The sequence below is a fragment of the Dermacentor andersoni genome, chromosome 1 (assembly GCF_023375885.2).
Source record: "Dermacentor andersoni chromosome 1, qqDerAnde1_hic_scaffold, whole genome shotgun sequence".
In the NCBI taxonomy this organism is placed as follows: Eukaryota; Metazoa; Arthropoda; class Arachnida; order Ixodida; family Ixodidae; genus Dermacentor; species Dermacentor andersoni.
The window spans coordinates 314814-458992 of record NC_092814.1 but is presented as its reverse complement, the minus strand read 5'-3'; the positions used below and the strand labels follow the sequence as shown (position 1 = coordinate 458992).

The following is a 144179-nucleotide window of genomic DNA, read 5'->3' as shown; positions in this document are numbered from 1 at the left end:
AGTGTGAACGTAGGCAAAAACGACATTTTTGGCCATTGCATCAATTTTATGGCATGTTGCGTGATCTAATCAAATGGTTTCAATTTGACGAAGTTCTCGATTTAACAAAATAAAACCTCACATCCCAATAAAATTTATTAACTAGACTTGCTGTACTTTATAACCAAAGTACTGTATAACTATAAACAGCTACAGCTGCCATGAGTGGCGAGCAGAATTTAAAAGAAATTTCTTTAGTCAAAACACGCCGAGCGCTGCTGCTAAAGTATGCGCCACATGCATTGGGCAACTGCGGGAACCGCGGTACCACACGCAGTTATTCAAAGCAGCACATAAAAGTGCCGTGGACTCAAATTGGTTAATAAATGCATTCGGAACCAGTCTTTCGATTACTCAATTAATATATAAGCCACACACTCGCATAGCACGGCCACGTGGCAAACGCGGCCATGCGGACGCTTCACTATGTGCTGATCGGCTCTATAGGTGCATGTTTAAAGCACAGCGTTTTTTGCCTATCGCATCATCGTTGCGGGTGCTCCATGGCTGAGTGTATTGCATGGTACAGAATTGGCCCCAGTACCAAAAGTACACAGGTAAGGCGGTCCGTGCAGATGAAGCGTGAACGCGAGCTCAACATAACCACGTCGTCATTATTCTGTAGCGATTATTTATGCGAAAGCGTCAAATGGCCCATTGAGCAAAAAAGGCGGCGTCTGTCGTCTCAGCGAAACAGCGCCTCAAATCCCATTGGCTGCGACCACGTCACCAGCGCGCCTCGACGAAACAGAGCGGGTGAAAGGGTACACCTGCTGTCGCTATAGTGCACCAGGTGTTGCGTGAGGGGAGAGGGCATCGCCTCGATGCCACGTCATCCTTGCTCTCGCAAGCCGCCGCCCGGTCCGTATCTCCCCCCTCCACTGGGCTTAGCTGCTGCGCGTGCCTGCCGGCCTTGGTGGCCACTACTGTTTCCTGGTCTCTGGTCATGCAGCACGTCGGTTGCATGCGGTGTTGGCACCGCAGGCTGCTGCTGCTTGCTATCTCGGGCCCAGTGTAGCTCTAGGGTGCATCACTTGAAGCGTAAAACTCGAAGGACTGCTCAGTGGCGTTCAATTGGGCATTAATGCTTTCGCAATCACAACTCAGATAAGACATGCTTAGCTGTCCTCATATGTTTTTCTTTAGTTGCCAAGTGGAGGCGTCATTGTTCACCATTCACAGTCTTCAATCTGTCGTCATCATTGCATTGCCATTTCAAATTAGTTGTAATATCACGCCGTCGGATGCTGCCGCCTTCAAGCTGTGTAGTAGATGCGCAGTCATTGCCATGCATGCACTCATCATCCCAAAGTCGTTATGCCACAATCGTGATGACTCTAGAATTGTCATCCCATAGTCGATCATGCCATCGTTGTCACCGCATCAGCATCATACTGTTGTCGGCATTCGACAGATGCGTTACACAGATTAGCATTACCTTTTCAGCTTCTAGAACAGAACGTACGTGGTGATCTGCCGCAGTAATATTATGAGAGACACTTGGGCGGAACAATTGCTGGCCTCAATCGCCAAGCCTCCCTAACATCATTTATTTCAATCTCCATAATAATCCTAAATTGTCTCACAAAACTTCTACAACAAATGTCAATATGGTTGCCATAAGACCTTGTCTCTCATGAAAAACATAACTATATTGTCATGTTCACTAACTTGATCTCCTCCATTGAACTTAGTTTTTGCGTTGAATGGATGCTTCTAGCGTTTTAAATTCTGCTACTTTGTGCCACTGCCTCCTTCTCCTGAATAAGCTAACTTAATATTGATCCACATGCAATTACTAAAATTCACTGAATGCTTTCTTCATGACTAAACACAATTTGTATGTTAACAACTCCAATTCACAAATCTGTCTTTTGTCACTTCTGGCATGCCACAATGCTGAGTGTTTAGGCCCCTGATTTTTCTCATTTTAGATCTCGCAAAGAACTTAACGTAGAAAACTAAACTTTCTGTTGATGACTGTGTGTTTTGTCGTGAAACAACCAAACTCTGGCAGGTCCGTTTCTGTTCAAACAGACTAAACAAATGGCCCACTGAGTAAAAAAGCCAGCGTCTGTCGTCTCAGCGAAATGGAACCTCAAATCCCATTGGTTGTGACCACATTGCGAACGTGCCTCTACGGAGCAGAGCGGGTGAAAGGGTACATCTGCCATCACTCTAGCGCGCCACGTGTGGCGTGAGGGGAGAGGGCGCCGCCGCAATGCCACGTCATCCTTGCTCTCGCAGGCCGGCGCCCAGTCCATATCCCCCCCACTGGGCTTAGCTGCCGCACGTGCCCAGTGGGGCAATGTCTCCACTAATGTCTCTTCGGAGTGCCATCACTAGTTTAAAACCTAATATCAGTACCCTAGCAAGAAAAACTGGTAGAAATTTCTACAAGTCTCTTAGGAATATGTATAGGTTGTACGGGTCCTTCTAAGAGTGATATATATTCCTACCTCACCCATAGAACTCTTTACCAGACTGGCAGGCAGCAGATAGATCTCACTGTGCTGCCTACAAGACCAAATAGCATCATGTATCAGTCTTTTAAACCCAGATAGAGATCATCATATGACATACAGGAATCTGATTGAGGCACTGATAAAGCATGTTAGAAATAGCACACATGCCGGTGCCCACACGCCCGAAGAGACGTTTTTAAAATGAACTGAATATACAACCCTGAATGCATTGCCTGCCACGTGAACAGATTAACAAACACAGTTGGGATATTAGAGTATCAAATAAAAATGAAGTGTGTAAACTGTGCAATTATCAAAACTTTTTACAGCTTGTATGCAGATATATTATCCTAAACATGTTTCAACATAAATTAAAGCACACGTTTTCAAAGCACAGCAGCGTTACTTAAGCCTGTGAAACTACATTGGGGAAGTTGCATGAGAAAAGAAACAGTCCATCTTTGTAGCAGGTGTGCTCCAGTTCTTTTAATACAAAATTACATTTACAAATTTTGCGAAACGGATGTGCAACATTTAATGCATATCCAAAACAGGATTACTGTCATCATCATCATCATCATATTTATGTCCACTGCAGCACGAAAACCTCTCCCTTCGATCTCTAATTACCTCTGTCCTGCGCCAACCGATTCCAACTAGCACCCGCAAATTTCCTAATTTTGGCGCACCACCTAGACTTCTGCCATCCTCTACTGCACTTCCCTTCTCTTGGTACCCATTCTGTCACCGTAATGGTCCAACTGTTATCTTATCTGCGCATTACATGACCTGCCCAGCACCATTTTTTTTCTCTTAATGTCTATTAGAATATCATCTATACCCGTTTGTTCTCTTGTCCAAACTGCTCTCTTTCTGTCTCTTAAAGTTATACTTAGCATTCTTCGTTCCATCACTCTTTGCACGGCCCTTAACTTGTTCTCAAGATTCTTTGTCAGTCTCCAAATCTCTGCGCCATATGTCAGCACCCGTAAAATGCACTGATTGTATTCTTTCCTTTTCAATGGTAATGGGAAGCTCCCAGTCAGGAGCTCACAATGTCTGCCGTATGCGATCCAGCCCATTTTTATTCTTCTGTGAATTTCCTTCTCATGGTCAGGGTTTCCTGTGATTAGTTGACCTGGGTAGACGTACACCTTCACAGACTCTAGAGGCTGACTAGCGATCTTGAACTCTTGTTCCTTTGCCCGGTTATTTATCATTATCTTTGTCTTCTGCATATTAATCTTCAACCCCACTCTTACACTCTCCCGGTTAAGGTCCTCAATCATTTGTTGTAACTCGTCCGCAGTGTTGCTAAATAGAGCAATGTCATCGGCAAACGGAATGTTGCTGAGGTGTTCGCCGTCGATCCCTACTCCTAAACCTTCCCAGTTTAATAGCTTGAATACTTCTTCCAATCACGCAGTGAATAGCATTGCAGAGATTGTGTCTACTTGTCTGACTCCTTTCTTCATAGGTATCTTCCTACTGTTGTAATAAAGTTTATTTACAAAAGCAAAACAAAGCACTTTCAAGACTGTGGATACTAACTGTAGCTCTAACATGTCAGGCTGAGTTTGTGAATGCCATAAATTAGACACTACCAACGTGATTTCATTAAAGCTACTTTCTGGGCTAGTTGGTGCATACTTGATTTGAAAATTATGACAACGCTAATGCATCCATCCACAAAGGAACAAGGACAAGACACAAGCAACATGACTACAAACATGACTAGGGTTTATTTTACACTCCATTATCTAAAGAATAAGCAAGCAACTTTAGCCACATTTAAACAAGCACATAAGAGGAAGAACACAGACTGAAGTACCAACTTCACCATGCCCATTTGTGCCCACAGATGCTGGATAGAACGCCAGGTCTAATTGGCACATGCTTTTATCATATTACAACTTCATATGAAGCTATTTTCTTTAGACTATGCACTTTTGCATTCATCCCAAAAGTGTTGTGATATGTGACAGAACACAAGTGAGCTTGTGCAAAAAGAACAAACTGGCATGGCACACTGACAGGAAGCAAGGAAACAGGACAAGCATCGCTATTGGTACAACATCTACAGCAATATATCAGAACGTGACAACACAGCAATATTATTTAAGCAAAAGTGAGTACAGATCTGAGAATTTATTCAAGTAAGAACATGAATTTACCATTTTTAAAACCACATATTCATGAACAAAAACAGCTAAACATCAGTGCACATATTGCAAAATCAGGAGACACAATTCTTCACTGGGTGCTAGTTCAACCACCGCACGTCGAAATGTGTAAAAGTAGTTTAACCTGTGTAGCATTCAGCACGCGACAGCAAAGAAGACTATCACAACAGGCTTCATATAAAGTGTTTGGAGTCTGATTGAAACCGTAATACACTGCTAAAATAAAATTTCAGAGTTTGCTTGTTTCATTCAGAAAAAAGATAGTGTTTTAGTCATGCCGCCACAGTTACCGGATAAACTTGCACCAGCTATATTGAGTCAAAGGAGAAAATGAAGTGAGGAAGACAAATGCATGGTGTGAAAATAATGCTGTTGTATCAAGTAGCATAACTGCTCACTGAACATTCAGCTGCTTTCCATGCCTCTGCATACAGACTGAGAAGCTTTACCCCTTCACCATCTGCTACTGAAGCACTGTTTGTTCACTGTGATCACCCACTCAAGGCAGTCACGTGATTAAGTAGGGTCCTTCGCTACATGTAAGGGCACCGACCCGAAACTGTGCTTAAGCCCTGTAAATTATTGTCATGTTTTGGATACTGCAACTGTTCATCAGCAGCTGCATCACTACTGCCAACATGCAGACCATGCAATTCCCCAAGCACTTGTTCAACAAGAGTACAATAATGAAGAGTGGCAAATTGGGCTAGCTGGTTCATTAGGAAAACAAGAAGCTATCGCAAGAAAAAACAAACACTAGAATTTTGATGGCTCTGACTTGTGTAATATATTCAAACATCAAAAAGCTGATTATTACAGAACGCCATAAAGCGTGGTGCACTGTTACCAACTGTTGTTTTTTAAAGCTATAACCTGTTATTACCACACATTCATGTACCATGGCTGAAGACATACTGTTCATCGTTGCCATGTCTTGAGCACGGGAATTAGTCTCTTTCATAATGGTTTCATATTTTCCATTCAAAAATATTGTCTATTTCTATAAACACATAAAGGCGCATAACTTCGCTGGGTGTTACGTAAACTAGTGACTCCTCTCTTCTGACGCAGACTGAAAGGTGCTTTGCATGGAGAATTTCAACAGGACATAGTTTCTTGCATTTCAGAATTATACAAGAATTCGCTCCAGTAAGAATTCTACAAATGAGAGAAAACGCACTCTGAGAAGCTGACAAATGCACTGTATTTAGTCTTTATAGTTCAAGTGTACTGGAGAGAGTGGAATGTTTGTTGGTTGATGACCATTCGGTAATATTCAGCGACACTTGTTGAGTCACCGCCACGGTTGTGGACTACAGCCTGTTTTTCACTTTCATCCATGTTCAAGCACAGCTTTCCAGTGCCTAACAAAACTGTCTGCTGACCAGCTCTCCTCTCCTGTACACCAAAAAAACTCACTGCTTCTGGTGAAAGATTTAAACTAGCTTTAGCTGCCTGTAACTTTCGAGCAAGTACATAACATTCCAATATTTGTAAAGGAACATCATTAGCTCCGCGTACCAATTTCACAAGAAGTTCATTTCCGCCTTCAAATACAAATGAAGAATGCGACCAATGAGGTCCTAGTTTAGCCGCACTTTTAGGAAGATGCAGGATTTGGTGTACATTGTATGTCATTGCACCCAATCCATACAAAGACTGCTCTCACAACAAACTCCGAGAGAAGATCAGATGATCTCATTATGGTCATCTGAAGTGACGGTGTCCAGTAGAAGTATATAGACACCCTCCACAGGCAAACTGGAATGTCTGACATACTTATCCGGCAAAAAGCCGTGAAGGCATGGTAATGAACAATGAAGAACCCACCACTTCCATTCACTAGCTTTCCAGATTGTGAAGTCTGATAATCTTCGTGGTGTACGTATGAACCAATTCGGTGGCTTGACTGCCAATAACCTCCTGTTTAAAGAGGCTAAACTTTGTTGTGAACCAATGTAAACATCTTTTCTCTTTTAAATGTGATCACATTTTTATTCTTTTTAAGCTGTTGTATGGTGTATAGTTGTTCCAACTATCTTTCCTTTCTGAATCCTGGGCTTCATATTTGATTTGTATGTGTTGTCTTTTGTGATAATATAAATGAATTATTTCTGACTCATTTTTTGGGCAGATGAGGAAGCTTGCTTCTCCTTGAAGCACATTACACCTATACAACACACATAGATACTGATAAACTATACATCTGGCAAACTAATATGAATACATTATTACACTAATAAAAAGAATACACTAGTAGACTTGTACAAGCAGAATAGCACAAATACGTCCAGAATAGAACTAAAAGTAATTTTATCAGTGTATCAGTTGTATTGTTTCATAATGCAATAGAAAAAAACTGATATAATTTTTATTAGGTTTCCCTATCAGATTTTTTGCTAGTGACCTTTCAGTGTAAATGCATATCAACTTTTTGACTAATGCTAATAACTGAACACATGGCTTTTTGTGCTGCAAGTTTTCTTGGACTCCTGCTTCCCTTAAACTTATACTGTATAACATGCTTGCAAGATAAAAGTGGAGTATGCTTCATCAATCCGGGATACACCGACAAAAAACACAACTCTCATATTTAGTTGAAGCCATACAAAACCAACATGTAAATTTTATTGTAGCTGCTTATTCCCATACCGCAAGCATATCAACAATTAAAACTTGCCTTGATTGGCCAGGCTTGTCAACGAAAAAGCTTACCCATTTATTTCACAAATTCTCAATTGAAACATATGTTATTACCTCCGTGTATCTCATTGAGAATTAACTACAACCTCAAGGTACAGGTGCCAACTTGCCAAACCAATCTTTACTATTCCTGTAAAAGGCAGCCTCAGAACACACACACGCACACACATATATATCAATGAGCTACAAGGAGGTAATAAAAACATGTTTCAATTGAGAATTTGTGAAATAAACAGGTAAGTTTTCTTGTTGCCTAGCCAATCAAGGCAAGACACACACACACACACACCATACCATGGCATCCATTCCGTAACTCTAATGCTCCATACGATAGAAAATTGGGCAAGTTGTTGAAGCTTCATGGCAGCTACTGCATAACAGATGCCGACAAAAGTAATAGAACGGGACAGGATACAGCGCTATCAAATGAAGTTTATTGAAAGAAAACAAGCAATATATAACACACATCACGTGACCAATACCCGGCCCCCTAGCATATGCAGAAACATACCAAAACAACCTTCACATCACCGAATGCACATGTTTTGACGGCAACACACATGTCACGGCTGATTAATCAACGTAAAAAAACAATTACTAAGGCACAATGCAACTCAGTGGTTTTACTTAAGATCTAACATGGCATCCTCGCTATCTTGCAGCGAGATGGATGGCTGGCTAACACATAGTGAGCCTTTCTTTCTAATGTGATAAGCCTCCATTAATCCATGTGAGAGCTTTTCACAGTGTGTGAACAGCAGAATAGTACTTTCAAAAACTGGATGATGCCCAATGCTGCAACAATGCACAGAAAGGTGTGGATGCGCAAAAACCCTTAAAAAAACTATGGTACTTCCTTAGTTGAATGTTTAAGCACCTTCCAGTCTGACTGATATATATTTTGTAGGCTTCAAGAAAAAGGAATCGAATAAACAACATTTCGTGTGCAAGAGAAAAACTGTATGCTATATTTCACTTTGCAGACCTCCCTGCTCAGACACCCGTTGAGAAGAATGTGCTTGTTTATTGCTTCACATATTCCCTTCAGCTTATCTTTAAATGAAAACCCAATCCTCTCCTGGAACTTGGAAGCCACCTTTTTCTGCCTGTGCGACAATTAATAGAGGGGATAATGGCAACTTTGATCCACTCTTGCTCCTTAAGCTTCTTCCACCCTGGTTGCACCTTAAGTTCCTTAATTAACGTGTTTCAAGGTAAAAAAACCACTGAAACTGAATAATCTGCCTCATTAAGCCTTGTCACCAGATTCCTTACACTTTCAAGGATAAGCTGAGGATAGCTCTTGGTTGGGGCATCTCTAATTGTGTGAGTGGCAACACTGTACTTAATAAGTTTTGAATGGCTAGACCTATAATCAAGAAGGGGCTTAGAAGTTCTCAACTGATATCCCCAGCATACGTGATCCCACATAAAAGTAAGCCTGATATAAGAAGTTGCAGCACATTTTTTTTCTGGAACTTCTAAAGTGAAGTTGAAACCTTGCTATTGTTTTCTAAATAGCTTCAGTACTTCGATGACAGCTCTGCGAAAGTTATCATTTGCTCATGAAAAACAAATAATCATCCACGTATCGGAAAATTTTAAGAGTAAGCCCACTCAGGTTTTGATTATTTTCTGGTCAACATAACTTAAAATATTACTGAGAACTGGTACAACACCGGAACCTATGCAGATGCCAGCATTCTGGACCCATATTTTACCTTCCCACCAGACCAAAATTGACCTTAAATAGAAATCAAGAAGCTCCAGAAAGTTTGCAACAAGAATTTTACACCTTTCAGCAAATTCCAGGTAACCTGTTTGATTGTGTATGCAGTCCTTAACAAACTGCAAGAGACGCACCTGCGGCAAAGAATTGTATAGATCTTCTGCATCTATACTAAAGCCTGTCCATTTTCCCAGATACTGCTCCTGCAGGAAGTGTACAACAGTCTGAGAGCTGGCAGCAAGGAATTGGTCGTTGATTCCCAGCCTGTCAAGGTGTGTCTGCAGAAATTCTGAAACATGAAGCCATGATTTATATTCCGACACAATGGTTCTGAAATGGATTCCCTAAGCTTGTGTGTTTTGCACTGAAGAAGGCGCATAAAAGAAGACCTTTTTCCACCTTAACATCATTTGAGACTGTTGTCAAACCAAACTGATTCAACTTCGTGACAGCTCAACATTTTATGTCAGCTATATTGGTATAAATTTCATGAAAATTTATGTCAGTGGCTGACACACCCTCCTCCGGAAAAGTGCTTTCCAACATGACAACACAATGCCCTTTTTTGTCTCCAAGAAACCTCCAAGTTTCTGCCCCACACGTTAGCACAGGTAGAAGGCAATGATTCTATGCTTGATTGTACACAATTATATATATATATATATATATATATATATATGTGTATATATATATATATATATATATATATATATATATATATATATATATATATATATATATATATATATATATATATATAGGACCAATTTCTGACTAAAAGAATTAATTTTTGACCTTATACATCTTGTTTTTACTGTACATGTCTCTCACCTCCATCCAGGTTCCCAACATTTATATCTAAAAAGCTTGTCTATCACCACATACAGGGTCTGTCCTGAAAGTAATGTCAGTAAACTTATTGTGATGTGACTGTATGTCAGAGCGGTCTAACTGGTTCAAACTAGTAGTGACAGAATCCAGCTAAGCAGCGGTCCGTCACTCACTGTGCTCCGAACATCGGAGAGTGTTGGACGAGCCTGTCCGTGAGAGCTGTTTTTTATTCTTGTGCAAGTGAAAATGCAGCGCTCATTAGAACAAAGATTTGCGATCAAGTTTTGTGTGAAACTTGGCAATACCGCTGCGGAAACTGTTACTATGCTCAAGACAGCTTATAAAGAACATTGCCTTGTCACATCGGCAAGTCTTTCGGTGGCACAAGGCCTTTTGGAAGGCCGGGAAGAGGGCGACGACAAGGACTGCGCTGGATGGCCATCCACGACCACTACGACTGACAACGTGACACGAGCGAGGGAACTGTTGAACTCAGACCAACGATTAAGTGTTCGTTTAATGGCCGACATGTCAAACGTTCCGAAAACTCAAGTTCATGAAATTGTTACAAACGATATCGGCATGCAGAAGGCGTGCACAAAAATGGTTCCAAAAGTGCTAACTGAAAACGAAAAGTCACGCCGTGTTGAAACGTGCCAAGAAAATCTCAACATGTGCAAACGTGAGCGAAAATTTTTGGACGTCATTACAGAAGACGAGACTTGGGTATTTGAATATGACCTGGAGACCAAAAGGCAATCATCTGAGTGGCACACACACTCGTCCCCTCCCCAGAAGAAAGCCAGGATGAGCAAATCAAAGATCAAGATCATGCTCATCGTTTCTTTTTTTACATCCACGGACTGGTTCATCACGAGTTTGAAGAACCTGGAACCACTGTGAACTCCAAATTTTATGTGGATGTCCTCGAAAGACTGAAACGCAGGGTTCAACACATCTGGCCGGACATTGCACGCAACTGGAAAGACATTGCACGCAACACGATAATGTGCTGGCCCACAGCGCCTTCATCGTCACCGACTACCTGGTTAAAGCAGGGGTGCCAACGATCCCCCAGCCCCCGTACAGCCCGGGCTTGGCTCCCACCCGACTCTTTTCTGTTTCCATGCCTCAAAACACCCCTGAAAGGCAATCATTTTGGGACAGCGGACGTGATCAAAGCAGCTAGCACCACAGCATTAAAGGCCATTCCGTAGGAGGACTACCGCAACGCATTCGAGAGCTGCAAGTCTCGCTGGAGCCGATGTATTGACGCAAAATGAGAGTATTTTGAAGATTTTTAAACTTTTTGTAACAACAAATTCAATAAATGATTTTTAATCGCCTTACTGACACTACTCTCAGGACAGACCCTGTACATGCACCTTGAAGGTATGTATGTGGAAAGCATTTCAACCTATGCTTGCTTTTCTGGCATGGAATAAAACGGCCTTTTGTCTCTAAACCACTTACTTTTAAACTATTCCATTTAGTTCATTTTTCTAACTTCTGCAGAGTTGCATTCACAACTTTCATAGTTAACCGGCTCCGTTTTCATTCTTGCTTCCTAAAATATGCCCTTCTGTCATGCATAATTTGGAAGGCCTTCTGTTAGCAATGGGTATTGTATTTCAAGACTATCAGTGCAATGTTGCATGAAGAAACCTATTCTTGGAGTCAATTATTGTTCAGCTTGATATCATGATACTGCTGCATGGTTGTTATTTAACTCTGCAAGAGAATGGTCCTGCCATCCTACCAAGAGTGCATTTCATGGGTATTACTCTCTTTCTTTTGACATTAGTTTATGAGGCTCACAGATATGTATCTGTGTCAACAATAACACCCGACATCTAATTTTGTGCAACATGCACTACATTTAATCAGATAAAAGTTGCATGTTTTGTCTCTTGGACCAGTCTGCTCAGTGGTAAGAGGTCGAGACCACAAATGAGAATGGCTGGCCAAGATATGTGGTGTATTTCCCGTGTTATGCATCTGAGAAGATTTCATGGTGGCAAGAAGACATGTCAGACATGATGTGATCTTTCTAATTATTGTGCACAGAGTTATCAGCAAGATAATATCCTTAATGCTATAAAGAGTACCTCCAGCAAGCAGTCTATATGCTTATGCCTTTTTGTTGCTTATGGCAACAAAATCCAACATCCTTTGAAACTCTAACCTGAGTTAGAGAGATAGATGGTCGACTCCTGCACTCCTGTGCATGCATGTGGATATGTTAAGCCTCAGCTACTCTTTCTATATCATAACTATCCCCATGTTTGTGAAATCTGGTGTACAACCGCAGGAACAATGATGGCTTGACAGGTGGTTCACCTTTCAATGAGTTCTATAAGGAGGATGCATCAACTCTTCCAGCCAATGTACACATTACCACATGAAAGCAGCAGCTTATAAACAGCACAAATTATATATTTGCCACGTGTTATTAAACTTACATCATTAAAGTACATTATAATTGGTGCTAAGGCTGGTGCACAATATATGCATATACTTTAAACAATCATAAATAATGCAGGAGCTTGGAATATGATTGACTATTCTCGGAACTGCTTTGATAATACAAAAGTCAAGGCTTTGTTTTTGGCATCACCCACTCCAATTCGTCTTCTTTTTTTTTTTCAATTGAAGCATTGGCAAGGTTTGTGCCATGCGCTTCGACCGTGATTCTTCCTTGTTCGCGCACGGCCATGATCATAATACAAGAAAATCGCCCCAGTAACGCAGTGGTCCCTGCCTACTTTTTCATATACTTTACCGCAATACATTACGTATGCTTCACTGCATAACATGCATAACATCACTGTATTGCGGCAAAGCTGATTTTATGGAACTGACATGTAACGGACCTTTTGTCCTGCTGCTCGCATGAGCATACGCTCGAAAAACCACAAAATACAGACTTGGTTGCTGCTGGTTGATTTCTAGCTAACATTTGGAGACGTCCACGTTGTTTACAAAAAATTCGGTGAAATTTCTCGCGCTCGGACGCGCTTCAAAAGGCAGCGTGACCACCTAAAATTAAGGCAGTCATAAGCGCCAACGAAATCCACACAAGGTACATCAACTTCCACAAAGCTACTGGGCAACGCCATCAATAACTGGCACAGGGGGCCACCCAGGAGCTGGCAAACGCTGCGATGACATCCACACAAACCACGTCGCTTTCCACAAAGCTATTGGGCAACACGATCAGTCACAGGCACAGGTGAAGTCCGCAAAACACTACATGGGCAGAACTACTACGGCCATACTCAATGACTTCGCCACAAGCTCTCACATTTAACGACATCAAACAGCTACAATCACTTCTCCACAGCCACGGACACAAGCGAAGACCGCACCGTATCGCACGGGCAGAACGGAAGCACCGATTCAGGGCTCTCGTCGCGTTCATCGCTTTAGCGCCATCTATTTAAAAATAATATACGGAGCCAAGCCAAACCATTATTTAGCGTCTATTTGGGTGAACCCATAGAGGTTCTCACTACATTACCTAGAGAGAAATCTGGCGCTGCTGCGCTGTGGTATGCATGGGAATGCCGGTATGTTGTGGATTCGGATTGGCATCGTTCTCGTAGAGACAGGACACCTTGAAGACGCGCTTGGCAAGTACCGTTCCGTCTGTCACAATGATTCATTTTCTACTAGAATAGCACGTGAAAAGCTGTTTTAGCTTTATTATTACGCGAAAACATGTTTTGTTTAACTATGAGAACTTGTTATTGTGTGTACGACTACATGTTACGTAAAAAGTATCAGCGGGCCGCTAAAGTTGGAGGACAGACGACAAGGTTCGCGCTCGCTTTGAAACAGTTGGTCGTCTGTCCTTGCTTTTCTTCGCTTGGTCATGCATTGTGGGTGAGTAAATATGTAATATGCGTGAATGGAAACATTGTATGAAGATTTTACTTTGAGAACGCGTTATTTGCGTAGCCATATCCACGTTTTAGACGAAGCCTCTTACAACACCAGCCAACACGAGCCTCGCAGACACATATACCGTCATTCCCATGACGGCACGGTGCCCCCTTAAGAAACTCTCGTAGACGGTGGCGCCAGATTACCCTCTAGGTGTTATAGTGAGAAACTCGATCTATGGGTGAACCTAACGCTTTCGGGCCCTAAGCGTTCGAACGACCAGGGCGCTATTGGTAACGTTGGGCACTATAACCACAGAACACCTACTATAACTATGGTGTTCTAGAAGGGGGTAGTGGGCTCGCGTGCGTCTATTTGTCGTACAAAAATCCCTCACGTGACCTGATCCTAGGTGCCTAGGGACAGCATCATTTAGGGATTTTTGAGAAGGCGCGATGCTGGCGCCGAGCGACGCCGTGGCGTGTTCGTCCTCGGCGTGATCGTTCTCTGGACCGCGCGTTGTTCAACGTTGCTCATGTAATCGTGCGTGCGTTGCTTGTGTGTTGGTTGTAGGTTCTGTGTTACTTGGCGGAAAGCCGTGAGTAGTGGCGGTGCGGCAATGCGGCTTTGGCCTCGATGAGCTCTGGCACTACAGAATCTGCGTTGTGTGACCCGTGCTTTCTTGAGAACCCGGCGGTGGTGACAATTGAAATATCGAAGTGGCCTAGCGCCTCGGCAGCGAAGTTCTGCGAACCTCGATGTGGCGTCGCCGTGTCCGACTTTGCTGAACGGACGTCGAGGCATGTGCTGCTCGCTGCAAGTCATGTAAATGCAACTGCGTCGACCGCCCACTGTTCAGCGCTGAATGTGTGTTTGGTGTGCTGTGCTTGAAACGATTGATGCAGCCGTGCAGCGGGGGTGGCGGAGGAGCAGAGTGGCTTAGGGTTTGCGCGTTCACAGACATGTGCTCCCGTCTTGGTCTCATTAGCGGCTGTCGCGGGATTGTGGTGTGCTAGCTCCTTGCCTAGTATGAAGTTTACGACGCTAACACACAGCATGTTCACGTTTTTCCGCGCTATATGTCATTTGCATGACGGCCGAGTTGAAAACGAGACATATAGTGTTCTTTGCGTTTGTGTGTTGTAAATTACTTTCTATTGTGGAAGTTCTGGGAGTCTTATTACGCAAGGAGTGCGAACGTAAACATAAACACATATGTGTGTCTGAAATTTTGAATTACCCATAATACCCTTTACGACTGATAAGTGGGCTACACGGCCTGTGTGAATCAGCTACCGTATGTTGCGACGCTCTTTCGTGTGGTAGAATGATGCATGGTGCGCGTTTATTTCTGTACTGTTGTAAAAACCATTTGTTTATTCACTCAATACAAATATACGGCTTCTTCGCCGCGGTACAGCTTAGTTACGCGGTGAAGCATACTAAATGTGGGAGGGGGCCGCTATCAGCCAGCATAGTATGGCCACTTAGGTGACTTGAGAGGCGGCGGGTGCGCGAGTGTATAATTAAAGAAGTCTTATTATGTCCAGTGAGAGTGGCCCCTTTTCACTTTTAGTATGATTCACTGCAGTACATTGCTTAGGCTTCACCGCGAAATAATAGTGTATTGCGAGAAAGATAATCGTAAAAAGCCTAATTATGCAACGTTTCTTTTGTAGCTTGCTACACCGCAATACAGGGTTGTAAATAAGCATCGTGCAGTAAAGCATACTAAGAGTGGAAAGGGCACATAGGTTTACACTGTGCTCATTACTTTCAATTGTGACATAATTTGCAAGTGCATCTGTGCTCGTGGTAAGCTTCATTGACAATTCTTTGTACATTACAAATTAATATTGCAATGAAGCTTACTAAAGCACATTCGCCATTATGGTGCGTGTTATTCACCTTCGATGCAGGAGCACATTGCGGATTCTTGCCCCTGCTTTTGGCTGGACTGGACATGCTCTTTGAGAATTGATTCATTGTTCATAAGCGCACTGGTACTTTACTCTAAACTGGAGGGCTCAAGTTGATATGAAAGCACAACTTTTATTAAGGGGACAAGATGTTGCCAAGATGGTTGCAGCACAGCTTTTTTTTTTTTTCTTCCAGGCACCTTTTCTGCTTGAAGCTTCCATTGCAGTGTTTCGAACACCATTGAACCAGCACATAGTGTATATAAATATTGGACACTGATTGGGAACATCACCTAAGTTCATGCCTATATATAGTAAAAAGATGTAGCACGACCAGACAAAATAAAAGAAGGGGGTGGGCTGTAGCAATACTAAGTGTTAAATGGTGCTTTATCCTTTCCCTTGAGTTTTCTGTTTTTGTGCTGTTTATGAATCCTCCGCAGTAACCATGCGAGTGCTGAGCTTGAGCTTGTTGGTTTCAAGTCTCATGGTTGTTACTAAAAGAACAGTGTGATAAACGAACAAGGGCTTGGAGGCATCCATTCACCTTGCTTGCCTCATGGTGCTGCTTCATAAGCACCGTGAGCATCCAGGCCAATTTGGAAGGGAGATTTGTTGCAATTGCTTTTGAACTTTATTGCCACCAAACCAACAGTGCTCTCAATGACAGCTTTTGGACAGTAGAATGCTTGCACCCAGCAAAGTCTTAAGAAGGAAGCATTCAGGATGTGCAAAATAGGCTTTTGAAGCTGGCAGCATCACTGAAGGGGCTTTGCCCATCTGCCCTCTTTATGGATACACAAAGACGATTTCCTCTTTAAGAGGGATTGTTTCAGAGGTCGTTACATGGCAACAGTGTTGGGTGTTTAGTAGCTTGTCTTTGCCCACTGTTAATAACCTGTTCCTTCTCCAGTGCCCCTCTGAAGTGCCTACTTTTTGGACACAATGTGCTGTCCATGCATTCATGCATTTTTAGCTTGTAAAGACTTCTATTACCCCTTGCCTCAAGCTGGTCTTTGCTGATGTCACCCAAGAAGGCATTGGGGAGTATGGCAATGTACGCTTACAAAACACTGTCGATACCAGTGAAACTAAATTAATGGAGCCGCTGTTCTTTTTTTGTCCACTCCATCCTTGTTAGTTACAATGAGCAATGTCCGAACAGAAGGCATATGTAGTTGGTCGTGCATAGCCTGCGCACTAAGACTTGTTGGCATGTTATGACCTTAGCACATTGTTTATATGTAAAAACCTTCTGATGTGTTGATGACTTCCTTCTCTTTATCATACTTTGCCTGGTGGAGCCAGCAAGTGAGTCAATCAGATGTTCAACAGGCTTCCCACTAGTTTTCCCAGAGTCTCCTTACAAGGGTGCTGCTCATAGATATCTGTTTTCTTGACCTTGCACTGCACTTCAACCATGGCCACACCTGCTAAACCTATAGCATGCGATCAAAAAAGTGCTATACATCATGTTGCTCCAAACTCGTGTAACATGTGCTAGAAGGCCTTGAGGAACACCCTCATTTATTTACGCCCTCATCATACTGTATGAAGCTTCGCATGATAAGTGCGACAATTAACATCTGCTGGTTTTTCAGTGTTATTCCTGTCCAGCTTGCTGAAAGCTATCCTGAGTGTTTCAAAAAGCAAACGACCGCTGCTAGACAAGAAGTGCTTAAAACAAGGGTCGCTATAACCACATATGTCACACGAAATGAAGGCCACTGAGTATACAGGCCGTTTACTTCATATCCGACAAGCTTGGTTCTCCCTTTGCTAGTGAGTGAACTCAACTTGCCCCGAATACATGGCCTGTGACAAACTATGTGCCAGATGCTGTGTCCCCTGCAAAGCTGAAGATGTGTATGAGATCCTGACACCCTGCAGCGGCTTCTACACTGGGCAAACAGGCTACTATAAAAACGACTGCCTTTACTAATATGGTAATAACAGGAAAACGGGCCGAAATTTGGCTATTCATTGGATCCAACTGCAGGTGCAAGCCACCCTTCCACCAGATGTGTGTTGTTCACAGAAACTGGAGCTATACAAATGCAGATAAAACAATGATGTTTGAAAGTAGTAGAGCTGCACTATATTCTGCACAAGCAGTGCTATCTGCAGCGCTGGTACCTTATAGCCACAATTCATGGCTGCACCACCATGCAAAGGCACTATTCTTGAATTATTTACTTCTATTATATTTATGGTGGCCATATATTGCAATTACATATCATCCACATTGTGTGCAATATGGTTAAATGTCAATTATGATAGCCATTCCTAATCTGAAATGCAACAAAGGAGCAAATATAGGGAACAAATTCCAATTCAAAAAGACAAAAGGCAACCAGTGCACAGGATAAGTGACAGACTTCCTTTTATTGAAAAAGAAACGTGACATGTGTCATGCCACCACCAGTGGGTAGCAATCTTTCAAGCTTGGGTGTCAGAGGAAAAACTTAGCAAAATGCTACAATCACGCTGTAAAACGGCCTTGGACACAAAAAAACCGACATCATATTGTACAGAATGAAAGGGCAAGACAGTCTATGGCACCACATACTTGAAATGGTGTAAAAAATGTTGACATGCCCTACCCATAAAGAAAAACCAACAAACACAGAAAACATGCCTTAAAATGCAATGTGCAGAGTCTGAAACCAAGAAAAAACAACCCGAAAAAGGTTTCGCTAAGTCTTTCAATGATTAAAATTGTCAAACTGTATCATCACTTCTTAATGAACCTGCACAGCTGAAAAGGAAGGAAGGAAAGCTCCATAGCAGGGCTGCAGAAAATGTCACCGAATAAATATACTTTGCTTACCAACGATACCTGTGGTTTAGTTGTGGTCTGTGTATAAACTAATTGTGTATAAACTTTTCTTGTTTAGAATGGCTGAGCGGATAGGGAAAAAATGACCATAAGAGCACCAGGTGTATGCATAGTCTACGCACAAAAAGCCACTGCTTTCTTACTTTTTTTTTCTCTGTATTACTATTCATGAGTATTTAGGTGCCTTATTAGCACTGCTAACATCCCACTGCAAAACACAAAATTGGGCAAGTTGTGGCATAAAGAAAGTTGCAGTTTCACTCATAATGTGAAACAATGATGCAGTAGCTGGTGAAATATGCACAGGAAGCTTACTTCATGCAGTGTTTGCTGAAGTGAACACTTGCCAATGCAAGTCTGTAATCTCCTTAAAAAAAGTAAAATAAGTAAGAGTCCTATTTATTTGTGGGAGTTGTGCCTCAGTGTTGAAGTGGAAAGACTTGGCTTTTCTTCCTCCTCTTTCATACCCGGACTTAGCCACTGATCCACACCAAAACAACCCTTTAGCTTCTTACTGCTGAATTCGTTTTGGTTTTCTCAAATCTATATTTGGGCTACGCATTGCTATGTCTCGCGCTTTGCTTGAGGAAAACAAGACACCAACAGCTCCATCCAGTAAATCTGAGAAGCCAAGCACTAGAAGAAGATTAATGAAGCAGATGCACTCAATCATTGTCATCACATGCAAGAAGAAAACTTAACATAGGACTGCCTTCACAAGTGGGAAGGTGATGTGTAAGAACTTGAAGGTGTGGATGCCAGCTCTATATACAGTACGCAGACATTGAGCAGGTGTTAGCCAATCTAGGCACCTGTTGGCTAGATCACGCTCTCCGGGATCAGTATTCACCCCGACTGTACCTTCAGAGTGGCTGAAATGTAGAATTGTGGACTGCCACTCTTTTGATCGTATGTTTGAATCCTCGCAGCACAATGAGAACATTATTTGCAATATTCTAGCAAGAAATTCGGGAATTCCAGTGACAACACCAGTAGACATCAGAACAACCAGGGGAGTTAGCCCATAGCAGATATTGCTTTAAAAAGGAAGACTGACATAAGCACAAGAATTGAGATGGGCATACTACATGCCTTTGTTCTGGTAGTGGTCCACTACTTTGGTGCTACAGTTAATGATCTGCACTGTCACCGGACACAATAAGAGTTCTTTAATTATACACTCGCGCACCCGCCGCCTCTCAAGTCACCTAAGTGGCCATACTATGCTGGCTGATAGCGGCCCCCTCCCACTTTTAGTATGCTTCACCGCGTAACTAAGCTGTACCGCGGCGAAGAAGCCGTACATTTGTATTGAGTGAATAAACAAATGGTTTTTACAACAGTACAGAAATAAACGCGCACCATGCATCATTCTACCACACGAAAGAGCGTCGCAACATACGGTAGCTGATTCACACAGGCCGTGTAGCCCACTTATCAGGCGTAAAGGGTATTATGGGTAATTCAAAATTTCAGACACACATATGTGTTTATGTTTACGTTCGCACTCCTTGCGTAATAAGACTCCCAGAACTTCCACAATAGAAAGTAATTTACAACACACAAACGCAAAGAACACTATATGTCTCGTTTTCAACTCGGCCGTCATGCAAATGACATATAGCGCGGAAAAACGTGAACATGCTGTGTGTTAGCGTCGCAAACTTCATACTAGGCAAGGAGCTAGCACACCACAATCCCGCGACAGCCGCTAATGAGACCAAGACGGGAGCACATGTCTGTGAACGCGCAAACCCTAAGCCACTCTGCTCCTCCGCCACCCCCGCTGCACGGCTGCATCAATCGTTTCAAGCACAGCACACCAAACACACATTCAGCGCTGAACAGTGGGCGGTCGACGCAGTTGCATTTACATGACTTGCAGCGAGCAGCACATCCCTCGATGTCCGTTAAGCAAAGTCGGACACGGCGACGCCACATCGCGGTTCGCAGAACTTCGCCGCCGAGGCGCTAGGCCACTTCGATATTTCAATTGTCACCACCGCCGGGTTCTCAAGAAAGCACGGGTCACACAACGCAGATTCTGTAGTGCCAGAGCTCATCGAGGCCAAAGCCGCATTGCCGCACCGCCACTACTCACGGCTTTCCGCCAAGTAACACAGAACCTACAACCAACACACAAGCAACGCACGCACGATTACATGAGCAACGTTGAACAACGCGCGGTCCAGAGAACGATCACGCCGAGGACGAACACGCCACGGCGTCGCTCGGCGCCAGCATCGCGCCTTCTCAAAAATCCCTAAATGATGCTGTCCCTAGGCACCTAGGATCAGGTCACGTGAGGGATTTTTGTACGACAAATAGACGCACGCAGTGGGCTCAGGAGCCGGAGCGCCCTATGCATTGCAGCGAGGCGGCGAGTGCGGACGGGACGCGGATTTCGGTGGCGGCGCTGTAGTCGCGTGGGCTGGCTCCCTCCGCTGCTTCGCCATAGAATAAAGAGCTTCGCGCGCTTGTTCGTGTGGGCTTGATTCGCGACGTTGACTGTTTTTTGGTGTTTCAACCTACCGTTCGAGTCTGTTTCGCGCGCAGTCGGCCGAACACGTGTGAAGTAAGAAAGTCGAAACGTCAACGGCAACGACACTGCTTCGCTCCCGGCTGTGAAACAGGATATAAGTGGAAAAAAGGAAAGCAGCCGTCGTTGTTCACCGCGCCGAAAGATGAATAAACACGGCGAATTTGGGAACGCAACGTGCCCCGCCAAGACAAGAAACTCGACGAAACATGTGCGGTTTGTGTGCGAAACATGCTAAAAGAGTAGGTGGATTTTTAAGCGATTCAACTGCAGATGGCCTAAGGGTGACGATATCCAGCACATTATCACTGCTGGATTGTCTTGTCAGCCAGGGATTTAGGTATGTTATGACATCCAGGTTAAGCCAGGATTCGCTGGAAAACTTTTTCGGTATAGTCAGGCAATCATGTGGGTTTAATGAACACCCATCACCAATGCAGTTTCTAATTGTCGTTAATTGCCTATCCTTTTATAACCTTGCGAAAATAGTACGCCCAGGCAATGCTGACCTTAATGGAGCTAGTGGAGTAATGAGTTCTCTGCTGAGTGCGCAAGATGCTCCAGCTCAATAAGCCAGGGCTGCTGCAATCGACCATGTCATTGAGGAAGGAAACCTAGCTTCAGCCGAGCACATGCTTCGTAGTATTCCTGCATGCTGAGCACAGAGAGCTGGTGGAGCAGAAAAGCGACGACCGTCTAATACATTACATGGCAGGGTATGTTGCTCGAAAGTTTCTGAAGTGTTATGACTGCATGCCTTGCAAGGCCTTTCCTTTGGAAACCCCCAATACGGAAAGCAGAAATTCTGAGTTCACTGTGACATGCAACAAGGGAGGGTTGTTATATCCTTCGCTGGAGCTTTTTAGGGCAGTGAAGAAGTTGGAGGACATCTTCACTGTGTTCTTCAGCCGAGAGAAACTCTGCAGTGACAGCATAGTGAATGTAATGTTGCTAGTGAAGGAGAACTTCGGCTATGCCTTAGGCTGCAGCCAGCACTCAGATGCGCTCACAACAAAGTTGACCAAGTTCTATATATGCTGACCAGGCTGCACTTCTATGTAAAAGGGATCAACCAATCGCGACAGGAACGGCGTAAAAATAAATTGCACGCGAAGATAAGCCGTTCCTCATAGTGCCTCTTTCGTAGCAGCCATGCACTTTGAGAAAGGAGTAGCTGCCCATCTTTTGTACCGATGAAGCAAAATAAAGAGAACTCGTGGTGGCCAAAAACAATTTGGCCACCATGAGTTCTCTTTATTTTGCTGTGTTACGAAATTTCGCTATCCCTGGTAACCACTACGACCGCATAATAGTGGCATCACCATAGGATTAGCTCCCTAGCTTTCAGTGGGTATATGCTTTCGTAAACAAAATCGCACTTAAAGAAATAAAACCTCATCATATCTGGCTTCTGTTCCGAATGTGTTAGTACACGCGCCGCAATTGTTTGGCTCACTTGAACTTCTGAATGCGATTGGGTACTGAACTGTATAAAAATTGTTAATGGCAAATGAATTAAGCAATTTACCCATTCACATCTTTACCTCTTCTACGGTGTTCGCGAGCTTTTAGTTTAGAAATCAGTCGCATCGTCGTGCGGCCGTTAGTCCACACTCGTTGGGTCGGCTTTATTTTCACGTAAGCTTGAAGAACGTCCGCCTTTCCACCTTTCTCTGCGCCTTGTCTTATTTCAGAGGAAGTTTTCAGAAAACATGCTACGGAGCTGCGCGCTTTCTGTTTTCGGTGCGACACCAAGCGCACACGGCTTTCTCTACGTTGAAAATGCTCAGAGTTTCGCGTTCCGTACAGCCCATGCTCTAGTGGCGCCATCTGGCGGCGTCGACGTGAGATGCCACACCCGCGGGCTCTCCCTGACCCCACTACCCCATTCTAGTCCACCATACTATAACGCCACGGAGGAAGGAAACTAAGGAGAGGCCCTGACGTCACTCTTTGTGAAGCAAAAGTGAAGCCGGAATTTGGCGTTGCTCATGGCGATGCTCCGCCTTTTGGGCCACCCTCCTCTCTTGTTTACATCTTTCGCGAAACCACGCCGCGTTGCGCGTGGTGTCGCGCGCGCTCGCGCAACATCTGGCAGAGCACGGTGCAGGTAACACAGCGCAACAAGACACGGTGACTAACGCAAACCCGCCCACTCAGCGCCTTTGCCACGGCCCGAAACCTGCCAGAGGAACACGTGTGAGCGCTCAAAACCATAACAACGCCGCCATTGTGGCCCAAAAGGCGTGGCCATACAACAAAAAAAAACAAAAAAAGCAGCAAAAAAATGAGAACCTACTACGTCATTTCCGCCACACTTTTCTCCTAGCGCGCGGAGGGGGTAGGGCCTCTCCTTAGTTTCCTTCCTCCGTGTATAACGCTTACCCCCCCTTTCCGCGAGGCTCGTGTTGGCTGGTGTTGTAAGAGGCTTCGTCTAAAACGTGGATATGGCTACGCAAATAACGCGTTCTCCAAGTAAAATCTTCATAACATGTTTCCATTCACGCATATTACATCTTTACTCACCCACGATGCATGACCAAGCGAAGAAAAGCAAGAACAGACGACCAACTGTTTCAAAACGAGCGCGAACCTTGTCGTCTGTCCTCCAACTTTAGCGGCCCGCTGATACTTTTCACGTAACATGTAGTCGTACCCACCATAACAAGGCGTGCGTCTATTTGTCGTACAAAAATCCCTCACGTGACCTGATCCTAGGTGCCTAGGGACAGCATCGTTTAGGGATTTTTGAGAAGGCGCGATGCTGGCGCTGAGCGACGCCGTGGCGTTTTCGTCCTTGGCGTGATGGTTCTCTGGGCCGCGCGTTGTTCAACATTGCTCATGTAATCGTGCGTGCGTTGCTTGTGTGTTGGTTGTAGGTACTGTGTTACTTGGTGGAAAGCCGTAAGTAGTGGCGGTGCGGCAATGCGGCTTTGGCCTCGATGAGCTCTGGCACTACAGAATCTGCGTTGTGTGACCCGTGCTTTCTTGAGAACCCGGCGGTGGTGACGATTGAAATATCGAAGTGGCCTAGCGCCTCGGCGGCGAAGTTCTGCGAACCGCGATGTGGCGTCGCCGTGTCCGACTTTGCTTAACGGACATCGAGGGATGTGCTGCTCGCTGCAAGTCATGTAAATGCAACTGCGTCGACCGCCCACTGTTCAGCGCTGAATGTGTGTTTGGTGTGCTGTGCTTGAAACGAGTGGTGCAGCCGTGCAGCGGGGGTGGCGGAGGAGCAGAGTGGCTCCGTTTGCGCGTTCACAGACATGTGCTCCCGTCTTGGTCTCATTAGTGGCTGTCGCGGGATTGTGGTGTGCTAGCTCCTTGCCTAGTATGAAGTTTACGACACTAACACACAGCATGTTCACGTTTTGCCGCGCTATATGTCATTTGCATGACGACCGAGTTGAAAACGAGACATATAATGTTCTTTGCGTTTGTGTGTTGTAAATTACTTTCTATTGTGGAAGTTCTGGGAGTCTTATTACGCAAGGAGTGCGAACGTAAACATAAACACATATGTGTGTAAAATTTTGAATTACCTATAATACCCTTTACGACTGATAAGTGGGCTACACGGCCTGTGTGAATCAGCTACCGTATGTTGCGACGCTCTTTCGTGTGGTAGAATAATGCATGGTGCGCGTTTATTTCTGTACTGTTGTAAACACCATTTGTTTATTCACTCGATACAAATGTACGGCTTCTTCGCCGCAGTACAGCTTAGTTACGCGGTGAAGCATACTAGAAGTAGGAGGGGGCCGCTATCAGCCAGCATAGTATGTCCACTTAGGTGACCCGAGAGGCGGCGGGTGCGCGAGTGTATAATTTAAGAACTCTTATTATGTCCAGTGACAGTGGAGATCATTAACTGTAGCACCAAAGTAGTGCACCACTACCAGAACAAAGGCATGTAGTATGCCCATCTCAATTCTTGTGCTTATGCCAGTCTTATTTTTTACAGCAATAGCTGCTATGGGCTAACTCCCCTGGTTGTTCTGATGTCTACTGGTGTTGTCGCTGGAATTCCCGAATTTCTTGCTAGAATATTTCAAATAAAGTTCTCATTGTGCTGCGAGGATTCAAACATACGATCAAGAGTGGCAGCCCACAATTCTACATTTCAGCCACTCTGCTGAAGGTACAGTCGTGGTGAATACTGATCCCGGAGAGTGTGATCTAGCCAACAGGTGCCTAGATTGGCTAACACCTGCTCAATGTCTGCATACTGTATATAGTGCTGGCATCCACACCTTCAAGTTCTTGCACATCACCTTCCCACTTGTGAAGGTAGTCCTATGTTAAGTTTTCTTCTTGCATGTGATGACAATGATTGGGTGCATCTGCTTCATTAATCTTCTAGTGCTTGGCTTCTCAGATTTACTGGATGGAGCTGTTGATGTCTTGTTTTCCTCAAGCAAAGCGCGAGACATAGCAATGCATAGCCCAAATATAGATTTGAGAAAACCAAAACGAATTCAGCAGTAAGAAGCTCAAGGGTTGTTTTGGTGTAGATCTGTGGCTAAGTCCGGATATGAAAGAGGAGGAAGAAAAGCCGAGTCTTTCCACTTCAACACTGAGGCACAACTCCCACAAATAAATAGGACTCTTACTTATTTTACTTTTTTAAGGAGATTACCGACTTGCATTGGCAAGTGTTCACTTCAGCAAACACTGCATGAAGTAAGCTTCCTGTGCATATTTCACCAGCTACTGCATCATTGTTTCACATTATGAGTGAAACTGCAATTTTTTTTATGCCACAACTTGCCCAATTTTGTGTTTTGCAGTGGGATGTTAGCAGTGCTAATAAGGCACCTCAATACTCCATGAATAGTAATACAGAGAAAAAAAAAAGTAACAAAGCAGTGGCTTTTTGTGCATAGACTATGCATACACCTGGTGCTCTTATGGTCATTTTTTCTCTATCGGCTCAGCCATTCTAAACAAGAAAAGTTTATACACAGACCACAACTAAACCACAGGTATCGTTGGTAAGCAAAGTATATTTATTCGGTGACATTTTCTGCAGCCCCGCTATTGAGCTTTCCTTCCTTCCTTTTCAGCTGTGCAGGTTCATTAAGTGATGATACAGTTTGACAATTTTAATCATTGAAAGACTTAGCGAAACCTTTTTCAGGTTGTTTTTTTTTTGTTTTCAGACTGCACATTGCATTTTAAGGCGTGTTTTCTGTGTTTGTTACTTTTTCTTAGTGGGTAGGGCAAGTCAACATTTTTTACACCATTTCAAGTATGTGATGCCATAGACTGTTCTTAGATGAAGTCATGCCCTTTCATTCTGTACAATATGATGTCGTTTTTTTGTGTGTCCAAGGCCGTTTTACAGCGTGATTGTAGCATTCTGCTAAGTTTTGCCTCTGTCACCCAAGCTTGAAAGATTGCTACCCAGTGGTGGTGGCATGACACATGTCATGTTTCTTTTTCAATAAAAGGAAGTCTGTCACTTATCCTGTGCACTGGTTGCCTTTTGTCTCTGAATTGCAATTTGTTGCCTATATTTGCTCTTTTGTTGCATTTCAGATTAGGAATGGCCATCATAATTGACATTTAATATATTGATATTTTTTTATATATTGATTGATTGATATATTGATTTAATATTTGACATTGCACACAATGTGGATGATATGTAATTGCAATATATGGCCGCCATAAATATAATAGAAGTTAATATTTCAAGAATAGTGCCTTTGCATGGTGGTGCAGCCATGAATTGTGGCTATAAGGTACCAGCGCTGCAGATAGCACTGCTTGTGCAGAATATAGTGCAGCTCTACTACTTTCAAACATCATTGTTTTTATCTGCATTTGTATAGCTCCAGTTTCTGTGGACAACACACATCTGGTGGAAGGGTGGCTTGCACCTGCAGTTGGGTCCAATGAATAGCCAAATTTCTGCCCGTTTTCATGTTATTAGCATATTAGTAAAGGCAGTCATTTTTATAGTAGCCTGTTTGCCCAGTGTAGAAGCCGCTGCAGGGTGTCAGGATCTCGTACACATCTTCAGCTTTGCAGGGGACACAGCATTTGGCACATAGTTTGTCACAGGCCATGTATTCGGGGCAAGTTGAGTTCACTCACTAGCAAAGGGAGAACCAAGCTTGTCGGATATGAAGTAAACCGCCTGTATACTCAGTGGCCTTCATTTCGTGTGACATATGTGGTTATAGCGAACCTTGTTTTAAGCACTTCTTGTCCAGCAGCGGTCGTTTGCTTTTGAAACACTCAGGATAGCTTTCAGCAAGCTGGACAGGAATAACACTGAAAAACCAGCAGATGTTAATTGTCGCACTTATCATGCGAAGCTTCATGCAGTATGATGAGGGCGTAAATAAATGAGGGTGTTCCTCAAGGCCTTGTAGCACATGTTACGAGTTTGGAGCAACATGATGTATAGCACTTTTTTGATCGCATGCTATGGGTTTAACAGGTGTGGCCATGGTTGAAGTGCAGTGCAAGGTCAAGAAAACAGATATCTATGAGCAGCACCCTGGTAAGGAGACTCTGGGAAAACTAGTGGGAAGCCTGTTGAACATCTGGTTGACCCACTTGCTGGCTCCACTAGGCAAAGTATGATAAAGAGAAGGAAGTCATCAACACATCAGAAGGTTTTTAAATATAAACACTGTGCTAAGGTCATAATATGCCAACAAGTCTTAGTGCGCAGGCTATGCACGACCAACTACATATGCCTTCTGTTCGGACATTGCTCATTGTAACTAACAAGGATAGAGTGGACAAAAAAAAACAGCAGCTCCATTAATTTAGTTTCACTGGTATCGACAGTGTTTTGTAAGCGTACATTGCCATACTCCCCAATGCCTTCTTGGGTGACATCAGCAAAGACCAGCTTGAGGCAAGGGGTAATAGACGTCCTTACAAGCTAAAAATGCATGAATGCATGGAGAGCACATTGTGTCCAAAAAGTAGGCACTTCACAGGGGCACTGGAGAAGGAACAGGTTATTAACAGTGGGCAAAGACAAGCTACTAAACACCCAACACTGTTGCCATGTAACGACCTCTGAAACAATCCCTCTTAAAGAGGAAATAATCCTTGTGTATCCATAAAGAGGGCAGATGGGCAAAGCCCCTTCAGTAGTGCTGCCAGCATCAAAAGCCTATTTTGCACATCCTGAATGCTTCCTTCTTAAGACTTTGCTGGGTGCAAGCATTCTACTGTCCAAAAGCTGTCATTGAGAGCAGTGTTGGTTTGGTGGCAATAAAGTTCAGAAGCAATTGCAACAAACCTCCCTTCCTAGTTGGCCTGGATGCTCACGGTGCTTATGAAGCAGCACCATGAGGCAAGCAAAGTGAATGGATGCCTCCAAGCCCTTGTTCGTTTATCACACTGTTCTGTTGGTAACAACCATGAGACATGAAACCAACAAGCTCAAGCTCAGCACTCGCATGGTTACTGCGGAGGATTCATAAAAAGCACAAAAACAGAAAACTCAAGGGAAAGGATAAAGCACCATTTAACACTTAGTAGTATTGCTACAGCCCACCCCCTTCTTTTATTTTTTCTGGTCGTGTTACATCCTTTTACTATATATAGGCATGAACTTAGGTGATGTTCCCAATCAGTGTCCAATATTTATATACACTATGTGCTGGTTCAATGATGTTCGAAACACTGCAATGGAAGCTTCAAGTAGAAAAGGTGCCTGGAAGAAAAAAAAAGCTATGCTGCAACCATCTTGGCAACATCTTGTCCCCTTAATAAAAATTGTGCTTTCATATCAACTTGAGCCCTCCAGTTTAGAGTAAAGTACCAGTGCACTTATGAACAATGAATCAATTCTCAAAAGCAGGGGCAAGAATCCGCATTGTGCTCCTGCATTGAAGGTGAATAACACGTACCATAATGGCGAATGTGCTTTAGTAAGCTTCATTGCAATATTAATTTGTAATGTACAAAGAATTATCAATGAAGCTTACCACGAGCACAGATGCACTTGCAAATTATGTCACAATCGAAAGTAATGAGCACAGTGTAAACCTATGTGCCCTTTCCACTCTTAGTATGCTTTACTGCACGATGCTTATTTACACCCCTGTATTGCGGTGTAGCAAGCTACAAAAGAAACTTTGTATAATTAGGCTTTTTACGATTATCTTTCTCGCAATACACTATTATTTCGCGGTGAAGCCTAAGCAATGTACTGCGGTGAAGCATACTAAAAGTGAAAAGGGGCCACTGTAACTGGACATAATAAGAGTTCTTTAATCATACACTCGCGAACCCGCCGCCTCTCAGGTCGCCTAAGTGGACATACTATGCTGGCTGATAGCGACCCCCTCCTACTTCTAGTATGCTTCACCGCGTAACTAAGCTGTACTGCGGCGAAGAAGCCGTACATTTGTATCGAGTGAATAAACAAATGGTGTTTACAACAGTACAGAAATAAACGCGCACCATGCATTATTCTACCACACGAAAGAGCGTCGCAACATACGGTAGCTAATTCACACAGGCCGTGTAGCCCACTTATCAGTCGTAAAGGGTATTATGGGTAATTCAAAATTTTACACACGTATGTGTTTATGTTTACGTTCGCACTCCTTGCGTAATAAGACTCCCAGAACTTCCACAATAGAAAGTAATTTACAACACACAAACGCAAAGAACACTATATGTCTCGTTTTCAACTCGGTCATCATGCAAATGACATATAGCGCGGAAAAACGTGAACGTGCTGTGTGTTAGCGTCGTAAACTTCATACTAGGCAAGGAGCTAGCACACCACAATCCCGCGACAGCCGCTAATGAGACCAAGACGGGAGCACATGTCTGTGAACGCGCAAACCCTAAGCCACACACATCGCAAACCCAAATACACATTCAGCGCTGAACAGTGGGCGGTCGACGCAGTTGCATTTACATGACTTGCAGCGAGCAGCACATCCCTCGATGTCCGTTAAGCAAAGTCGGACACGGCGACGCCACATCGCGGTTCGCAGAACTTCGCCGCCGAGGCGCTAGGCCACTTCGATATTTCAATCGTCACCACCGCCGGGTTCTCAAGAAAGCACGGGTCACACAACGCAGATTCTGTAGTGCCAGAGCTCATCGAGGCCAAAGCCGCATTGCCGCACCGCCACTACTTACGGCTTTCCACCAAGTAACACAGAACCTACAACCAACACACAAGCAACGCACGCACGATTACATGAGCAATGTTGAACAACGCGCGGTCCAGAGAACCATCACGCCGAGGACGAAAACGCCACGGCGTCGCTCGGCGCCAGCATCGCGCCTTCTCAAAAATCCCTAAACGATGCTGTCCCTAGGCACCTAGGATCAGGTCACGTGAGGGATTTTTGTACGACAAATAGACGCACGCCATAACAAGTTCGCATAGTTAAACAAAACATGTTTTCGCGTAATAATAAAGCTAAAACAGCTTTTTACGTGCTGTTCTAGTAGAAAATTAATCATTGTGACAGACGGAACGGTACTTGCCAAGCGCGTCTTCAAGGTGTCCTGTCTCTACGAAAACAATATCGAAAACGAATCCACAATATACCGGCATTCCCACGCCAATGCCTCCTTTACTAGATGCCTGCCGCGTCGCTAGTCTTCCCATTGGAGTGGAGCACGGAAGAAGGAAACTAAGGAGAGGCCCTGACGTCACTCTTTGTGAAGCAAAAGTGAAGCCGGAATTTGGCGTTGCTCATGGCGATGCTCCGCCTTTTGGGCCACCCTCCTCTCTTGTTTACATCTTTCGCGAAACCACGCCGCGCTGCGCGTGGTGTCGCGCGCTCGCGCAACATCTGGCAGAGCAGGGTGCAGGTAACACAGCGCAACAAGACACGGTGACTAACGCAAACCCGCCCACTCAGCGCCTTTGCTACGGCCCGAAACCTACCAGAGCAACACGTGTGAGCGCTCAAAACCATAACAACGCCGCCATTGTGACCCAAAAGGCGTGGCCATACAACAAAAAAAATAAAAAAGCAGCAAAAAAATGAGAACCTACTACGTCATTTTCGTCATACTTTTCTCCTAGCGCGCGGAGGGGGTAGGGCCTCTCCTTAGTTTCCTTCCTCCGTGGAGTGGAGGTTCCCGTAGTTCAGGGTAGTCGCGGAGAGACGGCGCTCGCAGCCGACCCACTTCCTGTTGCAGAGGAAGTGACGATTACTAGGCTGGCGCGCGCTCGACCAATGGCTTGACGAGAGACCGCGGGTCCTGTTAGCTAGGATGCGTGTCCCCGGAAAATGGAATGAGTCATCGCATGTTTGCACCAACGCGCTTGTTTTCTTGCTTGAGACAGCCAAGCAAGAAAACCTACCGACCGACCTACCAGTGGTGATGCGCGCACGTTCTAGGCCACGTTATCGCTATCTCATGAAACGCAAGTGACTCAGCCCGACTCGGCTGGCTGAGAAACGGCCGAATATCACCGATAGCATTGCGTGCGCCAGAGCGCCGGCCCTGCCATCTCTTGTTCGTTTCGCTGGTTACTCGCACCGCGGGGGGGGGGGGGGGGGGGGACTTCAAGGCACCGCCTTGCGTACATTTCTTTTTATAAATTAGAAATAAGCCATTGTCATAACTTTTGATTGTGCGAAAAGGCATTAATCTTGATTACAATAGAAATGCAGCAGTGAAAAGTGGACAACAGTGCCGAAAGTTTGCTATGTTCAACCAATATTATTTCGTAGAAACGCGTCCTTTTAAAAGATGATGGCCCCAAACACAAATGCCAACACCACCCGAGAGCGATGCAAATACTATGAGCACGCGTTATGAACAAAAGATTTTCGTGGCGCCAAACGACGGGGAAAATGTGGCAGTACGCATTCCTCTCGGCTGCCATTGCATATGGCTGCTCATTAGCATAATTCGCGCGGCTCGTCGCAGCAAAAACTATGGCGGAAAATCTCAACAATGGCGGCCCAGCAGAAAGTCACGCATCGTCAAAATGACGTTTACGAAACAGCCCTTCCTGTGACGCTCCTCACGAGATATTCCTTCAGCCAATCAGCAAGCTGGCATGGCGCATATCTTGGATCGCCACCACATATTCGCGCAATTGCAGATGCATTGCACTGGCTTCTGCACGCTACCGCTCACATTCTTTTTGAAGCGCTAACATCGCAATATATCTGCCAAGGACCAAAAAAATGTATTAGTCCATAAAATTTGCAGCTACACGTCACGTTTCGTCATCTTGATGAAAACGCAAAATGACATTTCGCAAAACTTCCGTTTCCCGGCACAAATTTCAAGGCACGTGAGCTCGCCACAGCCAATCTGAGTCAACATGGCGGATAATGGCGGCCGTGCAGCCGTCATGCGTGTCAAGAATAGCACCACGGGTCGCAGGAACGGCGGCCATACTCTCTACGTTGTAGGTAGCAAGGTTTAGTGATTTCATTGTATGTAGTGGGGGCGTCCTTGTTCTCCGAGTGGTCAGGAGAAGCCGTGCGATCTGTAAGCGCGCGCTCAGCCTCGTGTGCCGCCTCGTTAAGGTTGGGGACGTCGCCGATCTTTGGTCCTAAGTGTGCCGGGAACCAGTATATGACGTGGTTCTTAATCTCTTTCTTTGTGACAATTGTGAGAGCCTTTGCGCAGACCGTGCCCTTTTGGAAAGCTCTGATAGCGGTTATGAAGTCGCTGTAGATGTGAGAAAGATTGTCGTCGGTGAGCGGAACAGCGATCGCAACCTGTTCGGCCTGTTCAGGCTTCCTTGCAATTACCGTGGCTGCTTGTCTTGTGGATCTGCGGCCGTCCATAACCGCCACTGCGAAAGCTTTATTTCCCGCGTATGTCGCCGCGTCCACAAAAGCTGAGCGTTCGCGGTTCGCCAAGGCTTGGTTAAGGAGGAATTGTCCTCTCGCTTGTCGTCTGCCCCTGTTGTTTTGGGGGTGTGTTTCCGGGTATAGGTCGGACCGTGATCTTGGCGCGGATGTCCCGTGGGAGGACCATGAGCCACTCATTGTCTTACGTAACGGACATATTTAATTTTGAAGAAATTTAATTTCGAAGAATCACAAGCGGCAAATGGCGGGCGAAGGCTGCTAACCACGCCGCCGAGCAAACTAAGACATCGAACGCAAGCGATAACGGCGGACTGCGGGCATACCGTCAGTGACGTCGTTCTTTCCGTCTCAGCCGACTGTGTGTGTAACCCCATAATTGAGAAATACTTTAATGAACCGTCGGGATTAACCAAGTGATAAACGCAGGGGCCGCACATTCAGCTTTTCTGGTTAACCATCTTCACGGAGTGCAACAGCCTACGATTTTTTTCTTTTTTTTTTGTGTGGCTTGTGTGTTCAAAGACTAATAATAATAATAATATTTGGGGTTTTACGTGCCAAAACCACTTTCTGATTATGAGGCACGCCGTAGTGGAGGACTCCGGAAATTTTGACCACCTGGGGTTCTTTAACGTGCACCTAAATCTAAGCACACGGGTGTTTTCGCATTTTGCCCCCATCGAAATGCGGCCGCCGTGGCCGGGATTCGATCCCGCGACCTCGTGCTCAGCAGCCCAACACCATAGCCACTGAGCAACCACGGCGGGTATGTTCAAAGACTGACCTCATCTTTCTTTTTCTAGCGCTTCTTTGGCGTGGTGAGAAGCTTCGGTGGGGATGAAGATCATCCTAAAATCACGCACTTTCGCCAGATCTTCAGGCTCCTGAGCTAAACTGCGCGAAACGTTAAGACGACAGGAAGAAACACACGACATCTAGAAACGCAGCTTCTGCGCTTCGCTGTATGTGTTTCTTCCTTTCATGCAGTTTACCCTTTCAGTATGAACCAACGGGCCCGATAAATCTTATCGCTGTAGGTCGATACCGCTTTCTCGTGGTATCACCAATTCGGACAAGGGAGAACGCCAGCGAGCATGAAACGCGTAAACTGCCCGTCCGCACGAGCTCAAGGCTGCGGAGAGGCGTCTGCAGTGGAGCTCAATGGAATGGCGCCGTCATCTTGCGGCTGTCACAGAAGTGGTGACAGCAGCTGCAAGTGCGCGGGCGGAGAGGTTTACAACTGAAGCTAGTCTAGTAACGTTGGCTGCGCCCTGTACCTACGTACGTGTTGTGAGCCTGGGCCTTGCTGTGCTTACTTTACCCATACTACGAACCAATACAGTACGACTTCATTGAGTTTTGGTCGATTAGCACCTCTCTATCGCCAGCAACTACACTTTAAGATATTGCACAAAATAAATAGACGTCCAACTTTCAAGCGCACAAACGGATACGCACTGTAGGACCCAGTAACACGTCTGTTATCTTTTGTTCGCTTTTCCACCGGTGTAAATCACTCAAGTGTAACTTGAGATTGTCGGATGTTTTAATCATGCGTCGTTCTTCGAGAAGCCTCTCGTCGGAGCAGTAATTACTTTTTCAATATAGTGAAGCAAGATAATATACAGCTCATACGCAATAAACTTGCAAGAGATTATAAATATCTCCCAAAATTAATATATTATAATGTGATTTGAAACCATAACATAAGCTGCTGGCAAGAGACTGAATTAGCACGCCGATTATAATGCTATACCTAATGCATACTGAAAAGATTTTGCGCCAAAAAACAACACACACAAGAAAGATGACGACACCACGGGCGCTACTTCAACTGTTTAATGAGGGTGAAAGCACTCGACATATATAGCCCTCCACAACACCGCGCATGCGTACAAGGCAACATGGAGTACAAGGTTTTATATAGGGCTATATATGTCAAGTGCTTTCACACTCATTAAACAGTTGAAGTAGCGCCCGTGGTGTCGTCGTCTTTCTTGTGTGTGTTGTTTTTTGGCGCAAAATCTTTTCAGTATGCAAGATCACCAACTAGCCCAGCACTTAATTCTTCTAAACTATACCTAATGGCTTAGAAGAACTATCATATTGCTCAAATTTGTTGCCTAAATTCCAAAGTGCATAAAATGCACAAAACAGCAGTGTGCTGTGTCCCAACTTCAACGCCAGTCTTTCCTGCATAACATGGGTGATATTTTAGTTGTTCGCAGATTTATTCTTTACCAGAGAAGAAACTGTGGAAAACTTGGTAGACATGGAATCTATAATACAAAATACACTGTGCAGTTAATCTTGATGGACTTCCTGCATGCTGCAGGGTAGCAAGCATATTTATATGGCGTTTGATTCATTTTAAGCAGCGCTAAAAATTACACGGACAAGGAAGACCACAGGACCAGCACTGACTGCCAACATCTTTAGTAAAGCCCGCACAAATATATACTATTCGCAACGGGCTGAAAGAGAGAAAGGAAAAAAGGGAAGGTGTCTTTGTCAATCAACTCCTGCTGCGAATGCGTCACAAACGTAAAACTATAGCAACCTGAGCGTGGCTTTGCCTCGCCTGGAACCGCCAGAGTAGTACAAATGCGCCAGTCGGCAACAATCCACTTGGGACTCAACACCGCAGCAAGGATGCCGTACTTACCACCGTTGTTGTTACAGGCAGTGGTTACCTTGGCGATGTGTTATGGGCTGCTCAGCTCCAGCCAACTGTCTCTGGATGACACCTCTCCAGAATGGCCTTCCTCGGTGTGCCCATTAACGCGCAGTTCCTCCCAGATCCACTCCTGCGGCAACTTTCAGTCTTTGCCTGGTCCGCCTCATGCGGAGCCGTTTCGCTCATGCCGGCAATTTTCCAGCGCTGCCTCTTGGGCTAAGTCAACTACAGATTGCCTGGAGCCATTTCTAGAAGAAACCATCTTTTTGGGCTGGCAACCTGAGCATGGCTTTGCCTCGCCTGGAACCACCACAGCAGTACAAATGCGCCAGTCGGCAACAATCCACTTGGGGCTCGACACCGCAGCAAGGATGCCGCACTTACCACCGTTGTTGTTACAGGTTAGTTACCTGGAAGCAGCACCTTGTATTAGGTCTAGTAATTAGCTTTATTGCGGTGTCGTGCCCACCACCATTATTTCATCCATTGAACCGATGTTTGTCTATTTTAAATCGCTTATGCTCTTTCTTGTCTAGTCTGCTGCTTATGCTTTCTGGCGATGTGGAAAGTAATCCAGGTCCTATGAGCAAGGCGGAAGCAGATGCCTTTGCCTCAGCCATGGAAAAAATTTCTAAACTTGAGGAGAGGCAGGCTAATTTACTTGCCGAATTGACACTAAGCAAGGAGAGGTGTGCAGCTGCCGAGAATGAAATTAAGCTCCTAAATGCCAGAATTGCAGCTTTGGAAACATGCAACATATCCGAACAGCAAACATGCGATGCTGTCACAACTGCAACTAACTTGCGCAGTGTTACTGACCAGTTGTCTAGCATTTCATCTTGGTGTGATAGTGCTGAAAATCGGATGCGACGCTCTAACCTTCTGTTTTTTTGGAATTGATGACACCCCTAACGAAGATTAGGCTGCATCCGAACAAAAAATAATAAAGTTATGCTCAGAGAAGCTTCAAATTACTGTAACAAATAACCATAAATACTTTAACGCAATACAACGGACGCAAGAAAGGTGACAGGACAAGGCGCTACTCTCAAGTGACATCATTTTATTGCGTCACTCCTTTATAGACAGCAGAAACTAGAGGAACATGCGCAGTGAGCACTATGTGCAGGAACCATCAACATCCGATCACAAGAGTGCTCTCATGCGACAGAATCTAAAAAACCATATTCAGCACTGTACAAGTTTAAAGAAGGCACACTAATGCACTGTGACCCTAACGACTGTATGAAGAATGCTTCCGATAACTCTCGGGCAGTGGTATCGCGGCTCTTTTTCAAAATTGTGGCATCATAAAACATGGGTTTGCACTTGCATATTTTACAATGTTGAGCGAAATGGGAACCTGTGCCTGTTGGTATGGATCGCTCATGTTCTCTAAGGCGCTCGTTAACACAGTGGCCTGACTGCCCTACATACACTTTGCCACATGACAACGGAATCTTATAAACTACACCGACGCTGCAATCTACAAACTTCGCATGGTTCTTTTCACAATCTAGTTTTTTACTTGTTTTAGAAATACGGCTGCACAACATTGACAGTTTCTGAGGAGCAAAAAACACTACCCGAATTTGGTATCTAGTGGCAACATTCTTTAGAGTGTGAGCACTCTATGGCAATACGGCACAACTTCAGGCCTCTTTTTTTGTGTACTACAGTTACTTTTGTGCCGCTTGCCTTTCAGTTTTTGAAGCAATACCTCATAGACTGACATCACCACCACACTTGGGTATCCCGCAGCCTGTAGCCTATCTAACAGTGCAATGAAACTCTGGTTCGCAGAGTGATGACAAGATTTCATTAACGAAGATTCCAGACACATCAAAGCAATGGCGCGTTTCACAATCTTTGAGTGCGAAGACGCGTAAGGTAAAGGTTCCTTACATGCACGTGGAGAGTACATCCAGCAGGCGTGACCTGCTTGTAAGGATAGCTGCAAATCTAAAAACTGGAGTTTACCGTCCCTAGATAGCTCATGTGTGAAAGTTCTACAGAGGTTCCACAGCTACCCTAATTCTACACAAGAAAAGGGGTCAGACAGGGAGACACAATCTCTCCAATGCTATTCACTGCGTGCTTAAAAGTATTTAAGCGATTAAACTGGGAAGGCTTAGGAGTAAAGATAGACGGCGAATATCTAAGCAACCTTTGGTTTGCCAATGACATTGTTCTTTTCAGCAACAATGCAGACGAGTTACAACAAATGATTGAGGACCTAAACAGAGAGTGTAAGAGTGGGGTTGAAGATTAATACGCAGAAGACAAAGATAATGATGAATAGCCGGGTAAGGGAACAAGAGTTCAGGATAGCCAGTCAGCCTCTAGAGTCTGTCAAGGAGTACATTTGCCTAGGTCAACTAATCACAGGGAACCCTGATCATGAGAAAGAAATTCACAGAATAAAAATGGCTTGGATCACATACGGCAGACATTGCCAGCTCCTGACCGGGAGCTTACCATTATCATTGAAAAGGAAGGTGTACAATCAGTGCATTTTACCAGTACTGACATATGGGGCAGAGACTTGGAGACTGACAAAGAAGCTTGAGAACAACTTAAGGACCGCGCAAAGAGCGATGGAACGAATATTGTTAGGCATAACGTTAAGAGACAGAAAGAGAGCGGTTTGGATCAGAGAGCAAACGGGTATAGACGATATTCTAATTGACATCAAGAGCTGGGCAGGTCATGTAATGCGCCGGTTAGATAACCGTTGGACCATTAGGGTTACAGAATCGATACCAAAAGAAGGAAAACGCAATCAACGACGACAAAAGACTAGGTGGAGCGATGAAATTAGGAAATTCACGGGCGCTAGTTGGAATCGGTTGGCGCAGGACAGGGGTAATTGGAGATCGCAGGGAGAGGCCTTCGTCCTGCAGTGTACACCCGTGAGCAAAAGTATACGGACCACGGGAGCGCATGCCAAACTGCATCGACGTGCCGTCTACCGATGCGGTGCCTGCTGTCGAGAGGGCCACTAGAGCAGCGGTGCACATGCGTGTCTCATCATATCTGCTGGCCTGACATGCAGCTTTGCCTGACGTGGTTATGGTGCTCGTAGACTGACCATCCACTGGGCGTCGTTTTCTCTGCTCCATTGCATGTGGGCCATTCTTTTACGCAGCGGCTGCGGCTGGGATGGCACGCACATCCGCCACGCTTCGTTTTCATTTTTCCTCGGCGGGGGGGGGGGGGGGGGGGGGGGGTTATCGTGCGCCGCACTGCCTTCTCTGACGCCTTTAGATGACTCGCACAAAATGGCTTCCTGCGGCGTTGTATTATCTCGAACTGTTCGAATGTTTGGTGCCGCAGGTAGAAGCAAGGTTTTGCAATCGGTGTCCGCCTTTGCATTAAGAATTGGAACTGAGTTGCAAGCGCTACTATGCTCCGCCAGCAGCAGGATGCTAAAAAGAGGAATTAGCGGCACCATACTGCCTTTATTTCTTCAAGCCCTTCAACAAGGCTTGAAGCAGAAATGCACTCGAGGGTGTCACTACAGACAGCTGCGGCAACGCTGACACATGCGCGAGAATATAAAATCAGGTGCAGCTGTGCGGTGCATGCTGCCGTTAAATTCTAATTACAGTTGCCACCTTGTGAATCTGGTCGGGGTGACCGACCTGAATCACTGGTCAAGGTGACCACCGACAAACTCCGGTCTTGAGGGCACTTAGGATGAGCCAACGTGCTGCTGTTATTTTCAGAGATTATAATTTTCCCAACTGTATGCATGATTTCACTACGCTGTCAATTTTTTATAGGCGGCGATAACGCCTCGGAGGTGCCGTGGTATCCACTCGTAACGCGATGCCATGAGGATACCCCGACTAGTGATTCAGGACGGTCATCCCGACCCGATTCGCAAGGGGGCAACTGTAATTGGAACTTCATGGCAGCGTGCACCGCACAGCTGCACCTGATTTGATATTCTCGCGCATGTGTCAGCGTTGCCGCAGCTGTCTGTAGTGACACCCTCACGTGCATTTCTTGTTCAAGCCTTGTTGAAGGGCTTGAAGAAATAAAGGCAGTACGGTGCCACTAATTCCTCCTTTTAGCATCCTGCTGCTGGCGGAGCATAGTAGCACCTGCAACCCAGTTCTACTTCTTAACGCGACGTCGGACACCAATTGCAAAACCTTGCTTCTACCTGCGGCAGCAAATATTGGAACAGTTCGAGATAACAGAACGCCGTAGAAAGCCATTTTGCGCAAGTCATCTAAAAGCGTCAGAGAAGACAGTGCGCCGCGCGAGACCAGAGACCGGCAGAGCTGGGGGAACCCCAGCAAAAGTTAGACTAAGTGTGCGGTTTGGCACTACTTTACTGGCCTTCCTCCGCTGGTCTCTGGTGTTTGCAGCCACAGATAATTTTTTTTATGTATTGTGATGCGCTCGTTGATTTCGAGCATCACAGCATAGTGACGTGCCTAAGGTCATTAAGCACTGGATTACCTGTTGTGCACCCCTTTAATAAAAGTGTGGTATACCAGTGACGGCAATGACCTCTCATCTGCGGCAATGCGAGCTGCCTGCGTGGTTTTAATAAAGAACTGTTACAAAAGTGCAATGAATGTTGACATGATGCACACTTTTTTCCTCTTCGCAGTCCTAAAATTACATCCTGTGTTGGTTTTCTAGAGCTGGCAGAGAAACACTAATTCCAAGTCAGGCTTTATTCTGCTTAGCGTCAACGTTCTGCCTGGTGCGCTGCCAGAGGCGGTACACGAGCTCGGTGTCCAGATCGGGGTGGCCCAGCAGCGGCGGGCCGCCGTCACGCAGCCAGGCACGGGCGTCGCGGGCATCGCGCGCCAAGCGCGGCCCAAGGTCAACGTGCTCGATGCCCAGGCGCTGCGCCAGGATGCCCGTGACAAGCACGTCGTCGACCCAGAAGTAGGGAACGTCGGCCGAGGCCCGGTACAGCTCACGCACCACGTCGGGCGACATGAAGATGGCCCAACCGGAGCAGTAGGGCGGGGTAGCGGTGCGGCCGGTACTCGCGGAAGCTGACGCGCCACTTGCTGCGCTGGCTGCGCTTCACGTACGGCCGCCGGATGAGGCCGCACATGAGCAACCGAGCCGGGGCACGGGGCTCCAGCTGTGCGCTCACCTGAAACAGGTCCATGAACACGTCGTCGTCCGTCTTGAGCACATAACGCGCCTGGCCACAGCGGCTCGCGACCCACTTGAGCCCCATCACGTGCTTGTACGTCAGGTTGTGGTAGCTGTCCACGAAGTTGCCCATGACCAGGTCGCCGTGCGCGGCGCTCTCGGCGCGCAGGGCGCCCTCCAGGCCGGCCGCCTGGCCCACGAGGAAGACGAGCGCCATGGCGCGCGCCGTGGCCGCGGCCAGGGCGCTCGCGTTGCCCCACGTCTCGCGAATGGCGCGCCGCCGGCCGAAGTGCGCCGGCGCAGAGTGCACGAACACGGCCAAAAACAGGTCGCGATGGCTGCGGCAGCGGCTGCTGTCCAGCACAAACGCAAAGTCGCGCCGGTCCACAAGCCGGCCCGGCTCGTCCGACACGTTGCCCGCCACACCGCGCGGACCGGGCTCCTGCGGCGGCGGCGGGGGCGACGACCAGCGAGACCACACGGCCACCGACGCCAGCAGCAGCAGCAGCAGGCCCGAGCGCCGCTCCCGTACTACGCGCGGAGCAAGCATGCTCCTCCTGAAACAAAACACCCGCAGGCTCTCGATTTCCATTCGCAACAGGGCGGCTAGCTTCTGATCCAGGCACGTACCCAGGATCACAAAGACGCGTAAACCCGCAAAAAATAACTGAAATAAGGTGAATCTCACAGGTACGCCTGTGAGATACTTCTCCTTTACTTGGCAAACAAGGAACCACATCAAATGGACTCGCGCGGGAAAGAAGCGCAGGAAGAACACTGCCAAGAACAGGTAAACAAGCGAAAGTGTAAAATTAAGATTTCTATAGTAGCATACAACTTTTAAAAAACAAAGCAGCTCGCAACCAAGGCACACTAACCGTGCAGGGTTATGTTACTCCTCCAGCCAATCACAGAAGCAAACGAAGGATACGTTCAATTCGCCTGCACCATTTGAACCAGTTCGCGAGGTGCTGCACCCTGCCATTCGTTTCAGCGGTGCGGCAATGGCGCCCGCATAACCACGCCGTTCGTTTCAAAAGGTGCAGGAAAGGTGCAAAGCTGGTTCATGATTTTGCTGCAGGCATACAGGTGCGAAGCAGCGGTGCAGCAGACGACGCAGCACACGGGCGCGAGCACCGTTAAAACCCCGCTTACGCACGTCTGATGTGTCTACGCAACTGTGGTGTGTATTTAAGCCCCAGAAACCGATCATACCTGCAGTTCAGGACCTCTCAAACTTACGCACTCCATGCACATTAGTCTGACATAGCATAACGCCTCCACCGTGTCTGCTCCTTTGCATTCGTTTCAAGTGTTTGGCTGGGCCTGCACCTCCGGAATCGAGCTGCACAGTTTCTACACTTCTCGTGAACCACCGTCAACTGGTTCACAATGGTGCAGGTGAATCGAACAGACCAAAAATCATTGTCTTGTTGCTTTTTCAAAATGGCGTCATACTTGATAGCTCCGGAGCGTCTGCTGTTCTTGAAGACGTGTTTTCATCGACGGAAGCAATGAGGTTTGCAACAGAGTGTATACAAAGTGTATGGAGTCTGAGCATTTCATTCTTCGATAGTTTACCTGCCGTGGTTGCTTAGTAGCTATGGTGTTGGGCTGCTAAGCACGAGGTGGTAGCAGGATCGAATCCCGGCCACAGCAGCCGGATTTTTGATGGGGGCGAAAACACCCGTGTACTTAGATTTAGGCACACGTTAAAGAACCCCAGTTGGTCCAAATTTCCGAAGTGCCCCACCACGGCGTGCCTCATAATCAAATCTTCTAAAGTCTGCGGTACAGTTCATTTCACTGCTGAACCCATTTTACTCATAAATTTCATTGCCAACTCAAGTGAAACTGAGTTGGCAATAAATAATATGAATTGGAAAGACAGTTGTAACGCTGACCGATTCCGCAATTTCTCTCGAGCTGATGATGTCTCGATTATAGATACGCTTTTGTTTTACTTTGATTCATTTTCAGAAAATATTGTAGACGTGCAGGAACTATGGGAATGCTTTAAGAACAGGTATTCGGATGGCTTAGATCCAAGAACAGGTATTCGGCTTTAACTCAGGAAGAGGACCTTAGTGTTGAAGTTATGAACGACAATCTTATGGGCATCATTAAAGAGTGTGCAATTGAAGTTGGTGGTAACTCCGTTAGACACGATGCCAGTAAGCTATCGCAGGAGAAGAAAGATCTCATCAAGAAACGCCAATGTATGAAAGCCTCTAACCCTACAGCTAGAATAGAACTGGCAGAACTTTCCAAGTTAAGCAACAAGCGTAAGACAGCCGACATAAGCAACTATAATATGGATAGAATTGAACATGCTCTCAGGAACGGACGAAGCCTAAAAACAGTGAAGAAGAAACTAGGAACGGGCAAGAATCAGATGTATGCGTTAAGAGACAAAACCGGCAATATTACTAATATGGATGAAATTGTCCAAGTGGCTGAGGAGTTCTATAGAGATTTATACAGCACCAGTGGCACCCACGACGATAATGGAAGAGAGAATAGTCTAGAGGAATTTGAAATCCTACAAGTAACACCGGAAGAAGTAAAGAAAGCCTTGGGAGCTACGCAAAGGGGGAAGGCAGCTAGGGAGGATCAGGTAACAGCAGATTTGTTGAAGGATGGTGGGCAGATTATTCTAGAAAAACTGGCCACCCTGTATACGCAATGTCTCATGACCTCGAGCGTATTGGAATCTTGGAAGAACGCTAACATAATCCTAATCCATAAGAAAGGGGACGCCAAAGAGTTGAAAAATTAGAGACCGATCAGCTTAACGTCCGTTGCCTACAAACTATTTACTAAGGTAATCGCAAATAGAATCAGGAACACCTTACACTTCTGTCAACCAAAGGACCAGGCAGGATTCCGTAAAGGCTACTCAACGATAGACTATATTCACACTATCAATCGGGTAATAGAGAAATGTGCGGAATATAACCAACCCTTATATATAGCTTTCATTGATTACGAGAAAGCGTTTGATTCTGTCGAAACCTCAGCAGTCATGGAGGCATTACGGAATCAGGGTGTAGACGAGTTATATGTAAATATAGTGAAAGATATCTACAGCGGCTCCACAGCCACCATAGTCCTCCATAAAGAAAGCAACAAAATCCCAATAAAGAAAGGCGTCAGGCAGGGAGATACGATCTCTCCAATGCTATTCACAGCGTGTTTACAGGAGGTATTCAGAGACCTGGATTGGGGAGAATTTGGGATAAGAGTTAATGGAGAATACCTTAGTAACTTGCGATTCGCTGATATTGCATTGCTTAGTAACTCAGGGGACCAATTGCAATGTATGCTCACTGACCTGGAGAGGCAAAGCAGAAGAGTGGGTCTAAAAATTAATCTGCAGAAAACTAAAGTAATGTTGAACAGTCTCGGAAGAGAACAGCAATTTACAATAGGTAGCGAGGCACTGGAAGTGGTAAGAGAATACATCTACTTAGGGCAGGTAGTGACCGCGGATCCAGATCATGAGACGGAAATAATCAGAAGAATAAGAATGGGCTGGGGTGCGTTTGGCAAGCATTCCGAGATCATGAACAGCAGGTTGCCATTATCCCTCAAGAGAAAAGTGTATAATAGCTGTGTCTTACCAGTGCTCACCTACGGCGCAGAAACCTGGAGGCTTACGAAAAGGGTTCTACTTAAATTGAGGACGATGCAACGGGCTATGGAAAGAGGAACGATGGGTGTAACGTTAAGGGATAAGAAAAGAGCAGATTGGGTGAGGGAACAAACGCGAGTTAATGACATCTTAGTTGAAATCAAGAAAAAGAAATGGGCATGGGCAGGGCATGTAATGAGGAGGGAAGATAACCGATGGTCATTAAATGTTATGGACTGGATTCCAAAAGAAGGGAAGCGTAGCAGGGGGCGGCAGAAAGTTAGGTGGGCGGATGAGATTTGGATCCCTCGTTTACTGCTCTATCAAGTGCCAAAACCGACTCGTATTGTCATTTGGGAAATTGCGTAACGATGCGTGGCCGCCAGTCCCATACAGCCGCGTAGAGCGCAGGACGCTGCTGTTCTAGACGTACTGTGCCCACCGCCGAATGTTAGAAAAAAAACCACAAAAGCACAGCAGAAAATTGGCTACGTCAGGCGGCTCGACTGATAACTGGAGAAGAGTCATTCAAAACACACAATATCGTTCTCCACTTCCGGTGGCGTTTTCTCTACTTCTTTAAATAAAAAAATGTTGATCCGTAAATATTTTCATAAACAATGGCTAAATTTGTTAATTTTCGTTTTTCCTTCCTGTTTGGCTGTTGCCTTGCCTCTCTACCTTAGTATATCGTCTAATTTCTCAACTGCTTGCAACTCTTGTTTTCAGTTGCCAATTTTGCACGAAAAGTGCTGTACAGTTAGGGAAAACCCAGACGAGGTTATGGGTTACAGTCATATTGCTTATGGGTTTAAGGGTTATTGCAGTGTTTGATGATGGACGCCGTTTCGTATTATTTTATTTTCCATCTTACCTAACCGATATCGCGGGTATATGGTCCCGAGGATCTACCAGCGTCGCGGTGAGCCTATGGGCGTCTTGCGCTGGAGTTTGAGGTATAGTAGCGGCGCCTAGTGGCGGTGCAGGAAACGACATCTGGGTCGTACCAGCTTGGGTCGTATTGAGCCCTGGCTGTGTCGAAGCACGTTTCTAGGCCGAGTTTTGTGTCGATTCGCACTTTTTTCTGCCCTGTTGCGAGTGCGAAAAGGCTCGTCACTTCTCGCAGACCACGTCGACCACGCTGCGAGCTAGTCGCAGCCTATAGTTTAACGAAAACGGACTCTCCGTGTGTCGTGGGACGTAATGCTGGAAGCAGAAGGAATCGGCGACGCCGATCCGGAGGGACCTAGCTCAGCATCGAAAAAGCGTCACCGTCGATACTGATGCGTCGTGGGCTCCCATGAACAAGAAGGCCTGAATCCCAACATCCGATTCTATCGTTTCCCTTCAAGGCCTCACGAAGCGGAACGTCGGGCGCGCTGTATAACTGCAGTTCGTCGTGCTGGGTAAGCGAAACTTCGCGCCATGCTGACTGCTTCACCTGTGTTGAAGCTTGCTTGATTATAGATCTGCGTTCTAAAATTCGGTCTTTTGCACCTACAGTCCCGACGGCAGACCGACATAGCAGCAGGCATGGCTGGTGATTCACGATTCGAAACCCGGCCACAGCGACAATTAACAATTCGACCGGTGCGAAGTGGTGAAGTGCCCAGGTGTGTGCAAATGACCACAAATGGCCGGGTTGATTCGGTGATAATTCGCTACCCCACTACGAGCAGCACAGGTTAGAGAGTTAAATGTGCTCATACTTGACCTCAAGCCAGCATGTTGAGGCAGCGCAGCACGATAGTATTGATTACAGCAGATCGATTTTCGAGCGTTGTCATTAAAAGCTACATCAAGCGAGTAGCGCACGAGCTCGCGCTGCGCGATTCGCACGTACGTGCGAGCTCATATGCATTGCATCAGTTATTACCAGTTACTAAAAGGGACAGGTGGCCGCTACTACAACGCAGGCCTAACTACTTGTTTAGCGGCATGCAGTCAACAAAGATTGCAGGTGACCCGCCGTTTCGCGGCATGTCGAAAGACCGCTGCCGTCGCGGCGCGTACGATCGTGCGCTCGAGCAGTTCGTACATCGCGGCATGCTGAAAGACCGCTGCCGTCGCGGCGCGTACCTTCATGTGCTCGAGCAGTTCCGTACACATGATGTCTGCTTATCGCTGCTGTGGATTCATTTATAGCAAGCATTTCCTCGCGTTTGTGCGCCTGAATCTAGCAGCGTGCAAACCTTACCTGAAGTTCCACTTCGTACGCGACTCGCTTCACTTGCGATTGACACCGCGCTAAAACTTCGCCGCTTAATTCTTGAACGGCATACACGTATTCGGCACTGCATAATTTCTTGCCTTTACGCAGCGTGCCACTCCTAAAGAAAAACTTCGGCGCCCGATATTCGCTGGAGGCCGTAATACAACACAACCGAAAGTGACGGGTCCATATATTGTAAACGTGCTTTCCGAAGCAGACGACCGAGCTTGGTACGACCCATTTTAGGACAGAGGGCGCTTTTTAGCACCTTTTTCGCAGCGCCCTCTGGGCAATGCAAGAGCCCCATTGCAGTGTTTGATGATGGACGCTGTTTCGTATTATTTTATTTTCCATCTTACCTAACCGATATCGCGGGTATATGGTCCCAAGGATCTACCAGCGTCGCGGTGAGCCTTCACTCGAGGAAATAATGAAGCAAAAGGAAAAGTTAAACGCAACCAGCGTTTTCTCCGGCTGCAACTCGTTCCTCGAACATATAGACCAGCTGACTACGAACCGAATCCCTTTCCTGGTCTGTGGATGAGTCTAAACAAAGAAGGTTGAACTAACGAATCAACAGCGATGCGCCTGACCGTTGAATAGGGTGGCGACAACTGAACACATCTCGAGTTAATTGCGTGGGCACCGAATCGATGAGAAAACTGGCCTTCACGCCCCAGGACATGCCGATTGCTACCGCCATCCAAAAGTAGTGAAAAAGGCAGCAAACTGTTGACCGCCGAATAGCTGTCAAGTCTCAATATTGATTTTACGGCGCTTTAGCAACGTGTGTGAGGAGTGGTGGCATGGGTGGGGGGGGCGCCCCCCTGGGTACGTGCCTACTGTGATCATATACACCACTCTAGCCTAACTAAGGGGTGGGACCGCCCAGCCACTTTGAAGCACGTAAAATTGCGTTTTCGAGCAGCTTGGAGCAGACAAAATTTCATTTTCGAGCAATACCATTTCATTTTGGAGGAATAATGGAACATGGCAGCGCACTTGGAAACCACGACGACCCAACACAAGCGCTGTGCTGCAACTGTCTTAAGCAACGTCTTAAAGGGCCCCTGAAACGGCTCGGACAAATTTTGTAGACGCGTATGGTACAGCTAAAATTAATCATTCGCACCACAATTTGTGTGAAATGTCTCATATTAAGAGAGCTATGGATGATTACAAGTTACCCTTCTCCATAGTCGTGCATTTTCTCCTCAACTAGTTCGCCGAGTGATCGGGGCTAAGCTCCGCCTTCACTGGCTGTGCGTCATGATGGCACGTCGTGTCGTCGACTTTCGGTTCTCTAGGAGCGAGCGCGCAAAGCCTCTCCAAACTCACTGCCACCTGCTCGGCAGTCGACCCAAAGCGAGAGCTGTCGAAGCAGCGTGGGTTGCGAGCCTTCTGTCGCAGCGCCGAACGTGTCTGGCATTCCGGTAACCACAGGCGAGCTGTGTGTTTCGGCGGATGGCTCGAGGCATAAACTCAAGCTGATGAAGGAACTTTAGTGTAGACGTACGTGAGCAGCCTGATCGGGCTGCACCGTGCAGACTGTTCATATTTGCGCTTCTGCTCATCCCGTGAAACACGGTCAAATGGCCAGGCCCTGTCTCCTTGCGCTTGCGTTTACCCTAATACCGGACTAGCAAAACGCTATTGCGTTAGTAATCTTCCGGTGTAAAGTGACGGGATCGCGCACCTACGTGCAACGTTAACCAGAGCACAGTTATATTTTTAAGGCATAGTTGAACAGATGGCCCGCAGAGCATAAAGGGTTTCCAAGATTATTTTATTTATGCAAAACTATTTTCGTGCTGCTTTATTAAAAAGCCCGTCCACAAAAAAAAATGAAATGGCTCATCCTCAGGAATGAGAACGCATTCCGGGTACATGATGACAGGGAGCATGGCTTATATTGAAAAGTCACAGTGCTGCCCTCTTTTTCAGAGTTGATTCTTTGCCTTGATGCACCTTTGGCATCAAAGAGTTTGCCGTTCATGCGACCGCAAAAGTTCAACAAAATGTTAGCACTGCACCATAACACATCTCATGACAACTTCACTGGTGTGTCCTTCTTCACGTTCGGGACACGTGTATTTATTCCAGTCTAGATTAGGCTTTAAACGAATAATTTTGCTTTTGAGACATTATTACATACAGGACCACAGTCCACATATTTACAACACCTCAAATGAGTTTAGCAATGGTGATACAAAACATATTCGCGCAACTATCTACAAAGAAACAGCTGCCTTATTCCGCAGAGTTCCAGTTTTTCTTTTCTTTGCCTCGGCATTGGCACCCCATATTCTGTCATTCACCTTGCAGAAACATGAACACATGATTTTCCGGCCCCGATTTTCGGCCACAGAGGGCAAAAAATCAACCGCGGCGTGTTCCAGCATAAGCGCGTAAGTGGAGCTACTGTAATTTGGTCACATACTTTAATTTGTATTTTTTCTGCTAGGGGGCGGCGCTCAACGCGGCTCAATATTTGGTCTATAAATGCACTCATAATAACCGTCAAACATAGTTAACGTGCAACTTTCTGCAAAATAAACAGACAATTGTTGTCATTAAACTTACGTTATTAGAGCCTGTGCTTTGTTACTTGAATAAAGGTTTTGAGACCTCATTCACGTGTGATAAGCAGCAGCCCACTGGTATCGATTGCAGTCCGTGCCGTTTATAGATTCAAATTGTACAACGGTTATATTTGCGAACGGGGTGGTCGTTGCCTTTGTGCAGCATCACGCAGGTTCGTCTTAATTAGCCAACAATACTATCTCGGCCAGTTTATGCATCCGACGATCGTGTTTAAAGACGGTGAATTTTATCAGTTGCGGCGTTTCACTGGCGTAATGGGTACATACACGGCTTCCGTCGTTAGTGGTCTGCCGCGTCTAGCCGCGTAATGACAGGTTGCTTGAAAAAAATGTGCTAGCTAGCATAAAAACTCGTCGCTGGAATCGAGCATAGTCTGTCTGGAAACTACCCAAGAAAGCGGATTAACCTTGCAGCTTCTGGGTGTGTGCACCGCTGAGTCCAAAAACACTGCTTCGCATTTTCAACTTTCAATTTCTTCGGGTGCAAGGCGGGTAAAACAGATTGCTGTAGTAATTCTTTTTTTCAAAGTGGAAAATCATAATAAAGTTATTGCTCTTCAAAGGCAATTCAAACAAGGCTCTTGCTATTTTGCCACGTAGCTAAAATTCCTAACGCGGAGTACAGTATAAAAATGAAATAGTTCTGGCTGTGTCTGCATGAATGATACATTGCGATAAATTCGCAGCAAATTAGTGCAACTGTACTTCCGGTGATACAGTTGGATTATTATCATTTGATACTTAATAAAGTTACTGTGTTCATTACCTAGTAGCTGGCAACAAATTTAATCAAGGCTTCACAAAGCACAGCCCGCACAAGGACACCATTGAAAGAAATGCACACTCAAAACAGTGTTGTGTGTGTTTTCTGTCATGGAGCGTTTTGTGCACTGTTCTTAGTCATACATGAATCACAAACTCACCCACGCTGCCATCATAGTAACTGAGGCTTTCTTCTTTTGCCTCCAGCCTCCCAGATGCTGCTCATATTTGATCACCACTTTGGACTCTATTGTCTCTGGACGTACAAGTCACCGGTGAATGTGTCACCACAGAGGCAGAATCCTCGCAAGGTATGTTTCTGAATACTTCAACTAGAACTGTGATTTGTTCATTTATTGGACAAACTTTTGTTTCACCATTATTTGCTTGCATGTTTGTCATGGCTTCATGATTTCTCTTTTCAGGAAGAAGGACAAACGAGAGTTTATTGGTTTGCAAGCTGCCCACGCCAAGCCATAAGAAGCTCAACGGACACCATAATGACAACAGGTCCTCTTGAACTACGTGCCTCACCATGAAATGTTCGCAAGTTTACCAGATAGAGGGCTGTGAGCCCTATCAGGAAAGCAAGTCTACAGTTTTCTATCGTACCGAGCGGGAATGCTAAAATTTGACATACAAGCTTGCTTGATTTTAAGGGCATTTTATGACAATCAGAGAAGTAACAAGTTCAGTCCCAACTTGTTTCTTTTCTCGTCATGTAGCAAGCTCCTTCCTACTTGGCAATGCACAAATTCTGTCATTTGCTATTTGAAAATCAGATTAACGGGCATTACCAACAAGTATCACATGCTCCTTCATAGCGTTAATTTGTTACATGAAACTGCAAAGAATTTTAAAGCCTTCAAAACCGCTCAGTGCAATTTTGTGGAAATGATGCTTCATGTTCACTGAAACTCATGTTCACCGTGTTATTCTCTCGGGAGATTTTAACTTGCCAAGCATTTATTGGGGAACGATGTCGGTCAAAATTATAACGAAAGCTTAAGGGAGGCCATGCTGGACATTGCCTTTTCTTTTAATTTATTACAGTCAGTGGATACATATACTAGAATACAGGGTAATCCTGAAACAATCCTGGACCTCTTCTTTGTAAGTGGGACCATAAGTAGTCAAACTAAGTGTGATGTATTTCCCGGTATATCGGATCTCGAGGGTGTGTTACTGACAATAAATAATATGAATTGGAAAGACAGTTGTAACGCTGACCGATTCCGCAATTTCTCTCGAGCTAATGATGTCTCGATTATAGATACGCTTTTGTTTTACTTTGATTCATTTTCAGAAAGTATTGTAGACGTGCAGGAACTATGGGAATGCTTTAAGAGTATTGTTAATGACTGCACTGAAAAATATGTACCAACTATTGTTAAGAAAAGAAAAAATAATCCTTGGATTTCTGGGGAGACGCTGAGATTGAAAAGGCAGCTCAAGTGGTTAAAAAATAAAATGAAAAAATCAAGCAGTGCTTCACCAGATCAACAAGAGAAATTTCTCACCATTTCATCTAAACTTCAGATCCAACTATCTACTGAGAAACAATGTTACTATGAAGAATCATTGCCTAAATTCATCACATCTCCAGATAGATTTTGGCGGGAGGTGTCACCGAAACATTACTAATGCGATGTATTTGAAGTTGATGGTATTCACTTGAATGATGAAGAAAAAATTGCTAACTTATTTATTGAGCTTTTCCACTCCGTTTTTACTTCTGATGATGGTGTCTTACCTGTGTTTGAGAATTTTTGGCCCCCTATTTCTGATGTGTCAATAAGCGAACAGGGTATATTCCACATGCTTTTAAAACTTGATGAAAAGAAAAGTTCAGGCCCAGACGATATACCCAACACTTTCCTAAAAAGGTATGCTGAATGGGTTTCGAAATAGTTGTACACTGTGTTTTTATGTTCCTTAGAAGAAGGTCAACTCCCAAATGGCTGGAAAACAGCCCGAGTAATACCACTTCATAAACATGGTGCCAAACAGTGTATAAAGAATTACCGTCCTGTCTATTTAACCTCTAACACTTGCAAATTATTAGAGCACATAATACATAAACATATCGTGGATTTCTTAGATACACATAACATGTTCACAGAATGCTAGCATGGATTTCGGAAAGGGTACTCAACTTGTACACAGCTAGTTGCTACCATCCATGATTAACGTAAAAATTGATGCAATTTTTATGCACTTTTCTAAAGCTTTCGACAAGGTATCACACAGTAAATTGTTATTTAAATTACATAGTCTGCTTAGAAACTCTCAACTTGTTAATTGGATTTCAGCGTACTTGAACAATCGCCACCAGTTTGTTGCATTTAAAGGCCATCAATCTAGCCAATTACCAGTGAAATCAGGTGTCCCACAGGGCTCGGCCCTAGGGCCACTTCTTTTTCTTACGTATATAAACGACATAGTACAAGACATCTGTCAAAATAAAATTGTACGCGGACGACTGTGTTCTATACACGGAGGTGAATGACCAATCGGATCAGGCATTGTTAAACAATGATTTTCAGCATGTTGCTTCGTGGAGTAAGCGGTGGCAGATGTGTATAAACTTCGACAAGACTGTTTTTATGTGGATCACTCGAAAGAAGAGGCCCTTAACGTTTCCGTACAATTTTAACAATGTGCTTCTGTGAAGCGTGAATACAAATACCTTGGGCTATGAATTTCAAACAATCTTAGGTGGAATAAACATATTCATTACGTTACAGCTATTGCATATAGAAAGGTATTCTTTTTAAGAAGAACGTTAACTCTGGCTACCTCTGCTGTAAGAAGATTAGCATACAAATCCATTGTCCTCCCAGTCTTAGACTATACTGCTATATGGGACCCCTATACAAAAGGTAATATTCTGAAACTAGAGAATGTCCTTAAAAGAGCCGTACAGTTCATTTATAACAATTTTCGACGCAGCTCAGTTACTGAACTACAAGCTCGCGCTACCTAACCCCGTTACCTGATAGAAACCGCTCATCACGTCTAAAATTTTTATATCAAATAGTTAAGGGGCACTATAACGTCGATGTTAGCAAATGGATTACATTTTCTTCCGGTTATTCAACACACCAAAGACATGAACTAACAACACCTTTTCATTCTCACAATGACTCTTTCAAGTACAGTAAAACCTCATTAAACCGTACCCGCTTAAACAGTAGTTTCGTTTTATAAGCAGTAAAGTCAAATCCCCGACTCAGCGGCCATTGAACATACATAATGTGTTTTGTATCCACATAAATATCCACGAAAATAGCACTTTTGTCGCCCGAAGTAAATAAAAACTGCACGTTTTTTCCCCTTTCATCACACTCTTCCATTTTTGACAGGTAAGTGGGCGACCTCATGCCATTTCGGTTAAGCACTGCTACCGTTTAGTACGTACTTTTTCCCAGCTCCGGCCAACTACGGTTCAACGAGGTTTCACTATTCATTTTTTCCACGAACAGTCAGAGACTGGAATAACCTCAGCAGCTGCATCGTTCAGGCAGACTCTTTGTCAACTTTCACACCCTTCTTGATGGATGAAACATAATTGGTTATTTTTATAGTGACTGTCTATATGATATCTGCGTTGATCGTTCCTCTGTTTCATTTCGTACATTTGATAAATGCTTTGCTTAAATTTTTTGGTGTTCTTTTTTGACTGTGACCTAGGCATGTACAAATATTTTGTTCGCCATTATGTTGTGTTTTCTTTCGTGTATTGTATCCCACCCTGCTAAAATACCGGTGGGGGTTGCAGTAAATAATAAAAATAATAATAATACCTCCGTCATGGTAAGTTGATATTCAACAAGGAAGTGCACGTGTGGGACGAGGTAAAAAAATCAGAGGTGTAAGGTGGCTAGTTTTCATAAAGAAACAGATGTTGATGTCACTTTCGAGTATCCTGGTTGGTTCAGCCGTCCAGAAGGAAAGTCGAGCAGCCACCAGGTGCAAAGGTGCCAACGCACCTAAGTGACAAGCCCGAACAGTTGTTCCATTACGGCTTGTATCCTTTAATGCCCAAAGTATTGTCAACAAGGTGACTGATTTTGCAACTCTCCTTTCTGTCCTCGATCCTCACATAGCATTGCTTACCGAGACTTGGTTACATGTTGACGTCAAGGACAGCGAAATTGTGCCCCCATCGTAAAAAATTTTTAGATGCGATCCACAGACTTGTGGCGGTGGAGTCGCGATAGTGGTTAAAGAACACATAAAAGCAACCCAACTGCCAGGCATAGCAGGCAATGAAAGTTTGTTCTGCAAGGCCGAATTTCTTGGTAATAAGGTTGCTATTGGTGTGGTGCATCGGCCTCCGAATGCTGATCTTGCTTTCCTTGAGGAACTTTGCGACTATGTACAGCGCTTCATGGGTGATCAAGCCAAATTTATTTTGGGTGGAGACTTCAACCTGCCTAACATTGACTGGGCCAATGTGACAGCTACTGGCGGTCATAACAAACACTCCGAATTATTAATACTGCCTTCTTATGTGATGTGAACCAGATTGTTAATACACCTACTAGAGTTACTGCCACATCAAGCCACACTCTCGACTTATTATTTTTAAACTCTAAAATAGGGTGTTCCGAGGTCACTGTTATGGACAGAATCTCTGACCATAAACTCGTGTTTGCGACCATTCAATGAAAAAAAAAATAGCGGAAGCGAAAAAGGACCCTATTTTTGTGAGATACTTCAACCGAGCAGATGATACGAGTATCTTTGACTATTTAGAAATTAATTTCAACAATTTCGGTGCTGATGATAATGTAAATGTATTGTGGTCCAGGTTCAAGTCTATGTTTGCACTGTTTAGATCGTTTTGTGCTGCACAAGGTTAAGAGGAAACAGAATAACCCTTGGATCACTCGACATATCATTCATGTTAAGAAAACTAAAGCGATTAAGGTGGGGGTATTACGGCAGCCATCTTGCGAGTAGTTCATATTTCCCCACCGGGCGACGCCACTGAGTCAGGACTGAAGGGATGCTCTTTGCCGATGCAGTACAGCGTTCGCTCGGAGCAGGACACGCCTGCATGTATCGGAAGTTTCTTGAACGTTGTCGATGCTTCCATCCGTTGTCTGTTGTCACCGACGCTTATGAAATCTGATTGTACGAGCGACGCCATTGTCTAGTACTTACTGGAAGACACGCGGGAAGCAGGGATTACTCTAGAACCTTCGATGACTCATGCATAAAAGCCAACGCGTTTCGCCGCTATCATTGTGCTTCGAGTGCAACTTGCTTTTGTGGGCACAGGATCACCCAATAAAGTCTGTTTCGTCATTCACAGTGTTGCGACTGTTTTCTTCACCATCACTACTACGTGGAATACAACTGAACAATAGTATGACAAAATCCTTCACACCATGAAGCTCACTGCAGGTTGCCTTTGCAGCGCCACTTGATTAGTGTCTATTTAGGAATCTCAGTAGCATGAAGGAACACGACACAAAAAAAAAGCAGGGTATTCTGTCGACCTCAGTGTCTCCGCGACAATGAGACATTACCGGAAAGACGAATGCGTCCGTGTCCTGGGTTCTTTTTCTCCTTTCTCTGTATTTGCGACCGTCTGCCTGGCCGTCCCGACGCACTTACCACGTGCAGATGACAAGGCGTGGATTTTATTCGTGGTTGTGAGAAGAAAAGGCTGAGGGAAGTTTTGCTGGCCTGACAATCCGGATGGCTGACAGCTGAACATCGGCCAGCAGGAGCATAGAGTAAATAGTAGAGAGGAGGGAAAGTGATAACTCAGCGCACTCTCGCATTGCGTGGCCAGCACTGTCTTGTTCCGCGCGACATGCAGGCCATGGACAAAAGTGCGCACGTGCGTTTTTGTCTGCCGAGAGGATGCTTTCTCGTACACGTCAAAAATTTGAAGGTATCTCGTCAAAAGGGCACATTCTTGTAGAGCAAATTTCGCTATTACTGCTTTCTTGCCTTTTTTTTTATTTGAAGGCTTTGCTAAAGCAGGCGTTTGTCTTCTTTATTGATATGTGATGTATGTAATGTTTTCATTCTATTACATTCCTAACTTACTTCAAGGTCGTAAAAACTCGCTACAATAGATTGAGGTACAGAAAAGCGAAGTTAACGGAAGCATGTAACGATGTTCTTTGTCACACTTTCTCGACACGTATGGTATTGTGCAAAATAACACATGAACGAGACACTATAGCTAATAAGGCTGTATTTCAGATCCCGTCATTATTTACATGTTTCGGGAGGAGGGGGGTATGAGCTAGCAAGAAAAAAAAACAAGTAGTAGACGGGGCATTCGCAATAAAGCTGGCCACGAGGCTCCCTTTTCATTTTTCTCATCCGTTGATTTCAGGACCCTCATCTGCATACTGTATGTACTAAACTGGTGTTTTATTATGTATTCATCATTATCAACATATGAGCTGCTCTTTTTTGTGCGCTTCGTCACATGTTCTCTGCTTGACATTACTTATTATGACAATGCAATATGCAAAACTTTTTCCAATAAGTTCGCGCTCGACTTTTAGTGAAGTGTTAGAATAGTATATTGAAAGGCGAAGTTGCACATCAGGTTTGAATAGCCTGCCAAAAGATGTCGTAATTGATAAATACGATCTCCGCGGCGTTCGTTTTTCGGAATGGTCGACTGTTGGCGAGTTTTCTTTAGAAGGTAGGGTGTTTTAGGGCCGCTAACTCAAATATAATTGCAAATCGTCTATTAGGTTCGTTTGTAGTCACAAATCAAATCGTAGGGAGTGTGCAATCCCCGCTTCAGCAGTGCATACTCAGGTCGATTTTATACCGAAACACTGCCAGGGCGCACGTGCGCAAACGACAAAAAAGAATGTATCGATTAGAAATGTGCATCAAAATAGGCAGGACCCCATTATCTAAAACACGACACCTATAAGACAGAGTGGAAACTTTGACAGCATTTTTTAAATTTTCTTTCTCTCTCTTTGGGAACTAGACCTTGAGGTCAACTATTACAGTTTGTGTATCCAAACAAAGGACAAAGGAAAGAGCGTATGTACAACAAAATACCCATAGTACACAGCACACTTTCATCACAGTAATATATATAAGGCTAGGTCGTGGCGGTGTTGCCCAATTTCAGATAAGCAGGCATGAAACAAGCCATCAGCTCCACAATCTTGTTAGTAGAATATGATTCGCGCATATTTCACATGTGCTTTCTTTGTCATGTCACCCAGGGTTCACAATGCTTCAAACAAGGGTAATTTTGCAGATCGCCGCCATCAAAATGCGGCCGGTACGGCCTGGTGTCGAACCAGTGACCTTGACTTCAACAGCGGACATGTGCGTCACACGAGTCGATAATATTTTTCTAAAAAAATATGGTGAGGAAATTCTGTTGGACACATGTTCAACTGTCATCGCACTGAGCGAGTCTCTGGCTTGGACATGCCAGTTTGTGCTGCTGACAGGTGACAGCCGTATCTGCTAATTTCTGAAACCTCTCATGAAAAGTATTCCCGCGCTGGTCATAATTCATCCATGTCGAGAACCATTTTGTCGAGGCTGTCGGCCCTTTCACCATAATCGTGCGTCCGATCACAACAGCCCGTCCACCGGCTCGAATGGGGGCAGCTCATCGGTGCCCATTGAAGAGGCCTTGGCCGCTCAGCAGGCACAGCTCCAGCTCAAAGTCCCAAGCTCGCCAGGAGGATCGAAAGGCCGATCACAACAATGCGTTATCCTTTAGTCTATGCTAGTCTTATCCACCGCTCACGTCCGGCTGATCCCGTTGATAACGTGAGCGGACCGTCGCGCTAACCACTGACCAAGCGCGAAAAGCACGAAAAGGCATTATCATCGGAAAGGCATCACTACACAATACTGGCCCAGGCCAGTGGGTGAAACCACGTGGTGTGGATGGGGCGCAATTTGTTTGTTCTCTACAGTCTCGTCTTACTCCGCGTTGAGTACTACAACATTAGTGCTTTTCATGTCGCTCATACAATCAGATTACATAAGCGTCGGTGACAACAGACAACGAATAGAAGCATCGATAACGTTCGAGAAACTTCCGATACATGCAGGTGCGTCCTGCGACCGGTGAAAGACTAAGTACACGTGTCAATACAACTCCATTCCACAGCGTTGTGTCAGCCAAAGAAAAAAGAGAAGGGGGAGATTCCTGTATTGTGCTACTGTAATCGCGCCATCTACAAGGTCGACGACTGAACAGAAGTTTCACGAAGTCATTTTAGCGCACCATGGGCGAGGCCTCCTCCCTTCTTCGGCCACACAGGCGGCTCTCATGCTTGGCTGGCACGTACTAGCCCAACAAAAGCAGGAAACAACAGCGTGTCTCGCGGCCTTGGCTATGCCTCTGGGAGTGGTTCCTCTAACTATTCAGGATGATTGACAGGCATTGTGGGGGAGTCCAGGGGTGCAATCTTATAACGGTTCCAAATGCGAACCGGGGCCACTATTCTGGACATTCCGCCATTTTCTTCGAGGTGTAACATTGACGCGTTCAAATTGACGTTGATAGCCTCGTTTTGCTTTCGTAACATGACGCAAACTTGACGTTTTGCCTAAGAAACTGAAATGAAGGCATCTAACCTAACGTTCTTGATAAAGCAAAGCAGTTTTCCTCCCCAGCAAAAATAAAGCAGCTAGCTCAAAATGTACGATTATTCCGTCGAAAACGCTTCTCGCTTCCGTCGTCTGCTTCATTAGCTAGGATGCATGTACCCGGTAAACGGAATGAGTCATCGTACGTTGGTGCCAATGCGCTTGTTTTCTACCTCGAGGCGGACACTCCCATAGAGCCCAGCGGCCGAATTCACTGTAGCGCACCAAGAAGATGGTATTAACATCTCCCGGTTTCGGTTTTAGCGCGCGCGTTTTGAACGCCAGTTGGTACACGCCACGCCGGCTCCGCTGAACGGCGCGGCATCTATTTTATTTTCGCTTCTACTGCTGAACCACGTGCGGCCTTGGCGCAGAATCGTTTTATTATTTAGTAAAAATGATTGCGAACGATCTTTACAAGCCTCCACCAAATCTGTGTTACATGCAATTTCATAAAGAAAACGCAAGACGTCTTCTGAAATGATGAAATGTTTATTTTGCTCTTTATAAATGCTCGTTCCAGGCTTCTTGTGCATTCATCCAAAGCTGTGGCACCAGGTAAGCAGCCGTCGTTGCCGTACGAAGCTCCACCGGATGCCATCAGCTGAAAAAAAGTAAATTACAAGCATGAATCATTATGGTATATTGATCTAACAGGAATATTGCGCGTAGAGGTGAAACGTGCGTAAGTGGTGAATGAGCAGCATTACAGATAAATTCACTTTTCATACATTTCGCAGTAAATAGACTCTTTCCAAACAATGCCATAAAATCTGAAGAAAACATTCCATTTTCAAGCATCCCTCCCTTCCCGGGCATTATTTCCTGTACTTTAAGAGCACGAATAGTCAGGTGACTGCGCGGTTCCAAAACAACTTGGCCTCAGTCGACGCGATGGTACGCAGAGTACACAGAGGTGGCTTGAACACAGGCTCTCAGCCAGACAATGTTACACGCTCGCAGAATGCCTTCTAGTCGCACTCAAGACAGATTCATGGGTGCAAAGCCTCTTTTCAGTCGCTCAGAAGACACAAATGTCAAGTTCTTGAGCTCCTCGGCGTTATCTGTTACGCGTGCTGCCGGCGCAAGCAACACACTCCCGTGTTATCACTCTTGGCAATCGCTCGTCGTGTTTTCGACAAGCGTGAGTACCGAAATAAGGTATATGTTGTTGCAGGGCGATAAAAAGCGTCACAAACTTGTCCCACTAAAATTCAGTACAAGCAAAACTAACTCACCACGGCCGGCTTGCTTTTTTGCTAACAGCTTCACAACCCCAGGCGCAGCGAGCATGCCTCAAAAGTATCCGAAAAGGTTACGAAATGAATTTGGGGGGGGGGGGGGGGGGGGGTCAGAGAATGTCAGAAATGTCAGAAATTCAGAAATGTCAGAGAATGTCAGAAATTTTGGGGGGTCAGAGAATGCGTCAGCAACTCCTCCCAGTAAGGTTCAGTACAAGCGAAACTAACTGCGGCACACAGCCGAGCTGCTTTTCGCTAACTGCGCCACTACACCGAGCGCGGCCACTGTCCTTGAAAAGTACCCTAAAAAGTAGCGAAATTAGTTACAATAATGTCTGGGGTCAGAGAAAGCGCCAAAAGTTGTCCCGGTTAGATTCAGTACACGCGAAACTGCGTCACACGGCCGAGGTGCTTTTCGTTACAAAGCCAGGTGCCACGAGCGTGCCCAAAAACTACCGAAATAAGTTATAATAATGCTTGGGCTCATAGCGTCGCAAACATCTCCCACTACGAGCAATTAACTCAAATTAACTACGCTTGGAAGGCGAAGCTGTTTTTCAATAACTGCGTCACTTCAGTTATCAGGGGCGCTATAACGTAAAACTATTCCAAACTTTTCTATTCCATTTCTGCAATCAGTCCTCCGCTATTGGTCAAGAACTTTTTTAGACAATCCCCACTTCACCTGTCTCTCACGCGACGTCACGAAAACCGCGATGGCTCCCCATTTCATATGACGTGTACACGCTGATTATGCATGATTTGACTGAACAAAAGAAAAATTGTTATTTCTGATTCGATGCCTTTTCGCCGTTAGCCCTCTGCAATTGGTCAAAAGTTTTCGGGCTGCACCCATTTCACCTACCTGTTGCCCGACGTCGCAAAACCGCAAAAACTCACCACGTCAAAGATGCATTAATATGCCGAACAAAACTGAATTTTCTTCTGAATAGCCGCAGGCTGCCCCGTTCCGAAACAAATAAAAGATGGCTGCCGCCAATCGCTCAGGCACTGGCTATCTCGCACTTGCTGGAGAGCATGGGTTTATTTGCGCACAATAAAACTTTTTGCATGGCCCTGTAACGTTTTCGAGCACTTTCAGCACGTTTACCACCTCGCTGTAGCAACTCTTCTTTGACGAGGATCCGTCTTAGCTGCAATCTTAACCTTCCGTTGCATGCCACCGCGATTTTCGACGAGCCATCGCAAGCTACTAAGGGAAGGTGGACCAATCGCAAACGCCGGTACCACCCTCTTCATCGGGTTATCGATTTTCAGTGCACTGGCTCAGCCCCATCGAATCCCTCTCCACTTGAGCGTGCTCTTCACCTCATGCCAGACAATTAGATAAGGCAAGCCGTTCAGTGTACGCAATATTATTCGTTTTTAAAGCAAACAAAAGTGACCTCCTATAAACGAGGAGAGCATTTGATTGGTCTTTTCAGACAACCCGGCGGGTAACTGCCCGGTGCTTCCATCGGCGCTTACGCAAATTTGACGTCAGGAGATTGGAATAGTTTTACGTTATACGCCCCCAGGTTCATTTTGTGCGGTAAGCCTAAATGTGCTTGAAGTGCGTCACAGACAGTCAAACAAAACTGCTCACCTTGCTGTAGTGCAGCAGTGCAATGTCAAAATGCAGACGGAACACAGGAGAACGCCGGGAGCCTAAAGAAACAGGCTACATCCAAAACAGACGGGTCGCCGAGCACGTGAGCTTCGCATGCGCGGCCGGCCTCGGTCACTCCTGTGGCATGTCTGGCGCTTGACGTATGCACGCGCGTCTGACGTACCGCTAGCTTGTTGCTAGGCAATGCAAGAAAAATAAGTCGCTAAGTATAAGTTCATTTACACGCGAAACTTTTTTTAGTTTTAGTGGGAAAAAATAAAAAATATTACACGTCTGTAAGTTCGTTTCACATTCTTTTTTTCTGATGTTCGCGTCAACTAACGGATGGAGTTGAAACTAGGCGTGACGTGTTTCCTGTTGCCATTTTTTGCCGAGTGTCCCCTCTTGAATTTCTCTATGAACCAGTGGTGATGAGGGGCGCTATTCTGGGGCCGAATCTTATAACGGTTCGGTTGGGGAACCGTTCTTTTGGCCTTACCTGATTGGCCAAAATTTTGATAACGTCACAGGTCGTCAGAGGCAGCGGGGCGGTATCGCAATTTTTGAATACGTCACGCATCTGTCAATCATCTTCAAAGCGAACCGGTCGTAGGAACCGGCAAAGGGGTAGTCCGCTTTGGGTTTCGTTGCTGTGTCTTGGCTGTGGGCTTGCGACCCTGGCTGCGCGTGCCGGTCGCGCGACCCCGGAGACACGCAGGCGTAGCGCGCGCGTGCGTTGGTTGCTTCGGAGGCTATTACTTGCCTTCATCATCTGCTTGGCGTTGCTCTTACAGTATAAACCACGGCTGGAAGTGCGATACGCGTTCGAAGAAATGAAGGATAATGAGTTGCACCGCCCCTGCCGCCTTTATAAGTAGACCTTTTGCAGGCTACGCTATCAAATGGAGGAGACTCGGGTGCAAGCGTACCAGTGGTCATTCCACGCAAAGGAAAGAATATTGTGCGCTGCGGTTCATCGCCACCGGCCAGCAGCTCCCAGAGGTCGGTCGGACGTGAAGCATTCATCGGAATGACCTAAATCTCTCCTGCCGACACTGTCCACAAAGTTGCTCTCACACTTACTGTGTTGGCCGGTAGAAGGGCTGAGTCAGCTTTCCCATGACCTCCGCTCCAAAGCCAGTGCCAAGGGGATATTTGCAAGGTGAGATCGAATTCCCCGTGCTATCGCCAGCGTGAATAGCTCGCAGATCGCCGTTCAGGGGTGCGATCGGAGATGGTTGTTCGGCGCGTTCGTTCGGTTACCGGCGCGCGCGATTGGCCTACTCCGCGCCGACGTCGCCAGCCGCGGGGCGCCGCCCCGTTTTTGGTGACGTCAAAATGACGACACGCTCCTGTCAATCATCCGCCCACCGAGCATTTCGTCCGAACGCGACGGGAGTTGAGAAGTTTGGAGCGATCATACGGCTTCGCATGGCGCGTCTGGTGGATTGGATTGGATCCAACAGGCGGCCTTTTCGGCTTTCTTTCGGCTGCGGAATAGCACGTTTGAATCCAATCCATAGTTTAATTCGAGAAAATGGCGCTTCCGTTGGGAACTTTTGTTGTTGCGCTGGCGTTTCTAGAGGAAGGAGGAGAGCGGGTGGCGGTGCGAAACGCGTTTGAAGAAATGGCAGAAAGTGAATTCCGGCGTCGTTTTTGTTTCTCAAAACAAATAATTCGTTGGTTGTACAGATAAATCGACAACATCATTGGTGCCAGCGAGCCACTGGAATGTTGTCGCTGCCCCTTGAAAAGTGCGCCACTCCTCCCGTCGTTTTCTTTTTCTTTTTTCTTCTCGCTGTGCGCGACACCACCTAGGGACGACGCAAAGAACCTTATAGTTATAAATTGCAGTAGTGACACGTACTACTATTTGAAAACGTGTTTGGGCTTGAGAAGATAAAATACGTTTTTTTAGGTAACGATTTCATTCATTTGGAAGACGAGAAATATTTCGTTTTGTAGTATACTGTCTGCAAGCAGACGACAAACGACGGAAGTAAACTTCCGGGGAGGTCACCGCTTCCTGATTGGCTGCTCTCTCCGCCCCGCTGTCACAAATTTTGCATACTGCAACTTTGTGACGTTGCAGCAACTGAACAGAACGCGTATCGAACAAAATATCTCCGATCGCGCCCCAGAAATCAGAAGGGTTCAAACTAGGCTGGTTCAACGCTTCCTTCGTTCGGCTGATAAAACCATACAGTCAGGATGGGAAGATATACTGTGGAGATATCTTATTTGGCTGCCCTTCTTTTTCAAGTTCAGGAGTGCAACACTTTGTTCCTCAATTTCACGGCACAGCGCGCACCGTCAGCACCACACTCTTCGATTTTACTTCACGCAGGCAGTGCAGGGCCCGTGTATCGTAATGTTCGATTTCAAGTTCCATTGCTTTTATCACACAATGCGCCGTGGGGCGCAGATCGCAGGGATAGCGGCAGCGAGCGAGTCATGTCCAAGCCGATGACGAAGGGCGAAAAATGAAGGAAAATTGATATAGTCGGCAAGTAAAGGTGTCCCCAAGAACCAGTTTACGGTTTTGTCACGCTTGCTACTTAAAAGTGCTGGCAGTGCGTTCCTGTTGCGTGCATCGTGCGACCTCCTGGTAGCAGACGACTTAGCGTTGCAAGCGTAATGTATTTACGCTTGCTATACTGCCTGTCGGCTGAGAGTGAAAAAGAATGACATTAATAAATTACTGATGCATAGCATAAACACCAGGCACCACACGCTTATATACTTCAGAACCTGGCGTATAATATTTAATTTATATTTTACATTTATTTAGTTAGCATGATTCCGCCAAAGAGGGCAAAATTTCCCGCGGATATTCCTTCGTCCGTTGACATTGCCGTGGCGCGGTACATTGCGTACAGCGTTACATGCGCTTTCATTTCACGAACTTTAGTTCCTCCTGTCCCACCTGGCCACAGCAACATCCGGTAGAGCCCGGTCCAGATAATGCAGCGAACAAAACACGGAGACCAACGCAAACCTGCCCGCACGGCGCCTTTGCCGCTGTACGAAACCTACGGAGTAACACGGGTGAGCGCACAGAACAATAACAAAGCCGCCATTGTGGCCCGAAAGGTGTGGCTGCTATAACAAATATGTAAAAAAACTGCAAAAAAAAAAAAGGAAGGAGAACCTACTGCGTCATTTCCTCCACACTTTTCTCCTAGCGCGCGGAGGGGGTAGGGCCTCTCCTTAGTTATCTTCCTCCATGGTACAGTGTATACTAGAATAAGCAGTGGAACGACCGCACTCCTTGGGCGACTATCGCGGCGGCGCTGTGATCGGCGACTACGGGGAGGCGCGCGTCGAAGCCTACGCGGCATGTGGACTCTAAAGGCTACTTCCACAACTTCTTTCATTCATTCGCACCCAGGACGCGCCCGTCAAGCGAAACGAATTTTTCTAGCATTTGAAATTTACCCTTTCTCTATTTTGGCCAAAACCGCGATGCAAAGGTGCTTGCTTGCACCGATTGTAAATGCCGGTACACGCCGTGCGCAGTGTTTACTGGCATGAATAGATGAGACGAAATAAAAAAAAAAAACTGCAACAGATAATGATTATCTTCAAAGTTTTATTGCACCCTTCCGTGGCATGAGGATGCCAAGAATTCACATACTATTAGGATGCACAACACAAATACACAAAATGTTCCAGGTCAAGACAATGCAGAAGTTACTAACATACACAAACATACAGTGATATTAGAAATACATTAAGAGGTTTTCCATGGTATGACAAAATTGAGAACTTAATACAAAAATGCACAATAGAAATAAACATGTTTAGCAATGCCATGGTTAATAAGTACAAATATATAAAAAGCGACACCCACTGAAGGATTTAAAGAAATTCACAATACAGATAAGCAACTCTGCTGTACACACAATACAAAGGTTAATTAAACTGCAGCTATCATTCAGAAATGCCGGCATACCAGTCAAATTAATGGTTCAATATGCAATCAATTCAGCCTGCTTAACTTCAAGTGCTTAGATGACTTCCGCTTGGAGGTGCTGGCTTTGTTCAGCCCCTTTACAAAAAAGTGGAGCCTGGTTGTGACATAAAAGCCGACAACACGGGGTGTCAAGCATTCTGCATGCGCTTTGCAACCAATACTCAAGGGCCTGGCAGAATTAATCATCTCCAGGATATCCATTACACTCTCACTGTGCACCTTATTAGTAGAGAAAGAACTAATGAAAACATCCTCTAGGCGTGTAATAAATCTAAAAAGTTCAACTGAAGGGTACAACAAACCACCCTGATCTTTGAACTGCACAAATGCAGAAGCAGCCAACAAGCGCCCTTGCTCAGTTGACAGCAAGAGGCGGGCAATGCAATCAGGACATTTGGTCGGTAGCACGCACTTTTTTGCCACATAGCCTGAAATGTAATATATTAACCTTGACTCGCTTCTCTTCACATAATACACATGTTCATCAGTTTCTGCTGGCAAGGATGTAGTCAGAACCTCTGTATTTTCATCTGTGTACAACTTCACTGTTTCCAAAAACTTTCCCTTAGTGGTACCCTCTTCTCTGTCGGTTGCCTCAAGGAGAGAGTTGATCACATCATCCTCCACATTGCTGCCTGTGACACTTCGTGCCAAGTAGTAAAAAGAAAGACAATGAACAGTCAGTAGAAACTGCTGCGGCGTTGGATGACTGTTGCAGCCCGATGAAAGTCTCACTATACCGAAAAAGTTCTCAACTTTATCCTGACTAAGCCTTGAAGTTAGCAAATATTTTAATCCCACTTTTTTGTTCAAGTAGTCAAGAAGCTCGAGCGTACTTGTCAGTGTTACCCTTAGTCCTTCTGCAGTTGAGTCACTGAGAAAATGCCTCTTGTCAGTGTGACGCTCCCATGTGTTCAGAAATTCAAGCATATCTTGGATCTTTTGTACACTGGTAGAATTGGGTGCTAGAGCTTCTGCTGGATACCTAGAAGTCATTACAGCAATCAGCGACTTAATTCTTGAAAAGAATTTTGCAGTAGCTTCTATGCTGCCACAGCTTCTCTCCAGTTGTGTCTGATAAAGAAAGAATGCTTGCAGAGGTCCCTGTCCAAAGAGCTGAAAAGCATAACTCTCTCATTTTTTCAAAGTTGTTCGGTGCAACATGAACACTTGATATACCAGGCATTGCCCTCAATGCAAGTGCACTGTTGTCAAGTGTCAGGGCTTCCTTCACAAACTGTATGGACACCTGTCCATCTGTTGTCTTGAAAGTCGTGTCTAGAAGCCGGTTGCCAATATTCTTGACAAGATGAGGGAAGTCAGAAAGAAAATAAAGGAACCGGCTACTGTCAACTGGGTGTTGCTTCTTGCAGATAACTTCCTTCATTGATGCCTTTACATTAAAAACTCTCCACATCTTCCTATTCCAAGAGGCTGCATCACACATTATATAGTCGATAAGAAGCCCAGCTTTTTCTGCGAGTACTGTGGCCTCAAGTAGAATTTTCGCAATGACATTCTCATGGCTACCAAAGACACCAAGCACCTGCGTCCAATTGCCTACAAGGGGCACAAACATTACAACAAGGCCATGACTGCATGGCAAGGTCTTTTGGTCCTCAGGTGTGTACGCTCCAAGGTCGACAAAACCTTCAATTTTTCCTCCTGTGGTCACTGAAAGGTGCTCGGAGAGCTTCATTTCATCAATGATAATGCCTCCATGCCTGTGAAGTTCATCTAGTGGCACCGTTTTATTTTTTAGTGCGATCAGCATTTGTTCATTAAACCCATAACCATCCCTGTATTCAGCTGTGTATTTCCTTATAGTCGTTTCACTAGGCAGTGTTAGAATTGCCTGCTTTCGCATATATTTGTAAAGTTTTGGGCTACGCATTTTAAGTAGTACACACTCCAAAATCCACTCTCTCGTAGACCATCCCACGTGGACTTTTCCTCTTTGAAGCTTCAAAACACTGCCAAACGGCAAGCTGCTGCTTCGATGAGAGATGCTTAATCTTCTCAGCAAGCACTTCTTTGGTCGCAGCATTATCGGCTTTCATCTTACCGAGATCTTCGCTGAGCTTCATTATTTTTGATGTAAGGCGCTTGTTCTTGCGCGTGCATGCTTGCAACTTCTGCGATGTTTTCTTAGGCGCACATTTTGGCGACTTCCGACTTAGGAGACGTGACCGGCGGGTCAGAAGCGCTTTTCTCAAATATTTGCACACAACACACGGTATTCCATCCTTGGTCGTTCTACCAAGGCAACTTATGCTGAAAGCAGCTTTCCACGTGTTTTCTACTTGGTTACGCAAGCGGTATGTAAGACTGCTCATCAAAAGGACCTCGTCGTTCGATCGCAGCAGCACCCTTACACAGATACATCTCATTGGCTTGTTGCAAAGCATTCATTGCGTCCTGCACTGTTGTCAGCGATGACTCTGCCACCAGCTTCCCACACAAAAATGTCTTCACACAAAAACCACCAGAGCTATCCTCTGTGCAAAACACGGCCCTTTCAACTCTCACTTCAACTGTGACGGCGTTAAAGGTGCATGAAGTGAAACAAATTCCTTCCGCGTCATGCATCTCATGCAGAACCCAGCGCTTATTAGGCGGGGTTACATTCTTAAGCGCGGCAACAGTCACGACGGAATTTACGTCACTTTCGTGCTCATACACACAAAATGTCTCACAAACATCGGTAGGCTCGTCTACAGTCTAACGCTCTGCAACACTCGAGAACAGTACCTATTTAGCTGATCTGTTGATCTCTTCAGCCTTGCGTTTTCTCTCGTTCCTTCTCAGCACCACGCGCTTGCTCAAATACGCCGGGGCATTTGGTAAGATTGTTGGCACGGCGTCTGATGAAAGCGTATGCTTTCCTCGCGGTAGACGAACTTCTTCGCCGTTGATTACGTGCACATAGTCCCTGACAACACAGTGCGGCTCAATGTGTAGTTTGCAAACTGCACAATCCTCCGTAAGCTGTTTATCCGCTTTGTGCAAGTTCCGCTGCCATAGGCTCCGTCGTTCAGGGTCCGCAGGTGCCTTGAAAAGCGAGGGCTTCTTTGTAGCGTCCGCTCGACTGTATTTAGTACTACATCCAGGGGCGAAGCAATGGTTCAAGCGTTGCTTACCCATTGCTGAAGCAAGGAGTCACCGTTCACAGACGAAGTGTATCGAAAAACACGCACTAAATGAAGAAGCAGGTAGCCGAAACAGCGTGCCTACGCCAAACCTCGCGCACGTGTTGTCAAGGGGAATAGCGTAGTCGACGACTGCAGCGCCGCTGCTACGTTCGCCACCTGCTGTGACAGCTCTGTCAAGGCGCAGTCCCTGGCAGTCGTTTCACTGCCCCATTCTAGTACACCGTATCCATGGTTTCCAAGCTGGAAACCATGGATTCTAGTACACTGTATCCAAGCTCAATCGTTGCAATTAATAGCAATTGTACGCGTTCCCGGCGTCTTCTGCACTTCGAAGAATATAGATTGCGCTCAAATATACGACAATAAGATTTATATCAACGATTTATATAGCGTAATATACAAAGCCACAAGAACGTTTGAATCCACAAGCACGAAGATCAGACAAATCCATGTACTTCCCATCATTCCCATAGTAGGACAACGACTGCAGCGCCAGAGTTCTCTCTAGTAATTTTTGTAGGAAACTCTATGGGAAACTCTATGGTTCACGACCTACTGAACTCCAGACCTGCACAGATCTCCCTCCTCCAGCACGCCTGGTCTAATTCGCCCTTTTAGCCGCTAGGGAAAGACCGTACGAGCAGAGCAGAGTGGCGCTAGTTATAACCTGTTCGCTGTCGTCTGCTTCTGCGATCTGTTCAGCGCTTGTCTTGCCATTTCGGCAGGCACAAAGCACCTGTATTGGCGGTAAATGAATAAATTCACAAACATACAAAAGAAGACATATTTGCGAATGCTTTGCGTTTTAATAGTGAAACTAGAAGAGGAGGAGCGGTGCAAGAAATGTAAACAACGAGCACAGGTGGCCACTGCAATGCTAGATCGACAGCATAAATTTCCCTTTTCTAGCCTCCGTAGGAGAATGGGAAAATTGTTTAAAAAGATTCATAGCATAATCTAGCTTTTTTTAGTTGATTACAGGTAGCCTAATGTCGTAGATGACTTTAGGATTTACCGCTGTGTTCCGTAGTGAAAGGCAGATGATCTGATAAAAGTATAGCAAAAGTATTCACCACTAAGTCCTCCGCCCGATATGTGCAATAGCTGATCGATTCTGTTTCAAAGGGAAGGTGAGCATATCTTGTTTTTAATGTCGTTGGATGTCTAGCTCAGTAGAAAGCTTACAAAAAATTAAGCGATCCCAGTGCTTTAAAACGTGCTGCACTGCAGGCCTTAAATCGTGTCACGAACTCTTTTCAAACTGTAAAGCTAGCTTTTCTGCATGGTATGGCGGCAGCATAACGGTGGTGCTTAAGATACGTACGCAGTGAAGCTGTGTGTAATTCACTTTTTGAACTCACGACGCATTCACGGGCAACTTTTAAGAGTTAAAATGAGTGGTAATCGTTCTGTCGTCGGACATTACGGTGGTTTAAAGTTTCTAAAGAGCGCAGAAGAGAATTTTACAACGTGCACAATGAAACTGATGTGTACATTGCGAACTCCATACACAATGTGATTATTATAATCTGCTTGAAAAAGGCAATAGGAGCGGCTATTTAACGCTATTTTAGAGAGCAGCGGACTACACGCTCCGACATGATTTAGGTTCGGGCAGTCAACTTTTGGAGCCAAGTGACCGATCAAAGCCTTGTGACATCACTGTCACTGTGTTAGCAAAAATCATCAACTAGACAAGCAGTTCGTCACAACACAACAGCTGCCGTACTAATTACAACGCCGCACAGCCACCCACCGCGTAGCAGACATATGGATGGATGGATGGATGGATGGATAGATCGATGGATGGATGTTATGAGCGTCCCCTTTGGAACGGGGCGGTGGGTTGCGCCACCAAGCTCTTGCTACTATGCTGCCTTGTATTGCTTTCGCAATAAAAACACTATGAACTACCACGTCCAAACTTTCTGATCCCCTGTTGCGAACTGTGCTTTTGTACATCTCCATCTTTTGTCGTTTCCCTACTTTTCTTCCACCAATCCTCCAATCGCCTCTTACTAATGTCTATTGCGGACCTGTTTGCTTTACCACTGCTCCCGCTGAACCCAAGGGCTTCAAGGAGGCCAGTGGTGCCTAAATCGACCGCTGGGTAGACGTCTTCACATTCTAATAAAATATGCTCCGTCGCTTTCCTAGCTTTACCGCAGCAAGCACATGCTTCTTTCTTCTTATATCTCGCTTTATAGGTGCGTGTTCTAAGGCATCCCGATCTCGCTTCGAAAAGTAATGAGCTTCCCTTTGAGTTATCATAAATGGTTTCTTTCCTGATTTCGTTTTTTCCTCTTAAGTAGTTACTCATGGCAGGTTTCTTTTCCATTGCCGCCACTCATGAGATTAATTCAGCCTCTCTGACTTTCCGCTTGACCTTCCTTGTTACTGTGTTGCCCACCCCACAGGCCGCATACTTGCTGGTAAGCTTCCTAGTTCTTTTCCTGCACTGTCAGTCAATGTTTTGCCTGTACAGATACCTGAACACTCTCCCAGCCCATTAACTTTCTTCCATATTCCTCAGCCGTTCTTCATACTCAATTTTACTGCGAGCTTCCCTCACTTCAAAACTAGTCCAGCCCATATCCCCCTGCACAGCTTCATTTGTAGTCTTCCCGTGAGCGCCTAATGCGAGACGACCCACTGACCTTTGGTTCCCATCGAGTCCTGATTGTACCCCTGATTTAAAGCAAACAACCGCATTTCCAAAAGTAAGTCCTGGAACCACTACCCCTTTCCACATACCTCGGAGGACCTCGTACCTATTGTATCCCCATAGAGCTCTGTGCTTCATTATGGCTGCATTTCTCTTCCCCTTGACTGCTATGGTTTTTTCCTGTGTTTCCATATATCCATTGCCTTCGTTTATCCATATACCAAGGTATTTATATTCTGTTACCCGAGGTATTTCTTGGCCCTGTATCTCCACTGTCTGTTCACTGTTTTCATTGAATACCATAACACCTGATTTTCTGACACTAAATTTCAAACCTAAATTGTTGCCTTCCTGTCCAGACGTTGCAAATCGCTTTGCTTGTTAGCGAGCAACACAATGTCGTCCGCATAAAATAAACCTGGGAGTTGCTGCTCTATTACTGTACCTGCCTGTTTGTATGAGAGATTAAACCCGATATTACTTCCTTCTAGCGCCCTCTCCATCCTCACCATGTACATCATAAACAACAGCGGGGATAAAGGGCACCCCTGCCTCAGTCCCTTGTTGATATGAACTTTCTCCGCGCTCCTCATCCCTTCCCATTCAACGCAAACGGTATTTTCTAGGTAAATCTCTCTCAAAAACTGTAGACAATCGTTACCTAAGCCTTCCCCTACCAGAATATCCCACAAAATGTTGCGGTCTACGTTGTCGTAGGCTCCTGCAATGTCCAAACAGGCCACATACAACGGTCTGCTTTCTGCTTTTCATATTTCACTACACTGAGTAAGAACAAACAAGTTATCATCCAAATGCCTACCTATTCTAAAGCCATTCTGAAGCTCTCCCAAAATGCCATTATTCTCTGCCCATGCTTGAAGCTTTAATTTGATTGCCTGCATTGCTAGCCTGTATATTACCGATGTAATGGTCAACGGTCTATACGAGTGAATTCTGTCTTTCTCCCCCTTACCTTTATAAATTAAATTCATTCTACTTTGTCGCCAACTGTCTGGTATTCGTCTATCTTTTATTAAAGTTTTTTGCACTGCTTTCACCAGAGCTTCCTTACTTTTTGGTCCCAGTTCATTTATCAGCCTAACGGGAACCTCGTCTAGCCCTGTGGCTGTGCGCTTAGGAATTTCCTCTTCCGCTTTCTTCCAGTCTAAATTTGTCAGCACCAGCTCCTTTTCCATTTGGGTCTCTTTCATGCTCTCTTTTTTTTTTCTTTAAATACAACCTCGTCCTTGCCTTGGAAAGATTCGGCTGTTACTTTTTGGATGTAATTTATTGCCGCTTCTCCTTCCAGTCTGTTTTCATCTTCGTCTAGGATATGTTGTTGTATTGTTGTTGAGTTCCTGCCTAATAATTTTATGCGATTCCAAAACATTCTAGGTGCGGCCTTCTTTTTCTCACGTATTTCTGACAACCAACATTCACTTTCACCTTTTAATTTTGCTTGCACCAGTATTTGAACCACAGACTTTTTCTCCCGGTATATTTCCCATATACTGGTTACTTCATCCTGTGGCAACTGCGCCTTCTTTGCCTGCCTGTGCTCTCGAGATGCTTTCTGTCATTCGGCGATCGCTTCTCGTATCTCCTTGTTCTACCAGCTTTTCGGTTTCTTTTTTCCTTTCCAACGAACATGTTGTTTCTCTTTCCGTATTTCTGTCGTTATTACACTTAGAAGCTCACCATATTCCCACTCCTTACTTGGCCACTTGCCAAGTTCTTCCTCAACTCTAGTGACTATATTTGCTATTTGTTCAGCGTTCAAATTTGGACTGGCCATTGTGCTTTCCTTGCTCTCTTTCCCAACTACATATCCCATTTTCAAAATGATGCGTTTATGGTCACTCCCTATGCTGTTAAACCCTTCCTCATCGATGACCATTTCTCTCAACTTATCATAAATTCCTTCTGTCCTCAGACAGTAATCAATGGTCGATTGCCGGTTTCCCACTTCCCACGTGATCTGTCCTTCACACTTAGCCCCAGTATTCACGATCACGAGGTTATGTTGCTCGCAAAGGTCTAGCATTGACTTCCCGTTATTGTCGGTATAGCCATCTAAATCCTGTATGTGGGCATTCATGTCACCTAATAGGACAATCTCAGCACCATTCCCGAAACCCTTAATATCAGCGCTTATGCATTCCACTAACTCTTTATTCTTCTCTGTGCAATTTTTGCCGGTCTACAAATACGTTACTCCCAGCCAAGTTTCTTTCCCACTCATTGTACCTGATAACCAAAGATGCTCTTGACACTGTGAATTTACTCTTTTCCATTTGGCTCCCTGATGGATGAGCATTCCGACTCCCCCTCCCTTTCTTTCCGACTTAGTTCTGTTGCACCCTTCCCATACATAATTCTCAATAACTGGCGGCTCTTCCGAGTCTCTAAGGTGCGTTTCTGTAACCGCATACACCCCTATTTGTTCTCTACGTAACTGCTCCTCAATCTCTGCCCACTTTTCCTTTCTTCTGCCGCCCTGCATGTTTATGTAGCCTATTGCATGGCGAGCTCTTGTTCTTGCTTTCCTCCTTTTTCTGTTATCGACGGCAACGAACAGTTTCTGTTATCGACGAACAGGTTATAAAAGCGCCACCTACGGCCGTCGGTTGAACGAAAGTGGGCGCAAGCTGCTCCCATAGAAGCCAGATATCTGTGCAGGTCGGGAGTTCCAGTAGGTCATGGCCCCGTTTTGTTTACGTAACGTTAGGGACCCTAGTATCGTCACGCCAACTTGACGTTTCGCCTAAGAAGCTGAAATGAAGGCATTGAATGTAGCGTTATCAGTAAAGCAAAACAGTTTTCCTCCGCAGTAAAAATAAAGCAGCTATCTCAAAGCGTATGATTATTCAGTCGAAAACGCTTCTCACTTCAGTCGTCTGCTGCGTACAAGCCGTCGCCTGCTTAATAGCTAGGATGCGTGTCCCCGGAAAGTGGAATGAGTCATGGCATGTTGGCGCCAACGCGCTTGTTTTCTTGCTTGAGACAACATACGCGACCTACCAGTGGTGATGCGCGCACCGATAGCGTTGCGCGCGCCAGAGATATCCACTAGCGCGACGCAAGCGCCGGCGCTGCCATCTCTTGTTCATTTCGTTGGTTACTCGCACCGCGGGAGGAAACTTCAAGGCGCCGCCTTGCGTACATTTCTTTTTATAAATTAGAAAGAGACTGTTGTCATAACTTCTGATGATGTGTTGTGTTTTGTGGCGCAAGGGCCAGGTTTGGCCAAAGAGCGCCATGACACGTGGTAATTTTGACGGTGTACTATGGAAGATGTGACTTGGCTGTAAAGTGGCCTAAAAATATTCGCTGTAAAGTGCGTAAAATCTACGTGCTATAAAATTATGGCGATGACTAATGACGAATACTATGAGCATTAAAATCAATCGTAGAAGAATGATGAAAAATATAAAATATATAACATGGTAAAATTACTTGGAGCACTGCTGCCTCGCCAGAGCCCTTGAAACACAAGGGCCTGGAGGCATGTGCTATACGAAATAGCTTTCACAGCGGCATCCTCTGGAGAGAGGAGACGCTATGAACGTATGGGGCTAATTACATGTAACACAACATCTTTCAGATAACTTAGGACTGCGTTGGTGTCAAATAGCGGTTCGGGGCCGAGTAACATTACTGGATGAAGGGGGATCTGCTGCCGGTATGCTAGGGGAAAATGTTTCTTTCTCTCAGATTCGGCTGCCCGACACTCCAGGAGGACGTGGAGGACGGTCAGCCTCTCCCCGCACCTACCACAGGTTGGAGGATCATTTTCAGTGAGTAAAAAGTTATGTGTGCCAAATGTGTGTCCTATTCTGAGGCGACAGAATAGGACATCTGTTCGCCGTGCTTTTGTTACGGAGGGCCAAGAACCTAATTGTGGCTTTATCACGTGCAGTTTGTTGTTTACTTCTGCGTCCCACTTACGTTGCCAATGGTTTCGCAGTTTCCTTCTTAAAAAAGGCTTCAGGTCTGTGACAGGGACCGAAGAGGTAGGATTAACTGTATGCAATGAAATTGGTGTGGCCATCTGGTCTGCTAGAGCGTTACCCTCGATGCCTCTATGTCCAGGCACCCAACATACAATGACATGCTGGTTAGACATAAACGCTCTACAGAGAATGGAATAGAGCTCAGTAATTACGGGGTTTCTGTGTTTACAGTGTGACTTCAAGGCTTTCACGACGCTTAGGGAGTCTGTAAATAAAATTGTTTTTTGAATATTTGATTTTCTGATATGTTTCACAGCCGACAATAGTGCATGGGGCTCAGCCGTAAATATACTTGTTTCAGGGTGCAGTACACCGGATTCCGAGAAGGATGGACCAAAGGCTGCGTAGGACACCCCGGCATGCGACTTAGAAGCGTCTGTGTAAAACTCTGTGCACGAGTACTTGTACTGGAGCTCCAAGAAATGCATTTTGATATGTGTCTCTGGCGCATGTTTAGTGACCTCTACAAACGATGTGTCACACTCTATCAGCTGCCACTCCCAGGGCGGTACTAGCTTAGCTGGAGGCATTAGGCGTTGTTCGAGAATTGGGACATCCATTTCCTTGCTAAGTTCTCTTGCACGCAGTGATAAAGGAAGTCTCATAGAGGGTCTGTTATTAAAAAGTGTTTCACACGTGAAGTCGTTAGCGGTTGTGAAACACGGATGTTCCTTATTAGAGCGAACCTTGAGAAAATACGTTAAGCTGATGTTGGTTCGCTGAAGATGGAGTGGCCACTCATCCGACTCTACATATAAACTTTCAACAGGGCTTGTCCTAAATGCGCCAGTGGCCAGACGGATACCCAGATGGTGTACGGGATCTAACATCTTAAGTGCGCTCGGTGCGGCAGAGTGGTATACTACGGCACCATAATCTAACCGTGATCGAACTAGGCTCCTGTAAATATTCAATAAACACTGTCTGTCGCTACCCCACGATGTGTGGGATAGTATTTTAAGTAAGTTCATTGTTCTAAGACATTTTTCTTTAAGATGTTTTAAGTGAGGAATGAAAGTGAGCCTGGAGTCAAGAATAATACCTAGGAATTTGTGTTCTTTGTTGACAGGAATTTGTTGTCCGCCCAGTTCTACACAAGGATCTGGGACCAGGCCTCTCTTTCTTGTGAAGAGAACACAAGAACTTTTGTGGGGGTTGACCTTAAATCCGTTTTGGTCTGCCCATTTGGAAACCTTGTTCAAGCCTTGCTGTACCTGTCTTTCGCATACTGTGAGGTTGCAGGATTTGAAGCCTATTTGTATATCGTCTACGTATACGGAATAAAAAATGGCAGGTGGTAGTGAAGCACGTAGTTTGTTCATCTTAACAATAAAGAGAGTGCAGCTGAGCACGCCTCCCTGGGGTACACCAGTTTCCTGGGTAAAGGGACGTGACAGTGCATTGCCAACTTTTACACGGAAGGTACGATTGGACAAATAGCTTTCAATTATTTTCAACATATTTCCACAGATGCCCATTCCCGACAAATCTCGCAGGATCCCGTAACGCCATGTTGTATCATATGCCCTCTCCATATCGAGGAATATGGAGAGGAAATACTGTTTGTGTACAAAGGCATCGCGAATATATCCTTCAATGCGCACAAGACGATCTGTTGTTGACCGCCCTTGTCTGAAGCCACACTGATAGGGGTCGAGTATATTGTTGAATTCAAGGAAGTGTACGAGTCTGTGATTAATCATTTTTTCAAAGAGCTTACACAGACAATTCATAAGAGCTATCGGACGATAACTTGCGGCCAAGGAGGGGTCTTTTCCCTGCTTCAGGACAGGAACCACAATTGCCTTTTTCCATGTAGATGGGAGGTATCCCGCAGCCCACAGAGTGTTGAAAAGTGTAAGTAGTGTAAATTGAGTGTCAGTATGTAAGTTTCTGATCATGTCATACATGACTGTCAGGTCCCGGTGCAGTGCTTTTGCATGTATTCAAGGTAGCTCTCGACTCGGCAATACTGAAAGGCCGGTTATAGGGTTCATTCTGTCTGGATTTTCTAATTAATGGCTTACATTCTTCTGTTTGTTTATATTTGAGAAAGGACTGAGAATAATGGGTTGAGCTAGAGACGCTCTCAAAGTGCTCCCCAAGTGAGTCTGCCTGATCTTGCAGGGTATCGCCTTGTGTGTTTACCAGAGGGAGTGATTGTGCTTGTCGCCCTATTATCCTAATAACCCTGTTCCAGACTTTGGCCTCATCTGTGTACGAGTTGATGCCCGATAAAAACTTCTGCCAGCTTTCTCTTCTGGCCTGTCGGCGGGTTCGCCTGCCTTCGGATTTTACTTTTTTAAAGTGGATAAGATTTTCTGCAGTGGGAGAAGCGCGCAGCAAACCCCACGCTTTGTTCTGTTTTTTACGTGCGATCCTACAATCGTCGGTCCACCACGGGACACGCCGTTTGCACGACAGGCCATTTACTTGTGATATGCATTTAGATGCGGCATCTATTATAAAGGCTGTAAAATACTCCACAGCTGCATCAATTTCTAACGAGGAGATGTCATGCCATGAGATACCAGTAAGAGTTCAAAATTTGTCCCAATCAGCTGTCTCAATCTTCCACCGAGGTGCCTGTGGTGGATATTCGTTTTCTTGAGGTATTCGTATTAGTATGGGGAAGTGATCGCTTCCGTAAGGGTTCTTTGTAACTTCCCATTGGAGTTCGGGCAGAATAGAAGGAGAGACTATGCTGAGATCGATTGAAGAAAAGGTTCTGTTTGCTAGAGAGTAATATGTGGGTTCCTTCTTATTCAGAAGGCACGCACCACAAGAAAAAAGGAACTGTTCAATAAGACGACCTCGCGCATCTATACGAGAGTCACCCCACAGGGAGCTGTGCGCATTGAAATCGCCAAGAACAACATAAGGCTCTGGCAGTTGATCTATGAATGACTGAAATTCATGTTTGTTTAATTTGTAGTGTGGGGGTACGTAAAGCGAGCAAATGGTGACGAGTTTATTTAGAAGAACAGCTCGAACCGCCACTGCTTCAAGGGGCCCTTGTAGCTCTAAACGCTGACAGGAAATACTTTTATGAATAAAAATGGCAACACCGCCTGATGACACGACAGCATCATCGCGGTCTTTGCGGAACTTGACATACGGTCGGAGGAAGTTTGTCTGTTGTGGTTTTAAGTGAGTTTCCTGTAGACACAGCACTTTTGGATTGTGTTTTTGTATGAGTTCTTGCACGTCATCAAGGTTCTTAAGGAGACCTCTGACGTTCCATTGAATAATTTGTGTATCCATATTGAATGTAAATAAGTGCTGTGTGTATGGAAACGTAAGGTATGCCTTAGACTACAGAGCCCTTTCGAGGCCCTGTAATCGGCGTTTTGCCCTTTCTGGAGCGTTCGAGGGAGCCTCGCCGCTCCTTAGGCGCTTGGTGCGCCTTGAGGATGGGTGTAGTGTCCATTGCCTCTTGTGAGGCGCCGGACACGTGCTCTAGCGAGCGAGAAGTTACCTGTGAGGGTCCCGCCTTGGAGGGCAGGACCCACCACCAGCCCGGAGGTCGATGGGGCACCCTGCGGGATTTGGCTGCGCCGGCTGTTGCCAGCGCTCGAAGGGACCTGGGAAGATGAGGCAGCCTCGGCTACGCCCACCTTCGGTGTCGATGGTCCCTTCTCCTCGGTTAACGGAGCAGCGCTAGCTGCAACCGCCGCGGGGGCAGAAGGCGTAACTGCCAACTCACTGGGTGTGGGTTGGTCAGTCGCCGGAGGCCGTTGTGGCGCTGCCCCCTTACGCGCCACATCGGCAAAGCTGTTCTTAGACAGGTATGACACCCGCCTCCGTGCCTCCTTGAAAGATACGTTTTCTTTGACTTTGATTGTCACAATCTCTTTTTCTCTCTTCCAGGACGGGCAGGACCGCGAGTATGCGGCATGCTCGCCATCGCAGTTGACACAATGTGGAGTGTTCTGGCATGTTTCGGAGGAATGTTCTTTGTCACTGCACTTGGCACAAGTGAGCCGGCCTCGACAGTTCTGTGAACTGTGGCCGAAACGTTGGCACTTAAAGCATCTGAGAGGATTGGGAACGTATGGCCGAACACGAAGTTTGATATAACCGGCCTCGATGGACTCGGGAAGGACACTTGAGCCGAAAGTGAGTATCAGGTGTTTTGTCTTGATTTCTTTTCCGTCTCTCCTCATCTTAATTCGTTTAACATTGATAACATTCTGGTCACTGAAGCCCTCCAAGAGTTCAGCCTCAGTGAGCTCCATCAAGTCATCGTCAGAGACCACACCACGGGTGGTGTTCATCGTGCGGTGCGGGGTTATAATTATTTGGGTTTTCCCAAATGACTCTAGTTTTGACAGTTTTTCATATTGCTTTTGATCGCAGAGCTCCAAGAGAAGATCACCGCTTGCCATCCTCGATGCCTTATAACCAGGACCAAAGACTTCGGTCAATGACTTGGAAACAAGGAAGGGTGAGATAGTTCTTACTGGTTTATCTGATTTTGCAGAATGAATAACATGGAAACGTGGGAAGTTGTGGACTTGGCGTCCGAAAAACTGAAAGACTTCATCGGTGCGCCCTCTTTTCGGAGGGCGATCAGGGAGTCGAGGAAAGGAGCTATCCATAAATAGATGTGATATTTCGGCAGTAACGCCAGCCACCCACCGTGGAGTCCTACAAGGGGACGCTGCAGGGCGTGTGAAACACGGCCTGCAAACGCCAGCTGTACATTACCGCTATAACCAAATATGAAATAACCTAGGTTGGCTATTCACACAAGGTTAACCCTTGCTGCCTGGAAAATTTGGAAGTAAGCGGAAGCTAGGAGAAGACAGGAAAGATGAAAAGTAAGAGAAAGACGAAGATTGGAGGGAGAGAGAGACAGGAAAAGGCAACTACCGATTTCCCCCGGGTGGGTCAGTCCGGGGGTGCCGTCTATGCGAAGCAGAGGCCAAAGAGGCGTGTTGCCTCCGCCGGGGGGCCTTAAAGGTCCAAACACCCCGCATCGGCTCAACCTCCAGGATCCCCTTTTCCCCAGACACGGCTAAGCCGCGCACGGCTACACGCGGGAGGGTCCAACCCTCGTGTGCTCGGGTCCGTGGTGTCGCAACACACCAAACGCCTGCTGATGCAGACGCCCCTGCGGGGTTGTCATAACTTTTGATTGTGCGAAAAGGCGTTAATCTTGATTACAATACAAATGCAGCAGTGAAAAGTGGACAACATTGCTGAAAGTTTGCTATGTTCAACCAATATTATTTCGTATAAACGCGTTCTTTAAAAAAAAAAAAAAATGATGGCCCCAAACACAAATGCCAACCCCACCCGAGAGCGATGCAAATACTATGAGCACGCGTTATGAACAAAAGATTTTCGTGGCGCCAAACGACGGGGAAAATGTGGCGATATGCATTCCTTTCGGCTGCCATTGCATATGGCTGCTCATTAGCATAATTCGTGCGGCTCGTTCTGAAAAGCAAGGCCGCGCAAAGAAAAGATGACCCCAGCGTCTCTTGTGTTGACCAGCCGCAAACTAAGCAAGCGAAACTCGCCCCAGGCGCGGACGCAGCCGAGACGCAGGCAGCCAGCGCCGGAGCAGCGTTGGCCACAGGCACCCGAGACGCAAGTAGCAAATGACAGCGAGACCCCAGATGCAGCCGAGACGCAGGCAGTCAATGCGACCCAATGGCAAACTGTACCAGGCAAGTGGCAGGCTATTAAGGAGCGGAAGGAAGAAAACTTTAAGTACCCTAAAGAATTACCATACCATGTAGTAGTCATTAGGCCCACGGGGAGGCGTAACATTTCGTCATTTCCCCGCGCCACACTAGCCACTGCACTGAACAAACTTGCGGTTGACGCACATTTAGCTAGGCTAGCGGTCTACAAACGTGACAGCAGAAGCAACACGATCACGGCTATTCGCAACTTTCACGTACGGTGGCACCATCGTGCGGCGGCGGCCGGAAACAATCGAAAGATTATACTCGCCGCTGGCTGCCGCCTGTTCGCGTAGCGTATTGGTGTTGTCTACGCTTTTCCTTCACTTCTGGTCGATGTTCTAACGCGTCCAAAGCTCCTGTGGGATCCTGAAGGACACAGAACAGAACATGCTCAGACACAGAACATGCTCAGAAGGAGCAAACATAGAAGTAACCGTGTTTCCTGCGTGCCGCAATGGGTGCTGAGCGGTAGTTATGCAGTAGGTGATGCAAGCCTTCACTAATTCCCACCGGCTGCATCCATGAGGAAGAAATTGATTATTAAGTTGCGGATTAGCAAAGTTGTCACAGAAGCGATGAAGGTTTACAGTGCGCACTTCATGCCGGAGGACTCTTTTTGTAATACGACAGATGAGTGACGATTCCGAGCACTTGAAATCGCGAATAGACGCACCTCCATAAAGACGCAGGCATAGCACTATATTGTGTGCAGGGAAAGAAATAATGCGCAATCTTAACTCAAATGTGTTGTAGGATGATTGATGCTTGTGTTCTTGCAACGCCTTCGCGGCTACGTTGGAGCGCAAACATTCTCCGTGAAGCCTTGTACCTGCTTCATAATTTCTTCTCGTTCATGCATTCGTGCTCTGCAACGCCGGCTTATCATTCCAGCATTTTCCAAAAGAGAGATGAGTTTCTCATTTGTGCATCGAAGCAAAGTGACGCAGGCGTAGAGGGACCTGGAATTCGTACCTCGTCTGCCACTTCGATGCGCGGCTGCAACGTGTGCACAGGCGCGCATGACTGCACTCGTAAGGTAACAAATCCTAGTCCAACAAACGTTAAACTACTGTGTAGTGTTCGCGTAGCGAACCCTCAGCTGATCTGCGCGTATATTATTTTATAAAGATAACTGGAAGAATAAAGCGAGCATTGCCGCGGACCGGTAAATATCGGCTGTGTATAGCTTGATCTGCCTATAGGCAAGACGCGGTAGGACTCACGCAGGCTGTAAAGCTACCGCAACACTGTAGCTTGCACAGTACGCACAAAGCGCGATAATTAAATTACAAGGGTGAACGGTTATTGTATTAGCTCGCAAAAGCGGTCAGATATGGTTTTTTGTTTACTTCTCGTGTTCAACATCCAGCTTTGTGAACACAGGCAGGGATAACTAGACAAGAAATTTTCGCACGCAAAACGCTGTTTTAGGGCTGCTTTTCATGCCGCCAATGTAAAAGACTTCGGTCGCGCAACACCAGGAAGGTTTTTTTTTTTTTTTTATCGACACGGCGGCCTATTCAAGTGGTCTAAGCAACAACTTGCACAGAGCACCACACCGTATAAAAGCTCATGGTACCAGTTCAAAGAGGTCAAATTAACAGAATAGCAAATAGAAAGCACGGTCACTTCTCTTAATAACACCGTCGCGGTAAAACAAACCACAGCTCGTGTGGTTTGCTTCGAAGCCGTGAAGTTTGTATGCAAAGGCCTTCAACAGTCATGGACGTCGACGTGCACGCTTTTATGCCGCAGCACACACTTTCTCGCTTTCAATCGGGCTTCGAATCCTGCGTTCTGCTCGCCCAATATGAGCCATTACGCATGCTAACGACAGCGGGCGTGTAAACTGAAAGGACATTTCAACATGACGACGCGAAACAACATGTCACTGAACAAGACGACCGCAGCGCTGCATCGACCGCTCTAGTTCTTAATCTCTCGGACAGCCATGTTGGACTTAAGGTGGCGCCCCCTATAGGCCGTGAAAGTTGCGAATTGTGAAAGAACAACAGCATGCTGTGAACATTTCGAGGCAAGTCAAGATCCGATCCGAAGTGGGGTACTGTCAATGTCACTAGCTACATGGCACCTCCAAAGAACACCGTGCGGTTTGTTATACACCAGGTTGAGCCTGGTAGCACCAACCGGGATCTCATGGAAAACGTTTTCTCCCCGCATGGCACAGTTCTTGCAGCGAGGATGTTAGACAAAGCCAGCACAGCCCTCGTCACGTTAGAGGCACCTAGCATATTATAACTGCCCACTCAAGACCCGCCCATTCAAGAACAGGCCAGTATTATGCCTTTCTTGTCACAAAAGTGGCCACATGCAAACATTTTGTCCAAACCAACCGGTGTGTTCCCAGTGTGGAGTCGACCATGACCAAGACACCCAGTGCAGAGTGCCTTTTTGTGTCAGATGCTAAGAAGAAGGCCATATGGCAACAAGCCCCACGTGTCCGTACAGAGCATCCCAGGAGCCTTCGCCTCGACCAGTACAGTCAAGAAGCCCAACGCGACGATATGAGGCCACTAGACGTAATAACAAAAGGTCAGTCACCCCAGCAATGCACAGACAGGAATCGAAGTCACCAGCACCACAACAGGAAGCAAGCGGTCAATCCAAGCACTATCCACACAAAACACCGAGTAGGCACCGCAGTCCGTCAAGTCAACCGAAGCAACCTCGCCAGTCACCATTTAAGCTTGACCAAGCTATAGCCAAAGCGCAAGCCGATCTAGAGAAAGCACGGTTCTTGATGATTACGACACAACGTGCTTTCAACGAGTTACTAGAAGAAAAGAAAAAAGTCGAAAGCGCAGAGAAGTTTCAGAAGGCATCAGCTAGATTCTGGGCCGTAAACCCCTTGACCAGCCCTTCTACTCCTCCAATGCCGGATAAGACCTCTGCTCCTCCAAACCCATCCCCACAAAAGGTATGCCCGCCGCCCACATCGCAGTCGGCATACGAAAAACCCGATATGCTTGCGAACGAAAGGATTACGGCAGCATTGGCGGATATCGGGAAAAGACGACGCCCAAGAGGAGAAGCAAGCCGAACAGACCAACGTAACTACCTAACTGGCCACAATCATGACGAAACTGTGTGCACTAGACACGATTAGCAACCAGCTTAGCCAAGTTCACGTAGAACAAGCAGAGGCTCCGCCTTGAGCAAGATTACATTTTACAGCGACTGGACGCCCTAGAAAACAAGCAGCCACCCCCAACCAAGCACATCTCCGCCGGAAAGCAAAAGTCGGCCCCCTACTAACAGCATAAATACAGCGCCTGTTTCCCCCGAAGATACACCGGACATCCTACAGTGGAATTGTCGAGGTCTTCAAGCCTGTGCATCAGAATTGAATCTTCTATTCGAGCGTATAGGTTATCCCAGCATTCTTCTGCTGCAGGAGACCAAGGGAACATCTCCGGGTCTTCATCACTACAAAGCTCTGTTTTCTCCCAGCATCACGCATGCTCATTGTGGACAGGAGAAAATACAAGCACAAGCTGCCATTTTTGCACATAAAGACACACCGCATGCGCAGCTGGACACCGCCACCTTCTGCACACCACATCAAGAAATTGTGGCAGCGAGAATACGCTACAACAACAAGCATATAGTCATCGCTAGCGCATACTACAGACCATCGGCTAAATCGCAGAATACAAATTATGATTGGTTATGGCAGCTGAAACACGCCTGCCCAAGGGATGCCATTCTGGTAGGTGGGGACTTCAATGCGCCGCATGAAACATGGGGCTACCGAAACTTAAGCTCAAAAGGAACAAGACTTAATGCAGCCACGGAAAAGGCAGGGCTTTTGTTGGCCAATGATATAGACTATCCCACGCGACGCGGTATGCAACCTGGGCAACGTGACACGATTCCAGACCTGACCTGGCACCCTGGAAACATCATTAAGGATTGGCGGTGCGGCCATGAGACAATGGGTAGTGATCATTACCCAATTTGGATTGAGCTGAACTCGACTCTCAGAAAACGAAGACGCACTACTCAAACAGTCAATTGACAAAAGTTCAGAGAGGCACTCGAACATCTAGAGGAACTTCCTTGAGGACCTCCTGCGCAGGGCCAAAGAACAAGCCACCACTACCACACTGGTGACAACAGATGTCCCCACACCAGATACCCACCTCCTCAATCTCTGGGAGAGCAGGAAACAGGCAGAGCAAGAATACCTATTATCAAGAAAGGATTATAAAAAATTGCTGACTTTGCGCAAAAGAACAGCAGAGGCGAGACGATACGCTAAGCAGCTCACCCGGGAGAGATGGCTAGACTTCTGTAGCACTCTCACACCATTCCGGTACAGGGCGCTTGTGGCGCACCTTCCGAGCTATGAATGGTCAAAAGAAGACTAGGAATAACATAGAGAACATCCTGATCCGCACCGGTCAGACCGTCGATGAACTAGAGCATGAGGCAGCATACACCTTTTTCCCGCAGCTCGTTCATTTGCCACCATACGATATCTACACCCCTCTGCCGTCTGAGAACTCCGACGGCATCAATGCTCCATTTAGCCTGTTTGAGTTGGAGCTAGCCCTTTCGGAAGTGAAGCTGAACAGTGCCCCAGGAAAAGACGGGATCTCCTGGAGCATGCTCCGCAACGCAGACACAAATACTAAGCACAAGCTCCTAGAGTTGATAAACAAGCATTGGCAAGACGGCTCCCTTCCTAAGCACTGGGAGCATTCCGTTGTCATACCTATACAGAAACCTGGCAAGCAACCGACGCAACTCGACAATATGCGACCAGTCTCGCTTACTCCGACCATTTGTAAGTTAATGGAAAAGATGGTTACTACACGCTTCTCCCACCACCTCGAAGAGTGTGTGTACTTCCACCCCTTCCAGACCGGATTCCGGTCGCAGTTGGGCACACAGTATAGCCTCTATCTTCTGCATACCACCATCAACCGCGAGAAGAAATTTTGCAGAGGACGACCAGACATTCTAGTAGCAGTTTACTTGAAGAAAGCTTTTGATACCATTGGCCACCCTGCTATTATAAAAGCAGTCGTAAGCACTTGAGCAGGCAGCAGAATTGTAAACTTCGTGAAAGCATTCTTAAAAGACAGGACATATGAATTTCAGCTATCTCCCGGTCATTTAGCCAGGCACTTCACCAACTCTGTAGGAGTCCCACAGGGGTCAGTCATCTCCCCTACACTCTTTAATGTCGTCATGGCCAAGATCGCGTGGAAGTTAAACGCAGTTGAAAACCTTTGGTTTACAATGTACGCTGATGATATAACCCTGTGGACGACCTATAGGCTCAGTTCAGCTGAACAAGTAACAACGCTACAAAATGCACTGGACATAATTGATCAGGAGCTGAAACCAACAGGCATGAGGCCCTCGCCGGAGAAGACACACTACATCACGATACATGACAAACATGGAAGGTCCGACGTAACCCTTTACTTCGATGGCCACCAAATTCGCCAACCGGAAGAGGGATACCTCAGAATATTGGGCATCCCAATCAACAAGGACGGCACGGCAAGCACATGGCTGCAACATTTGAAGCAGCAATGGAAACCGATGGTGCACCTTATCAGGAGGCTAACCCACCACAGTGGAGGGGCAGGAACAGAGGTTGCACAGCGGCTTACGGTAACTGTTCTCATCGCCAAGATAAGGTACGAAGCCCCACATTATGACCTGACGGCCGCAAACTTCAAGCAACTTGACAAGCTACACAATATGGCTATGAGGGCAATCACCGGCCTACCAATACACGCAAAAATAGAAGACCTGCACAGATACTCCGGCCTCCCGACGGTGGAAGCATTGGTTAAAACCCACAAGGATAACCATGAAATGAGGCTGAAGAACACGTGGAATGGTCAGCGACTGCTATCTGCACTGCGTGGCACCAACCTGCACCTGCCAGAGCTGGATCACCTCCTTCCACCCTGGGATGAAATAAGGGTTACGGAACCCAGACCACTACCTACGAACACCAAAGGTGAAGGCAGGGCACACCGACGACAAAGTGTGCTAGACGCACAACAATAGCATGAAGGAACAAAAATATATACTGATGCTGCGTTACAATACGATGAACATTCAGGAAAAATGTATGCTGCTACCGCTTTTTACAGAGAAAACGGGCAAGTACACGCCGTGAGGCACAGCGGCTATGCTTCCTGGACAGCCACCGATCTTAACTACTGGCCATCGAAGAAGCCATTCAACTCTGTGAGGCGCGCACCGAAGACACGGTTCACATCTACACCGACAGTCAAGAGGCCGTCAAGCAACTGAACTCCCGATCCTACACAACTACCATAGCGCACCGCATAAAACAAGCCTGCCGCCACCTGCGGAACAATAGACATGCACGCATTTTCGTACACTGGACACCTGGTCACAACATGAGGGGAGCGGGGAACAGGGCAGCCCATGAAGTTGCAGGCGAAAAAATTAGAGAAGACCGCCATCGCAGCCGTGAAGTGAGCCCGTCCCTGCTGGACCATACCTATAGCTCCCCGTCATCCGTCGCTGTACCAGATCAACAGATTGCCCGGTTGATACACGAGAGGAAGGCTCTACTACGGGAGTCCATTCCCACTCGCCTTCCTAGAACAGCCCAGGTTCTCATCGAGAAAGCAAGAGCTAAGGCATCTATTACACCGGATGTCCTGAGCAAGTGGAGAAGAACACAAGTGGAATGCCCCAACTTCCCTGCGATCAACGTTGATCTTAAACATATGATCTGGTCCTGTCCTGCCACAGCCACCCTCAGGAACAAGCACACCCGACCTCTAAAGGTGGCATCGTACGAAGACTGGGTCGCACCTCAAGCAGATGCCATCAGAAGAATCAACGCTTTGCTCTCCTTTGAGAAGGAGGCAGGCATCCTTCCTTTCACCTGACCCCCACCCCTATCTTAGGCCACGGGCCATCCCTTCTAATAACAGTTTCAATCAATCAATCGAAACTTCAAGGCGCCGCCATGCGTACATTTCTTTTTATAAGTTAGGAAGAGACCGTTGTCATAACTTTTGATTGTGCGAAAAGGCATTAATCTTGATTACAATACAAATGCTGCAGTGAAAAGTGGACAACATTGCCAAAAGTTTGCTATGTTCAACCAATATTATTTCGTATAAACGCGTTCTTTAAAAAAATGATGGCCCCAAACACAAATGCCAACCCCACCCGAGAGCGATGCAAATACTATGAGCACGCGTTATGAACAAAAGATTTTCGTGGCGCCAAATGGCGGGGAAAATGTGGCGATACGCATTCCTTTCGGCTGCCATTGCATATGGCTGCTCATTAGCATAATTTGCGCAGCTCGTCGCAGCAAAAATTATGGCGGAAAATCTCAGCAATGGCGGCCCAGCGCAACATCACGCAAAGTCAAAATGATGTTTACGAAACAGCCCTTCCCGTGACGCTCCTCACGAGATATTCCTTCAGCCAATCAGCAAGCTGGCATGGCGCATACCTTGGATCGCCACCACATATTCACGCAATTGCAGATGCAGTGCACTGGCTTCTGCACGCTACCGCTCACTTTCTTTTTGAAGCGCTAACATCACAATATATCTGCCAAGGACCAAAAAATGTATTAGTCGTTAAAATTTGTAGCTCCACGTCACGTTTCGTTATCTTGATGAAAACGCAAAATTGCATTTTGCAGAACTTCCATTTCCCTACCCAAATTTCAAGGCACGTGAGCTCTTGACAGCCAATCAGAGTCAACATGGCGGATAATGGCGGCCGTGCAGCCACCATGTGTGTCGAGAACAGGGGCCGAATTTTATAACAGTTCGGTTGGGGAACCGTTCCTTTGGCCTCACCTGATTGGCCGAAATTTTGATTATGTCACAGGTCGTCAGAGGCAGCGGGGCGGTAATCGCAATTTTTGAATATGTCGCGCATCTGTCAATCATCTTCAAAGCGAACCGGTAGTAGGAACCGGCGAAGGGTTAGTCCGCTTTGGGTTCCGTTGCTGTGGCTTGGCTGTGGGCTAGCAACCCTGGCCGCGCGCGCCGGCTGCGCGACCCCGGAGACACGCGGGCGTAGCGCGCGCGTGCATTGGTTGCTTCGGAGGCTATTACTTGCCTTCGTCGTCTGCTTGGCGTTGCTCTTTCAGTATAAACCACGGCTGGAAGTGCGATACGCGTTCGAAGAAATGAAGGATAATGAGTTGCACCGCCCCTGCCGGCTTTCCAAGTAGACCTTTTGCAGGCTACGCTATCAAATGGAGGAGACTCGGGTGCAAGCGTACCAGTGGTCATTCCACGCAGAGGAAAGAATATTGTGCGCTGCGGTTCATCACCACCGGCCAGCAGCTCCCAGAGGTCGGTCGGACGTGAAGCATTCATCGGAATGACCTAAATCTCTGGCGTTGCTTGGCGTTGCTCTTTCAGTATAAACCACGGCTGGAAGTGCGATACGCGTTCGAAGAAATGAAGGATAATGAGTTGCACCGCCCCTGCCGCCTTTATAAGTAGACCTTTTGCAGGCTACGCTATCAAATGGAGGAGACTCGGGTGCAAGCGTACCAGTGGTCATTCCACGCAGAGGAAAGAATATTGTGCGCTGCGGTTCATCGCCACCGGCCAGCAGCTCCCAGAGGTCGGTCGGACGTGAAGCATTCATCGGAATGACCTAAATCTCTGCTGCCGACACTGTCCACAAAGTTGCTCTCACACTTACTGTGTTGGCCGGTAGAAGGGCTGAGTCAGCTTTCCCATGACCTCCGCTCCAAAGCCAGTGCCAAGGGGATATTTGCAAGGTGAGATTGAATTCCCCGTGCTATCGCCAGCGTGAATAGCTCGCAGATCGCCATTCAGAAATCAGAAGGGTTCAAACTAGGCTGGTTCAACGCTTCCTTCGTTCGGCTGATAAAACCATACAGTCAGGATGGGAAGATATACTGTGGAGATATCTTATTTGGCTGCCCTTCTTTTTCTAGTTCAGGAGTGCAACACTTTGTTCCTCAATTTCACGGCACAGCGCGCACCGTCAGCACCACACTCTTCGATTTTACTTCACGCAGGCAATGCAGGGCCCGTGTATCGTAATGTTCGATTTCAAGTTCCATTGCTTTTATCACACAATGCGCCGTGGGGCGCAGATCGCAAGGATAGCGGCAGCGCGGCGGCGAGCGAGTCATGTCCGAGCCGATGACGAAGGGCGAAAAATGAAGGAAAATTGATATAGTCGGCAAGTAAAGGTGTCCCTAAGAACCAGTTCACGGTTTTGTCACGCTTGCTACGTAAAAGTACTGGCAGTGCGTTCCTGCTGCGTGCATCGTGCGAGCTCCTGGTAGCAGACGACATAGCGTTGCAAGCGTAATGTATTTACGCTTGCTATACCGCCTGTCGGCTGAGAGTGAAAAAGAATGACATTAATAAATTACTTCTGCATTGCGTAAACGCCAGGCACCACACGTTTATACTTTAGCACTTTGCGTATAATATTTAATTAATATTTTACATTTATTTAGCAAGCAGAAACATTCTGCAATTCCTCGATTAGTGCGTCATATAATGACATACACTTCAGAGGTGGCACCCTGTCATCTATTGGTCGCGTCCTCCCCTTCTTCCACCACCGGCTTGGGAGCGGCACATTTAGTGACGTAAGCGGCGATGCGAACGGTTCGTATTCCGAACCAGTATAACATTCAGCCCCAGCACCCTGGTTCGCTTCACCGCTTATGTCACTAAAAAACGTCACTTAAGAGGAAGCTTTAGCTCGGGCCCAACTCCGACGCGGCCTTTCAAATACATGTAAAACGCAAAAACGTTTTTATGAGATAACCCCTGGACCGATTTTGATGAAATTTGTTGCATATTAAAGAGAAAGTTAAATTCTAGTGACTGTTGGAAGCGGAATTTCGATTTATGGCTTGAATTTTCTTAAATCAATTTTCAAATATTTGACCGTTTGAAAAAAATGGAAGCACGAAGTTTACAAATTCATAGCTCTGCATCAAGAACTGATATCGCGGTTCTGTAAACGGCATCCATTAGATCATTCAAAGCGGACAAATTCAATATGTCATTTTACATCTTACGTGAATTTGTTACATCGGTTACAACGGTTTTGCAAAAGTTGTATTTCGCTATGATTAAATTTTTTTTATATTCATGTGTAACACAGCAATTTTGTCCGCTTTAGATGTACTATTAGATGCAATTCACAGAATTGTATTATCATGTTTAGTGGTTGAGTTACAGAGTTGTAAACTTCATAGTTTCGTTTTTTGAAAATTTTCGATTTTTGGCAATTTTTAATAAAACATTCACGACCCAACTCAAAAATTCGAAACCAACAGTCACTAGATTTTATGTTTGTCTTTTAAATGCAACAAACCTCGTCAAATTTGGTGCAGTGGTTGCCGAGAAAAACGAATTCTCCTTTTACATGTATTTAGATAGGAACACTCGAGCTAAAGCTTCCTCTTAAACGAGAGGGTGCCACCTCTGAAGTGTATGTCATCATATGACGAGTTAAGAATTCCAGAATGTTTCTTCTTGCTCAATAAATATGGATTATTATTGAAATATTGTCCTGAAAGTTTTCAATTATTGTTGCGTGTTGACATATTCTTTTATTGTACATTAGGCAATATAATATTACCATTTGTTTAATTGTTCGTCGCCAAGTGGTAATCCACACGTTAAAAATTGTTACCACTCGAATCAAAGAAAACAGCCCCATCGCCATCAGTTGTGCGGAAATTTTGAAAGTTTGTTCTTTATTCTATGGTGTCGTCGCACAGGGACATTTTCCTCGGGCCGCATGTCTCGCACCGGCAAAGGGCGATGGCTGCTCGTCTCCTCCAGTTCGTCACACAGCCATCGGATGGTGCCCTTTCACAGACGATAATGACGCCGAAACTCATCTGTCAGCTCTGATAACGCGTCTAGCACCTCCAGTCGTTGACGGGTCCGGGAGAGCAACCCGAGGCAAAGAATGAGCGGGCGCTGCCATGTTTTCATGTGTATGAAGTCGCACCTCAGAGATGATCAACGCGCGCGAGCGCGCACCACCCGCCAGTCTCTGAGGCGGCGCGGCCACGGTCGCAAGCAAACAGCCAAGACACAGCAACAGAACCCAAAGCGGACTACCTCTTCGCCGGTTCCACTCATGGCCGATGACGGGTTCGCTTTGAAAATTATTGACAGGTGCGTGACGTGTTCAAAATTTGCGGTACCGCAGCGCTGTCTCTGACGGCCACTGACGCAACCACAATTCTGACCAATTACGTGAGGGCAAGGGAACAGTTTCCCTTTCGGAACCATTATAAGATTTCGCCTCAGGAATGCTTCGGCGGAAAAGTCTAAAGCGTTCGTTCCTGAGGTAAAATATCTTGGCCCGTCACATTCGGAGAAACTGTGAACTTCCCAGTCCAGCACTTTTGTGACAGTCGTGTAGATGGCGCTAGGTGAAAATTTTGCATGCAAGTGCAAAAATAGTATAAATTTCTTCCTTTCTTTGCAGTTTGTCGCTGTGATTATAGCATATTACAATAACAAATGACCATAGCTGCTAATGTTTGAGATACGAGTCCTTTGATTGTGGTACGGTTTGAAGATTGCGTCGACTTTATCGATGTTACCAGTGGAAAAAAAATAGTAAAATTCACGCGTCCTGTACAGCGTTTCTTTTTGCTTTATTGGAAAAGTATGCGTTGAGATTTTGAATTCAGGCTTCTAATTGTCTCATCCAAAACGGCAGCTTCGTACCTTTAGTACCTTCCCGCAAAAATGGGCAAAAGTAGGACCAGAATTCGAAATATTGCTTAATTTCGGTCGCATTATTAGTAAAACTAATAAAGGTACATAAATGAAATTTTGCGTCGTAAATGGAAATTCCTTGAACTCTAATTTATCCAAAATTTGGTTTACTTGAGCGTGTAGTTGCCGGGCTGTTTACAACAGAAGTTGCGATATTTGGCAATCTTCAAAAGCAAATTATCCAAAAAGTAAAAATTCAACATTATTTTGCTGCGTCTAGGAAATAGATAAATATGTCCTAAAGCTACAGAGCAAGCCGCAATGCAGCAAATGCGGTAGTTTCTTCTAAATATGGTCACAACTGAGACAGTTCGCGAAAACCATGTATATCATGCTTGTTCTTGAACATTTATTTCTAAGTCACGATAATCAATTTATATTATATATAGTTGGAATATACAAGAATTAAGCTTTTTTATGGTATGTACTACAACTTTATATCCCAAGTCGAAGAGCCGTCACGGTTGCTCCAAAAGTAATGAAAACAGCGGGCTCGTGCCGCCGGAGTGGGACCGCCACCTTAAGGCGGATGCCCCAGCGGCCGGTTTCAGCCATATCTGTCCTACGCGCCGAATTGAAAAACAAAATGAAGCAAGCGAAGGACTCTGTTTTTTGTTACAATAACGAATTATTAATGGAAGCACCTAGTAAATTCTGGAGATTTCTAAGTGGTGGCCAGTCTAACTGCATATCACTGGTTGTTAACGGCTCCTATGTTACGGATGCAGAAAAGGTGGCCGATGAATTTAATAGGTATTTTTAATCAGTTTTTGCGCAGAATGGTTACGATTCGGCCCCTGAACCAGAGAGGGCTGACGTCATGAATAATCTTCATGTCTCTCAGGAACTGAACCTTGATCCCGAAAAAGCAAGCGGCCCTGATAACATAGCCGCAGCATTTCTTCTCCATTATGCGGAATGGGTATACCAGTACTTCTGTGCGATTTTTAAAGCCTCACTATCCCAGTGAGTACTTCCTTCCGACTCGAAAATCGCTCACGTTAAACCTGCTTTTAAGTCAAATGATTGTTCAAATCCATCAAACTACCGTCCAATATCCCTCATTTCAACATGTAAACTTTTAGAGCATCTGATCTGTAAACATATTAGGCAGTTTTTAGAAGGTAACAAGCTTTTATCAGATGCGCAGCATGGATTTCGACACAGACTATCTACAGTCGCACAGCTAATAACGACTTGCCACGATTTTTTTCTTGCAATCAACAATAGGGACCAGGTTGATGCAATCTTCCTGGATTTCACCAAGGCGTTCAATAAAGTACCCCACAGTAAACTTTTTCAAAAACTTAATAACATTGGAATCAATAGCCAACTTGTTAAATTTATTAAGGCTTATCTTGACAATAGTTTTCAGTATGTTGAAGTTGGTAACGGCATTTCAGGACTTCTCCCAGTCACCTCAGGCGTGCCCCAGGGCTCCGTTCTGGGACCTATCCTATTTCTTATTTATGTTAATTATACTGCAAACGCTGTCGACCAGCATATAAAAATCAAACTCTTCGCAGATGACTGTGTCTTGTACACATTGGTTCGATAACCCGCCGACCAAACTCGACTTAATGAGAATTTAACTAGTGCTGCTAATTGGTGTAAGGACTGGGGGATGGCTCTAAATATTAATAAATGCGGTTTACTGCACATTTGTTACAACACTACTTCCATGACGCACCCTTATTATATAGAAAACACACCAATAAGGGAAGTACCAGCAATCAAGTACTTGGGAGTAACAATCACACGAACGCTACGTTGGAACAACCACATAGATAACATATATAGTACCGTACTCCGAGCCCCAAGAGCCATACGATGCAAGCTTTGCAACGCGCCACTCCAAGTTAAGCTGACGGCTTATAAAACTCTTGTTAGGCCCAGTTTAGAGTATGACACAACCTTGTGGGACCCGCATACGAAACAGAATATTACCAAGCTGGAGAAAATATAGAGGTTGGCTGCAAAATTCATTTGTAATAGGTACAGGAGAACTGACAGTGTTACAGAAATGATTAGTTTTCTTGGCCTCGAGTCCATGCAGTCTAGGCGGGCCAAATGAAAGTTTAAGATCATGTATCTCATGTATCATGATTTTTTACCAATTGATTTGTCTCCCTACATAACCCCTGTGTCTCGCGCCAACACTCGTTGCAATAATGGCAAACAGCTCGAACAGTATCGTACAAATATTGATACATTTAAGTCTTCATTTTTTCCCAGCACCATAGCAGCCTGAAATCTGTTACCGAGGGACGTCGTTGACAGCCCCAACGTTGAGGTGTTCCTTGCAAAATTGAGAGCTATGTCTGAATGATGCATCGTTTTTTGCTCTTTCCATATTTTTGTAGTGAATGTCTATTCAGTGTTCTTTTTCTTTTTTTGCATTGTATCTGCTCACTCCTGCCTGGACTCACAAATAAATAATAGATTACATTGATTGCCATTGTTGAACGTACTTGATATGTGTATCAATTTAATTTGTCAGCGCTAAATTCCATTAGCCACTTGTTACCCCCAGAGTGACCTTTTAGAGATCCTCTTGCAGCTTACAAGAATCATTGGTGTATTACACAGTCATCTGCAAACAGATTAATTGATGGTTCAAGGCTTATGCAGTTCAACTCTTGACAATATCTTCCTGCTTTCGATTTTCTTTAATTGCAAATTCCAACTACGAGGTAGCTTGGGGTAGCATTATATGCTAATAGTTGGTACTGTGCAAATACTTGTGTTACTCCCACGAACCAGCCTCAAATTACCATAACACACCTGTTACTGATGAGATGGTATTCTCAGCATGTGTGGTGCTAGCAACTTGTTAACTTTGCACATGGATGTAGGGTAGCGCTTCATCATCATCATCATCAGAAGCAGCAGCAGCAGCCTATTTCTGTGTCCACTGCAGGACGAAAGCCTCTCCCAGCAATCTCCGATTACCCCTGTCTTGCACCAGCCGATTCCAACTTGCGCCTACAAATTTCCTCATTTCATCACCTCACCTAATTATCTGCCACCCTTGACTGCACTTCCCTTCCCTTGGAAGCCATTCTGTTAACTCTCATGGGCCGCCAGTTATCTGCCCTATACATTACATGGCCAGCCCAGCTCCATCTTTTTCTCTTAATGTGAACTAGAATATTGGCTATCCCCGTTCGCTCTCCCATCCACACTGCTCCCTCTTCCTGCCTCTTAACGTTTCGCTTCAAGTTTCTGCCCCATATGTTAGCACCGATAGAAAGCAATGATTGTACACTATTTAACGACAGCCATAAGCTCCCAGTCAGGATTTGGCAATGCTTGCCATATGCACTCTAACCCATTTTTATTCTTCTGTAAATTTCCTTATCATCAGGGCCCCCTGTGAGTATTTGACCTAGATAAGCGTACTCCTGCACAGACTCTAGAGTCTGACTGGAGATCATGAATTGAAGTTTCCTTGCCAGGCTATTGAACATCACCTTTGTATTGTACATATTAACCTTCAACCATGGTGCGAAATATATACTCTTTAGGCGAGAGCACTCGTGAGGTGTGATCGACCACATCAAGTAACGATGGTGCGTGTTTATCGGTCCGATGATGGCAATGGATATTTATCAACGGGACGACGTAACTTCAGTTAGAATGCAGGCGAGAGGTTGCACGGACAAGGAACGCATGGATAACACAAGCAACCAGAGAACAGCATCTGCACATGGCATCACGAGGCAATGCACTCTCCTCTCACCACGGTGGCCTACTCTCGCGCGTCACTCCCCCAATCATTTGCACATCACTAAATCATATTGGCTTTCCGCGAAGCGCTGGTTGCTATAGCAAGGGCAGAGAAAACCGTTTCTGTCTCGAAGTTGCGTCGTATCGCCGATAGGCAGTCACTGCCATCAGTGGACCGACGGGCGCACAACATTGTTACTTTATCTGGTCGATAAAGTGCCCCCACCTGAAGAATATAAACTTACACTTTCTCACTAACACTATGGCAGTGCTTACAGGGCCCTTATACTGCTCTGCGAGGGAAAATTATTTATATATTGTGGCAACTGTGTACCAGTAAATACACATCCACAAGAATTTTTTGAAATGATGCCATAACAGCAAGTGTGGTTTCTTGGTCGCCTTTGCGACCGATGTGAGCCAAGCAAAAGAGAAACTTCACTGATCTACCTCTTGCTGATTGCCGAATTAGGAAGGAAATGAAGCAAAATGTCAGCAAGCACTACTCAGATACACAGCCGTCCCTGGAAGACAGCTTTTTACCCTGGTGACGCTACGATAGGGATCGGAAAAACCTGGAGAGGAGAGTTTAATTTGTAGATCATCGTCACAGCACTCTGTACACAATGCACATGTTTATTTAAATTGTGTTCAAGATGTCAGAGGTGTTTAGGGGGTGCTTTAAAGTGCAAGTTGTCTTTAGAATGAGTATATGCTCTCTTTCAAGAGTCAATCAGCTACAAATACAGAACCTCGTTCCTACATCTTGGAAAAAAAAAAAAAAACGATAGAAAAACGTACTAACCAGGAAAACTTATGATCCAAATAACTAAAAAAATTGACAGCCTCAGCTATTGTTGACATTTATACAATGCGAAGCGCCGCGCGGATCGTGGAGGTATGAGATGCCGATGCGGCGCATAGAGCTGATGCTGCTCTGGCGGACCCAGTGGTGTTTTGTTGTTTTCCTATTACATGGTGTCTTTAAGAGGGCAAAGGGAAACCTAAACGAAATTGAGCTGGTGGGCAACTCTGGATGCCGCCAAAGCGCAACGTGATGCCCACATAGGGGGCCCGCCTGCAGCAGGGAATGGCGACGCGTTTGGATTATCACCTTCTAAAAGCGTGCAGTACGCTACCAATGGCCATACGCACCATGCGCTGTAAAACAGATAGGTGAAGATGCTTATCGCAATAGATTGGATGGCAATAGCTGTGAATGCGGTGTGCAACGACCTGGGTAGAGATTTGCTGGTACCGGAATAAAAAACTGCCCGCACAGTCGTTTTCATGTGAGACGGGCGGCTATATACTATATACTATTCTTGATCGCGCGCGCTTTGCGCCTTTTCTTCTTCACATGGGATCTAGCGGCCGGAAAACGTAGAGTCCTGAATATTTGGTTGCACGTGTTCAAAAAAAGATTTCGCGCTCAACACTGCACTGTTCTTGCTCAAATTTTGCAGAACAATCGCATTTTGGCGTCGACTTCATTTAGTATAAATCATGGCACGATTAGTCACCTGTTCTTTAAGACAAAAATGAGAAGCTGTTTTCATTTATTGGAAAATTGGCGTCTGAAAAGCCAGCCCTGGCACAGACTTGTGTCGCCACCTGCCGTCATCTACAGAAAGCAGCATTTCAGGGAGAGTTGCCGTGTGCTGCCCGCTCCTGGAACAGGTGACTGCCCTCCCTGAAACACTGCTTTCTGCAGATGACGACAGGTGGTGACACAAGTTTATACTTGCGTCATTGCGGCAGCAGCTCGCAGCCCCATCATCATCATCATCAGCCTGGTTACGCCCACTGCAGGGCAAAGGCCTCTCCCATACTTCTCCAACAACCCCGGTCATGTACTAATTGTGGCCATGTTGTCCCTGCAAACTTCTTAATCTCATCCGCCCACCTAACTTTCTGCCGCCCCCTGCTACGCTTTCCTTCCCTTGGAATCCATTCCGTAACTATTAATGACCATCGGTTATCATCCCTCCTCATTACGTGTCCTGCCCATGCCCATTTCTTTTTCTTGATTTCAATTAAGATATCATTAACTCGCGTTTGTTCCCTCACCCAATCTGCTCTTTTCTTATCCCTTAACGTTACACCTACCATTCTTCTTTCCATAGCTCGTTGCGTCTTCCTCAATTTAAGTAGAACTCTTTTCGTAAGCCTCCAGGTTCGCAGCCCCATAAGCACAGGCAAATTCGCACTTTTTTTCTTAGAAACCAGGCAATTAACTGTGCCAAGTGTATACTAAACGAAGTCGACACCAACATGCGATCGTTTTGCAAAATTTGAGCAAGAGCAGTGCAGCGGTGAGCGCAAAATCTTTTTTTTAACATGCGCAGGAATATTCAGGACCCTGTATACGACCACAGTCTGCAGCAGCAGGGAACGGTGACGCATTTCGGTTATCGCTTATTAAAACCGTGCGCTACGCTTCTAACGGCACCACGCGCTGTGAAACATAAGCGAAAATGCTTATCGCAATAGGATTGGCGGTGATAGCTGTGAATGCCGCATGCGACGCCCACGGAAAAGATTTGCTGGTACCGAAGTTAGAAACTGAGTGCGCGCCAGCACTTTCACGGGAGAAGGGCGGGCGAGTATTGCGGTGAAGCTGCAGCGGCGGGCAGCTGTACACTGCAGTCCACTTATAAGGATATCGAGAAAGACGAAAAATATGATCGCTATAACCGATGATCCCTATATCTGGACTGCAGTTATTAAAAAAAATTTTTTTTTAAATAAAAAATGCGGAACATACCTTTGCAGCTCTGAACTCGAATGCGCTACTTGCTGTAAAGAATAGATGATGTAGAAAGTAGGCTATGAAAAACAAACTTTATTTCTAGCGTCAATGACGGTGTCAAGGGCTAGGCACGCCGAAATAGTCTGAAATCTGCACTTGCTTTTGCAGCAGCTTCAGCTTCACAACCACGGTGTGCATGGATTCTAGCTGCTGCGCGAACACTGGAGGCAATCCTTTAGCATGCACAAAATCAATTAAGGAGTCGATCGACGACAGTGCACTTTGCATGGACATCAAGGTTGGGGTCAAGGAGCCACTGTCAATCTCGTTGTCACTGTCGCTGCTGCCGTCGCCACCGTCGCACAACTTTGCCATCTGTCGAGACAGCACATCTTCGCCGATCGCCTCGTCGGTGACCTCATCGCAGAACAAGGCAGCACTGTCTGCAGTCAAAAACTCCTCCATCAACGCACCACCTGTGTCACCAGTAGGAACGAGCTCTCAGAGCTCGGTTATGTCAGCGGCTTCCACTGTGTTGGTCTCAGTGGGTTGGGGAAGTTCGTCCTGATGCACAAAGCCCGCCTGTTTAAAGCAGTTGTATATGGTTGACTGTTTCACTTCATACCATGCACCATAAAACGAAGCGCACAGCTTTCAAAAGGCTGATCTTCAGGTCAGGGGGCCCGTCTGCATGACCTGACGTGCCAGGAGCTGCGCGGTCAATGGCTAAAATGAGCCACTCCAGCATGCGCTGCCGATACAGGACTTTAAAGTTGGCGACCATGCCGGCGTCCAACGGCTGCAGGCCTGCCGTAGTATTCAGAGGCAGAAACATCAATTCGACAGATGTTAGCTTCGGGTTAACGCTGTGTGCGCTACAGTTGTCAAGTAGCAACACTACTTTTCTTCCTTGGCCTTCAATTATACTGTCGAACTCAAGCAGCCATTCTTCGAACAGGTTGCGGCTCATCCGCACCTTCTTATTGCTGTGATAGCGGACCGGGATGTGCCGATTCTTAAAGCACGTTGGCTTCTTTGATCGCTCGATCATGAAAGGGTTGAGACGATGGCTCCTGTCTATGCTAACGCACAGCAACACGGTCACCCTAAGTTTCGAGTGCTTCCCGCCGGGCATCAATCTCCTTTCAGAGCATGAGTCCTCGACGGCAACATTTGAAAAAACAGCTTTGCACTTTGTCGGCGCCATTTTCGAACTGGGCCACTGGGTTGTACCTTTGGTTGCACACTGCTTCGGTGGCGTCAGCCTGCTATCGCTAGAGAGAGAGAGGGATGGGCACCACCTCGCCGCTTTGCTTGTTGCTTTTTTTCTTTCTCTCTCTTTCGGAGCGACTGTGGCCGACGCGCATGAAGCAGCTAGCGCCATCTTGTGGCGCGCTGCGCCTACTCAGGTACTCTCCGGTGCGCGGGCGAGACGGGACGCGCTGCGCGGTAATGGCGGCAGATACAACTTACGGAGGTAAACATCGCCTGTCTCAACATCGTTCGTTTCAGGGAACTAAGCAACGCAAATGTTACGATTATTTGGCATGGAAAACGCCGTCCAGACGGCAAAATTTTGATCTTTATATCCGATATGCGGTGAATAACCTATCGTTACAAATGGGTTTTTTCCCCATACACCTAATGCATAAAAAGACACTCATGTCAACCCATCGTTATAACCGATATATCATTATAATAAGTGGACTGCACTGTATACTGTTTTCCATTGTGCGCGCCCCGTGCATTTCTTTGTTTACATGGGATCTAGCGGCCGGAAAGCGTATCATACGGTCGCAGTTTGGCAACATACTGATGTTGGTGCCGAAAAATCTTGTTCTCCGGGCACGTATGTACCGGTAACAGGGTTCGTACAGGTTTCCAAGTCAAAATTCAAGGATATTTAAGGACTTTCCAGGATCTGTCACAGGTCTTTCAAGGACTCAAATTGGCATCCAAAGTAGGACTTTTTTTACTCTAACATTTCCAAAAATGACTAGCTTTATTGCACTTATAATAAATAAATGTGTACCACAATTATAATAAAAATGTCTAGTCTTGATAACTTCTCAAATAAAAAGGGTGTTTAACTGAGCTAGTTGGTTCATTCTTCAAGGATTATGACAGCAAAACTTATGTAACACTCGAATAAACCCCCTTTACAGTTGTGCAATTAAGTAGGTTGCACGTGGTGGGCCACAAAAGTTTAGTGCCGATATTAATTTCTGCAGCCTTGCTTCAGAAACAAAGCCAAGCAGCGCAACAGCTTTTGTCACGAAACTGAAGACGCCTGAAACAGAACCGTATTGCCATATGGCTGCTCATTTGCATTAGAAGAACTTAAAAGAAATTGTTAGCCCTAGGGTTTATTATGTTTATCTAGTGCACGGGCATCAGTAGCATAGCAGCAGCTTTAACAAGACTGCCTGCTTCACATGCTGCCCTCCAAGAAATGCCTTCACCAGTGGTGCCACTGACAAACTGAGATTTGGAGCAAATTTTGGAGCAGCAAAATGTTAACTCTGGTGCAGTTTGAAGCACCCAAACACAGATTTCGGAGCACTTTGTAACAAGCAGACACGCCTCGTGTTTTCAGCGACAGCTCGAAGACTACGACGACCCGTGCAGTGATTGCAAGAAAGCTCATGCTGTTCGCTGCTGCTAGGCTGCCGATTATCCCTTTTGCAATTATATCTCATTTTATTTGGTGGGGGTTCTGGAAGCCCCCAAGTCACCCTGGAACTCCGCACTCATACGTTGCTCATCACCATGACTGACGTGGCCAACACACCGATTGAACCTATGGCTGCTCCAGTCACTTTCGCCGGTGTTCTCCATCAGCGCAACCCAGCTATCTTCAGCGGGACCAGAGAACAAAACGTCGAAGACTGGCTGTCCTCCTATGAACGTGTAAGCGCTGACAATAAGTGGGACAACCAGCCAAAACTGAACGTCACATTTTACCTTGCTGACATTGCAAACCTGTGGTTTAAGGATCATGAATCCGACATATCGAGTTGGTCTATGTTCAACACACATTTAACCGAAGTGGTTGGCTGGCCCGGTGTTCACAAGCTACACCCTGAACAGCGTCTACGCCAGCTAGCACAGCAGCCAGGTGAGACTTTTAATAGCTATATTGAAGATTTACAGTTAAGACCGCTTATAACAAACCTAAGCGTCACGTGACATCTGTTTGGTATATCCTGAAGTTCATAGTAAGTAGACCACAGCTTAAAAGAAGTGCCTAGTCAAAACACAAAATTTATTTCTTTGCAAAGAAGTTTGTGATGATCATCTTTTTTCGCAGTGCAGATCTGATGAAGGCGGTCTTCAGTTTATTTAAAGCAGAAGCGTGCTCTTCACCGAGACCCTTGGCATTGACAAGTTGCCTGAGGCCCTCTATGTAGCCCATTGCTACAGGTGTGCTTATGGGTGGTGGCTCTTAAGTTTCATCGTCATCTGATGCCTTCACGTCGCTCTCCACCCGCACTTCATAAACAATGCCCTTGTCCGTGCATGGTTTCGCTCTTCAGCGTCTTCATCAGAAGAAATAGTCATCGCAACCAATGTCGTGGCCCCCTATGTCGGAGTCGACAATGTGGTGCCACAAATAATCACCGGACTGATCATCTAGAAGCATCAAGCTCAGATTCAGGCACTGCATCGACGAAGGCAGCCTTGCAGAAACAGTTCTGCACGCAAGCGGCAGTCACCTCCACCCAGGCAGCCTTCACCATCTCAACGGCTGAATACAGTGAAACTTGAAGCAGCAAGTTGGCGGCCGGGCAGTCAACAGTGATGAGCAAGCGCTCCACAATGCGGCGCCTATACAATGCCTTAAATGCGCTTATTATGCCCAAATCAAGCGGCTGCACTTCTGAAGTGGTATTGGGCGGCAGGAAAAGTACGGTAACTGCCGTCAGAGAAGTTCACACGTGGTGAGCTGAGCAGTTGTCGAGCACGAGCAACACGCCTCTGCCTTGCCTCTGCATGTCGCGGTCAAACTTGTTCAGCCACTCTGCGAATAAATTGCACGTCATCCACGTCTTAGTATTGTGCCTATAGCGCACGGGTATATAGCACCAAAAGCAACACGGCTTCTTTGATTTTTTGACTACAAAGGGCACGCGCCGGTCGTTGCCATCGATATTTGTGCGCATCCATGCACTGTGCTTGCCGCCAGTGCACGAGTCGCCTTTCATGGCATGCGTCTTGTCCGGCAGCATCTGATAAAATAATCCAGTTTCGTCTGCGAAGGTTGCGATGCGAAGGATGCAAATGTTGTGGGATCGTTTCCCACCTGCGGCAAGTTGTTTTTTCATCCACTTTCATTTCGATTAATTTATTGTCTCTTTCCATTTATTAAGCACAAGTCATTTCTCTTATGTTGTCCTTGGTGTCAGTGTTTGTTGGCTTCTTATGATACGACTAATAAAAATCAGGCCCCTATGTTAACTCCCTTTCTTCCAGTTTCGTCTGTGTTATACACGTCCTGCTCTACATAGCTTGCAATAATGGCTCGGTTTCTTACAAGCCAAGTGGCAACATCTTGGTCACTTACCGTAGCCACCTCGCCGACAATCGATTTAAAAACAATCCCATGCCGCAATTTGAATAGATGTAGCCAGCCATATAGCCATGATATTGCCTTGCTTAGTAACTCAGGAGACCAATTGCAATGCATGCTCACTGACCTGGAGAGGCAAAGCAGAAGTGTGGGTCTAAAAATTAATCTGCAGAAAACTAAAGTAATGTTTAACAGTCTCGGAAGAGAACAGCAATTTACAAAAGGTAGCGAGGCACTGGAAGTGGTAAGGGAATACATCTACTTAGGGCAGGTAGTGACGGCGGATACAGATCATGAGACGGAAATAATCAGAAGATAAGAATGGGCTGGGGTGCGTTTGGCAGGCATTCTCAGATCATGAACAGCAGGTTGCCATTATCCCTCAAGAGAAAAGTGTATAACAGCTGTCTCTTACCAGTACTCACGTACGGGGCAGAAACTTGGAGGCTTACAAAAAGGGTTCTACTCAAATTGAGGACGATGCAACGAGCTATGGAAAGAAGAATGATGGGTGTAACGTTAAGGGATAAGAAAGGAGTAGATTGGGTGAGGGAACAAACGCGAGTTAATGACATCTTAGTTGAAATCAAGAAATGGGCATGGGCAGGACATGTAATGAGGAGGGAAGATAACCGATGGTCATTAAGGGTTACGGACTGGATTCCAGGGAAGGGAAGCATAGCAGGGGACGGCAGAAAGTTAGGTGGGCGGATAAGATTAAGAATTTTGCAGGGACAACATGGCCACAATTAGTACATGGCCGGGGTAGTTGGAGAAGTATGGGAGAGGCCTTTGCCCTGCAGTGGGCGTAACCAGGCTGATGATGATGAGCCAGCCATTGCCTGACCAGAAGTCAAGAAAATCTAGCAGAAACGCAAAGTTTTTGGCTTTGCCCAGCATCATTGGTCTACTGATCGGAATGTTGTGAGCCCGTGCGTCGACGAACCACTTAAGCAAAGCGTCCTCTACGACCGCACAGGTGGCCTTCCGCAGGCGCTTTCTGTTTATTGAGCCGGTGTCAGAGCTGGCGATCTTTTCCTTGCTCTTTAGAATCGTCGAGATGGTTGATTTCGACACGTTGTACTCCTTCACTTCGCTTTGTTGCCATGTCCAGCGCTTTTCGTTTCGTGACCGCTGCAGGCATGGCATTCCCGTCCGCCATCCTGAAAACAACTCAGACCTTACTAGAATGAAGCTCGGAAGCGAGGTAATGCTTCTCGGTAATGACCAGAAAACGAAACTTCTGAACTTCAGCTGGCGCCGTAGCATGCCCGCCGAGACAGAAAGGGAGTTGCAAGAAAGAGTCAGGGGATGGGAGCGGAGTTGCGAAGAAGGGCGGGAGGGCGACCATGGAAGCCCCACGCCGACACCCGTGGGCATTACGTGACAGTGGGGAAAGGGTAGCGGAGCACGAAATGGATAGTTTGCATGCGAGGAGACTTGGGAAAACAGACGACGTGCGCCATGGGGTCGGAGGTTGTCGTTATTCCGCATCGCGGCGCTGGGTATATGCCATGCGTTCGCTGTAACCAATCAGCAGAGCTCAAAATACGTTCGTTATACAGGCGATGTTATGCCATTGAAATTATATATATTTTTACGGTCGCATGGGTCTCATTCGTTTTAAGCCAAAGTTCGTCTTAAGTGGGGCCGTTACATGTGGTCTAGACTGTATTGGACCTCTGCAGTCGTGTTAATCCAACCATGACGGACGAAGAGTAGATCAAATATGTTGTGAAGGGTATTGAGGACAACGCGTTTCAAACGCTTCTTGCCAAGAGCCCAACCAGTGTCAGAGTTTTGATGAATTGCACCGCCAATGTAACATCGCCCGCCAAAACGTCCCACAGGCTGACTCTGTCTCGGCCATTGCAGTTTCCACTGGCCATGCCAATCCTTCTGCTCTTGTACTTCAGCTGAAGGATTTTATTCAATAGGAAGTGGCTCACCAGTTATTGCTGCTCTCTCATAGCCAGGAGCTTGCCCAAACACTGACTCCGGCCGTGAAACAAGCCATCCATGCCCAGATATCTGACACACTTCCTCCCATTCACCCACTAGCATCTGTAATGGCACCGCTCTCCTATGCAGACTACCCATCCCAGGTCACCCTTCTGCCACAATTGCAATGCCCCCCACAGTCATATTCTGCCCTACCACCAACGCACTGAGGTCCCCTTGCTTCGGATTCCATGGCAGTCACCCCAGCTTCTTCGAGGCAACACATGACACATGCCAGACAACAGGTTTACTTGCTTCGCCTGTGGAATTGCTGGTCACAATGCATGCTTCTGTCATCATAACATGTCTGCTAACCGTGGCACCTTCAACCAGTTTCGACCACCGTTCAGACAGTCGCCGTTCTCCCTTTCTACGTCAACAACCTACTGCCGAGGGAAACTGATTAGCACAGTTCTGGAGGCAAGAACTGCAAGCTCATAAAACTTTCGTAAGAACTCAATTTTCACCGCAGAACGACATTGACGTCCATGTAGAGAGAGCAGCCACACAAACGCTTGCCAATACTGGGGCTGCCGTTTCCATCATCCATGAAAATATTTGTCGTAAGCTGAAAAAATCAATACCTCTCTCTCTAAGCATGGGAGTCTGCAGGGCTAGCACACAGTGCATTCATCGTACAGCTGCATACACCGCCCATGTAGTCATCCAAGGCTTTTTGTACATCAATGAGTTTTTTTGTGTTGCCATCCTGTTCTCATGATCTCATCCTCGGGTGGGACTTCCAGTCACGTCATAGTGCCATAGTGGCCCTTTTGCCTCTATGTGACTCACCATCAGTTGGCACCATAGTTTCATATTAGTATACCTAGAGGGAAATCTGGCGCTGCGATCGTTCAACCATCATGGGAATGATGGGAAGTACAGGCTTCGGATTGGCGTTCTATTGACTGGCGAACTAGTCTACAAGTATTTTTTTTGGCAGTTTTGGTTTAGCTTCAAGCGCACTTGCTGTAACCTGCAGTGGGACAGTGCAACGCAAAGCTCTCTGCCTTTGTTATGTTGCTCGAAGTGGCGAGAACGCGCTGGGCCAGCGACTGGGACGATGTTTGTGTCGCGGTGTGGCGTCGAAGCCCTGACGACAAAGCGACGGCATCGTAAATGTTGAAAGAACATGTTTTGAGCGTTTGGACCTTGGTTTGTTAAGTGTGTTAGGTTGGCACTGTACCGTTACGTGCTTTATGAAACTTCAGAATATGAAAAAGAAGGCACTACTGATACAAGACATATACAGTTGTACTTCTAGTGGCTTGACAATCAAATTTTATTGAGGGCTTCATTATGCATTCCTCGTTTATGTGCTCATTGAAATGCGTGTTTTAGGTCTTTGAGAACACAAACTTACTTGTGGTAGGAAATGTTGCTGCTTCCTGGCTGTAGTCTAGTGTCGCAAAATGGGTAAGTGCAAAGCCACGCCATAACGCTTCGGAAGCGGTACGTCAATATACAATATGATGAAGCATATTGGTAGGAGGCCACTAGCGTCCTAGGTAGCACTGCAGCAGATGTGCTTAAAAGTATGTGAAGACGTTCAGCAATCGTGACAGCCGACGCAGCCTTTCGAAAGAGCGAGAGAGAGTTAGCAAGTGCCTGTCGTCTGCGAGAAAAGTCTCGCGTTTGCAGCGAGCAGGCCTCGTAGCAGACGACACTTGTAGCATTCCACTCAAGGGCGCAACACTTTCTCACAATACAACATTTTTATTTCCATAAATACTTGATGAGCATTTTTATTTAAGTACATGCACGATTGTTATTGCTGTTACAAAAATAAATAAATAATTATTCTTTGTGGTTAAATCGGGAACAGAATCGCACAAGTATGCATACCCTGGTGTGTCCTGGTGACAAACCATAGTAAACCATGCTTCCATCTCAAAGTCATACAAAGTTTATGTAGCGTCTTGTACAATATATAACCTACAACACAAAATAAAATTAGATTTTACGCGATAATATTTGAGTATAGCTTTGTTTACTGCGCCACAAGCAAACGTCACTAGTCTAAAGATCGAAGTCAATCCGAAGCCTGTACTTCCCATCATTCCCATGTAGGTTGAGGCAGCGCTCATGAGAACCCCCGTAGACACTAGCGCCACATTTCCCTCTAGGTATGTATTTAGAAACTCTACGGTTGGCACCAACCTCAGTGTTCGCAAAGTCTTGGTTGATGCTGACATTGATCTACCTCTGGAGATGTCTGTGCTTGTGACCCTGTCGTGTGCTCCCATGCCAGACTCCAGCATGGTGTTTACGCAACCTGAAATGCTTGTTCACCACAAGGGCTTGTTTCTCCCATTTGCCATCCTAACTGATAGGTCTGAATCCACTTTGATACCCATATGTAATCCGCACTGGTACCCAGTGACCTTACTGCACAGCGAGACCTTAGGATTTGTGCAAGCTGTCACGTGTACTAAAGACGTTCATAATGGCACCACCCATTTACACCTTGACACCATAACTTCTGTCTCATCAACACCGCCTTCAGCCGTATTGAACTGCGCCATCGCAGCAGACCTTTTGCCACCTCATCACACTACACTTTTTACTCTCCTTAACAAGTTTGTTTCTTCATTCGACTACAATCGACCATCCTTGGGTCCCACAACAAGTATCTCTCATACCACTGACACCGGTTCACATGCCCCATTGCAACAGCATGCGTATTGCGTTTCCATAGAAGAGCGTCGAGCTATCATGGAACAAGTGGATGACATGCTGCAGCGCGGCGTCATTCAGCCTTCTCAAAGCCCTTGGTTGTCACCTGTGATTCTAGTGCGCAAGAAAGATGACTGCATTCGATTTTGTATCAATTATCATAGCCTAAAGTGTTGTGTACAAGCAACACACCACTCCTCCTTGGCTGCAGGAAGCACCAGCATGGCAGAAACAGGAAGCGACCCCGCCCCAAGTTAAGTTCCGAGAATCCTCCGCTGCCCCCAGCACCTCGGCCACCGGACAGAGAACCCGTAAAGAACAGGAGAAAATAGGTAACAAAACAGGATTCAGAGAAAAGACATTTACCCACTGCCTCAGATTGACGATGCTCTTGATTGTCTGCAAGGTGCAAATACTTCTCATCTTTAGATCTCTGCTCTGGCTATTCCCACAGCTGAGGCTGACCACCCAAAGATAGGTTTTGTCAATCCCGATGGCCTGTACCAGTTGAACATCATGCTGTTTGGGCGCTGCAATGCACCCACTACCTTTGCCGCCACAAGTTGAAGACTTGTTTATGTTACCTGGATGATTGTCCGACACATCTCATCTGTCAGCATGACATCCTAGCCTGTCTCGCTTCAGCTGGCCTACTGCTCAACCTGAAGTGCCGTTTCGCTGCTAGAATATTAGCTATATTATCAAAAGACTGCATCTTTCCCAATTGCAACAATCTTCACGCAGTCGCCGATTTTCCAAAGCCCACATCTATCAAGGCCCTGCAAAATTTCATAGGCCTGTGCTCTTATTTTCATTGTTTCATCCGGAACTTTGCCTTTATAATTGCACCCTTGACAAAGCTCCTTACCGCAAGCAAAGGCATTTTCGCGTAGTCATCAGCATGCAATGAAGCCTTTGAAAAGTTGCGTGGGTTGCCGACTTCACCGCTGATTCTTCGCCATTACGACCCAACTGCACCAACAGAGGTTCACACAGACACCAGTGGTGTTGGCTTTGGTGCGATCTTTGCCCAACAGAAAGCCACAAATGAAGAATATGCTGCGTCTTAAACGAGCCTTACCCTTAAGAAAGCTGTCACAGAAAAGAAATGCTTAGCCATCATTTGGGCATTGGGAAAGTTTTGTCCTTACCTCTACGGTCGTCCTTTCAGCATCATCACCAACCACCACGCCATCTCTGTTGGTTCTCCTCCTCGGCCGTTGGGCACTTCGCCTGCAGGAATATGACATTCGTGTCGTATACCGCTCCGGTCGAAACCATTCCGACGCCGACACACTCTCCCACTCGCCGATGACACCTGATGTGGCTTCTCTTTCTGTTCCCTCTACGTCCTCAGACCCGTCACAACTAGTCACCATTGATATGCCCTCCGAGCAATCCAATGACCCAACGCTTGGCCTGCTGCTCGACTACCTTGCCACTCCATTGGTCGTACCTTCAACGCAGATGCTACACTGTCAAGCAGCCCACTGTGCCATGCGAGACAACACCCTCTACTGCCGCAACTATATGCCCAACAGTCGGAAATGGTTTCTGGCTATCCCTTGTCACATGCACTCCGATATCCGTGCGTACTTCCAGGCCAACCCTCAAAGCACCCATGCCAGCACACCTTCAACCTTCACAAGGCTGCATAAACGATCCTACTGGCATGGAATGTGCTGGTTTGTCAAGCAGTACGTTTGATCATGCACCGCTTGTCAACAAAGCAAGACCCCTAGACAGTGCCCACCTGACACACTACAGCCGCTACCGTGTCTTGCTACCGTCCATGCATCGGATGTGGAAACCACTGGATTATTGCTGGCATAGATCACCTGATGCACTACCCCGAGACCGCGGCCCTTCCCGCCACAACATTGTGATGTTCATTCTTTATAACTTCGTCCTTCGCCACGGCGCTGCTCCAGAACTATTCAGCGATAGGGGTCATGTCTTCTTGTCAGAAGCAATACAACCCGTCCTTCGCGAGTGCAAGATCATTCACCGGAAATCAACCACGTATCACCTGCAAATGAACGTTCTCACGGAGCGTTTCAACAGAACACTCGGCGACATGTTGAGGATGTACGTCTCGTCCGACAACACTAATTGGGACACCGTACTCCCGTTCGTTACGTTTGCATATAACACCGAAATGCAAGCGACTTGTTCCGACGCCTATGAATGCAGTACAAAATAGCCTTCGTGCCCATTGGACACTATCCTGCCCTACCGTCCTGACACCTCTGAACGCAGTACAAATACAGAAGTCTCCTAATACGCTGAAGATTGCTGCCAGCTGGCTTGTTTGCTGACCAGCGAGGATCAGGGTGCCAGAAAACATGACGTGATAGTCATCAGGCCCCGCTCACATTCGCTGCTGGTACTCTTGTTTGGCTATGGATACCGCCTCACAGCCCTGGCCTTTCTTATGAACTACTTGCACGGTACCACAGTCCATGCCGTATCATCAATGCCACCTCACCTGTGAACTATGTCGTTGAGCCCATCACACCATCACCGGACCTTTGTTGTTGGGTTCGTGAGACAGTGCACATTAGCCACCTGAAGCCATATTACAATCCCCTCATTTTGTCTGCTCCCCGAGTCACCACGATGGCTCCGTTTCACACCCAGGGCTATCTACTGCAGCAGGACACACCTCGTGTTTTCAGTGGCAGCTCGAAGACAATGACCCGTGCAGTGAATGCAAGAGAGCTCGTGCTGTTTGCTGCTGCTAGACTAATTATTCCTTTTGTAATTAAATCTCATTACAATGACAACTGTTGGGCACGTCCTGGGCTATTTCGAACACTTAAAATAGACCTCTCCTGGGGTACGTCACACCGTGCCGATCAACGTTACCAGACAAGGTTCAGTTTTCAAACCCCTGTGACTGCATGGACCCACCCCCGATCCTTGCATTTCGTGACGCTGCTGTCGCACTTCGCTTGGTCAGCACGGCGTGGATGAAGCAGCAAACCACTGTCCGCGGCTGTTCACGCATCTTGGCAGTGTGTATACATACCTGTTTTGCTGCACTCTCAGTGCTTTTTGCAACACTCTTGTGCGTTTTCAATGCCGTGTGCATTTTGACGAGTTTACGGCCCATATCATCCAATTTTATTTGGCGACGTGAACGCATATTTATGCTCTGTTCCTGCAGTGAGAACCTGCCTTGAATGTACAAATCTGCTCGCAAGCGAGCAAAGCTCATGTAGATTTTAACATTGAACTTGTGAATGTGGTGCTCTGATGAAAGAAATAGTGCTAGCTTCATTTTTTTTTAATCCCGAAATTGTGTGCCGAGAGTGTGTTTATACAGGGTGCCCAGCTAACCTTAGCCAGAGTTTGAAAATATGCAAATGCCACGTAGCTGGACAGAACCAAGGTAATGTTGTTTGCCGTCGCTTGGAGATAAATTATTTTTTTCATTCCGCCTAATTAGGTAACTAGTATTAATTAATTTCTCAGATATTATAGTTAGATGAAAAGTGTCAATGAGAAAATTGTAGAGAGACAGGAAAAACTCTCAATACAGCTTTCTGTTCCTCAAAATGTGCTACATGAAAGTGTTTTTCCGAGTGTGAAAGTAGCCCACAAATGCACGCAAAATTGCCGCGCAACTGGCCACTCGAGGCACTTTGCAGTATTCCTGGGCTTCTTTCATGCTTGGAAAAACACTTATGTAGCATGTATTGAGAAACAAAGCTGTATCGGGAGTTTTTCATGTCCCTCTACAATTTTTCATGGACACTTTTCACCTAATTATAATATTTGAGCAGTTCATAATTAAGACTAATTATCTAATTTGGCGTAATGAAAAAATATAATTTGAGTATCTCCAAGCGACGGTAGGGTGGCTAGAAGGGGAGGTGTGAATACCGGCGGCGCTTTCCTTTGGGCGCGCGTGACCCCCTTGCGCACAGATGCCACCAGGGGGAACGTGGCGCTGCTGCTCGCAGCGTGGTATTACGGCGTGGTACTCCCGCGCTGGCCTGCGCCCTCCGCTGCCAGTTGGTCTCGTCGCCTGTTTTGGAGTGTTCCTCCCGACATTCCGTCATTCGAGGGCGAGATGCTGTGGACCACCAAAGTTATGTTGAGCACCGCAGCGACGCACGGCTAGTTTATTACATTGCAGGTTACGTGGCGAGAAGGCGTGTTTTGCCCACACATTGTGAAGACTGCGAAGCACCATAAAGGCAATATCCCCAGAGAGCTTCCACCAGAGGCACCCAAAGAGTGGGACCTTGAGGGCCTTTTTTATCCCTCAGAATCGTTCTATAAGCTGGACAATGCCCTGGAAAACAAGCTCACTCGTTTATTCAGTGTAACACCCGCCGTGGTTGCTCAGTGGCTATGGTGTTGGGCTGCTGAGCACGAGGTCGTGGGATCGAATCCCGGCCACAGCGGCCGCATTTCGATGGGGGCGAAATGCGAAAACACCCGTGTACTTAGATCTAGGTGCACGTTAAAGAACCCCAGGTGGTCAAAATTTCCGGAGCCCTCCACTACGGCGTGCCTCATAATCAGAAAGTGGTTTTGGCACGTAGAACCCCATAATTTTTAATTCAGTGTAACACGCTAGCATGCCGAAGCTGCGGCCGAGATTTTGCAGTCAATTGGTTAAATGTCAAAGATTGGTTGCCTAGACCATTCTGCTACCCCGACAGCCTCAGTTATACGTTTTTATTGCCTCACAAGGATTCACTTTTTGCTTAAAGGTGTCAATCAGCAGAGCAGTGAGAAGAAACGGAAAACACTGATACCTTGTGTGTTGTAAATTTTTTTGCTCACTTGTAAATAAACGATTTCATGACCAGATCTGTTGCTTCACTGTCTGCAATCATAGTAAATTCCTTATATGAGCGTCAAAATGACATGCTACAGGTCTGCAAGTGCAGACAAAAAGTGGTTTGTAAATACGTCCAGACTTTATCAGGTAATGTCTGCAGTTTACAGGTCTTACGGCACGCATAGGGTGATTGACTGCTGATCTCGAGGACGACGGTCGCATTTTCAGGGAGGCGATATGCAAGGCGCCCGTGTGCCGTATGATGTCAGTGAGTGTTAAAAAACCCAAAGTGGTCGAAATTATTTCGAAGCCCCCACTAGCTCCTAACACCCAAAGTCAGCTCACGAAATGCGCACAGACAAAACGCGTTTGAATCTCGATACAGTGCGAACTGGGCCCGTAAAATTTCACAGGAGTAATGATTTGGGCTGACATAACATTGTTTTCATGATAAAGATTCATTCTTTGACGCTCGCAGAAAGCGCGGGATACCCGAAACGGGCTCACTTTCACTTCGGTGGTAGAGATGCAGCCGACGCGAGGCTGGCGAGGCGCTCATTTCGGCTGCGTGCTTACCCCGCCTTGGTCAACAGCGCCGCCCCGCAGCATCGGTGCGCTGTGGGGTCACGTTTGTGCCGCCGGTATTCACACCTCCCCTTCTAGCCACCCTAGCAACGGCAAATAAAATTACCTTGGGTCTGTTCAGCAGAGCGACATTCGCATATTTTTAAACTCTGGCTGAAGTTAGCTGGGACACCCTGTATATCGAGAGAAGGTGCCTTGGATTTATTCCTACCATTTTAAATGTGCACCAATCGGCTTACTGACCACTGCAACTGCTGATGAGTAGCACCTATTAGTACAAAGGAAGTAATTAATTACCCAATTGACCTGCAGACAGCTACAACAGCTGATTATAGCAACTTTTGTACTAATACACTAATTGTTTAATTACATGACTAAATAATTACCATTTGAGGGGCACTGCACTGACAAAATATTTGATTATTGTATCTATGTTCTAATGAAGTAAGAAAGACTTCGTTATCCCAAGGTGGATGATTGTGAAAGCATTGCCACCACCAAAGGTTGAGGGTTCAACTCTCACCGATGATCGCGGGTTTGAGTGCTTAAATTAACTATATATTAATTAGCTGTCTTACATACCACAAAAGTATGTGGGTTCGGCTCCTACCAATGGTCGTGGTTTCGAGTGTCGCAATGAACTATCGTAATTAAACCTGTGTCTTAATTCTCTCTACCTCGATTAACTTCACCTTAAGGAACACCAACGGTCGCTCGCGAGTTCGAGTGTCTTAACTCTGTTTTAATTAACTGTGCCTTCATAAACTTCACCTAATTCACTCTGCCTTAACTGGCATCATCAACTGCCTCGATTGGCTCACTTGGGTTCCCTTGACTTTTTGGACCATCATGTGGTCGCATTTACGCTGCCTAATGAGTCATACAATGCATTCGCATTAATTAGTACTAATCAGCAACAGCTGATTACAGCTACTCATCAGCAATAGCTGATTAGTAAAGCGCAGTGGACGACTGGGGCTGCTGCACCCCTGGACTAAAGACTTCACAGCGCAATCAGGGGGAGCGCAGCAGCATTTTCACAGCTATGTAAAGTTCTTTAATTAATCTGCCAAACATGAGACTATAGAAACATGAAAAAACGCATTGGTGAAAATACTTGCTGCATTCGTAAGTTGCCAAGTTGGAGGACCCGAGCACCTTTGCCAACGCAGAGGCACGGGGGCGTTTGCGATATACAGCGCCTATGGAGAGTTAAACAATTGAACCTAGTCTAGTAACATTGGCACCGATGACTTCACAGCACGACGTCACTAGCACATGTGCAGTGACCCTGGTTGGCAAAACACAGCCCCTGCCAGTTATCTGCAGGGTGCAGTTGTGCAGTGCTTTGTGTATGTGGGCGCCACGTAGACGCATGCTTTTTTTTTTCCAGGTGAATTTTCACAACTCTCTTGCCAGCCAATTAGCAATATTTGTGTGTCGGAGAACATTGGCATGTTGTAAACTGCCTGATGAAAATCGGGCAACATTGACCTTTTCTACTTGTGAACGTGAACCATATGGTGGTCTGTGATGAAGAATATCGGCTTTTCTATGGAAGTGTGTTACATTCGTTGTGGTAAAGTGTGCGACGAGGATGAGCAATGATATCAGCTCACGTTTGTGTAGAGAAACGGACCACATTATGTGTGTGCATGTATGTGTACTACGCGATTCACAATGCATCTGGCTTGTGAGACTGGATGCGTGTTGCATGTAATAAGGCCAGTCGTAGTAATCAGGCACCAATTGTACTTCAGGACCCGTAATTACTGAACAGGTGAGAATGAATGGGATTCAATGATTAGTGAGCGCATGTAAATCGCTGCCATCGGCACTGTGTATGGAAAAAAAAAGAAAGAAAATAACCTTCATTTGAGCATAATCTATCGACTGAAAGGTACGACTATAAATGAGCTCCTAGGATGTTTTGAACACTTCCGAACCTGCGTGCATACATTTCACCACGGGGAATGCCCAAATGGCAAACCACAGAAATCATCGCTGAACTTATCACATTTTAACGCAGATCTCACGTGTTAAGTAAAACTGAACTTTATTTGTTTTCTTTATTGTTATACGCACCTTTATGGCAAGGACTTCATGCTGTGATGATACATATAAACATGCAAAAGTTGGGTCTTGTAAAAAAACACATAATTGACACAGCTGAATTGATAGGCGATTCCATTTGCTAATGGAACGAACAAAAAATGAATTAGCATAGCTATTAGTTCTAGTGCAGTATTCTAAAATCTTGAAGTGATGATCAGTACATGCAGATACATAATGAGGCCTGTGTAAGTATATTTCCTTTTGAATGCCGGTTTTACCATGAAATATTTGATAAAGAAGTTTCAGTCGCTATTTTTTTTTTCGACGAGAGGAAAGAATGTTCCATCCTATTTCATTTTTCATATTGGTACAGCTATCGGTTCTCGAGTACCGGCATAAGACAAGCCTTGCTGCTCTGTTCTGGATTTTTTCAAGTTTATCACTTAGTGTTTTTTGCCAAAAGTCCTCCACGGCAGAAGCATATTTGAGCATTGGTTGAACGTGTGTTAGGCAAGCAGTTGATTTCAAACAAGGCGGTGCATGTCTCAGATGTCGCTGTATAAAGTTTAAGGTCCTGGCGGCCTTAGCAACCACTGTATCAACGTGAGCATTCCTCGAACAACCGGCTGAGAATGTCACACCTAAGTATTTATAGTGTAATTTTTTCTTCACTGTGTTATCGCTGATGACATACTCAGAGGTTAGCCTGTGTTTTTGGCGTGTAAAAGTAACATGAACGCATTTTTTAGTATTCAAGTTCATTCTCCATATTCAACACCATTCAAGAACACATGATAACTGACCTTGTAACAGGGCAACGTCATCTTTTCTAATTTTCCTATATAAGACGCATTCATTGGCAAACAACCGTATACTAGAACTAATCCCTGAGCAAATGTCATTTATATACAGTGAAACCTTGCTAAACCGTAGTTGGCCGGAGCTCGGATAAAGTATGTACTAAACGGTAGTACTGCTTATAACGAAATTGCATGTGATCGCCCGCTCACCTGTCAAAAACTTAACTTGAGAGAGTGCGATAAAACGGGAAAAAACATGCAGTATTTATTTACTTTGCCCGACAAAAGTGTTATTTTCATTTGATGCCGCAGCGGCCTAACAGCGACGACAAGGGCCTAACAGCGACGACAAGGGCCTAAAACTTACTGAAGCTGCGAGCCAGTTTTTCAGCCAGCTCCCTCTTCTCGGCAAACACTCGCATGGCAGATTTCGCATTGGCATTGCATATTCTCCATGCACGTGCGCGGTAGTGCTGCAGAAGTCGCGGGGCACCTTTTTCATTGCGAGGTGCTGTTCTCGTCGTGACGATTGCATTCACGAGGCTGACGTAACGCGCAGCTTCTGCCACTGTCGAGCCTGAATCGCCCGTGCTGTTGCTTCCGTGTCGTCCTTATTACTGTCGCTAGTCGACACTTCGGCAACAACAGAGGCAATGATGGCGAAAAGTCGAACCTCATAGCTGACATCTCTTCGCGGTTGCAACAGCGCTGCCGAGCAACTTGTTCGCATTCGAAATGCCACACACCGTAGTCAACAGTAGATCCCTGTCGCATGCCAGCGCTGACTTCTTTGTGTCACGTTCGATAGGACGAACAATGTCTAATTTTTCTTCTATGCTGAGCACCTGACGTCTTTTTTATCTGAGCTTCGGCATGACGCAAGTCCTTGTTTGCACGATGCCACAATACTCTCTGGCACGGCGCCGAAATGATGTTGATGTGGCTTCACGCGCAAACGCACAGCACGCTTGGAGGCTGTTGTTCTGATCTCTGAGGCTTGTTGTTCTGCCGGGCTGCCCGACGGAGACGACGCACCGCCGTGTTCGCATGACGAAAAGTGGAAACACTGTGTGTTAACCGATACGTACGCAATAAGCTGGTATGGTTTATGCAGATACAAAACACATTATGTTCAATGGCCATTGAGTTGGGGATATGACTTTACTACTTTTTGTTATGTACGGGGAATTACTTTATTCCGCACATAGAACACACAAGGAACGTAGCCATGTCGGAGAGATGGCGACCACACTACATCACTCGGCACGAACACACTGTCCACGTCATTGTCCCACACCAGGCCTTGCCAGGGATGTGGCTCCACCCATCGGCACAGTGGGGAATGTTCACACATAGTTCCGGACACTCCCACTACGCGGCTGCACCCGTCCGCATCCGAGGACCGAAACCAGAACTAATCACGGACACAACACTTTTAAAACGAAACTACTGTTTAAGCGGGTACGGTTTAACGAGGTTTTACTGTATATTAAAGATAAAAGTGGCCCCAAAACTGAGCCCTGTAGGACACCCGATGCGAGATCTACGAAACTAGATTTCTTGCCATTTAATATTATGCACTGTCGGCGGAACGATAGGTAGTTTTTGATCCAAGCTAGAACTGAATGGTCAATATTTAGTGATGCTAGTTTTCCTAAAGCAAGGGTGTGAAACAGTATCAAACGCCTTTTCAAAGTCCAGGAAAAGGCAATCAATTTATGAGATATCAATGAGATACAAGGTCATAATAAAATTCAATCAAACAGCTCATCATCACCAAACAAATTACTAAACAGCTGATTAGAATGATTACCAAGAAAAATAACATGTACCAAACATTCTTACAAGGTCGATATTCAGATGATTTCATAAAATTCGTCTTTTTGTAGTAGTCTAAATGTTACATTGCGAAGAGCTAGGGAGGATTATCACACAAACATGTTTAGTGGTGTCACCAGCCAAAAGATACCCGAGAGTAAATTAATCTCACTATTGGGGTGCTCTTACTCTGGTACCCCGGACAACGTATATCTCGAAGGCAGTATTTGTAGTGGCATTGGAACTAGCAGACAAGTTCAATGACTATTTCGTATAGTTGGTGACTAGCACACATGAGTCGGGCGCACTTGATGGTATGAGTAACCACCTTAATAGCATATGTTTTCCTTCCTGTACAGTTGAACCTCGCAATAACAAAATCAGCGGGGAAGATGAAAAAAATTCGCTTACACGAGAATATCATTGTTGCGAAATGAGACAGCACAGATAGGTAATGCGTCGCACGACACAACTTTGTCAAAATTCCGTTAGCCTACTTTGGCACACTTGTGCACACTTGTGAGGATATAGAACCGCATTGCTGACAGTACAAAGTGCGCCGCATGCGTCGATCAGCAGTGGCAGCACTGCCATGGAGCAGTATTCTCGATCAATTGCTCTCGGAGATACAATCACTTTTGCGAGATTTTCCTTAACTTGGCGCCGGACGCAGAGCAACAGCACTCCACACATGCAGCAGCATTTCTCCAGCGCATGCCGTCGCATGTAGGTGCCGACGCGTCCGGTGCCAAGCGCGAAAGTGATCGTATCTTGCATACCCGAAGGTAGTCAATTGAGATTACGGCCCCTTCTTGCAAATTCACGTCAGGTGCCAAATCCGCACGAGATGCCCGTCAGGTGGCACTAAAATCGGTGAACTTGAAGCAAGGAATGCATATTCCCGGACGATCGCTCAATCGCGGCCCGATACGTGGCATTCCATGCTGCGACCGCTATCTCAAGCGCCATAAACAATTCCACGCCAGTGGGATGTGGATTTCCTTGTTTTTACTGCATTTTTCTCACTGAGACGCACATTACGCACTGCACTTGGTGAGCAAAAACCGTCGTCACATGTCAGTAGCAACATGCTGCCACTTTAAACGGGTGATCAACAAACAACATGGCGGCCATGACGTGTTTCTGGCGTGATCGTTTCCAGCGCTTGGTTATTTTTGTAAAAAAAAGATGGTGGTGCCCCCACAAGTGTAATGTCGTGCTATTTTACGCAATTTTACTGCAAAGCAATCGCATTTCAGCACATTTTGGAGCCTGCTAGCCTTGCACGAGTAGGTAATTTGCGGTGTTACGTTTCGGCAAATTTCATTGATGCGGGATTGTTGTACAGCGACATTTCAATGTCGAGAGGAACCAAATGCATTGAATCCTATGAGCATTTGCCGGGGATACGGAAATATTTCGTTGTCGCAAGAATTTCGTAGTCGCAGGATTTCGTTATCAGGGGTTTCGACTAGTAATGCCTAAGTGCTGTCAATTTTTTAAACAAATGAAAATGAGCAATAGTGAAAATCCCTTCAGTCTTAAAATGAAACCTATTACCTATGTTATGGATGAAATCAGCCCTGCACTAACTCACATATAATCTGTCTTTAAACATGGGTGTGTTTCCACAGCAAATGAAGAAGGCAAAAGTTATTGTTTTACATAAAGGAGGCTCCAAAAATGACCTAGGCAAATACAGACTTGTGTCACTTTTACCTATTTTCGCTAAGGGCCTCGAGCAAATAATATTTGTGCGCATTTACAGTTTTATGGAACCATTCGATCTTATCACCAAAATGCAATTTGGCTTTAGGCCACACTCCTCTACAGTTGGCACTATTACGACAGAAATAAATAATTATAAACAACATAAAAAATTAAAGGGTTACACTGGGAATTTATGTAGACTTCTCCAAGGCCTCCGACAGAATAAATCCCATGACTAATTCAAAGGATTTCAACATATGGAGTAAGAGGGGCCACACTTGAGCTGATCACTAGCTTTATCAGCAACCGCATTCAATATGTCACAACTGGTAATCCGAAATCAAGTTATAAGCACAACAGACATGGCGAACTCCAGGGTAGTATTTTAGGACCTTTGTTATTTAATATTTATGTTAATGATTTAGTGCACATAGACGGTGAAGTTCAATACGTCATTTATGGAGACAATACAACTTTATTTCAGGAACTGACGCGAACAGCCTCACAGGCAAAGCCAACATAACATTAAAGAAATTACAAGCATGGTCTGTGAAGAACACTTTTGATAAACACATGCTAAACAAAAGCAGTCTTATACAGGGCAAAAAACATGTCATGCACGGTCAACCAGACTCTTACTTTGGGCAGCAATGTAATCGATATAGCTGGTGAAGTTAAAACTCTTGGGGTCACTTTACACGCATAGATGTTGTGGGACGTGCACATTAAAAACTTGACAAACTATCCTGAACCTTAGGTATTTTAAGAAGCTTTCAAAACACACTGCCTCAAAAAACCAAGCGGCTAATATATTATGCTCTGTTTCAATTGCACACAACATAATGCCACTTGGTGTGGGGAACTACCATGTTAACAAACATGAACAAATTAATAACGTTACAAAAAGGGACGTTAAGAGCTATTGCCAATGTACCTTTTTTAGTTCCCTCAGTACCACTATACTCAAGTTTACGTGTTAGGAAAGTAATTGCTCCTTATCCTATGCATATTCTCTGCCTGCGTAAGTCTAAATTCTGTGTAATTTTAAAGGGATAGGGGCAAGGGAAGAGTTGCGACGAATGAAACCAAGCAGGCAGTTGGCATCGTTAGTAATATATTCAATTACTTGTCATTAAGGGGGTGTGAGCATGGAGTGATTTGTTTAGTCGTGTGTAATTCTCATTAACTTGCATTTGTTAATGTTTAGTTTCATAAGCCAAGTATTACACGAAGTTGCAATATTGTTCAGATAACTTTGAAGAGCACACACATCACTTTGGTGAGTAACTTCTTCGTATAAAACAATCATCAGCAAAAAATCTTATTTTGGAAGCAATTTAAGAGGGAAGATCATCAATTAGATAAGAAAAAAAAGAGAGGTCCTAGTACTGATCTTTGCGGAACACCATATGTTACGGAGAAATAGGGGAGTCATGATCATTAGCATTCACACATTGGTGCCGATTACCTAAAAAACACTATCCACTTCAGCACGGCACTATAAAAATTTAGTTTACTTTGCTTATAAAGTAACTGTTGATGTGACATGGTGTCGAAAGCCTTTGCGAAGTCAATAAATATACAATCAATAAGAGAATGGATGGATGGATGGATGAATAGCTTTCTTGAGGTCCGTCGGTGTGCGCGATTAGTGCGCAGCGGGCTGCTCCCACGTCGGGACAGAGAGGCCATGCCCCTCCGCCGCGTCGCGGGCCCGATGGACAGCCCAGAGGTGTGATTCAAGGTCCGAGCTGCATAGAGCTCGGTCCCACTCTTCCTTGGTGGTCCTGGCCCCCGACGCCAGGGGGCAACTCCAGAGCATGTGAGCAAGGCTAGCTATATCCCGACAGTAGCGACACGCATTGTGAGGGTGCGCATCCGGAAAGAGTTTGTGCAGGAAGGCCGGGCATGGGTAGGCCGGGCATGGGTAGGCCGGGCATGGGTAGGCCGGGCATGGGTAGGCATGGGTAGCCACCTGTACGCGACTTCTTGTGCTTTACTGAGTGCTTTGTGCGATAGCGGCATGGTTCTCTTGAGTAACTTATAATGGTGGGTGAGATCGTTGTAAGTGACGAGCGGGTCGCGCTCGCTCTCCCATTCTGCCGAGAGGGAGTCCGGGCTCGCACGGTGAGTTAGGTCTCGTGCGGCCTTGTGTGCCGTCTCGTTGAGGTGAGGGAGCGGCCCCTCCAATGGTCCCACGTGTGCCGGGAACCAATTGATGTAGTGTGGGGTGAGGTGATGAGTACCAAGTATTCTGTACCAAGAAGTACCAAGAAGAGCGGTCCAAAACAGGTAAGTCATTAGTGAATGCAATTAATTGAGGTTCGCAAGAATGATGCTTACGAAAACCATGCTGTGAATCTGTAAAGAATGAATTAGGTTCCAAATAATGAACAAGGTGTGAATAATATGTTTAAGAAGCTTGCACGGAATTATGTTATGGAGATAGGTCTGTAGTTATTAGGATTATGAACATCACCAGACTTGTAGACAGGAACCACCTTGGCAATGCACTTAGGAGGGACTGTGTGAAAATTTCAGACATCAGGGATGAATATAAACACGTACACTTCAGAAACTTATAGTTGATGCCGTTGATACCTGCAGCTGATACCAACTTTCCTTTCTGAGTAAGCTTTGCAACCCTTCATTACTAACAGTAATTGGTTCCATCTCTTCCAATTGTGAAACTACAATATTGGGTGAAGTAGGCAACACAGCATTGGTAAACGATGAGAAAAATTTATTATTCAAAACAATGCAACACTTATGAGCTGGAACTGAGACGCGAATTCCAGAATGAAGTCGAATCTTTTGTTTAGCACATATTGATGACATTCCAAAATTTTTGTGGGCTGGAAGCAAGTAAATGAGGCAGAGTGTCATGATAAAAAATATGCATAGTGCGCTGTAAGGGCTGCTTGTACTGTGTCGAACAGTGAGATAACGGTGCCATTTTTAGCAATTTGTGCATGCTTTAGTTGTCGATAGATGCACTTTTTGTTTCTTGTTTAGCAGGTGCTTTAGCGATATGTTAAACCAGGGTGCTTGTTTAGAACAATTATAGCGACGAAAGTAAATTGTTTGCAAGTTCATTCACTGTCACTTTATATACACACCAGCTTTCATGGATGGAACATGTCCAGAACTGCGGGAAGAAGGTGCCAGTGAAACGCTCTAGCTCTGCATTAATGGCTTGAAAATCCACCTTGTTTTAGTTTCTTAGTAATTATATCGCCTCCAAGAGCAAGGGGAGCAGGATGGCATAGTTAGATGAAGTACATTGTGGTCAATTAGGCCCGGAAGAAAGCTAATTGAAGATATGTTTTCGGGTGAGGTGGTTAGCACAAGATCCGACTATACTGGCAGATGTCTGGGCAACACAGGTTGGTTGTTTTATAATGTGCACAAGGTTGAACGTAAAACACAAGTTAATGAATGCAGAACATTCATATGAAGCAGGTAAGACATGAAAGGAGGGACTGTTCCATGGAATTGCGGGAAAGTTGAAATCACCAAAGACGTAAAGAGGAGCCCTCGGAATCTTAGAAAGGGCCATATTTATGACGTCATGCGGGTCGTCACAGAAGGAAGCCTGCGAGCTAGGTGGTCGGTAACATGCACAAAATACAATGTCATTGTGATTCAAACGAATACAAGTGCAAACAAATTACAGTGAACTGTTCACAGGCACGTTACAGGAAACAATTTCATCTGATATGGCAATCAGAACACCGCCACCTACATGCTCGCACCGTTAACATCTGTAAATATTAATCTTTTTCACAAGTGAAAAGTTCCCGAGAATCAACTTGTCCGGACAACCGTGTCTCGGTCAGGATAATCACATCAACAAGGCACGTGTCAGCTAAAGATGACAATGAATCACGTTTACTTAAAATGCTCCCGATATTAGTAAAAAGAATAGAGTAATCTGGACTAGGTAATACCCGAGCGGCCACATTTTGCTACGTAGAACTGGAAAATGAAGTTGATATAGCCGAAGTTGAAGCGTCATTTTCAGAGGCACGCAGATTTGGTGCCTCTACTTCGCATGCGGCATCAGTGTCGGCAAAATATACAAAACATTTATTGTTAACATACAGCTTGTTGTCACTTGCTTCCCATAGCCCATGACCTTTCTTCGCGAGAGTCTAGTTGCTCTGCAAAAGACCTGTATAGACATGCCAGTGTTTTTTAGTTTTGATCTCCGAATCTAAATGCTACCTTTAACTTTGAACGACGCAAACTTCACGATAGGTCGGCATTTGCTTGAAACGAAAGTTCCAGAAACAGGTGATCCAGAACCAAGAGCAGCAACTTCAGGAACAGCAGCAGTGCATCCAAAACAATTCTGCACAGCCCTGCTCAGGCCACGTCCCCCAAAGCTCCGCTCCAGCGATCACCATCAAAGCAGGTGCTGCTACTACTGCGGCCGTCGCCGACCCGGACGTCTGTCATGCCGTCGTAAAGCTTCCACTGTTTTGGGCAGACTCACCGGAAGTGTGGTTCGCACAAGTAGAGGTGCAGTTTTCCCTGGCACGTATCACCCAAAATTGGACGCACTACGACTACGTTGTCGCCTATCTGGACTCTCGCTACGCAATTGAGCTTCACGACATACTCGGAAGTCCTCCGGCTGACGATTGTTACCTGCACCTGAAGACTGAACTGATCCGACAGCTTTCACCTTCAGAAGACCAGAAAGTGCGTCAACTACTTCAGCACGAAGAGCTCGGTGACCACCAGCCATCGCAGTTACTGCGCTATATGCGTGCCCTCGCAGGCAACACATGGGTTGACGACTCCTAACCATCTGGTTTCAGCGCCTACCATCACACGCACAGGCCATCGTCAAGGCTCAGCCGAATCTACCACTGGACCAGCTCGCCCAGTGGCCGTGAGCTGCCAACTTGGAGGCCGTCGCATTTTTTTTACTGCAATTCCTACATCTGCTGCTTTCCACGAGCCTTCCTGCACAACAAACACCCTTTCACGTCCTTTGAGCTAAGTGCAGTGAATCACTCGAGCATTAAGAACTACGGCTTACTCCGCCTTAACATCCACCTCGAGAACCTACACCACGAATTTCCATGGAATTTCGTCCTTGCCGACGTTGCAGAGCCAATCATCGGGTCCAACTTCTTGGCGCACTACAACCTCCTACCAGACTGCCAACATGACCGACTTATTGATGCAACAGGTCTCTCCTCGTCAGGCCAGCGTACGACCACCCAACAGCCCAGCATTAAGGTGCTTGCCATCCAAAATCAATCGCCGTACCATGCCCTCCTAACAGAATTTCCCGACGTGACTCGACTTAGTGGACATCTTCAAGAAGTGCGCCACACAACCGTCCACTACATCAGTACTACTCCCAGACCGCCGGTCTCCTGCCACACCCGTCGCCTAGCTCCGGACCACCTGACTTCAACTTTTCCAGCGTCTTGACGACGGCTTACTTATCAACGTCCAGAAGAGCACGCTCGTCGCCCCAGTTGTCACCTTCCTTCGCCATCAAATCTCTTCAGAAGGGACGAGACCCTTGCCTGACCGCATCCTCGCCCTTAAAAACTACACTCGGCCTACCACAGCAAAAGACCTCCACCATTTCCTTGGCGTTTCCAGCAACTTTTACAGGTGCTTCGTGCCTAAAGCGGCCACATATCAGGCCCTTCTCTACAACGTGGTGACTGGCCTATGAGGCAATCAGTCCGTCATTTGGACACCACCTTTAACACAAGCGTTCGAAGACTGAAACACTGCTCCCTGCAATGCCACACTGCTCTCTCATCCCAAGCAAGAGGCCCCCTTGGGGCTCTTCACCAATGCCTCTAGCACCGCCGTTGGAGCCTCCCTCATGCAGCACGTGGACAAGAACTGGTGCCCGTTGGCATTCTTTTCCAAGAAACATTCCAGGCCAAAGACTCCCTCGTCCTTTGGCAGGATCGCCGATGCAACTTCGGCCCCTGCAGAGACGACCTGGCCAGCCTACTATAGAGAGCATCTTGCCGTCTACGAAGCGGTCCAGCACTTTCGCCCCATCCTCGAGGCACAGCACTGCATCTACACCGACCACAAACCTATCACTTATGCCTTCTCCCAACGGCGCAAAAAAATTCCACCAGTACAGCAGAACCAACCGTCCTTTATCGCCCAGTTTACCACAGACATCCAACACATCAGCGGGAAGCATAATGTAGTCGCCGATGCACTCTCCCGCATCTCCGCTATCGAGTTGCTACCCATGACAACCGACGCCTTTGCTGACACTCAGAAAATGGACGCCGAACTCCAGCAGCTCCTTGAGAATGGCTCTTTGACTTCAACAAGTTGCCGTTGGGTTAAGGACACTCTTTACGGCGACACATCGACTGGATGAGTGAGGCCATATGTGCCCTCTCTGCATTGCCGCAGCCTTTTCAACCAGTTACACAACCTCAGCCATCCCGGCATTTACCCTTCTACACGCCTTGCAACTGACCGTTATGTTTGGCCCTCAATGCCGCGTGACTGCCACGCCTGGGCACGCACGTGCAGCCACTGCCAACGCGCCAAAATCACCCAGCAGGTCACTTCGCCACTCGAGGCATTTCCCCTGCCGTCGGAATAGTTTCAACACGTCCACATCAACATTATTGGCCCCCTTCCACCAGCCGGACCTTACCGCTATTGCCTCACCACCATTGATCATTACACTCAATGGCCCAAGGTATGGCCCCTCGAAAGGATTGCCACAGAAGAAGTCGCCTCGGCCTTCTTCTCCAGCTGGATTTCCCTCTTCAGCACTCCTCGTCACGTCACAACCAATCAAGGATGTTAATTCGAATCTCAACTCTTCAGGCTCCTCAAGCTCTCCAACGGGTTCATGCATTTATGGATCACCAATTACCACCATTGTGCCAACGGGATGACTAAGCACTTCCACCGACAGCTCAAGGCAGCCATCATGTGCCACTCTAACTCAACCTGGCCCGAGGCTCTCCCAGTCGTTGCTCTTGGTCTGTGCGCCACTTTCAAACCAGACACTCAGGCCACGCCCGCAGAACTTGTCTACGGGGAGCCGCTTCGCCAACCTGGGGAATTTTTCTCGATTCAACCTCCGACATCACCAGCTTGAACCCTACAAACTTTGTCGCCCAGCTCCGCCGCACAATGGGCGCCCTGCGCCCATCACCAGTGGCACTTCGCATCATGCTACTTCAGTTTGTGTTTAAGGACTTGGCAACATGCTTGCATACCTTCCTCAGCAACGAAACTGTATGCATGCCCTCCCAACCACCTTACTCCGGACCATACCAAGTCATTCGTCATGACGACAAGACATTCACCCTGCAAATCAATGGGAAGGACATTCGAGTCTCCAAACCCCTGCGCGCGTCCCATAATCCGTCCACAACAGCCCCCAACGCCTCATCCCGTGTCCTACACCACCCGCTTTGGACGCCGGGTATGGTTTACCAATCCTCCTAAACCCTGACGGTACCTCTCTGGGTGTGATGGTGGTCTTGTGAAATGGTACAGTGCCATTTCTACGTCTGCGCGCCGCATCGGCGCTTCTAAAAATGAGCACCGGTGAAGATGAGACCACCCTCGCCAACAGAAGCTAGAAAAACTATGTGTGCATCCCGAAGGGAATCAGTTGCTGTAATGTGTCTCAACTGGAAGCATTAAAGCCATGTTTTCCCACACACTGAAATATACTCTTCCGTCAACTCTAAATAACCATAGTTTAAATTATTCGTCTATTAAAAACCTTTCTTATAAAGACCTTAAGAAAATATTTTTGTGATCTCTTTCTGCAGTTGTTGTGGTAATGTATATAATTCATATTTCAGTTCTGCTATTATAGAATTCGCAGAAAGTACTATTTGCAATATCATTATCGAGTTCATGCAACTGCCTCATGTGCTTACGGGAGATGGGAGCTTTGTCAAGCTGCAATACATTGGCTTTTTTTGCCACCTCCTCAGCCATGAGTTTGACGTAGTAGTTCTGTGGAAACCCGCAAGGTGTAGAGAAGTAATTAATAAAGGGAAAATCAGACATCCACCCAAGCGTAGCAATTGCTACAAAGGAAACCTATTCGGGTTCCTCGAAAGAAAAGCCTTACAGTTGAAGAAAAATTCGTCCTGGTCCGGGACTCGAACCCGGGACCACCGCCTTTCCGGGGCAGCCGCTCTACCATCTGAGCTAACCAACCAGGCGGCTAGCAGATGGCAGGGCGAAGTCAAAATTTGTCGACAACACGAAGCAAAGGCAAGAGTCACATAGTAGTTCTGCGGAAACCCGCAAGGTGGACACAATTAATAAAGGGAAAATCAGACATCCACCCGATCGTAGCAATTGCTACAAAGGAAACCCACACGGGTTCCTCGAAAGAAAAGCCTCACAGTTGAAGAAAAATTCGGCCTGGTCTGGGACTCGAACCCGGGACCGCCGCCTTTCTGGGGCAGCCGCTCTACCTTCTGAGCTAACCAGGCGGCTAGCAGATGGCAGGGCGAAGTCGAATTTGTCGACAACACGAAGCAAAGGCAAGAGTTTGACGTAGTCGTTCTGCGGGAACCCGCAAGGTGGAGACAAGTAATTAATAAAGAAAAAATCAGACATCCACCCGTTTGGGTTCCTCGAAAGAAAAGCCTCACAGTTGAAGAAAAATTCGTCCTGGTCCAGGACTCGAACCCGGGACCACCGCCTCTCCGGGGCAGCCGCTCTACCATCTGAGCTAACCAGGCGGCTAGCAGATGGCAGGGCGAAGTCGAATTTGTCGACAACACGAAGCAAAGTCAAGAGTTTGATTTTCCCTTTATTAACTCCACAGCCATGTAACGTAGTACATGTCTGGAACAATAAAAGACTGAAAGGCATTGCTACAAAAACACAGTCCTGCTATGTTGCCAGGTGTTGAAGATTCAGTGCATGCATTGATTGTACTTTCATCTATCTGTGGTGACAGCATAACAATGATGGAGCCATGGATTGACCAGATCATAGGCAAGCATATGTGCGTGCAGCAACACGTTGACGAACTTTGGCTTTATTTTTGGACAATCACTTTTGGGGCACTTTCACTTTTGCAACATTTCGTGCGACTAGCACCGGACACATCAATGAACAATAGTGTTCCTGGCACAGTGCCAAGAATGCCATCGCTGAGACACCGACGCGTCTGATGCTAGCAACGCGAAGTCTCGCAAAAGTGAATGTATCCCCGAAAATAGTCATCCAAAATACGCCTCACTTTTTTAGCCACTTGTGGAATAATGTCAATTGCTTTCTGGCAAAATTAAATATCTTGGAGTCCCAATTATTTAGACATTTAGGCGATCACCATTGAGCCCAATTTATCGGCCAGCGACGTATACATAATGTGAAGTTTGATTTATTAGGCTGCTTTAGGCATGTGTGGCATAAACATCTGCAAGCCACTGCGGCCACGCACGTATTGCACAGCCACTAATTTTGGCACACTTTTGCATAAAAATTTTTTTTTTTTACCAGGATGGCAAAGAAAATCTTGTTTGGCACAGGAGTGGGAGCACTGCTTTACAGAACCAAACAGGTGACGAACTGTTTGCAACTTCACTGTTAGGAGTGTGTGGTAATTTAATGCTGTTGCATGCCGCATCATGTCATGTTTTTTTTGTCTTGCAGTACTTTGCAGATTGTGTCATGCATTTGTCATGGTTTTTATCCTTTTTTCCTCATTGAGAATCGACATGCAAGGCCTGCCTTCATGAAGGCTGCCAGTGTGCACTATAGGGAATATCCGCTCTGTCACCCAGCAGCCCCGTGAACGTTGGCAAAATTAAAATACACATAGGATTAGCAACTATCTTATTCATCAATAGGCCTTGAGTGGCCACTACCGTATTTCTACAGCCACGAGTTTGAGAAACGCACCTTCTCTCCAATGCCCATTCAAATAGACCTTCATTCACAAACCATTGCAATTTGGCCGCCGATGGGCAACACTGCCATCCACTTTTCTGAGTCACTAAGACTTGAGTCACTCAGACTCACAGAGCCACCAACTTACTCATGGCTTGGAATCATGGGCTCAGTCATGAAATCGGGGACTCAGTCTCACTCTGGTTTATTTTGAATCATTATTTTACAGGCAGACAGTGAATAATTTTGTGTAGCATATCAAAGAACAGAGTGGATGCATGACCTGCTCAAAAGTAGAAAGTTTAGCAGGCGTTGACAGCTGTTGTATCACCACAGTGCAGGAGCCATTTAGTAAACTAACGCTGAATATGCTGCGTTTTTATTCCCATTAGTGGAAGAAAAGCATTGAGTGCATTGTTCGAACAACACTTTTCTCAAGGATTTGTGTGAACCCAGCTTCCGTTACACAGTACACTTGGTCGTTAATTTCAAGAGGCTATGCAGGGAACATCAAGGGGCACGAGGCTAGTCACCTCTAAGCTCACTTGACTTCTGGCTGGAACGTAGGCTTGGTCAATGTGTGGCCGAACAATGCCAGATGGGGTTTTAACAATCATTATCTGTGCACTAAAAGTGGACGTAATATGTCGAGGCATCCACTTCGCCCGTGCCATAGTTGCAGATATTGGCTCGCTTTGGAAGTAACTGCAACAGTCATCGGAAAACAGGTGTTGAAACGAGATCCAATTCAAAACCCCAACAGTAACTCTGCAGGAGATTTTCCATGTTTCTGAGGTGTTCTCCCATAAATAAACAGCAACCTCTGCTCCTAATTCCTTTCCTTCATTGTCCAAACTGACCTTTTCACTGCTCAATTTGATTGTGGCTATAAAGGTGCCGTCTGCAGAAGTGCACCGTTGCTATTTTCTACAAACATAGTAAACTGCCAATTAGAAAACTGGGTGCGATTATCACAGACAATACAGCGTCGTACACCAATACGGGTGAACATACCTTGCAAGCAGCTTATTGTGTAAGCAGTGTTTGTGGGTTTCAGTGGCACAGCTTCTATCCACTTGGGATAGTCCATAACGATTGGTAGTACTACCTTGCCAGCTAACGGTCCTAGGAAGTCGATCTGGATACGAGTCCACTTCTCATTTGCTTTAGGCTAATGAAGTGATGGGACCACTACTGGCATGAGCAAATTTTGCAGGCAGTTCTGGCACTGTGCTGTTGCCAGTCGCTCTATATCATAGTCTAGTCCTGGTCACCAGAATAATGACTGCACCATGGCTTTCATCACCAGTGATCCTTGAAGGGTTTTCTGCAGTAAGCAGAGTAGACGTTTTTGGGCTTTGGCTGGTATGACCACTCTGCTGCCCCAGTACACCAGGTAATTAGCTACGGACAATGCCAGTTCACGATCAAAGAACGGCAGCAAGGTTGAACGTTTCTGGTTTTGTTGCCAACCGTACAATATCAATTTCTTGACGAGACCAAACATTGTGCTGCAATTTCTTGTAGTTTGTGCATCATCTATCCAATACTAAGATGTATTCTGGTGGCTTACCCTCCGTAGTCTGTTCTGCATCCCAATTGAGAAACTGCCTTCTTCCTGGAGCCTCCCAGGTAAAGCATCCATGCAGGCAGCAGCCATGGTAGGCATCTGGCGGTCGGCCAGACTGTGAGAGGTCTGTCACCAGAGTGAATCCTGAAACTTTGTCACAAGTGCCAAGGTCACTCGTGCCCACTAACAGTAATTATGTGTTGCTTGTGTCCTTGAGCAGAAAGGCCTGCGCACGTCATCAACTGTGTGAAACAAAACTTCTATGCAGTGACGCATCACATTAAAGCTTCAATCTTCGAAAGGGCCCAAATGTACGAGGATTGGGCCATTCTTTCAAATTACATTTCTGTTTTTCAACTCTTCTTCCTGTGACACTTTCCATTGCCATCACCTGGTTTTCTGTAACATAGTAGACATGTTCAGTAAAAACCTTGAGTAAAATGCCAGCGTGCCTACAAAAGATTGGAGTTTGGCAACATTACATGGTGTTGTGAAGTCGGGGGTCTGTGCAACCACGAAGGCTCTACGGATGGTGCCATGCCAGGTGCGGGGAGAAAGAAGGGTTTCGAGCGATGTTCGAAGAATGAGGAAAGGGTTAATATTCATAAGTGCATGGTTGAGTTTTACACACACGGCTCCAACTTTCAGAGCACACTATATGCTAGTCTTTGCGTGTCCGAGCCTCCCTCTCCTCATAGCCGTGCAGATCCTCTTTTTATGCCGTTTATTTCTCTTTCTCTTCTCACAGGTATTCACTGGCCAATCACGATCGCCTATGATGCGTTCACCACCTCCCGCCCCCAACATCCCACCCTTTTGAGGGCTCTCCTGTCTCCAACATCGCACAATACGAGGCAACCACGTGGCAAACTGAACTGGCCGTCGACGCCTTTCCCCGGGAGTTCTCGACAATGACCCTGTGATCGATCAGTGGCCTCTTCATGATGGTCAGGAAGAGGCGACGTTATTGTCTTGAAGCGAGCTGTCATTTCTGGGTGCTCAAAAAGCCAAAGATCTGGAACATGACTGCCTGTCCGTAAGACTCGGGTGACGCTGATTGAGCTGCCTTGAGTGAACAATGAGGCATGTTCAGCACCCGTGATAGCCGCATGTCTGCCGGTAAGCATCCTTTCTTCCAAGGGATCATCAGGCACAATAGTGGGTAAGGAGCATTCACAATAGCTGCTATGTTACTGTCGGGAAGCCTTCAGGGTCTATGCAACGTCCGACATAAGAAATGACCGCCTGGCGAAATCAACACGTAAAATCTCAGCTTCACACTATGTTTTTGGAACCTCTACAGCACACTTCTGGGCCAGTACTTGTTGCTGCTGGGTTGTTGTTTTTTTTTTACACGTGCACATCCTCCAGATAAGCTGGAACACTCGTCAGGCCACCAAGTAACGCACCAATCTTTATTGAAAAAATGGCTAGGGCAGAGGGGACAAAAGAAAAGCCTGCTATAAACTAACGATTTCACATAGTTCCACAAAACAGATTTGTGCAACCACTCGGTGAGTGTTGATCGCGATGCTTTGTGGACTCGATTTGAGTAGTACTTGACCATACGTAAATCGACTTGGGGTTTAATGCCATAGCGCAGAGCGGCCACAACTAAGACAACACTCATCATTGCTATATCCATGTTTATACTCAAATTACTCAGTGCACTGCTTGACTAGAGCGTTAACTTGACTATAGTGATAATTATTTGTGTGTCTTTTGCCACGTTGCTTTCACTGAGAAACCTTGCTTGGCATCTTTGAATTACTACAATATAACAGACAGATTTCCGCTGTTTACACAAGCACCCAGGGTCAGTACATTTCAGCAAGTTGTAAAGCAACTGTGATTAAGCTCACACTGATGCAACATGGGTTTGTCTCCTGCAGGGCCTGTCACCCAGCAGTGTGCTTTAACAGTCATGAAGATTTTTGCATTTTTTTGCCTTTATGTCTCTCCTTTGTATATCCAATGCCATTGCAAGCAACTTTTCCCCAAAAGCGACAGCTCCATTAGAGCCAATCTTGTAGGCCATGCTGGCCAGCGCCACATCTCGGATGCCATTATACTGAAAGTTTAAGCTTTTTTTTTTTTATTCTCCTTGACAATGACCCATTTGTGTGCACCATAGAGAGAGCCCAGCCTGTCAAGTTTTCATCCTCTTCAGGACCACAGTCAATCTCTTCTTCACCTCATCGTAACACGACCCCCGGCAGAAAAAGCACCGACCCGATGCATCAAACGGGACTGTCAGGAAGAGTGTGGTAAGGTTTTAGGCGTGCGACATTAATGACGTCAAGTGAGGTGATACCAGATTACATGGTAGAGCAGACGGGGGCGATCTCATAGGTGACATCAGTCACTTTTATTTTTGTTTATTTAGCAACACTGTAAGCCTTTACAGGCTCATACAGGAGTGGGCCACAAGCAAAACAAGACAAAACTTTGTGGGCCAAAACAAGAGAAAGTAATGAAATGTGGTAATTATTACAATGCAAACAAATAAGACGCAACAAGAATGAACAGATCGAAGAAAACAGTGCAAGGCAGATAATACAGGCAAGAGGGAAGACTAACTGCGAGTCGGCCTAGTTGGAACAGATTCATTTTAAAACTTTTTGTGCGCAAACAAACAGGGACGAAGAATAGGAACAACACAAGGACGAGCGCTTTCTAACAACTGGTTTTATTTTTGAAGAACCACCTGCTTAAATACCCACAGATCTGCGTGATCTAGTCAACAGAGCACGCCTATAGCGCATATAATACCCACAGATCTGCACGATCAAGTCAAGAGGGCACGTCTATAGTACATATAACACTTGTAATAAAAAGACGTGGACCAAAGCCACCCGGTCAACATAAGAACAGCAAGGTGCATGAAACAACCACTTACAATAAAATGCGTTAAAGATGTGATGATAGAAGCGAATTTTCTTTATCCAACAATGAAACAGAAGGATGGCTGATGCATTTTTCTTTGTTTTTCAATCCAGTGTGCCTCCACAATTTCCCTCGCGGTTTGATTCCTATGCCTACACAAAATGTCGGTGCTACTAAGACAAGGTAAGCAATCATGTTCTTGGCAATGCATTGCCAAATGCGTACTAGGGCGACCTTTCAGACTGGACAAGTGTTTCCCTAACCTTGTGTTAATGCATCTCACAGTCTGCCCTACATACACATGATAAACAATCTGATAAACAACATAATCTGATAAACAACGTTCTTCGCGCAATCAACAAGTTGGTTCTTGCACGGATGTTTAACACTATATTCTTTCTTTACATCATCCTTACTTTCGAACTTATTTTTAAACTTAGAACACACAATACCTATTTTGTTTTTTGCCGAAAATACCACTTTTACTGCGTAACTACCAGCCACCTTTTTAAGTCTGTGTGAAAGGCCGTGCACATACGGAATCACTGAAACCTTTGAAGCTACATCCTTCTGCCTTTGATTCTTTGTGCATTGTCCTTTATCCTGTTTAAGTTTTTTCATTAGTCTAGCGCATGACGCCAGCATCACAGCGAGCGAGTACCCAGCCTTTCTCAACCTATCAACTTGCTCTAAAAAATGCAATCTTTACAGTGTGGTCACATGACTTCAACAATGCTGACCGGAAACTCACTCATTGACTGTGCTCTGGCAACTCCTCCAGCCGACCACGTGGCGCCAAAGACAATTCGTTACGCGATTCTTCTATGTTACTCGGGACAGCATTACCGTGACTTTGGGTTCCCTTTCAATAAAATTACAGCTAATTTTCCCTGATATAAGCACAAATTCCCCAAGTTTTCCCCAAGTTTTCCCCGAGTTTTTCCAGACTACTCAAAATCCCTGAAAATTCCAGGTTTTCCCGGTTGGTAGACACCCTGAAACTTCATGGCAGCGATACGCCGTCCTGATATTAGAGTCTGGATGTTTGCTTGTTCACGTAAAGCAGGGACGCTGTCACACGGTGCGAGTATCTGCAATAAATAAAACGGAGTGCCATGCGCTGTATTCTAATTTATCAATGAGGTAAGACTGGTTCAGGGAACATACAATACTGGCATACTGAAGTATCGGCTGCATGAGGGTTTTATACGAAGTTAATTTGACATGGGATGGTGCTGCAGCCAATTTCAAACACATGAAGTTGAGTTGTCTGAATGCCTTTGCACATGTGTTATCAATGTGAGTTGAGTGTCCAATGCGAGCGAGCTTGAGAATGTCACACCCAAATATTTTACAATATCTGATCTCATTATTGCTGTGCCCCTTATATTGTAAGTGATTATGTCAGGTACTTTTTATGTGTAAAAGTGATGTATGCTGTTTTACTAATGTTAAACTTAATTCCCAACCTTTCAAACCAATCTGCAATGTTGTTTAGGAGGTGTTTAATTTAATCATTCAGGGACCGAACAGTTGCGTAGACAACGCAATCATCTGCGAAAAGACATACTGTTACACTAGGCTCAACACATGATGAGATGTCGATGTACACAAGAAAGAGCAATGGCACCAGCACACAGCCCTGTGGCACACCAGAAAAAACCTCAAGGCTCTCAGACTCAGTATTGTTTACCGATACATATTGTGATCTGAGTGAGAGAAGACGTTATCTCTGCAACGGTGTTAGATTAAATGCCAATTTAAGTTTTTCAATCAGTTCACAGTGAGGTACACGATCGAAGGCTTTGGAGAAATCTATGAATATGGCATATCCTTGAAGTCTGGAATTGATTATCCCTGCGAAGTCATGAGACATTTCCAATAGCTGCGTTATCATGGAAAGGCCCTTCCTGAAGGCATGCTATTTAGGGTATATCAGGTTACTGCTTTCTAAGTAACTAATAATGGATTTGTTAATAATGCGCTCCATTAATTTGCATGAATAGCAGCTTGGGCTTGTTGGTTTTCCATCCTGGTGTTAACAGCGCAAAATGTAGACGAGACACGAGACGAGAAGACACCACAAGCGCTGTCGAGAGTGAAACACTGAAAAAGGGCCCGAGGTACTAGAAATGTATTTTGCTAGAATAGCAGCTTGGGCTTATTGGCTTTCCATCCTGGTGTTAACAGCACTTGTGGTGTCGTCTTCTTGTCTCGTGTCTCGTCTACGTTTCGCGCTGTTAACACCAGGATTAATTTGCAGCAGCACCTTGTTAGAGAAATCGGTCGGTATGCGTCTATGTGCAACCTATTGCCACCTGTGAATCGGGATAACGTTTGCAATGAGGCAGTCTGAAGGTAATGCAGCTGCTTGAAGTGACACCGTAAAAATCCTGTGCAAGAATGGAGCTAGTTGGGCAGCATATCGCCTTAGAAACGAATTGGAAATATTATTGGAACCAGGCGTTTTCTCTGTGTCAATGTTCGAGAGCATGTCCCGTATACCGGCTCAGTTATAACGACAGCGAGCATCACTGAACCAGATGCAAATGAAACATCATTTGGACAGGAAGAGCATGTGAACACAGAATAAAAATTGGCATTGAAAGCGTTAGCAATAGCTTGTGCACAATGTGCGAGAGATCCCACGATTTTAAGTTGTGTAATGGGGTGTACTGAACAGTTCAGATGGTAGCGTCTGTTCGTAACCGAGAAGGCAGGTGACGCAGAGCAGGAACTGCTGGTTGCCCGAACGGCTCACACTCGTGCTAAGCACTGGCGATCCGGATGGCCCACTGGTTGCGCTGCAGGCGTGGAACAGCCGATCTGGCTGGCCTTGGTCTTGTGCTTTTCTTCTTCATTACAGTTACCCCCGGTGCAAAAGCGGAGCCATCCTGGCGACTTACGACGTGGAGACAAACGGGTCATAGAATTTTTTCAGGCGGTGAACGTGAACAACATCCCGTCCATGGCGGCGCTTGTCGAATGTCGGTGTAAGCGGCTCTATGACATAGTTGACCGGAGAGGTGCGTTCGACGATGTGGTATGGTCCATTATACTGCGAGGGAAGTTTTGCCGAAAGTCCAGGCGTGATAGGAGGTATGGACAACAAGACAAGTGTGCCAGGGGAGCGAAGTTCGGATTCGTAGTGTCGCCATCACAATTGGCTTTTTGTCGTTGTTGGTCGGCGGAGGTGGACTTTCGGGCTAATTGCCGGCATTCCTCGGCGTATCGGGCGACGGCTGAAACGGGAGCACACTCCGACGTGTCTGGTGTATAAGGCAAAACCGTATCGATGGTATGGGAAGGATCGCGGCCGTAGAGAAGAAAGTATGAAGAAAATCCTGTAGTACTTTGTGTAGCCGTATTATATGTGTACGTGACAAATGGGAGGATGATGTTCAAGTTTGTATGCTCCGATGAAACGTACATGGCGAATATATCACAAAGGGTGCGATTGAAACGCTCCGTAAGCCCGTTAGTTTGAGAATGGTACGCCGTGGTGGTCCGGTGAACTATGCGGCATTGAGCAAGCGGAGCTTCAACCACCTGCGACAGAAATACACGGCCTCTATGACCCAGCAGCTCCCGAGGTGCGCCATGACAAAGAATGAAACTGTTGAAAGTCGCAAACGACCACCATACATTGTTGCACCCGTGGTTGGGGGACCGACGACACAAGAGAGAGAGGGAGCTGGTGAATGGACGAGAGGCGCCCCACTGCACCACGTCCTGGCCGGCGCATCTACTCACAGCCTGATCCGTTCCACCGGCTTTTCGGCGAACTGCCTACTCAGTGCGAGGCGCGGGCGCCCCCGACAAGGACGAAGGCCTCGGTGCGGCCAAAAGAGAACGTGGACTTTGTGTTTATTCTCTCTTTCCTTTCTCCCTTTTTCTATCTATCTTTTGTAAATAAACTAGTCTCGAAATGTATCCCAACGAGTGAAGTTCCTTCCTTCGAGGCTTCTGCGTGCACGGCCGACGCCATCCACCTTAGTTAACGCGCAAAAAAAGTTAGCGGAGTCGTCCAAGAGCGACAGCAATTAGAGTCAGCCCAGCAGCGCGAGCATTCATTTACATTTTTGGTGCCGAAACCCGGGAATACTTCGCCTGCTGACATCGAAAGCGCCATGGAACGACTACAGAAGAAGCAGGCCACCCTGCGACAAGCAATCGAGAAAATCATCGCAGCGGCCAGCGACCTACTGCAATCGCCAACCATCCAAGTCGGTGAGCTTGAGGAACACCTCGACCTTATCCTTGAACAGGCAGATGAGTTTAAATCTGTTCACGAGAGCATCGAAAAGAAGATAGATCTTCAAGAATTACATGCAGAATTAGAAGCTTGCGCTGCATACACGGAGAAGATCTGCTCCATGTTGTCGAGGTAGCACAAACACGTGCTCCGTTTTAGGCCATGCAAGATAATGTCCATCATTCGTTCAAACGTAGTAGGCGCATTGCGTAGGCCAAATGGGATTACATTAAATTCGTATAAACCATCTGGAGTAATGAATACAGTTTTAGGGCGATCAACTGCTGACATCGGGACCTGCCAGTAGCCCGAGCGTAAATCCAACGAAGAGAAGAATTCAGCGCCTTGCAAGCTGTCCAGAGCGTCGTCAATGCGCAGTAGAGGGTAGACATCTTTTCGCGTTATCTTATTAAGACGGCGATAATAGACACAGAGGACGACGGAACGAGCTATGGAAAGAAGAATGATTGGTATAACGTTAAGGGATAAGAAAAGAGCAGATTGGGTGGAGGAACAAACGCGAGTTAAGGATATCTTAGTTGAAATCAAGAAAAAGAAATGGGCATGGGCAGGACACGTAATGAGGAGGGAAGATAACCGATGGTCATTAAGAGTTACGGAATGAATTTCAAGGGAAGGAAAGCGTAGCAGAGGGCGGCAGAAAGTTAGGTGGGCGGATGAGATTAAGAAGTTTGCAGGGACAACATGGCCACAATTAGTACATGACCGGGGTAGTTGGAGAAGTATGGGAGAGGCCTTTGCCCTGCAGTGGGCATAACCAGGCTAATGATGATGATGATGAATCAACACAGAACCGAATGGAACCATCTTTTTTTTGTGACAAGAACCACTGGTGATGCCCACGGGCTATTGGAAGGTCGAATGACGCCGCGCTGAAGCATGTCATCAACGTGCTCACTGATCACAGTGATGCTCCTTGGCGGAAACGCGGTACAGGCGCTGCCAAAATGGCGCGTTGGAGCCAGTGTCGATGTGGTGGCTGACGGTTGACGTGCAACCCAGAGTACGCTGAGCGACACCAAAGAAGAGCGGAACTGGGCAAGCAGGTGAAGCTGAGAGCGCTGCTCTGAAGTAATGTCATCGGCAATGAAAGGTGTGAATAAGTCAGGTGATGGCAGAGCTGAAGTGGAAAGTGCACAGAAGCCAGTGAGCTCTGCGTACGAAGCATCTAACTTAGCATCTAAAAGGTTAGGTGATGGTTCGGGGGTATATAAGTGGAACACACAGTTACTAATTTCTCAAAAAGAATGGCCCAAACTGACACTGCCTCAAGGGGCATGTGAAGGGCAATGGGTCGGCAAGCGAGACTTGTCGGCTACTATTGCTACACCGCCAGAGGTGTTAGCCTCGTCGCGGTCATTCCAAAAGATGGTGTATTTATGAAGAAAATTAGTGTTCATACGTTTTAGATGTGTCACTTGAACCCACAGCAACTTTGGATTGTGTTTGTGTAGCAGTTCTGTAATGCCATTGAGGTTACGAACGAGTCCTCTGGCATTACACTGTAGTATCCGTGTCTCCATTGTGATAAATTTGTTGCGTGCTGTGTGTTAAAAGACGAGGACATTGCCTCTTGCGAGGCGCTGGACACGCACTCTTCCGAGTGCTGTGTTTGACGTGAAGGCCTCAGCACGTTTGACGAAACGCTTGAGGCCATCGGCCTGGAGGTCGATGGTCCCTTCTCCTGGGGTGGCGGAACAGCACTAGCTGTAGCTGCCGGGGGGGGGGGGGCAGATGGCATAACTGCAGACTCACTGCATGTAGGCCGGACAGCCGCCGGAAGCCATTGTGTCGGAAGCCATCACATCGGCAAAGGTCTTCTTTGACAGGAAGTATACCCGCTTGCATGCCTCCTTGAAACTTATGTTTTCTTTTACTTTAATTGTAACAATTTCCTTTTCTTTTTTCCAAGATGGGCACGACCGCAAGTATGCAGCGTGCTCCCCATCACAGTTTACACAGTGGAGAGAGCTTTCACAACATTCAGAGGTGTGCTCATGAGCACTGCATTTCGCGCAGGTTTGGCGTCCTCGGCAGCTCTGTGAACTGTAACCAAAACGCTGGCATTTGAAAAATTGCAGGGGATTTGGAACATATGGTCGAACATGAACATTGATATACATGGCCTCGATGGACTCGGGCAGAACACTTATGCCAAAAGTAAGTATCAGGTGTTTGGTCGTGATTTCCTTATTGTCCCACCTCATCTTAATTTGTTTAACGTTGATGTTCTGCTCACTGAAACCCTCCAGGAGTTCACCTTCAGTCAGCTCTAAGAGATCATCACTGGAGACTACGCCATGGGTGGTACTCATAGTACGATCCGGAGTTACTGTTCCTTGGGCGTCCCCAAATAATACTAGACTGGGTAGTTCTTCATATTGTTACTGGTTGCGGAGCTCCAAGAGGAGATCACCGCTTGCCATCCTGGATGCTTTATAACCTGCACCAAAAACTTGGGCGTGAGACTTAGATACAAGGAATGGCGAGATTGTTCGCATGTGTTTGTCTGGTTGTTCAGAGTGGATTACATGTAAATGAGGGAAAGATTCTTTTTTATGGCCAAAAAACTCGAAGACATCATTGGTGCGCCCCCTCTTTAGGGAGCAATCAGGTAGCGGGGGGAAGGAAGTAGCCATAAGAGTAATTTTGGCAGTAACACCAGCCACGAGGACGCTGCAGGACCTGTTAAACACGGCCTGCAAACGCCAGCTGTACATTACCACTACAGTGGAATCTCGATGATACGAATCTCACAGGGTCACGAAAAATATTCGTATTAGCCGAAATTCGTATCATCCAAACAATTAAATCTAGCTAAATTAAAGAGAGGTAAACTCACTCAGGCACGCGTACGTAAAAAGCATTTATTTCTTGAAGAAACAGTCTCTAATGACCTTCTGCTTCTTTTTCTGTCAGGTCAATTAGCAGAATTTGTTCAAATCCATAAAGACGCGTGCAAGTGTCGTCGCTGATTTCATCCGCGGCCATAGCACGCCTCAGAACTTCGAGCGCATGCAGCGTTTCAGCCGCCGGTGGTGGTCCTTCGCCGTCGCCCACGTCTAACACAAAGAACGCGGCCCGAAGCACAGCAGCCACTCCGTCCGATGGCACGCGGAAAAGGAGGAAAAGCACAAAAGCAACAAAAGTGCCACCGCTTCAAGCTCTTCGCGCCCATTCGCGGCCTCCGCGCTGTCCCGCGCCACGTCCGCGCCTCCGCACCAAAAGAGAGAGGGAGAAATCGCGTAACTGCGCGCTGTTCTCTTTCATTGCCGTCGGTGGGGCTCATGCTCGCGGTCGCGTCCGTCCGTGCGCTGGAATCGTGCCAACTGTGGCCTGTCCTCCGCGCAGCGGCGCAACCTCCTCCCCTCCTTAGCACCGGCGCCGGTCAGGGGCGCAGCTGCGCATAGCAACCGTGACGTCACACAGTAGCGGTAGAACGAGCGCGCGGGCGTCGGCGGTGGCAGTTGAACCGCCCCTACTTCGTCAGACGTCTCGTTGCAGTCGAGTGAGTGAGACCCATAGCTCCGAAGCGGCCCAGTGATTGCGCGCCAAGCGGTTCGGGGAAGCGGCAGCGGACGCCGGATTCCCCCAACATCAAACGCCAGAAGAACAAGGAGCGAATGCGCATGCGACAAATGAACATGTCACCAGATGCGAAAGCAAGGGAGGCAGAACGGAAACGCCAACAGCGACTGATTAGATCGCCGGGTACCAAAGGCAGGGAAGCAGAACGAAAGCGGCAGCAGCGACAGGCGATATCGTCGAACACCAAAGCGAATGAATTGGAGCGCAGACGGCAGCAGCGACCGGCCATTTCACCGAACAGCAAAGCCAGGGAAGCGGAGCGCAGACGGCAGCAGCGTCTGGCTTTCGCCAAGCACACTTTCGAATTTCCAAAGTGTCTTCGGTAATTTTCGTATCAACCGACGCGGGTCGAAAATTGATTCGTAACAACCGTTCACTAGCATGTTGCAAAGTAATGGGACTCGGCCGAGACCACAGAAAAATTCGTATCATCCAGAAATTCGTATTAGCCGTGATCGTATCATCGAGATTCCACTGTATAACCGAATATGAAATAGCCTAAGTTGGCTACTCACACAAGGTTAACCCTTGCTGCCTGGAAAAATTGGATGTAAGGGGAAGCCAGGAGAAGACGGGAAAGATGGAAAGTGAGTGAAAGACGAAGGTTGGAGGGAGAGAGAGAGACAGGAAAAGGCAACTACCGATTTCTCCCGGGTGGGTCAGTCCGGGGGTGCCGTCTTCGTGAAGCCAAGGCCAAAGGGGTGTGTTGCCGCCACTGAGGGGCCGTAAAGGTCCAAACACCCGGCATTGGCTCAACCTCCAGGATCCCCTGTTCCCTGGACACGGCTAAGCCGCGCACGGTTAGACACGGGAGGGTCCAACCCTCGTGTGCTCGGGTACGTGGTGTCGCAACACACCAAACGCCTGCTGGCACAGACGCCCCTGCGGGGGATGTCGGGGTGCAGCCAGGTTTCTGCAATTACCATGATGTCAGGACAGTACAGCAATAAAATTTCTTCTAATTTTTGTCTTTCGTTCACAATGCCACGTGCATTAAGGCATAATAACGTCAGGGAGCTTTTGCTTTGGGGTCATTTATCAGTGCCGCGTGGGACAGCATCATCACCATCGTGTGTAAGCTTAATCGGAGCTCTTATATTTTTCCTGCCGTCCGACACTTACCAGCTATTGCGAATTTTCAGTTTATCAAACCGGAGGCTCACCTTTTCACCATTCACACAATCAAACTTTGACGACTACCACAATTTTTTCCACACTTCCCTAACAGCTGGCGAAAAATCTTCAGAAATAGATAAAGTATCGTGTTCCAGTTTGGAACAGTTGCGAAGGATGGCAACTTTTTCACAGAAATCATAAAAGTGAAGCATTACGGGACGGACTTTGTTCGTGGTCTTTCAACCAATATGATGAATGCGATTGAGTGATTGTACCGCTACCCCGAGCTTGCCCGTAAATATGTTCTCCATGACACGTTCTGCCAAAGATGTGTTACTTTCATTTTCGTCTTCGTTTAAATCAAAGATGGCAATGTTATTGCGGCGGCTCCGATTTTCTAGGTCATCTAGTTTTTTTGGCGATGTGTGACACTTCTTTCTATACGGCAGTAATTCCAACTTCACACTTACCTACCTCCTCCTGGTAAAATTTAAGTGATGCGAGTGCTCCTTCGATATCTGTCAGCCTCGTTTGCACATCCTGTAATCCGGTCTGTAGAAGAGTTTGAGAGGCCTGAATTTTCGTAAACACTTTCAGAACCTTGTCAATATTAGGCCTTAGATTTTCTTCCACAGTTGTAATGGCAA

The 144179-nt window shown here is 46.1% G+C and overlaps 1 long non-coding RNA gene and 1 pseudogene across 2 annotated transcripts; one reads left to right on the top strand and one right to left on the bottom strand.

Annotated features, from left to right (window-relative positions):
• Nucleotides 1-34871: 34871 nt before the first annotated feature.
• Nucleotides 34872-74161, top strand: LOC140215532 (uncharacterized). Of its 2 annotated transcripts, none has more exons than XR_011892381.1 (5): nucleotides 34872-35999; nucleotides 50147-50250; nucleotides 50365-50449; nucleotides 62295-62567; nucleotides 64317-74161. It is a non-coding gene; the product is annotated as an uncharacterized lncRNA (long non-coding RNA). The 2 variants fall into 2 exon arrangements; XR_011892382.1 differs by lacking the exon at nucleotides 34872-35999 and adding an exon at nucleotides 43926-45975.
• On the bottom strand, nucleotides 36642-143303 carry LOC126543810 (beta-1,3-galactosyltransferase 5-like; annotated as a pseudogene).
• Nucleotides 143304-144179: the final 876 nt, after the last annotated feature.